Below are 144,179 nucleotides of genomic sequence, written 5' to 3' on the forward strand. Positions count from 1 at the left end.
TGTTTGACTTCGCGCCGCCGCAGCCGCCTCCTCCCTGCCGGCCCCGGCGCCGGTTTGGGGGACGGGTTGGGGCCAGGCTGGGGGCGGCGGGGCCCCGCGGGGAGACCCCCGGGAGGGGGCTGGGGTCCCACCGCCCCCGCCCCGCGCCCGCAACTTTTGCCCCGGCAGCGGCTGTGCCTCGGGCCGGGCTCCGCCGCCGCCACCGCGGCCGGGAGCGGAGCAGGGGCAGCGGGGCTTTTTCTACCGGCGCCGCCACTTTCCCACGCCGCAGGACCTCCCCCGCAGTAGCTGGGGTCCCTCGGCGGGGGGCGGCTGTCGCCGCAGATGCCCCCCCGAGCTTGCGGAGCGCGGAAACTTTGGGGCTGCCCCCGGGGCGCGAGCGGGAGGGCGAAAGAAAGGGTTAACGCCTGCCGGGGTGAGGGGCGGCACCCCAAAAGAGAGGCTGGGGGGACGGCGGCGGGCACCCAGCGCTGCCCGGGGACACCTGGTTCTCTCGGGCAGAGCCGCGGGACATGAGCGCTCGCACCCTCACCGCTCTCTCCCAGTCCCGTTCCGCGATTTTAGGCTGCCGGAGGTACCACAAATATATATTTTTTACAGCCTCTCCCGGTGCGACGGGGCCGGGCAGCGCCCGCCCCGTCCCGACGGGCCGAGCAGCGCGCAGAGCGGCGGACAGCCGGGACCGGCGGCCCCGGGGGGGTGTCCGCGCCCCTCCGCCCCCGCGCAGCCCTCCGCGGTCAGCGAAGAGCCGGCATAACCGCCGCGCTCGGGACTGCCTTCCTCTCCTTTTTATTTCTTTTTCCTTTTCCCCTTCTTTTCCCTCTTGCCTCCCTCTCTCACCCGCCCGGGAGCCAGAGGCCGGGGAGCGGCCTCGACGCCCAGCGCCCAGCGCCCGGGCACCCGCACCGCGCTCCCGCGGGCGCTACATGCCCCCGGCCCCGCCGCGCTTCCGCGGATTTGGTTTTCCCTGGGCAGACCGGCGTGCGAGCCAGGCGCGGGAGAGCAGGAAAATACTTTCTCCCCCTCCATTTTTTTTTTTCCCCAGGCTCTGCTAAGTCTATAAAACCAGTTGTGTGGCCCTAACCTCCGTGGCCTTATATCTCCCATGCTGCCGGACCAGCTCCGGGCAGTCTATCTTTGCACAATATACAGTAGACTTCACAAAACAGCACAATGGGGAGGCAGGGAGGTGAGCATGTTAGAGGCGTGCATATTAAGGAGACGGAGGCAAAGGCAGCCAGGGTTGGGCTGGGCCGGAGGGGGGGGAGAAAAAAAAAAGGGAGAGACAGTTTGGGGGGGGTGAGCCCCCTCCCTGCGCCTTCCCCCTCTTCTCCCCCCACCCCCCCTCCGCCCCCTTCCCTCTTTTTAGGGCCTTTCAATTCATTTATCGGAGGCAGTACATCTCGGAGTCAGGGAGCAGTGTCCTTTGCGTTTTGTTACGGCTGTCACTCGTGCTCATTGTTAGGCATGTTCTACATGTTGTATCCCATATGGCCAGCTGGGCCGGGGGACCCCTCACAAAACCCAAATTGTGCCCAGCTTTCAAAACCAGCATTGTTGTCTGTGAAAGGAAGACGAATTAAAAATTCGTGCTATATCTATTCTGGAAAAAAAAAAACGAAAAGGGAAAAAGAACCCCTCTCTCTTTCTCTCCCTCTCTCCCTCGCTGTCCCTCTCTCTTTGAAGAATAACAGAGGCCCTCCTTTTCTCCCGGTCCCGCTGACAAGTTCGCCCCTCGCTGCGCAGGAGCCTCGCCTCGCCTCCCCCGGCGCATCCCGCGCCGCGCCCGGCCGGCCCCGCAGCCGCGCGGGGCGCACACAAGGGCGCATTCACCCTCTAATGTTATGCAGCCCGGCAGCGCCGCGCTGACCGACTCCCGGTCTTTTCCAGAGAACTGGCTCTCTCTTGTCCTAGCTCCTCGTTGTGCAAGTCAGGCGATTAGAGAAAAAAAAAAAAAAAAAAAGACAGAGAGACAGAGGGAAAGAAAGAAAGGCAGAAAAAGAAAAAAAGCAATCATCCTTGACGCTTCCACCGCCCCCCACTCAGCCCGGGGGGCCTGGGGTTGATCCGGTGTGGGAGCGGGCCCGGAGCGGGGAGAGGAGCCTTCACCTGGGCGCCGGGCCCCGGCACCCCCGGCCCCTTCCCACCCGTTTGGCCGCAGCCCCCCGCACCCGGCCAGCGGCAGCGGGCACTGCGGGGGCTGCACCCTCGCCTCCTGCCCTGCTCCGCTCCTCGTCCTCCTCCTCTTCTTCCTCCAGCCTCTCGAAGGGCAGAAACTCTTTAGGCGAATCAGATAACCTGATAATGAGCTGGAAGCCCCGTTAAGCCCTGGAAATAACTTACTTTCGTCACCTATTGACTGTTTGGCTTAGTTTGGAACCGGTGTGGATTTTTCGGGTCTTTTCAAGAGAGCCGGTCAATGAAAAGCTAATCCAATATTTACCGAGTATAAGAACAATTCTCGGCGGTGTTTATTAAGGGGCCGGCGGGGAAGGGCTGCCGGGGGCGGGGGAGAGCCGGGGCCGTCCCCTCCCCCCCCACACGCCGTGTCCGGTGCCCCCGGGACGGCGAGATGCGGCCCTACGGGAACGCGCCCCTGTGCGCGGGCGCGCATCGTCGCCCCGTAGCCCCGCACCAAAATCCGCAGAGTCCTCCCCGAGCCAAACGGCCCCGCTATCCTTCCGCAGAGGAAACAATTTCGGGGTTTATTGCTCTCTGCAACTGCGGGGATTTGCCTGGTGTCTTTTTTTTTTTCCTGATTTTCCTGCAGCGGCGCGGGGCCGGGCGGCCGCTGGGAGGCAGCAAAGCTCCGCGCAGGGCGCCGCGGAGCCCCGCGGAGCCGCCCGGGGCGGGGAGGTGGCGGGGACCGGGCGTCTCCGTGCCGGGGGCCGGGGGGAGCTGAGGCGGTGGGCACCGGCTCCCGCCCGACGGGGCGGCCGCACGGCGGCGCTGCCGGACAAGGGACGCGCCGTCGGGGCCGCCGCCCCCCCCAGCGCCCTCCAGCTCCCCCCGCCCGCCCGTAGGGAGTCACGGTGGGGAAACGGTTGCCCCCTAATCCCGACCCGGGGCAAGGGGACAAAGAAGTGGGGCCTCCGGTAGCCCGAGGTGTCTTCAGAGCTGCCCGACGTGGGACCCCCCCCTCCGGGAGCCCACGTTTCACCTCCTCTCCGAGCACCAAGGGCGCAGGGGGACGGGGGAGGCAGCGAGGATGGGTGCATGGTGCTGACAGTACAGCTCTCACCCAGCACTCGGCCTCTTCTCCCCGCTGCCTGAAGTCAAAGCAGGGGAAAGTACATGGATAGCCACAGCTGCCTTCATTACTCATACACATCAGGGCATTCACGCACCATTTATCCCTGTGCTCTGGCCTATTAGGTTTCTTGTGTTAGCTAGAACAAAGTCTAAAAGGATGTCAGTACTCACATTTTGTGTCAAAACCGAGGCCAGTCTCTGGTTTTGTCCCCGCTTCTGGCATTTGAAAGTATCAGAGCAGTCAGGACAGCTCTGTAACCTCATTTGGAAGAAGAAGTGAAATGGAATAAGTGGTGGCTCTCATTGCTGGGAGCAGCATGGAGTGCTCACCCCCCAGGCTGACCCTACTGGGGTGCTTCAGCAGGTACCACAGCCCTCACCCAGGCACACCCAGGCCCAGCTCCACAGCAGCCAGCCTGCTGCTTTCCCCAGGACAGAGCACAACAGAGCACAACAAGCGCTCTTTAGAAGAGGGAGATCCCCATTTCTTTCCCAGGACATCACTCTCCTCCAGCCCCAGAAAGATTTATTCTTCTTTAGAGGCTTACCCATTCTGCACTTATTTCTCTCCAGGTGATCCATATCTAATTTTTGCATTTAATTTGGTAAACAGCAAGGCTTTAGTTCATCAGATTCACCAGCCAGTAAGCCAACCAAGCCCCAGGATTTGACATTCCCTTTAAAACACAGATCTTCCTTGGAAATTGAACGTCCACACATGAACCCCCCATACTCTCACCCATTCCATAGACAGCTGCCATTTCTTGCAGAACCAAAACATGGTGACTAATGACACTTTGTAAATAAAGAACACACAGTTCTGGCTTTTCTCCCCCCGCATGTGGAACACAGAAGCACACGGAGCAGCACCTGGTGGCTGGAGGCACCAGTGTCCAGCCACCCATCAAAGGCACCCACCTGCTGTCCCTCCCCACCTGGCCCCATGCTGGGTTTTGGCAGGCCCACAGCCAGCACTCCTGCACCCACTGTCCTGCTTCTCCTGGCTGCCTCAGCCTCACCTGCTGCCTGCAGGGGCACCCCAGGGCCCAGGGGCTGCTTGTGCCAGCCACACCAGCTGCCCCCAAAACACTCGATCAACAGGCAGTTTCCCAGAGGCCATGCTGCTCCCATGCGAGGGACAGGCATTGGGCTGTGAAACAAGGACAGGAGACCAATGCCAGTCAGCTGGGTGCTCAATCCTTCCCTCCTGCAAGCACCCCAGGCCAACCGCACAGTCCACAGCACTCTGCAAGCTTGGCTGGTCACAAAATATAAAGCCTTTCCCACAGATAACAAGGAGGGTCTGAGAGCATCAGTGTGCTCTTCCGTGCCCCTGCCACAGGTATGTGTTGGCATGCAAATCTGACAAATTATTTCTAAAAGTTTTACACAGCAGGCAAAAGTCATCTAAAACATGAATCACATCTCCTTTTAATGTTTAGGTGTTTTATTGTTTTACACAAACAAGGTTTGAACAGTCAGAGGTAACTGGGATGCATACAATGGCCCCTAATTCCACTTACACATTGGGGGTTTAACTGCTAGGAACCTTATCAATGCTACCGATAGAAAACATTCAAAATGCAATGTACAAATCAGAGAGCTCAGATGAACCTGCCTTGAATTGCTGCAGATTGACTTAAGCAAACATCAGAGTCCCTCAATTCTACATAGAGATCTGCTGTATTTCATAGGGTTTAGTACCATTTCAGGGAGAAAGTTATCCATCAGGAAAACTGCAAGCAAAGCTTCTCAGAATAAATTGTGTAAAACCATGTTATCACAGCATGGTCTGGTCAAACAGGCTGAACTATTTCAACTGTTTAAGGAAAGAATACCTTAGAACAGCGTATGTGTATTCTGATGGCTCTTGTTTTTTAGTGCCAAGAACACAAACCAGCAGTAGACCAGTTAAACTCTGAGAGACAAAACAACAAAGAATTCAAGCACTCCCTCTGACCTCAGGAAGTACATAAAATGGGGGAGATTTGGGGGGCTTAAAGGCTCAGGACCCTTTTAGCATCTAAGGTCACATACACACCAGTAAAATAAGTGGTGATTACTCCTGGAACATGCAGCTCTACAGAACCAGGCAACCAGCAGAGGCCTTGCTCTGCCCCAGCTGTAGGAACACCATTTCCATGCCACCTCTGAGCTCAGGGCAGGCGTGGTGTCCCTATCCTTTGGTCACACCGCTGACAGGAACGCCCACTGGGGCTGATGGGGGCGTGCAGGTTGCAAACAGCATGCAGCAGAGCTTCCTCTCCCCACGGCCTTCAGCATGCGCTGCCCACATCTTGCAGGAAAGAGTCCTCTGCAGGAAAAAAAAATAAAGCAACGGCTGTGAGAACCTAAGTCAAAGCATACTGTGGTGCCTTAGACTGAGTTGGGTATGGACCAGCCATGGAGCGACCCCAGAAGACCCATTTACACACTATGAATGACCTCTAACCTGGCCGTATTTTGCCCTAAATGCAAGATGAAGCATTACCTTTGCCAAGACACACACAGACCTCAGCTTGCATCACACGTATCCAAAGGTTTTGGGAACTCCCACAGCTTCCTCCCACCTGGAGAGGGGCTGTGGCACTGTGTCAGCCCCATCACCTTCCTGCCCAGGCAAGGCGATAGGTGAGGAGGGGAAGGGAACTCTTACCAATGATTTCCAAAGACAAAGGCTTTAAGGGTCAAAAGAAAAACTTGCCCATTACTTCAAAAAGCATCCCACAAGCCATGAGTAGGCTTGCCTTTGATGGTCCCATTTAGAGTTAGGTGACAGCCAGGCAAAAATCCACTACAAAAGAAAATTCAGTGTAATCACAAGCAGTGACTTTCAATAGCAGCTGTATGCTGCATTTTTCAGAAGACTGCTTGATTTGACCTTGTCAAGTGAGGCCACTTAAAACTCCATGTTATGGGCAAAAGCACAACTGAAACTTGCCTGCCTTTTTGTATTTTGGCTCTTTTAAGGTAAGCATTTCAGAAAGAGGCAGAAATAAAACTCAACACAGGCTCAACAAAGAACATCCAAGCTGATTAAGAAGATGGAAAGAGGAGAGAAGAAGCTGTCGCCACCCATTCTGCACCAGCAGGCTGCCACAGTGCATTTTGTGCGGGGTAATGCACCAGTAAAGCAACCACGTGGGAAAGAGAGAGGTGTCAAAGACCTGGGGACAGCAACTTGGTGGGGAGACATTACTGAATGGATCACAGAATTTGCCTAAAATGACAGAGGAGCTGTAACATTGACAGCAATTTTGCCCTTTTACAGTCCAGGACACTTTGGATTCACCGCCCTTTTTCAATTCTTGTTGAATCGCGCACTTTTGTATTTGCAGCCTGCCTCATGGCACAACATGATGATTCAGCTGCAGCCTTGGAGCCATGCGATGGCAACCTGGTCAGCACATGGTCTGTCCAAACCCACTATGGGACAGATAAGTGACTGCCAGCTGGTAATCATGACCTTACTGTCCTCGCAGTGAGCACAGCTTTGCAGGAGGGGCTGGGGAAGGAAGTTACTGTGGCCATGGCATGCCACCTCTGGGAAATAAGCACCTGAACATCACACTCCATCCAGACAGCTATGGGTCCACCTCCTGCTGACCCCAAACCCTCTGAAATCTGAAGATGCCTAATAACTTCATTAAAGAAGGCTTCTGCCTTCAGAAAACTCACATAGTCAAGCTAAAATAAGCAGCACATGCAGAAGGAACTGGGATTTTTCTAGGCACCCCAGCATCTGTGAAGGAATAAATCAGCTCAATTGCATGTTCTAAGCCATCTGGCCTAACATACCATCAGTTTTTTAACACTGTCATAAAAACAAAAACCTGAATTGGTCTAGACTTTCCATTTGGCTAAAATTATTATGTGAGTATTTAAATGGGAAGCTAGAAGTAATCACTTAAATTTTACCCCCTTTACATTTGAGAATGTAAAACTGAAGCTCAGCAGTAAACAAGACTTTTTCCATAACCAGTCAATTTTGTTTGGTTTAAGCTAAAATTCTAGGGCTGTCTTTTCATTTATAGCCATGCTTTGTATCTAGGTTAAGAACTTTAAAGTATGCTAAAGATAGGCTTTTGTTCTCTATCTGCTTGCTTTTACCTCTCAGTTACTCCTAAGGTCAGATCTTCAGCTGTTGGAAGCCAGCATCTCTCCATTAGAGCCCGTGGGGTGTGACACTGACTGCAGCTGAGAGCAACCCACCACGAGCGCGCTCTCTGTTCACAAATCACCACAGGTCACAGCTCCAGAGGGGCTCCTGGACAACTTTCTGTATAATTCATGATCGCTTCCTGAGGTAAATAATGCGTTCTGTGCCTCAGGTCACTGTGCTTCTTCAAAGGCCCAGTCAAATAAAAGTTTATTTTTATTTTATTTTAAAAATGACTTTTTGCCCATCTTCCTTGTTCTCCCTTTATCTTGGCTTTGACCCTGATGACAGCAAGTAGTCACTGTCAGCTCACCCCTTCCATTTCAGACCCCTCCTCAGTAAGCAAGTGTGCACAGCCATCAGCTGCTGTGTGCCCCAGGCCAAGCTGCGTGGTTTTACTGCAGGACAAGCATGCTGTGCTGTCCTCAGTTCCCCAGCTGAAACGCTGGCACCTGACCCCATCACAGCCCCACACTTTCCATGGGACTTGCCCTGCCCTCTTGCCCTCCCATCAGCAGGCACAGCAGCCCAGACTTGCTCTTTGTCCAACATCTTGGCACACTTGGTGAGGGCAGAGCAGGAGAAGCTTGGCCCCGTTGTCACCCCCCTGTTCAGACCATGGGTACCTCACGTAATTGAGGAAAGTGGCACCCGCCTGAATTTCAGGAGGCTCCTGTCGCATCTCAGCCACAGATGAGGGCAAAGCTTCATTCTTCCTCCTCCAGAGCAAGGGCAGAGCACAGCAGGCACTTGTGTTCACCTTCAAGAGCAGCTTTGGGGGCTGCTGCCAGCCAGTGACATGGCTCTTGGTGGCTTCCAGCCATGGAGCGCTGTGGGAAGCCACCATGCCCCTCAGCCAGGCTGCACACAGCACACATGGTGGGATGGAGCTGCAGATCAGCACACCATGCTGCCTTCCAAAGTGGAGGCACCCAATCTGCAGAGACATCCTCATGAGCGTGAAATGATTCCTCACACAGCTTGGACAGACCAAGTGCAAGCATCCTTACTTAATCTGTGATACGGCACTAATGGAGCCACACTTGGGGAAATACCACATGCACTACTCCTGCTACTGTCACTGCCAGGGACAGTCGTAGGCTGCGGGGGGACCTCTCACACGACCCATGCAAACAGTAATTATGTTCCTAAACATTCAGTTCCTACCTACCTTCCACAGGCTGATTTTAAAGGCAAACAACAGCTTTTCTAATTTTCATCAATTATTCATGGACCACTTAAGATAGTCATCAAATATATAATCGAATTAAATTAACATATTTTGAGGTTTGTAACCCAAGATTTCCTGTTTCAGCCCACAGGATGCCTGCTTCTGTTTGGGTTGCCACTTAATCATTGCATAATATTTGTTTTGGCTTTGTTGTGTGTAAGAAGAGATTTATACTATTCCATCTGGCTGCAGCACATTAGTGAGCAGAGGATAAAAGCCATCCTTAACTCCTCTGTAGGCTATGTTAATGTGACACTGTACTGCACTATGAAGCTTTGGAAACAAACACCAGAGTGGAGCAACCAGAGATGCATACAACTTAGTTTGCCACCACCTCTATCAGCTTTTACTGTCTTTACCAAATGCATGCTATCCGAGCATCTTCCCCATGCTCCATACTCCTTGTCCCACTTCCTAAACTGCCTGAATAAAAACACACAGGAGCGCATACAGTCTGGTGCCTCTCAGAGGCATTTTCTGTGTCTTCTTCACCACCATGAAAAAAAAAGCTGTCTTGTGATTTCATCTGTATTTATTTAGGATGACTTCACCGTTGCAATAGCTCTTGGCTGCCCCACGATGAATCAGGGTCCCACCACACTAGGTGTGCAACACTCCAAACCAATTCAAAGACAGCGCCTGCCATCTCAGTCTGGAGAAGAGCTTGACTTACCACCCACTGGAATCAATGGGAAGACTCACGTTGACTTCAGCGGACCCTGAATCAGGCTCTCAAGGGAAGACAAGCTACAAGAAGTGACTGATGGATGCAGACTTCATGTTTATTGGCACTCGGAGATGTGACAAGGAGTTCTGACAAGTCACAGATGTAAAAAAAAAAATCAACAAAACTCTACATCATCTATAATCAAGTGTAAAATAAGTGGAAACAGCAACAGTTTCAGCATGAAGCACTTCCAGTGGTACTTACTGACGATCTGCGATCAACAAGTCGGGGTTAGGAAGGACAAGAGCAGAGACATTCACACAACAGAGCTGGATGTGCGACGATTCAGTCACTGCAGCTCCACTGGAAAGGAGAAACAAGCGGGGCAATCGTGCCTCCTGTTAACCGTCTGCTGCTTCTCGGGGCGGCCAGCACCCAGCTCGGCATGGTGTCCCTTTGGGATGTGTCAGCACACCTGCCAGCCCATGCTTCACTGCAAGAACTAGGGTGACCGGGGCAGGTCTGAGGGCTGAAAAACCTCTCCTTGATGCTCCACACCACTCCTTCCAGCCAGCGCCGTGCTATGGGGGAGGGAAGAGGAAGTCAATTAAAAACCCTCTTTTAAAGAAGGGAAATAAGATACCATCAGAACCCAATCCACAGAGCAAGTAACAGCTGAGCAGGAGAAGCTGTTTTACTTATTGAGTGGCATTTTAGGCACAATGGTTTACATTTTAGATAATTCAGTGTATCAACTGTACAACAAAAGTAATTCAATGATACCATTTTCAGCCTTTGAGCAGGATGGATCTTAATTGCCAAAGAGACATTTTCCTTCATATCTCTGGATCTCTACTTCATGATTTTTGTACTTTGAGCCTCAGAAAATTGCAGCTCTCCTGATTAAGTGCTTAATTGTGGTCAGTGCTTTTCAAAGTATTTTCAGCAGTTAGTTTAAGTTCCACTTCAGAAACACACTGTTATCGACTTCTTTATCAACTTGCAAAATTTCCCCACATCGAATGCTTTCTGAAGCATCCTCCTGCCTTGGAAGGGACTCACAAGGCAAGCTGGGCACACTCCTTCTGGCACCTGCCTCTGCCACCAGCCCCCGGCCCTCCAGGGGGCCCAGCCACAACCACCCAGCACCCGTGCCCTCACCATCAGGTGGAAGTGCTCCTTCCCCTCCCCAGGCCAGGTTTGCCAGGACACCAAAGGAATTTAGCTGTGATTTTAAACCAGGAATTAGATGCTAGTATATTTACCACGATGTACCACTCACCGCTGGGTTGCCCCAATATCGCTCCAGCATCATGGGACATAATCACTGCCATGCATCCATGGGTGCTAGCGAGGACACACGGCTTCATCTCTGCCCCTTATGAGACCATGCGTACGTGCTGATGGAAGTTTGAATTTCCAGCTTTACAGCACTAGGAAATTAAACATGGTGTTTGAAGTCCTTTCTAGAAACCTTGCACCAGGTCTCCACTGATCACTGTCACATCTGCAAACTTCTATTGGGTGCTGTACCACTGTAACATCAAGTGTAGATTGCCATCAGAGGTTGAAACTGTTACAAGATTTTTAATGTTGTTTTCACAGCTGTGAGATAAAAATACATTGTCTGAAACACACCAGAGTTTAAGAACAGAGAATATCTCAGCACAGTTTAGAAATACTTAGACTCGGGCAAACACATTATCAATCAGCCCTGATCCTTACCTCCGGGCATTTGAGCAGTCGCCTTGAAACCAAGACAGGGAGAAAGGGCTCCTCATCTGCCCACAGTGATTCACATGTAACTGGACCTTTTTGGCACAGGAACTGTTCAGGCCATTTATCCATCACCAAAGCTGGCACACACACCTATTTCAACCACAGCACACTGAGTAGCAGCACATCGCTTTCAAGCTGCCAGCACACAGAAATGCTCAGGGGCACATGATGGGGTGAACTGGTCAAAAAGCCAGAACCTAAAGCCTGGTTTGAAGCTCAGCTGCTTGGCACTGGCACCCACAGTGAATGCTAAATGAATATTTGCCCACCCAAGAGGCCAGCGAGGACCAACAGATTTTATACCAGTTCAGATGAGGAGCCAAAACACCAAAAACGCAGGGAATCACAAGGGCTGCTCACAGCCCTGGGCCAGACCGTGACATCGCATCATGACATCGCATCGCCAGGCTCAGGCTGGCAGCGGTGCAGGATGCACTGCTCCTTTGAGCAGCGTCGTGCAGCCGGGAACAGTTCCAGCCTCACCATCGGATTACCTTCACTCCCCATTTTATGGGAATTTGCAAGAAGCTCTTAAAGTTTTACAGCTTCTGTGCAGTGTGGTTTTGAATTTATAGTGGGTTAAAAAAAAAAACAAAAACACCACAACATGGTTGAGATCAAGCCTTGCTCCAGGAAGCCCAGGGTGTCTCAGGGCTCAGTTCAACCACACATCTCTGGAAAGTTTTCCTAAATTAAGAGTCAGGGATGGAGCTAACCAGACCTCAGCTGCACGCTCAGCCATGGAACCTTGAAGGGTCTCCTCATTCCAGGAACACTGTGACGCTCAAGCCAATTCTCACCTGCTGCTGAGAGCTGTGCCTCTTGTGTGCCACAGCACAGAAACAGACACACAGCAGGCCCAGCTCAGCCAGGAAATCCCTGCCTCTGCTACCAGGCGCCTTCCTGCAGTGCAGGATCTGTCCTAGCGCAGGAGGCTGGAGCAGTCAAGCCCAGGGGCACAGGCAGCTCCCCCAAAGCTCCCCACCAGGGCCAACCTCGGGCTCCAAGTTGACGGAAGCCACAGGGCACCGCAGTGGTGCCACCAGCCGACGTTCAAACAACACAGCCACTAATGGTTAATATGAAAATATTTTCATCTCGTTGTACATGAGAAAAGATAATTACTTTCACGGTTTAAAAACTGAATGTGTTGATCCAAGTGTAATCTCTGTATTTTATCATTTGATTATTACATTAGAAATACAAATGTCAATGGGCTGTAGTAACCCAAGTTATCCAAAGAAGAAAGATGTGTTATTTAAATTGTAGGACAGAGAGAAGAACAGAAGCCAACAAGGGACTTGGAACTTTCATTAATTAAAAAAATATTACTTCTGAAAAGTATTTCAGGAGCAGAGAGCTTTTGTTTTCCTTAAACGCTTTCTTTTGCCACAGCCAGAACAAGGAAAGACAGGGAGGATGCAATCACAGCCTTTGTAAACACACTGAGGAAAACCACAGAACTTCCTAAATTACTATATTTTTATTGCCACCACTTCCATTTGCGCCAGATGGACAGTAAGGTCTGCAACTCTTCCAAGAAGGGGAAATAAAAAAAGCACTGAGGTTCATCTGAGGAACCCAGCAGCTGGGGACTTGGGAAAACACTATATTAATGACAGCTAGCAATACTGGATAAGAGCACTCCGAGTAGCAACACTTGGCTCCACTTCTACTTCTTTTGCTCCTGCAGCATCCCCAAGCCAGGATCCCCCTGGCTGGTGCAGCCCCACTGCACTGACATGGCAGCCAGCCCAAGCGCTCGTGTGAGATGAGGGCAGCCTCCCCAGGGAGGGGACAAGGGTGTCTCAGCAGGGAGGGAGAGTAAGCCCCAGCACAAGCAGCAGAACTGCAGGCAGTTTCCATTTCTTGGTCACCCAACACAGAGAGATGGGGCCCGAAGGGCTGCCCTCCCACAACAAGGAGGTGGCATGCTTTACAGATGCTTAGTGGCAGCCACGTACTCATCTGCCACGAGCTAGTGTGAGAATCCCAATCCATAACCCTTGGAGATGGAGGTCTGAGCAATGCTTCATTGACATTTTTCAGGGGCTCAAAGCCTGAAGATGCTTTTGTCTTCCCTTTACTAATCTTCTTTGCAGTCCAGTTGGCACCTTGCTTTGGTGCCTTGTTTCATTTTTGTAAGCCCACATCAGTTTGTTTGTCCTTCTTATTCTAAACCTTCCCTAATCAATCTGCCACGCAAAGAATTTTCTTTACACCTCAGACCAATTCAACTCAAAACGACGTAAAGTACAACCAGAGGCCACAACAGAGCAAAGCACATTTATTTATTCATTTAGAAATGCGTAGCTGTCCTCCAGGATCCCTGTTCTGAACTTCTTGCTAAAAGCATCTAACACAAACTGGAAGCCAAGACTGTGCGTAATAGTTAATAACATGAGTGTGCTGCCAAGAATTGATTCAAATTGTTATGATTTGCTATTGAACAAGCTATTGCCTTGATTTCTCAGCAAAGTTCAAGTTTACCACAGACTGATTAGTCCTGCTAACATTCCTGAAGCACCTACTGTTGTATGAAATTTTATTAAATTGCCAGCATCAACGGCTGTTCAAAGTTTGTGCGCCTTATTGCAATTGATGACAGCAAAATAAGGAAATAAAGGAAGGGGGAGGGAGGGGAACCCTGTTAAGGTTTTTTCTTTTTCCTTTTTCAATAAAATGTCAACTCCATTATATAGATGTCAACTCCATTACTGTAATGCTCCTTCTGTAACCTCAACATGTAACTATCTGCTAATAAAACAAGTTTCTCAAAGGAAGCATTGAGGGCAAGCACACCCACTGCAGGTTTCAGTCTGTTTAAGAAAATGCCTCTTTATCCCCATAGGCATGTATACCACCTCCATTACTCCATTTCCCTGGTTATCTTTGGCAACAGAACCCAAAGCTCCACATGCTACCCCAAGGAGCTGGCAGTGGCCTGACCTGTCCTCCTTACAGAAGCCAGAAAGCGTGGATGAAGAGTGAGGCTGGCCAGGCCATAGGGAAGCTGCACCAGAGCAGGGATGGGAGCCACCAGGGCTCCTGCCCAGGGCCCCCAGGTGCTACTAATCCCACGCAAACATCCCCAGCACATAGCAAGGCACTTGGTACACAAGGCAGGTACATGCATATGAGTATTTGGAGGAGAAGACAAGGATGAAGCCCGGAGCTGTTCAAAAGCACCAAGCCCCACAGATACTTTTTTTTTTTAATTCTGTTTTTAAAATAAAAAAACATCCCGGGGGAAGATCCTCACCCTCCCTGCACAACAGCAGTGAGAAGCCCTGAGGAGGACAGGTTGCCTCCCGCCAGCTTGGGCATGTTGACTGTACTTGTCAATATGGAGACAAAGATGAGGACATATTTTAAAAAGAATAAAGAAATCCATTCCAGAATGGGGGTTGTTTAGATAATTGATTTCCCTTGGACTTACAAGCACTAAATAACACCCTCTGAGCCACATCTCCCAGATAACCTTTTCCTTCAAATCTCTCTTCCAAAGGATTGGCCTTTGACAGAGGCATCTTTCAAAGTGCAAATCCAGCAAGCTTTAAGCCAGCTCATAGGTAAGACCTTTCTGAGAGAACATGATGATGATTCCTCAAGCAATTATTTTTTCTTAGTATCCTTTGCATAGAGAGAGCTAATTAACTGCCTGTGAGGTTCTGCAGATTCACAGCGAAAAATGAAGTAGTACAAATGTCATAATTAATTAGCAGTTTAATGCTAGAATGAACACAGCAAAGGTGATATAAATATTCAAGCAACAGGACCTCCACACCAGCGGGCTCATTGGGCGAGCCACCCTGGATGCAGCAGGGATGCCACTGTCCGCACACGGCGGCCACGGGCTCAGCCCAGCACCAGCACCCCCAGCTCCTGCCTGCCCCCACTGCCCGCTGGAGAAGGGCCCCACAAGGGCGCTGCCACCCGGGACCGGAGCAGTGGGAGGATCCTACACCCAGCCTGATCCCCACACACCCAGCCCCTCAAAGGGAACAGACTCAAAGCACCTGCATAAGGCCCTAGGGCTCTGGAGCAGAGTGGGCTCACGCAGAAGGAGCAAACGGGGTGAGTTTACACATCTCCATGCTGGGGTACGGGGCTCCTTCCACACACTGTGCACAAGCACACACAGCTCCTCTCAGCTCCCCCCTCTTCCACCTTGGCCCGCAGACATTCCTTGGGGCAAAAAAAGTGAACAAACAGGGCAGTTACACCAGCCACCGCCCTCCCAAGCTTCTCCACAGCAGCACCACTGGTGCAATTTGTTCTGCTTTGCTCATTACAGAAGGCAAGGCTTCTTTTTCATTTTTTTTTTTAGTGCCACCATCACTTTGCAGAAGGCAGCTGCAGGGGGATAGGCACCACGGGGGCACCCATGACACAGGGGGGCAGAGCCTGCAGAGCACACAGCACAGAGGGAGTAAAAGGAGTCAGAGCAGTAACCCAGGGTATGAAAATAGCATAGCCTTGGTGATGAGAAAACAGCAGAGAAGAGAAGGTCCTCAAGCTCTGTTACCTTTTTTCTCCAGCCTAATGAAATCCTTCATTAATGCAATCTGGAAGAGGCCAGCACCTCTTAAACATCTGCCCATGTGCTTTGCTCAAATACCAAACTTTTCCCTCCCACCCCTCCTCTGCTTCCACTCACCTGCCCATCTTAGTGGCCTGTGTCAGCACTCCAAAGAGGCACCCTTTACAGAGGCTTCTCCCCCACAGTGCTGCCTCCCACAGGAGGGAACAGTGACATAAGGGCTCCTTTGTGCCCAGGAATCACTAGGGGACAGCACCCTGCCAGGCTCAGGCTGCAAACGCAACCCCTCGATGTGCAGCAGCCTACCCCAGAGGCATCAGCAGGGCACTCACCCCTACAGCCTTCCAAAACCCAAAGGTAAATCCCCTAGAGAAGTGCTTGCTATCTAGGCAAAAGACAACAGTGGCTGCAGCAATGGGAATTTCCAGGGAGGAATCTGGTGATGCCTCCTCAGAACCCTTTTTGCCACCACTTGCTCCAAGTCCCCTCCAAGTGCATTTCATCCATGAAACTTATTTAACCAAATCCTCCCAGCTCAGGCCTCCTCTGTGCCAGGTTGTGCTATAAACTCTCACAGGTGTTGAAAGAGGCCAGCCCACAATTTCAGGGAGCATACAGACCAGATGTAAAGAGCGCCTGCATGGTCTCATCCAGCCCCAGGCAGAAGGTGCTGGCTGAAGCTGGAGACATGCCTAACAACACAGAGATGCACCTAACAAGACAGAGCCATTAGAGCACCTTGGGGTTGAGTGCACGGGAGAGCTCTGGCAATGACGTAGCTGGTGCCCTCTCCAACACCACCTCCTGGTTAGGAGCATGACTCCACTGACCCCTCACGGCATTCACCATCCTTCACAAAGCCTGAAAAACCCCACTCACATCACACAAACTGTCTTGACTGAGAGAAATTGCTCCAAGCTGGTGGATCCTCTCATGGCGAATGATAGCTATAGATGGCTGCAAGACACATGCTTTCTTCAGTCACACCTATAAAACACTGTATGCAAACAGGTAAACTCTGGGGAACAGCAGCACAATGTGACACGAGGCAGACAGAGGTTAGTGACCCCAAGGGCCACCTGACCTCCCACCACAGACCCAAGCCCACCCCACAGCCCACCACCAGCCCAGCTCTGCTCAGTCCCTCTGGCAGCATTCGGACCCAAGCTCAGTGAGTTAATTTCAAGCATGGCCCAGGGACTTCTGATAGCCAGTACTGTGAGTCAGATCACAAACAACAGCTTCCCTCAGCATATACATTCTTTAATTTACTTAAAATAAAAAGCTCAGGTGTCATTTCCTTAGAAAAATATCCTTCTGCCCAGCAGCTCCTTTACCCCCTTCTGATCCCCTGAGGATACTTGTCCTGCTGTCCTGCGCATCCCAGCCTTGCAGCTGCGGGGTCACCGGCAACCCACACACAGAGTGGCTCCGGCACCAAAGGGCCCCCATGCTCACCCCCCCGACCCAGCACCTCCCTGCCCGCAGCCCCGTGCTGTTGCCTGTCCCCCAGAACAGCTCCAGCCCCCAGCCCCACACAAGCGCTTGTTCTCACACGCTCTTGCCTGGGCTCACCCCTTCCACTGCACTGTGCCTTCTCCCCCTCTGGCTGCCACCTTGCTCCGCTCAGCCTCCAGGAGCAAGGGATCTGAGTAACTATGGTTACTTCTAATTGTGCAGGGAATATTATTCTGACTTCAAAGGCAATGGAGAGGATCCTTCAGGAAGTCTCTCTACTTTATGATTCCCTCACACTGCATCTAAATCTAACCCAAAGAGTCACCTTGACCACAGGCTGACATAAGGATGCCAACAAAAGAAATCAGGAGATGTCAAATGAGCATGGAGGTTTTTTCCTGATTTTTTTCCCCCCTATCCAAAGAAAGGCATTTAGCATCACATGTCCTATCTGCAGTTTCATCTATAGCCAACTACGTATCTGCAGATTGTCCAACTTCTTCTCTACCTACTGCTCAGGCTAGGTATTGGCACCCTTTGACTCTCCCTGTTAATATAAAACACCTTAGGTGCTTTGCTAAGTAACCTATTTGCAGCATGGACTCCTGAATGTGCCTACAGACCAATTTTTTCAGGGCCTTCACAGAAGGACATCTGGGCCCTTTCTCTCTAGCTGGGGTTTATCGTTGCTCATTGCTAGGATCAGAACATTTATTTGCATGACTCGCACAGAAATGCCATGCTTCACTCCATGTTGTAAAGCACAGAGCCAGTGGCAATACAAGATTCACAAATTGAAAAAAAAACACAAACAGAAGAGACTCAACACACCAAGGAGCCCAGACACTGCTACCTGCCATTCTAACATCCAGCTCAGAGCATGCAGCAAGGGGGAAAAGCCTGTGCAGGATGTTCCCTGGCCCCCACAGAGTCAGCAGTGCCCAGGGCAGGGAGGCCCAGGCAGGGATCTCCAGCCCCACCATAGAGACCTCCCATGGATGAGAGCCCAGCAGCTACGGCAATCAGTATGACAAACAGAGGCTGACATTTCTCAGACCAGCAGAGATTCCAGATCTGACAGAGGAGACATCTCAGCTCCCTCCTGATCCAGGCACAGGAGGAGATGGGTGCCAGGGGACAAAAATTAAGCGTTACATTAGCACACCACTTGCGCTTGTGGGAAGCACTGAGCCTTCTTTGGCAGGGGGAAGAAGCTGCATGGGTTTAAGTGGCCTTTGCATCAGCAGAAAGGGCTCCTCTGCCTGGTCCAGGACAGGGGAAGCTAACTTTCACCCCACCACACTACCCGGCAGCACAGGGATGCTTCACGCTTCCTCTGCTGGTGTGAAGTCCTGAGCGCCAGGGAGGGTGTGGACAGACAGACACCTCCAATGCAGGTTGGCTCCTCTTCCCCAGCCAGGGCAATTAACTACAAGCAGCAGGGATCAGGAGGAAGCTTTAAACACTGTCATAGAGCAACATGGCAATGACTTCACAGCCCAGGTCTTACTGGGACATTTAACTGGCTTTTCCACACAGAGGAATCATCGAGCCTTGCACACTGCAGCAATGAGGAAAGCCATCCTTGCTATTCAGCTATATTAAATAAAAATGAAACAAACCCAGCACAGAATGAAAGAATGCTATATAAGCCAGGAGGCTGCTGAGGCACCCGAAGGAGCCCAGCCAGGGCACAGGCCTGCTGCCAGCCCGGAGTAACACACAGCGTGAGACACCTCGCAACAAAGGCCAAAGCCCTAAATAAATATTTATGTTCTGTTGTCTGAGAGCAAGCTGTACAAGCTGACACTAACACAGCGCTGGAGTATCTTCTTCAGCATCAGTGACTAGGAAACACAAAAACAGCTCTTGGACATTTCTTTTAACGTCCTTTGCTAAATAAGCTGTTTGCAGCATGCACTCTTGAACGCGCATAGGCCAACTTTTGAGGCCCTTCACAGGAGGGAGAAGAGGATGCACCTAGAAGCTCACAGGAGATGGCTTCACTCACATCACCACACCATTTCTCTCAACAGAAGCCTTACCCAGGCAGATCTGGGGACACAGGACCTTTACCTGGGTCTCTGTAGCTGAAAGCATCCTTCTCTTGAGGCAGCAGGACTAGGGGCTAGAGCCTGCCCTGTTGCTCCTACTCCTGCTGCACAGCCTTCAGGGGACAGCCCCCCCTGCCTATGGGCATTAATAGCCTTGCCCAGCCCCACACAGGAGGCAGACGAGGTCAGCTGGTAATGGCCAGCACCTGTGCCAGCCCACAGCCACCCCCCAGTTCCCTCTTTGCAGTTTGAGGCAAGAAATGCAAGAAATGAGAAACTGGCAAGAAATGCAATGGGGAGTTGGTGGCACGGTCAGTGCGCCTCAGTGTGCAGAAGGGAGCAGGAGGAGCAGTCCTGTGGTATTTCAGTGAGACTGAAGCATATGCAGCAGAAGTGACCACTGGCACCACCTAACCCAGGCCCACGGGATTTTGCTGAGCACAGAATGAGACACAGCTGAAATCAGTGTAATCCTCATTTACAGGAGCTGATCTCAGACAATGCCTGCACCTAGTGCCAACCCTTGGGGTGCTGAGTCTTTTGGTGCCTTTTGCAGTGATTTGGCAGGAAGCCTGAGGGGCCAGCTGGTGTTCCCAGCCACGCTCCAAGAGCAGAGATGAACTGGCCGGCAGGAGTGGCAGGAGTTGGTTACTGCCAAAGGGCGCTGAGACCCACACAGGTACCAGCCGTGGTGCTTCAGGGCACACAGCACGGGTGGGCAGGAGGATACTCACCTCCCAGGGCAGGGTGATGGGGGCTCCCAGGAGGGGACTTCGGTCCAAAGCACAGCACCAGAAGGGCCATGAGGGCTGGCCGGAGAGACGGTCCCAAGGGAAACTCCATCGAGCGCACACAGCTCTCAAGGAAGGTTTGAGGTGTCCGAGACATTTAGCGTTCATCCCAAGCAGCAAAACGTGCAACATCTGCAGTCACAAGGGAAAAAATTGCAAACGGTAATTGTGTAACGGTAATTGTCATCAAGCAAAGACGGACGGGACGGGGGGCCCTCAGCATGGGCAGGTGCCAGGTTCAGCAAGGAGACCACCCCTGCCACCTACATCTGCTGCTGACTTTATTCTGTGTAAGCAAAGCCACCAAAGTCTGCGAAAATGCCTCCCACAGCTGCTGTCCAGGTGCCGACATCCCTGGCGAGGAGACGCCACCCGGCTGGGCGCAGACGGCAGGAGCCATGTCTGCAGCGGGAGCTGAGATCTCTCCGTGCCACATAAACACCGTCCCTTCCCCGTGAACAGGCCATTTAGTGACACTTAAAACTACTAAATCTGGGGTTTATGTGGAAATGATTTTAGAGTGCACTGGAAACCCCAGGTTCCTTTTTCAATCTAACAACGTCTTTAGAAAGCAATTCTTTAAGCTTCCATTTCCAAGACCTTTTTAATCTCTGCAAATTATTGGTAAGAGCAGAATCAAGGCAAACTGCCATCAGCTGCGATCACAACACTGTACCTCAGCAATGAGTGACTATCGCTGATTATTTAGAAGAAACTATTGCTTTTAGGCAAGCTGCCACAGAAATAAATTAGCATTTATACTGGATTATTGAAAAATGCCAAAAAAAAAAAGAAGTCAGCCTCTATCTATATGTCAATTGTGTCTTGCCAAGGTCAATATCTTTACTGTAATAGACACAGTCTAAAATAGCAAGAACAACTTATCTGTGGAAATGAGTGCCGTATGGCCAAAATATGTCATTATTATCAGAAAGACAAACTGGTTTCTGAAATGACACCCACACTCCCACAGCTTTAAATAACGGTGACCTTTGGGGCTACATGTGTAATCAAGAAGCCACGGAAATAACTCAAAAAAATTAAAACCTAATAGTTTGACTTCTTGGTAGGTGCTTTTCTATCAGTCACCCTTATTGCATTTTTTATATCTTTTTAAAAAATCTTCTTTTGAAAGCATTTTGCTTGAATTCTGCAACTAGACCTTCCCATGCTCTGGAAGGACACAGTCCACTTTTGTATGTCACTTCTAGGTAATGACTGATTAAGGTAGAAGAATATACATTTTATAAATGAGGATGACTTTAATTTTTATTTTTGTGCACAACATTTGCCTTATTAATTGGATTTTCATTAGCATCGGTCAAGCATATTCTAAAGAAATTAAACATTTTTTCCCATTGGCAAAGCCAGAGTCACTGAAGTCAAAAGGAAACAAAGGCATGTACCGGGTTTCTGCTAAAGTAAAACAGCAAAGGGAAAACTCACCTCCATGTTTCATTTGAACTGGGACCAGGTATTTCACACCGGCCTTGCCAAAGTGCTTCATTTATTAATATGTGAAGAGCCAGGGGTGCTCCCGGCATGAGCAGGCATGGCACCGTGCTGGCTGTGCTCATCCTGGGGGCGCCGCAGCCCCTGGGGACCCCATCCCCTCGCCATGCTCCCCGTCCCACTTCCCCCAGCAGCGCTTCTGGCCTGTGGGGCCCCTTCTTGCCCAGCCCACCCCTTCCACACTGCTTGTGATCTGTCCCTGCAATGCTACCAGCCATGCGCCTGGCTCAGCGGCTCCCCACGGGTTACATCGGCTGCATGGAACCCCGAGGCCCCGGCCCCTCGCCAGGTTCATGTCCTGCCCGGCCACTCAGCCCCGAAGCAGCCGCCACGGGCTCCTGTCGGCACCCCAAACCAGCCCAGCCACTCCACTCTGCCATCCCCTGCCTGCCTGGGGAGCTCGGGCTCTGATGCAGAGGGGCCATGGGTCAGGGGACCCCCTCCAGGTGGGGGGAGAATCCAGCATCCACTGTCTGCAGCGGGACTGCCGAAGAGTAGGGGACGTGCTCCAGAAGGGAGTCAGCCTCGGGAGGCAAACAGAACACATGGAACAAAGCAGAACAAAACGATAAAATGACTGAAACAAAATATAAAACATGGGTGTAACTGCCAGCCTTCCAGGGAAGACTCTGTTGGAGCAGGAGCTGAGCTACAAGGCTGCCCAGCAGCCCACGTGCAAAGCAACTGCTCTGCTGGCACCTGGAAATGCCCTGGTTTTGGGATGCTGGGGGCCCAGCCCAGCCCTGGTGCTGACACCCGGCCCTCATGCCCTGGGTGCCCCTCGGGCAGCCGGCCAAGCCCAGCCCCATGGCCTCCACCAGCCCCAGACCCCCACCTGCAGCCAAGCCAAGGCAGGCGGGAGGTGGAGGGGGAGAAAGTTGCACAAGGAAAAAAAAATGCAAGCACCAGGAATTGTGCCTAATCTCTGGAAAAACTGGAATTGAATAAAGTGTTGCAGGTAAACTTGGCTGGGGAGCGCGAGTTTCGGACAGTCAAACCAGCAAGAGCAGCAAAGCATGCGGAGCTGTGGATGTGTTTAATACTGCGCGGCACCAGGGTCCTCAGGGTTTAAGGGGGGCATGAAGGTTACACAGAGCTCTCCTCTGGGGTGTTTTATCTTGTCGTGTTCTCCCCCAAGGGGTCAGGAAAAGGATGGGGTTTGGGGAAGGGAAGGGAAGGGAAGGGAAGGGAAGGGAAGGGAAGGGAAGGGAAGGGAAGGGAAGGGGGAAGGGAAGGGAAGGGAAGGGAAGGGAAGGGAAGGGAAGGGAAGGGAAGGGAAGGGAAGGGAAGGGAAGGGAAGGGAAGGGAAGGGAAGGGAAGGGAAGGGAAGGGAAGGGAAGGGAAGGGAAGGGAAGGGAAGGGAAGGGAAGGGAAGGGAAGGGAAGGGAAGGGAAGGGAAGGGAAGGGAAGGGAAGGGAAGGGAAGGGAAGGGAAGGGAAGGGAAGGGAAGGGAAGATTCCCCGGCACAGGGCACGGCAGGGACACCCGGGCAGGGCAGTGGGCGCAGTGGTCACAGAGCAGCCCCACGGCATGCAGCAGCCTCACCGCGTACCGGAGCTGCTGCGCGCACGTCGGGGGCCTGAGCGTGGCCGGTCGGGAGCGCATCCTGCTCCGCGCCTCACTCCCGCCGAGGGGGCCGCGCTGGTGCGGAACGGGCCGGTCCCGGTCCCGAGGGCCCCGCCGCCCCTCCGCGGGCAGATGTCCACACACCGGGCACAGGGCTGGGCAAGGCGCGGCCGCCCCGTCTCGTCGCCCGGAGGAGGGAGCGGAGCCCGACTGCAGCCCCTGCCCGGCCACCCCGACGGCGCGCAACTCCCGCGTCCCGGCCCGGGGAAGTTCGGCTGCGGGCGGCGGGGAAGGGCCCTGCAGCGCCCCGGGCTCCCCATCCGCAAGCGGCCCGGGGGGGACAGGCAGCGCTCGGCCCCCGACGGCTCGGCAGGCTTCGCCGCCCCAGCCCGGAGCGGGGGGAACGCGGCCCGGCCCCGGCTCGGAGGCTGCGGCAGCCCGGAGGGGGCATTTCGTTGTCGCAAAACGAACAAACGAACGAACGAATAACAGCAACAAAAAATAAAACCAGAAAGTCCCCAACCCGACCACCGCCCCTACAAACGGCGCCGAGCGGCCCCCGGCGCGGGGATCCGGCCCCTCTCGGCAGCTGCACTCCCCCGTGCGTGCCCTCCCGGCCGCAGCGGGGACCGCACCGTCGGGGCCGCGCCGTCCTGAGGCCGATCCGCGGCGGCGGCGCTTCGGGGGGCGCTTCGGGGAGCGGCCGGGGTCCGGGGGGATACTCCGCTCCGCGCCCTCCGACCGCCCCGCGGCAGGTACTTACGGGCGCGGGCTGCGGGCTGCGGGCAGGGCCGGGCCGGAGCCGCTCCGGCGGTGCCCCGGGGCGGCCGGGCTTAAGAGCCCGTCGGCGGCCGCAGGACAATGGCCGGGAGGAGGGGGCCGGGGCGGGAGGCGGGGGCGCTGCCCGGCGGCGGGGAGGGGACGGGGCCGCCCGCCGCCGCTGTCCCCCTCCGGGCGCGCTCGCTCCGCCCCCCCGGGTCTGGCGTAAAGCTAGCGCCGGGCTAAAAGAAACGGCGAGCTACGGGCGGCCAGGGGCTGGTGGCCGCCGCGCCTCGCCAGCGCACGGCTCGCCGGTGGCGGCGGGAGCGCACGGCCCGCCCCGCCCCGCCATGTCGCTGAGCCCCAAGCACACGACGCCCTTCTCGGTCACCGACATCCTCAGCCCCATGGAGGAGAGCTACAAGAAGTTCGGCGGCATGGACGGCGCGGCCGGGCTGGGCGCGCCGCTGGGGCCCTACCGGCAGCCGCCGGTGCCCGCCGCCGCCGCCGTCCCTCAGCACGTCGTGGCGGGCCCCGCCGGGGCGGCCGCCTACCACATGCCGCACGGCGTGTCCCAGTTCCCGCACGGAGCCGTCGGGGGCTACTGCAACGGCGGCCTGGGCAACGTGGGCGAGTTGCCCGCCTACCCCGAGGGCATGAGGAGCGGCGCGGCGGCGGGCGGCGGCTGGTACGGGGCCGGCGGCGACCCCCGGTACCCCGGCAGTAAGTGCGGGCGCGGGGTGGCGGCGGGCGGGGGCGGCGGGTGGCGGCGGGCGGGGGCGGCCGCTGTCCCCCGACGGGGCGGCCGCCGGCCCTGAGCCGTGCGTCCCGCCCAGTCTCCAGGTTCATGGGCCCGTCGGCGGGGATGAACGTGGCCGGGATGGGCGGCCTGAGCGGCATCGCCGAGGGCGCCAAGGCCATCGTGCCGCTGCACGCGGCCCCGCGGAGGAAGAGGAGGGTGCTCTTCTCCCAGGCGCAGGTCTACGAGCTGGAGCGGCGCTTCAAGCAGCAGAAGTACCTGTCGGCGCCCGAGCGGGAGCACCTGGCCAGCCTCATCCACCTGACGCCCACGCAGGTGAAGATCTGGTTCCAGAACCACCGCTACAAGATGAAGCGCCAGGCCAAGGACAAGGCGGCCGCCCAGCAGCTGCACCCCGACGGCGCCGGCGGCCTCTGCCAGCAGCACTCGCCGCGCCGCGTCGCCGTGCCCGTGCTGGTGAAGGACGGCAAGCCCTGCCCGCCGCCGGGCAGCGGCACCCCGGCCCCCGGGCAGCCCGCGCCCGCGCCCCCGGGCGGCTCCGGCGGGGCGCTGCCCGCCGCCGCCGCCCACCCGCACCCCGGCTCCCTGGGGCAGGCGGCCGACCTGGAGGAGCTCTCGCCCAGCCCGCCGGCGCTGCACGGCCAGGTGCCCCCCCTGGCCCCCATGGACTCGGCCGGCGTCGACTACAGCGGCGGCATGGTCAGCCCCAACCTGCTCTACGGCAGGACGTGGTAATCGCCCCCGTGCCGCCCTCGGCATCGCCCCCGCGCCTCGGGACCGGGCCCCGACGGCGCCGCCGGGCCGCCGCCTCCCGGTCTCGTCCGCGCCCCCCGCCCCTACCTCCCTTCCCCCCTCCCCCCCCCCCACCTCCCCGGCCCCGTTGTTTTTTAGACGCTCTGGGGCTTGGCAGACTTGGGCTTCACCCGGAGGCGGGCGGCGGAGCGGGAACGGCCGGGGGTGTGCGCGGCTGCCCGCTGGTCCCGTGTGCGCGGCGACGTGCCCCGGCGGAGCGGCCACGATGTGTCGGGCGGGCGGCAGCAGGCGGCGAGGGGGGGCTCCGAGCCCCGCTCCCGGCCCGGCCCCACTCCGGCGGCCAAAGCAAACCGCGCCCGGGGGCCAGAGCCGCTGTGCTTATACCTTACAGACCCATTGACCGCCAACAATAAATCCTCTGAAGTGCAACTTATCTCGGCAAAATTAATTTTATAAGGGTGCCCCTGAAGTGCAATTTCATCATTATTTGATTGAAGGTAAATGGAATTGTAACTCGAGGCCGAGGAGGCGGCGGGCGGTGCGAGCGGCCGCTGCCTTTGGAGGACGGGGCGCGCCGGGCCGCGGCCGCTCGCAGCCAGGGGACAAAGCGCGGCAGGTCCGCAGCGGCGGGGGTGCGCAGGCGGAAAGCTTTGGAGCTTCGCTGCCTGGATCGCAGGGGAGAAGCCTTTCCTCGTTATTAGGACGGCTCGGTAGCGGTGCGCGGGCAGGCCCCGGGCCTCCGTCGGGAGCCGGGGCCGCGGCGTCGCGGAGCCGCCGCAGGTCCCCGCCGGGCCCGGGCTGCCCGGGGCACCCGACGGGACGGGACCCGACGGGATGGGACGGGGCGGCGCCTGCCCCGAGGGCGCGCCGAGAAGCGCAGCTCGGAAGTTTCCGACGGCTTCTCTTTTTCCTTATTTTTATTTTTTCTTTTCCTTTTTCTTAATTTTTTCCCTTTTCCTGTTTTCCCTTTTTCCCTTTTCTTTTCTTTCTTTTTTTTTTTGTTCCTTTTTGCTTTCTCCTCCGTTTTCTTTTTATTTATTTTTTTCTTTTTCCGCTCTCCCTCCTTTTACCGATAAAAGGAAACGTTGTTCTGAGGAGTCCGCCGCTTCGTTCCCGGCGCCCGCCCGCGGCCCCCGCCGCCAGCTCTGCCCCTGCCGCCCGCTCCCGGACCGCGGCCGCCCCCGCTCCGCGCCGCGTGCCCGATTGCGTAGCGCCCTGCCCCGGGCCCAGGGAGCCGCACGGGGTCCCGTTGGTCACGGAGCAATTCAGGGCCAGAAAAAACGGATTTCGGGCCGGGGCATCTCCGCCGCCGGCGGCGGCCCGGAGCCCACCCGAAACCTGCTCCCGGGGGGCGGAGGGCCGGGCAGGGGGACCCCACCTCACCCCACCGCGGGCGTATCCCGCCCCGACAGGGCTCCCCCGGCGTGGAGAGGCGGGGGTTGCAGCCCGGGTCCTTCCTCAGGGGCAGGGGCATCCGCTCCTGTGACCAGCCTCGCTCCCGGCCGCCGCCTTTGCACGAACATTGGCGTTTGCCACCGGTTTTGTACCGCTCGAGGAGCAAAATTTATTTTTGAGACCCAAAGGTTTGCGCATAAGGAGGCCGTTGTGAGCATTTTCCAGCTCCATGCAGGACGGCAACTCTTTGCATTACAATGGAGGATTCCACTCCACCCTCAATCACTTGAAAATAATGAATCTAGTTTCGTGATTTCTTCCTCCCAAGGTTACAGCAGTCTGGGCTTTTTCCTCGGTGCTGGTGATCAACATCTGGGCCCAAGGAGAAAGGGGCTGAAAACCACTCCCAGGAGATGGCTAAAGAAGCACCCTTTTATTGCACCCCTGCGGGCAAAGCTTCCACATTTACTGGTAGATACAATACGCGTGTTTAATGAAAAAACGTTGGGTGGCACAACCAAGAGAGAGGTTATCAGCTTTAACCTGCTCACGTTATCTGGATGCTCTACTGTTAGCAGAAAGCTGCTGAGTTTTTGAATAAACAAAGGTTTTACAAACTATTGTGGAGGCTGCATGCAATTATTTTTTTTGAGTAAATAACATGAAATGTGTACGCGCATATACAAAGACACAAAAGTATTCTGAAGGGGGCAGGAAATAAACCACTCGATACAGCTGAGAATTTCAAAAGCCACTTTATAAAGCAAATAAAAATATTTACTGAGTTGGTACACTCACATGGAAAACCCCTAGAAAGAGTACTAAAAATGAATGGAAACTCCATACTTGGGAGCGATTTTAAATTATTTATCAAAACAAACAAATACACCTTCCGTGCTTGTTTATCTTACAATAACAAAGTCAAAAACAGGCACAAGTTGTAAAAGTTGAAATGTTTTCACTTCCAAGTCCAAAAATCTCTTCTTTTTGTGAGGAATTCAAAGAAGCATCTTACAAGGAATACTGACAGACGTGTCTTTAAACATTGTGCTCCCCAGACTGCCTGCTGTGTCTTCTTAGAGTTAATAAAATCCGATTTCTGTGCATTCTTTAAAACTCTGTGTCTGGTTTCAGGCTCTTATGTGTGAAGTAAAGGATGTTTGGAGTTCAAATTGACAGGCATAGCTAAGCACAGCTTGTACACGTAATAAAGACAAAACAGCACTCCTACCTCATCAAATGTCTCACAAGCAAATTAGCAAATCTAGTTTACTCGTATTTTGCAATACACTATTTCAAAGCGACACAGCTCCTGCCCACCGCCCCTCGAAGTAATCAGTTCAGTAAGAAATGTGCAGGTTTAAAACAAGTATCATAGTTTAAAAACTACAGGGATGTTTAAGGATTCCATTCCCCCCCCTCCCAATTAATAAAAGAACAAAAACAACAGACATTTTATATACTTAAAAAAAAAAAAGTCAAGAGCTAATTCCAGCTGTATCTTCCTGAGGGAGGTGGCAGCGGGTAGGGCCTCCCGGGGCCATATGCCTACAAACAAACAAAAGCAAGCATTTATTTTTTGGATTAACATCATAGTAAACAAGTTAGCCGAGCTTCAGGCGCCATACAAAAATGAAACAATGCATCCTTTACACAGAAAGGTATCGCTGATGGAGCTGACCATCTCTTCACAGCGCTTCCAGACACTCCTGAAAGCACAGGCTTTAACTTCCACTAACGGAAAGCAGCTCTGGACAGCACCAACCCCGCGCTTACATCTGTGCCGTGGGAGCAGCACAGTTTCTAAATAAGAAATAAAACCATCACAAGACAGCACCGAGGACAGGCTCCTTCCAAGCTACAACACCACTGCGTACTCCTGGCTTTCAGCAATACTGGGAACAAAAAGGTACAAAACTGGGGAAAAAAAAAAAAAACATACAAAAACCACACCTGATGGGCAGATCTGAAATGCCAATTTTTAAATCCTACAGAAATGTGGGTTTTGCAGCATATGCACTTTTTCTTTACAAAGACTAACAGTCTAAGTGTAGTTTTTCTGAACTAAATTACCAGTGATGCCTGTATGCTGTCAGCAGGATTAGGCAGGTTTATTTTTATTATTTTGTAGAGAAAAAAAAATTCCCTTGACTACTCATTTTTTGTTTTAGTTGTAAGCAATCCTATGCTAAAACAAGTCAGACGTTATTACTGATAGGTATCTTTATGAAAAGGAGAAACTGTTTTTGTTAAAGAAGCAGTATTTTTTAGCACTCACTCATTTTAAGTTCTAGGTGAATTATCCCAAAATGTCGCATTGGAAATTACTGCACATTAGACACATTTTTCTATTTAAATTTAGATCTGACAGCATTCTGATTTACAACTATCCAGCGTAAAAAACTGTTGGAAATTTTCATAAAAAAAAAAAATGTCCCCTTGAAACACTTCAAATGATTTTAAAACCTGATCTGTTGCAGAGACCAGAAAGTTCGTTCTGCTGACAACAGCTATAGAGTTTTTGTTTTTCTGGCGGGAGGACACGGTGTGACGGGGCATGGCCAGGGGTGGTGAAGAGGGCTTCACTCCCTGCTTTAAAAGAGAAATCCATCTTCACCCTGCCCAGCCCTATGGGGGCAGAGAGACAACTGCTGAAACTGGCAAGACGGTGAGCAAACCAGTGACAGCAAGGTGAGCTGCAGCATGTTTGCATCAGGCAATCAAAAAGGACTTTCTCAACAGAAAACCATTTTTTACACCCCATTCTTAACAGAATCTCAGAAGAGAGGCACAGAAGATATTGCTTCCACTCACAGGAAGATGGTTGGTTTGGTTTTAATTGTAATCAGTTAAAAACCAAGTAGACTGTAACCCTTGAATAATCCTTGCAGTTGCATGAGCAGCAGAGATCCCTGCCAGCATGTGCACAGAAGTGCAGCATAGGAGCGCTTGTACCAGCTACACAAGGAATTTATCGGGGCACTCAGTTATGTATTATTACGGACTAAAATCACGATGTCAAACATCTGAGCGACACAATCAGATTTATTCTTTATTTCTCTGGAACACCTCAGAGACACCAACAAACACACACTACCACTGAGCAGCCTATATCCATGGCAGTTGCATTAATTTTGTAAGCACTTTATAGCAGCGCATTTATTAACCTCTTCAGGCCATGTTCTGTATGCTGTAAAAAAGAATTCAGAGGTGAAAGGGACCAAAGATAATTATTTATGCTGCTATGTGTCACCACTTCCACTTGAATCCCTTTTCAAGGCTTTAAAAGCTTTGAAATTTACAGGCAGCAATGCTAGATTCCATTATTGGTTTTGCACCCTAAACCCTTTCAGGTAGCTTCTAATTTTACTCCATTGCTGTCAGCCCCAAGGAAATAATGACTTCTGAAAGTTAGTTTTAAAATAACATAAAAAGTACTAGCAACAAAAATTAAAAAGGAGATCGAAAGAAGCTGGAAAGCAACATAATTGCTAATAATTTATTTATTTTTTAAGGAACCAAATTCACTTGGCCAGAAATACTTTTCCTTAATAACCATCACACCACGAATACAAATAAAACCATGCAGCTGTAACTTCAAAATACGATCCAGCAGATGCATCCCATGCTAACGACAGGTGAATTACATTTTGGGCAGAGCTACAGTATTACCAGCATCATGCTTCCTACTTAATCATTCGGGTGGCAAGCCCCTAGACAGCTGTGTGGGTGAAAGCTGCATGCCACGGCCAGCTTGGTCAGTCCCGCGGGCTGCAGATGCCCGGGTGCCCCGAGGTCTCCGCTGCAAGATGCCCTTCCAGGCGGGACTAGCCGGGTGCCCTCCCCACGCCCATGCTGCAAGCCTTCCTCTAAGGCAATTCCTGTACACTTTTGCTTCGTCCAGCTGCAACTGTTATTCACAAAGATTTAAGGTCAGAAACAAACTAGCTTCAGTGCTGATTTCTTTCCCCAAAATACCCATCTACTCTACTTAGGATGAAGGAGCAGGGTGGTATGTTGTAGCAGACAGACTTTTCAAGTGCCTATTTTCCAGCCCTGATTAAATACCACCTGGAATCCACCAGTGTAATCTTCCCTTCATTTTTCTACAGTATTACAGCAGCCCCTATTAGGTATTAAAGCAACTATGAATTTATTTCTTTGTCTCCAGTGTTTTGACTAAACCAGGGTAACTCAAAAAGAAAGATTTTTGAAAACTGATCCTCTCAATACACCTTATCCAAATTTCAAATATACTGCGAAAAACTGCTGGGGGCAAGTTGGGAACACAACCAGGATTCAACCCCTGCCTAGAGCACCATTTCCCCACTAAGGCTTAGTGATCATAACCCACCCTGCCTAATTTTGCTTACAGCAAGAGGAAGGATTTGAACTGCCAATACCTCCCCAGCATACTTGAAGCAAGAGCGCATGGTATACTTGCCTCTCGTTTCCTGCTGCAACACCAGTATCACAACTGAATGAGCTGGAGACAAGCCTTACTCCAGTCTTAAAAGCCTCTGTGGTGCTAAAAATGCTTCAGGATAGGAGTTGGGGAGGGAGGAAGGAGGGAATCTCACCGCTGCTAACAAGGGCTGAGCCGAACAAGAGTTTAAGAGTTGGGAGCACTGGGGCAGGCTGCTTGCTGGCTATAGATCTTTTCAGCAGCAACATGTAATCCGGCAGCCAGCAGACAATGCTGAGAATGGTATTAGCGGTTCGCAGGCTGCTTCTGCTGGGCTGCCGTCCTGACGAGCTGCACCAGACACAGAAGCACATGGCACTCTGCAGAAAGCTTCCTCGGCAAAGGCCAAAGGCTCTTCTGCTACAAACTGGGTTCGACAGTACCTGTCTTTTTACATTAGCTGCCTTACAAAACCCAGACTGTAACAATGTCATGGTGCCAAAGTGGTGGTGATAGGTCATGCTACCCGAGTCTCCCAGTCAGAAAAGTAAAAACATGAAGTGGACAACGAATCAAAAGCGGTAAAAATGTTGTAAGACTTCAGTGTGCTGTGTGACATTACATTTTAAATGGACTGTGCTTGCAGCCCCTGCTGCATAAGCAATGGAGACTGGGATGTTATCCAACACACACTGCAGGACAGAATTTAGACCTACATGAAAATATGCTTCCAGTAGCATGGAAAAATAGGAGAAAACTTGAGAAATCAAACACCAGATCTGACTCTGCATCACACTGCATAACACGTGTTTGCAGACTGGGATGATGAAAAAGAAAACTAAGATCATATAACTAAAAAGTGACTTGTCTGGAGCATGTTTATGAGAGGTAGCCAAAGAACCAGGTCCCAACAGAAAGCGAATTTCGAGTTGCTCGTGCCTCAGTTTCCATATAAAGACTGGGAAATAGTGCTGTAAGCAAGCAGCTGAGTGCTCTTCTTTCTCTTCCCCCACTACTGGTCAGTGACCTTCCCACAGCTGAGTAATAATTCTGATTTACAAAAACATCAACAGAATATGAAGTTTAATATAAATATCTGAAATTTATTTAAAACTAGAAAATAGCATGGTAATACCAAAGTTTCTAGCACACAAGTATATGCAAATTATGCTTTTACTGGGAACATACGCACACAAGAAATATCACATAAGCAAAAGAAGCTGCTGCTTTTAAGTATTTTCATTCTGTTGCATTTTCAGGAACTGATGACAAAGCTACCTATAATTTTGGCTGAGGTTCTCCTACTGTGTTTGCTTGTTTTCATTTAACCATGCAAAGCTATTTTCATGTGTACTCTCACAGTCATGTTTATCTCTCTGGCTAGGAGAGTCTAACATTTAAACAGTTTTTCAAAAAGGATAAAGCCAGCTTATATTTTCTCAAGCAGCAAGAGGTGTATGATTTGGTAACACGTTTGATCTGGTTTTAATGAAATGCAGCGGCAGCACAACGATGGCATGGGCCTTTTGCCACAAGCACCCACAGAGGGGCCGGACAAGGAGGGGAGCTTATTTGTCAGTACTTGCGCTGGTGACACAGCTACCAGACTAAACCCAGCTCAGGAAGGCCCACCTATGCTGCACTCGCACCCTTCCGCCACACAGCAAGGAAGTGCTACTCAGGAGGAGAGCAAAACAAGGAAAAATCAGGCAACATTTTCATACCTGTCTTCCCCTGTCCATTCGATCTTCAGGTCTCTGCGGGTAACTCATTGGTCCACCCAGCCCTTGGTACTGACCTGGCTGGTACTGACTTTGGGATGGCAGCATGCGGTTCCAGGCAAGCAGAGGGGCAGCCCCAGCAGTTCTGTAAGAAAGAAGAAACACACTGCAGCATGAGCTTAACCCGCAGAGTTAGAGTTTCGTACTACAAAACCTAAATTTCTATGTCCTAGTTTGATGCATGCTGCCATTTGCCTCAGAGTTGAACTCTGTCACATCCAACCACGCCTGCAGTGGTACTGCAGATGGCCACATCATTGGAGACAAATAGGGAAAAAAAAAACTTTTGAGGTTCTCTTACGAAACGGCCACATTTACTCACTGCTTCCTTCACCACAGCTCAGAAGTTACAGAACCATGCATTACCATAAGCGGCAAACTCAATTTTACAACCCAGATATTTTTCAAATTCCTTGAAAGGATTCTGTCCATCTTTTATTTTAGAGGCAAATTTGCCAGTTCATCTGCAGTGATCTTGAATGTCGATTAAAACCCAGATATCATCAAGTTAGCTAAACGTAACACACCATCCAAAGAGTAAACATGTGCAATACAGGAGAATGAGGCTTTCTTTTCTAAATGTCCAGACTCTTTCTGGGAGTCCATTCTTTCTAGTTAATTGCAGGTTGCAAATGAATTCTTACTGCGAGTATTCTGAATCTAGGGTAGGGGCCTTGGCTGCTTTTTCCCATCCATTATTCTGCTCAATATGTCAGAAGGTCTGATCGGGAAGAAACCTTTTCAAGTTCTATTGATGCCGTTTTCAATTGACCATGGTGACCTAGCAACATAAGCACTAATTGGCATGGACTGACTGACATTTGGTGTACAGTTTATATGGGAACGCAAATTCAACATCCATTATAACCTAGTTTGCCATCCCAGATTACTAACAGCAAGAAATGTTTTAATTGCCTTCAAGTACCTATTCTAACATTACAATTATAAAGCAACAGGTATAATACATCAAATCGTTGTTTGATTAAAAATATTTAGAAAAATGATATAGCCATGATATAGTCTTTAAAGCTAAGCACTGGTGAGGGTACAATTCCTTATGGAATTCATAGCAGTTATGCTTTGCAGTAGAATATATTGTTGTAATGGACAAATATTGGCTAGTCAAAACGGTTAATCTTTTTTGACCCCCGTTTAAGAGAGCCTGTTGAACAGTGTGTGGATAGCCTGCTGAGAGACAGGAATGGGAACACACTGAGCATGAGCACTGCGTTTCATATTTACCTGCTGCACTTCTAACTGAGAGTTACTTTGCTTGTCTTCGAAGAATCCTTCCCTAGATTTGTTTGAGTAAATTGGTGGGACTGTAGCTTCGGACAAACAACCTTACCCAGAGGCTGAGTTTGATCTCTACTTTCAAACACACACACAGATCAAGGAAGAGGTATAACCTCAGGAAAAAAGGCTGACCGAGGCAGTAGTTGTAGCCAGCTGCACCATGGCAAGCAAACGCAGCTTTGGGCAAGTGAGGGAGCAACAAATTTCACCAAATGGAATGGAGCTAAAATTTGAATTGAAAAAAACAAAACAAAAAAAACACAAACAAAAAAAACCACCAAAACACACCTCCCCCTACCATCTCCCAAAATGAAACAAATGATACCTGCTTATAAAAGCACTGGTCTAACCTGATAAATATGAAACTGGTAAACACGATGGGCCACAAATGTACTAAAAATGAACTCACACAAAAGCTAAACGGCAATATGGAAGTGTGCAGTTTTATTTTTAGTTTCAGAGATGTTTAGAAATGCATGATGTTATCTGAGTCATGCATTAGAAAGAGCAATATTATATTTGAACTTAACAGCATATTATACTTTCAGAGGCCACTCAAAATCAGTATTGTATGTAAGATATTCCTTTTGATTGTTTTGAATATTAATATTTTTTCATTATTCATAGAAGACAGCAGGCTCTTCAGGAAGAATATACTGCTCAGCCTTAAGAAAAAGTCTATTGAATTACCTACACAACCCCAGTTCTAGATGTTCATCAACAGTCATTCATCAGTTTCTACAACTTTGCCAATGTCTTTATGATAAATACCTTCAGCCCTGAAAATTATCAGGCAAAAACTTTTATTATATGCCTGGAATGGGAAATTTAAAAAAAAAAATAATTTGACATTAATATGCATTTTGTGTAGAGTTTAAACATTTCATTTTTACAAAGTGATTTTTAGTGAAAAGTCAGTATATTTAGCATTTTAGTCTCAAGGCCCTCTTGAGGAGGGCGCTGAAGTTGGCGATGATCAATTAGAACTACTACATGTTCCAGGGGATAAACCTAGTAGGAAAAAAAAAGGTGCAGTACATATTCTGATCTTAAAGCCAGAAAAGCAGATTACACCTTTCTGCTGCTCTTAATTCACTGAGCTATATCCTATTTTTATAAATCAAAATTTTAGATTATCATCTGGTAAACAACTCAGGAAACTACAGGTCGCATAGCAACTGACTTCATGTCCATCTATTCGATGCATTAATTAGTGATTTAAGTTACCTGAGAGTGGAGATTTGTACGCAGCAACACTGTGCCTTGTGGGTAACAAAAAAATTGTGCTATTTGAAATATCACCTGAATCCACGTTGGCAGAGTTACACAAATGTACTGCCCAGAGTTACATCAACTAATAATTAAACTAATGCATATACAGACAGAACAGCTAAAATACAGTTTAAGTAAACTTTATATAGTAAAGCATATCTGTGTTACAACCTCAGCCTCCTAGGAGCTCTCTTCTACGAACATGTCAGGCAAAAGGATTTGATTAACCACCAGATTACAACCTTACAATTCGGAAGGAAAACTGGTAGCAAATATACAAAAACTGAAGGCAAGAATATAAAATAACCTTCTGTTTGCCTTCAAGTATGCTGAAAGGTGTCCTGTTCAACAACAACTCACCAATTTTATTTTAACTTGCTATACACGGAATTGCATCCCTAAATTTAAGAAAAGGAAAATCTCATGAAGGAGACAAGATCATCTGGATTACGAAGAAAAAGCTTTACACTACTGATTTTTTTTTTCCACCCAGGCCTAAGAAAGAAGAACCAGTTTAGCCACAGCCGCAATACTCTATCCCAGAAACAGGACAAAGGCTCAAAGCTTTTCTGGCAGGGACAGGCTCCTCGCTTATCCCTTGCTTGATCAAGGATATCGCAACCTCCTGTCAACCCTCTTCATCTGAAAAGGCTGGAGCAGGGGCTGGCCTCTCCCTCCATTGCTTTCTTCCTGGGAGTCAAAGTGGCAGAGAACAGAAATTCCGTGCAGCTCCGGGTTGCTTTTTGAGCACCTGAAGCAGCAGCACACAGCAATGGCCTCGGGGCCAGCAGTGCACACAACAGCAGCTGTGCAGCACCACACAGCCCACTGCTGGCCTGGCAACTGCCAGGGAATTAAGTGTGAAACTGAAAAACTCTTTGGGGTGGGCTGAGTTCAACAGGTTTGACCATTTTTTCTTAAAGATAGATAGCCCTGATGCAGCTTTGTGTTTAAACTTTTGCTTAAACCTCTATGCTTATCTCTGTATGGCAACTAACTCAATGTCAGCCCTAAGCATCTGTTTGCACATCCTCCTTCCCCAAATCAAATACATTCCAAAACTATGGCAGAATTACTTATCCTCAGCACTAAGACTGGCAAGTTAGTGCTTTTCTTGAACTACCAGAGGTGCAACAAAATACAAGACAGGGAGGGGAAAGCATTGTAAATACGCTGCTGTAATTCTAACTCATGAATGAAGTTCTCCAAGCAGCACCATACGTCTGCAAAAACGTTGTATCAGGACACCATGTGATCACTTCTAACAATATTATAGCATGAACCAAGTGCAGGAATCCTCTGACAAGATTCTGAAGAGACAGACCGCTATGGCAAATAAAAGCAAAAAAGATGTGTTTCGTGTGGGAAACAACAGAATTTGTCAGAAAAGAATTATGTGTATGTGAACCAAGAAACTCTTCTACTTTCTGAAAACAAACAGCCTGATACGACGACAGAAGTATAGCACTGTAAAAAATAATCACAAGTTACAGAACTGTAGCAGTATTTCACAAAATGGCAATATACAAACTGTACTTATGTAAGGTGTGGGGATAACAATTCTTCTGGACAAACTAATATTGAAGTCCTTAATGCAAGATTCAATTATAATGCAATATGCCACGTTGACATAGCACAGGACAAGGGAGCTGAACTTCCACAGGGATCAAAATGGTTGCCATGACAAGTGTGACTGCAGAGGGCTCAATAAATTCTTCTAAAGCTGATATTTTCAATGGTTAACATTTGCAAATAAAAACGTGAAAAAAAAAAGGAAAAAAGTTCTGCCTAAGAGCAGAAACTTCCGAGGATCTCACATATACTCCCATTCTTCCATAAATGCAAACAAATGTAATTATTCATAGCTTTCACAGGTACGGTTAAGTTTGTAAAGTCAGCCTGACTTAAGGGCATACAACCTATCAATGAAGGAACGCATGTAAAACATCCCTTATTATCAAACCATGTCACATTCCTTCTATTCGATGGCACTTATTGGACCGCAGATTCCATAATCCTTCTCTGAGTCCCTTCTGCATTTAATTCAGTTCAGTCTTAAGTAGTTAAAGAAACTGTTTTCAGTGGCAACTAATAACTACTGACCTACAGTGACACTGCCCTACAATAGGCTTGTCAGGCCTGAAAAACTTGCACCAAAGAAGCTGATTAGGACTTCAAGAGGTTTGTAGCAAGAATCAATGGCTAGTCTGTACTAATGCTGTGGTTGCGGCACAGAAACGATAAAAGTGGAACACCATTAGTTATGCCTCATTAAGTTCCACAGCCCTCCTAAAAAGAAATTTGTTTAGCCTGTCCAAAATCTAATGCTGTTTTAAGCTCTCTGTGTTCAATTTCATAGTATCTCAAAAGCTTCAATAAGATAAAGGCCAAAGAACCAAGAACGGTACCAAAGCACCAACAGTAAAGTTAATTTTGAAGTCTAAGTTTTAATGGAAAGTGTTTTTGCCTTCCTTTTTTAATACAAAGTACTCAAACCTTTTAAAGGATGAACACTGCACAGTGCACTCATAAAACATAAATAAATCATGGGACATTAATTAACTTTAAAAATCTGTTGTCTCTCTTGATTTGAACAAATTTAAACAACAAAGTTCAAAACAAAGAGGTAAAAATGTTGTGAAGCCTGACAGGAACAAGCACATACTCCTAGCCACATCTGACCAAACACCAGTCCCACCTGCCTTACCTTTGTGGTGTCTGTTGAAACAAAGGTGTAGGGCCTCGCCAAGAGTCTTGGGGTCTAAGATCTACAGGGTAAAACAAAAAGTTAAAATAGAATAAGTATATTTAGAAGAACTGCGCTCCAATTTCCACACTCCATCACTTAAACATGCCATAGCACTTCTTTTAAGAAGGCAAACAGAACAGAAAAGCACAGATACACTACAAAACACATTTCACTAAATCTTCGTTGGTTACTACTGCTGATTTTGACAGAGCCCCTTTATGCTGGTTGGTGACAAGCTCAATATTAATAAAAGGTGACCTTTCTAATACGTTCAAAAAGCTTCAAGTTATATAAGAAGAAATAATTTTAATTGCTAGAACTATCATTGATTAATGCTTGGACACTCCGCAGGTATCTGTGCTGTCTGGGATGTTTCAAAATGCAAAAACCATGTCTGTTACTGTAAGAACTGAAGATTTAATTTAATATTTACATTTCACAGAAGTATATTCATCACTACACTATACTGAAAAGAAATAGATATGTATATAAACAACCACCCACCACTGTATTATCATGAGGACACTCCATGCTTGTAAGCAACAAATATTTAATGCTCACAGGTTCCCTCTGACTAGGTTAAGTTATTCCATAAGCTAAAAGAACAACTAGAGGATGTAATAATGTGAGCAGTTTCACTTTATTCATGTTTAAATATACATATATTTATATTTAGAATTTCAAGATATTAGAGCTGTATATAGATGAGAGATTGAAGATGCAATTATTATTATATATCGTTACCGAAGTTAACTTATAAACTATTAGTGATCTCTAAGATGATATAATTAGACTAAGTTAAATCCTTTTGGGTAAAAACTTGGCCAAAGACAGCACCGCAGTTTTAAGAAACTGCAGTGAAAAGGACCACCCACTTCTCAATTGTTTCTTCTACCCAAACTAACTCTTTACAAAGGCGTAGCAGTAACAACATTGCTTTAACAGGACATGCAATTAAATGGTTGTTGTTCCTCTAAATAAACTGGTCAGTAAACAGGATGAAAGACACAGCTAATCAATAGCTCCCTGGTCAGTTCACAACACTCAAATTGTGTATCAATCAAAAGCTTCAGTTTCAGTGGCACCTTTGATTATCTTCAATGGTGTTTAAGTATGACCTAATTTTAACAGCTGGTTCCAGAAGTTGTCTGATGGACACACTACGGTGGGACAGTAACACCCTGTTAAACTGCCAATATTCAAGTGCACTAAAGCTTTGCAATAATTTGAAAGAAACGGGGAGAAAAATGGATAGAGGAAAATCTGAGCCCCTCTCCTAACTCTGGCTGGACTGTCTGCATGCTTTAATGGTCTGACCTGGACAGAAACCTTTCATGGCAGCACTTGAGAGTGCAGCATATAGTGTGGACAGGCCCTATTGAAGATAACAGTTTTGTCAGTGGAAATAAGTTCTGATCCCAGCAGCACCACCACTCCTGCCCAGGCTGCCTCCAGCCGGAGCTAATCTCCCTCACCTGGGCCATAGAACAGTCACCTGCTGAGTGGCATGCATCTTCTTTTAAATCTATTATATATAATATACACGCACACACTGACCGATACTAAGACACAGCCTTAACCTGAAGCTTAAACAGAAAGTATAGTGAAGATGAAATCAATAAAGACTTTCCAAAATTGTTACATAGAATTGTAAATTTGGCAGAGCCCATGAGTGTCACGCCCTTCAATCCAAAAATATCCCAGCAAGACTTTTCATTTCTAATAATTTCAAAGTTTTGCAGATACCAGCACCACACAAAAATATGCAACGCAGCAGAACTGAGCTCTGCTAAAAGCATTTTCAGATACAAAAACCTTCCATCTCTTTCTTCCCTATGAGGAAAGACTGAGAGACCTGGGTCTGTTCAGCCTTGAGAAAAGAAGACTTAGAGGGGAACTTATCAATGTTTACAAATATCATAAGTGTGGGAGTGGGATTTGGCCAACCTCTTTTCAGTGGTTTGTGGGGACAGGACAAGGGGTAATGGCCACAAGATAGAGCACAGGAAGTTCCGCACCAACACGCAAAAGAACTTCTTCACAGTGAGGGTGACGGAGCACTGGAACAGGCTGCCCAGGGAGGTTGTGGAGTCTCCTTCTCTGGAGATATTCAAGGCCCGTCTGGACGCCTACCTGGGCAACCTGCTCTAGGGAACACGCTTTGGCAGGGGGGTTGGACCCAATGATCTCTGGAGGTCCCTTCCAACCCCTAAAATTCTGTGATTCTGTGATCCGTAGCTACTACCTACCACCTGTAGCTCTTCACCTGTAGCCATCAGGATGACTGTTAAGTTCTGTCTCTGCCAGAGCCTGGCCCAGGAGACCTACAGGTCTGATATTTTCCCCCTCCATACCTTGATACGTCATAGTTTTTAAGCTATAGCTTTTTGCACAGATACCTGTGTCACACAGGAGAAAAGCTACCAGGAGAAACAAAAAAACATATTCCATGAAGAACGGTGGTGAGGTTTCCCCCACTTTTCTTTCCTTCCATGCAGACAGAGCTAGGCAAGGCCTCCTGACAATTACACAGACTAATACAGTCTCTCCCTTCCTGACCCGCCCTGGTCAGAGCTTCACATGTAATTGAAATTTATTAACACATTTTCCATTGCAGAGCCAGGGTCAAATAGTGCTCTAGCGAGAAAGCCAGTGAGAAGATGATGGTCTTGCCCTGTATGGTGTTTCCCATTCATACAGATCCTTGAATAAGGGCTAGTTAAAAATTTACTTCACATTTAATCACTTTCTTTCCACCTGGAAAAGAAAAGGCCTGACTACCCTCCTATAACCACGTTTTTGCAGCTTAAGAACAGTTTAAGACAGAGTTTAATGAAATCATTATAAAAACATTGAAAGCCACCTTATTACTGTTCATTTGTATGACTCTGACAGAACAATCTTTGAAGGGGAAAAACCTTGGAACAGTAAATTGCACTTCAAAAAGGTACAAAATCGGAAGAGAAATGACAATTAATATTTTATTTAGTCTTCAAAACTTAGGCATTTCCTAGAGCTATAAGGCCAAATAAACCGCCTTCTGCAGCAGCTCCTCAAGTAACAATTTATCTAATCAGTGTGGCAATCAAAGATGAGATTTTGTGTTTACTGATTGCACTAATCAAAATCACTTTTCAAACGCAGCTAATTGACAAGTTTACTGACTGAAATGAAAGTCATAAATCAGATACCTCGTATTGCAGAAACCGAATATGCCATTCATAGAGTACTACCATACTACACTTGACTCCCCAAGTTATCAGCACAGACAATTATTCATCAGCTGAAAATTGGTACATCAAAGTCAAATCAGAGAACAACAGTCAGGAACACCCACAGATGGCTCTTGAAGGAGAGATGGCACTTTGGTTGACCGCATTGCCCTTCTAGAGTCTATTTTTTCTTCATCATACATATAAAAATGTTATACATAAAGTGAAAAGTTGTTTTGCATCAGTCTCACTAAATGTGAGCATTTTAACCACATCAGGTCTAGTTTTTCAGGAATGCATAAATATGCATTTTCAGGAAGCTTCCCAGTCCAACTATTCCATAGCATACAGATGTTCTTTCACACATTCTACTTTCTACACTCTTGCAAAGATCTAGCCGATGAACAGCTTTGACACAATAGATTTCCCCCATTAAGAACATTCTGCTTATTCCTTCTCAATTCCTCGTAATTCGATTTTTCTAGTAGAAGACATGCACACTGACGGAGGCATTTGCGCCTGAACTGAAAGGCATAGCTGCAAAGGCAAGAAGATAGCTGTGCTCTCAGATCTAGGAATACCTCCTGGTACTCCTAGACAGAATGCTGTCTGGTTGAAACTGGTGCCAAGGAGAGATAAAGCCTACATGCTTAATTCTGACAACAAATTTCCATCAGAGCAAGCATGCTGTCCACGCACGCTATTCCTGTTCAAAAAGATGACTGCCATGTACTGAAGCAACGTTCAGAGGGATGCTGACATGCTCCCACCTCAACAAATCTGCTTGACACTAAACCCATGACACATTACCATGTAGGGCTGTGGTCCTGTTTTCAAAAGCATCCTTCAGTGCAAACATCGGAAAGACTGATCTCAGCAGAAATTCTGGGCTACGACACTTGAAGGTATTTTAACAAGTGCCTTTAAACGGTGTGAGCAGGTCTCATTCTTTGCTCAGTAAAAGCAAAGGTCAGGTGCCCGTGGCCACTTGGCATGGCCAGGCCTGGCCCACCCTCCAGGTGGCAGGATGCCCTGCTGGCCCCCTGGGTGAGCTGGCACACCGCCCCTGCTGTCCAACCCGGCCTCATCCCGCTGTCTGAGACATCAGCTGTCCTTGCACCTCAGTGAAACGACAAGACACTGAAAGAAAGATACTCTCCAAATACTAAGTCAAGCACCACTGTAGTTAGTTAATTGTCAAGACTTCACATTGCAGTCAGTTTAAATCAGAAGTTAATTAGGGTTTAAGACTGATCTCCTAGGACAGCTTGGTAACATTTATAGAAGACAAGGGGAAAAAACAGCAAAATTAACTGACAAAACACATTTTCAGTGCGTTATACTCCTTTCCTCAGTTTTGTGATTTTGCATCAAAAACAGTGTGCCAGGAACCAGCTTCTCGACTCTGCAATGAGGAGCCCAGAGCGCGACCGCCTACCAACAACCCCTGCTTTGTGCAAGAGCCTTTGTACAATGACTGTGGGCAGCACCGAACAGGGAGGGCTGACCTGACACCTTTTTTTACTGCATGCCCAGGAAAGAAAACAACCTCTGCCTAATGGAAAAAGAAACACTAAGGAAGAGGCACAATGGGGAAGGGAAAAAAAAAAGCCTTCCTCTTAGATCTGCCAGGCACACCTGCGGAACAGTAACTGGGGGTGCCTGAGACAATCTGAGGATGAGGAAGGGACAGGAGATGATGGGAGAAAGGGATGTGTGAAGGAAAGCCTCCAGACAATTTCTGAGGCCAACAGATGGACTGGGATTTCATATTGATCAGCGGATTCAAGCCTCCTCAATATGAAAGAATGGCGGCACTGGGGCATATTTGCATTTGGAGTGTTTCCTATGCAACACAAGGTGCTCATATACCATGAGGATGAGAGCTTTAGAAGTACCTAATTGGCAAAATAAGCTCCATGTACACAAGGCTCATAAAACTGCTTTGAAGTAACTATTTCGCAGAAAGCATGAAGATTCAAGTTTCAGAAGACATGAACAACGGTACAGGTACTTGTGGGCCCATGAATACTTTATCTCCCCACAAATCCACACAGACTATCCTTAGAGAGGAATACAAAAATATGATGCCTGCCTGGTAGTTCTGCCTTCCCATTCCCCATACTCTTCTTTTAAGATCATATTTCTGTTTGCTCAAAAAAACCACTTGTTTTCCTTTAATCAAAGTTAATAGCTCCAGACTCTCATATTCAATCTGTCTGTCCACTTGAACCAATCTGATTCCTCACACAGGAAGGCTTCTGCACGCCCAGCTCAAGTACACTTCATCTACTTTGGACCCGGACAGTAAGTTTAATTCAGAGTGGCCACTGATATTAATTATTTATTTGCTGTTTCATATGCAGTCAAGAAATACAAGTCAACTATAAAAAGTCAGACACCTTCTTTAAACAGTGATCTGGTCTCCTATACATGACAAAGTGTTGTAGTTCAAACTCGGCTATCCCAGCTGCTGAAACTTCAAATATTTACATAATTCAACACTGCAAGAATTCAGCTAAAAATGAGAACTTCTAACTTTAAAGCACCTTTTTAGGCAGTTTAGCCAAGTTTCCTCCTGTTTCAATCCCACCATTACAGAAGTGCAGCTCCTTATCACACGCAGAGACAGGACTTGTTAACAACCCTCCTTCCCGGGTAACTGAAGCTAAATGCCCAAAACAAGAGTAGCAAATGGGAAAGGACAGAGGCACAAACCTTCAAAAGGGACTGGGCAGTCCAGACACAGCAGGAACAACTCTCAGATAGATACCACTGTTCTTCTCTCAGAGTCCTACAATCTTTTCTGAGCAGCCACCATGCACTGTGCACTGATTATTTTCTGTGGCCAGCATCCTCTCTTCAGACACAAAGCATCAAAATTCTAAGTTCACCGATGCTGGTGATGTTGAGATTCAGCTACATACTTAATATGCTCAGAATAATGGACACTAAAAATCCTTATTACACGAAATGCAATCTTTCCTATTGTACTTGAATATTGGGCACAGTATTTTAAGTGGGATCTTGCTTACAGGCACATACTCACGTTTTAGAGTCAGCACAAGTTTAGTACATTTCACTACAGCCATTCCAAAAAAGAAAAGTAATGGAGAAGAGCAACACAAGGTTAATTACTCTGCTTCCCAGTTTCCAAACAGACAAAAAAGCTCAGAACTTTGTATGTAGTTCTGGACTCTTCAAAAATAAAACCAACTCATGCAAGACAGACATTTGAAAAAGAGTTGCATTCATTTCAAATTGTGACTTGACATTTAACTAAGTCTAAACAAAATAATTTTATGAATTAACTCAAACAACACCTGTCCCCCACCCTCGAACTGATGCCAACTAACAGATAAAGGGAGGAAAAAAGGGTTTTCAAGAACATTTTTTCTGGTGTATTTTCACTATTTTCTAGCACTGCGTTAACATTGTACAGGGGAAACTATCTGGTTGGGTTCTGAATAGCAAGGCTAGTCAAAACTAAACAACAGAGTCAAACTGGCATTGATAATGCCAAGATTTTCCTAGTGAACAACATATACTCTACTGTTTCATCCCAACAACTTTAAAGAAAAATGATAAAAATCTTAAAATCGCTGTTTATAGTGATTTATAGTGAACTAAGCATTGTTTTCTCATAGGAAAGAAGAGGTTTTCCTCTCCTAAAAGCCCAAGGTATTTGCTTATGTGGTCAGGGGTGAGGGAGGAAATGGTATTTGCTTTTTGGCAGGATCAATCTCTGTAACAAACATCAAATGAAGCAATATAAGACATTTCCAATCCACTGATGTGAGAAGTGTTCAAAATTCAGGACCTCACTGTGCGAGGGCACCAAATCACTTAGAATATCTGAATATAACCATTTGAAATTTTTAAAAAGTGTATAAAAATGTATTGCCAGAACGTCCATCGACAGAAGATCAGAGCAGTCAAAACGCATCTCCTGCAGGACAAAGATGAATTCCTGAATCCACTTATTTGTAACAGTGCAACAGACCAAAATCAAACCGCAATATTTTTCAAACTCAGAAATATATAAAGCAGAACCCACTTACTTGACAACAATTTAGGAATCTGCTGCTGCCCACTCAGAAGTGGTCTGCTGTAGGGGCTCCCATAAGCTCCAAGAGGTACAGCATTGGCGTACATTCCTGGCATCCCTCTTTCCCTTGGCATTGTATGGCTATTATGCGTAAGAAACGGAAAGGAGAAAGAATAGGATGTTTTTTATCAATGCCATCTTACAGCACAGCTGCTACCCAGTCCATTAAATACCCAGCTTTCTCCAGTGCATCAGTGGAGATGTACACAAACACGATGTGGTGACTCACTTACAGATAAGGGTCCCAGACACACCACAAACAAAGCACGTGCTTTGTGAGCTGGTCCCAGTAAAAACTCTCATAGCAAGCCACAATAACCAGGAAAAAAAACCCACAACACTAAACGTATTTTCCACAAATTGTTTAAGAGTGTAAGAATTCAGTAAAACTGAACTGCTGTCACATTGCCTGCGAAGTGAGAGCTGACAGAAATTATGGGATCTGTAAATGTTGGAGTCAATGTTTGCCAGGCCTTTGCTGTTTTTATCCTGTGCAGAACTACACTCTCATTAAGACTTAATGAGATTTTAATTAATGCTCGTAGCGTCTCCACCCCAGAAAACAATTTAATAAGACATCATATATGATCAATAACATAACTATAATTTTTTTTTCCTTGTAACTGTAACATGGAAGAAATGAAGATTGTTCACAGGTGTAGCCTCCTTTAAAACATTCTCTTTTCTGGCTCTGACAGACATACAGCTCCTTATAGTTCCCAGTAAGGGAAGGACATTTCATTTTATTTGTAATACATAATCTCAGCTCATTCCCTCTCAGATGCTCCAGTACTATTCTCATAGTATGTGAGAATGCCTCAGAGCAAAGGATGAAAGTTATTTGGACTTTTAGAGAACTAACAAGAACTGTGAAAATGCCTTGAAAAATGATGATCAAATAGACTGCATCATGCAACATGTGCTTCAAACAAAGGTTTGTAAAAAAACCCTCGTTTTTAAAAGCATGAGAGACATTCCTGTCTTCATAATAATATTAACTAACACTTGTGTGAAATATCCTCATCGTATCTTCTGTACTTCAGGTGAGTATCACCAAACAAGTTAAAAAAACAACAGGAAATCTAGTTAGAAATATTAAATAGAAGAAAAAAAAAACCCCCCAAAATTAAGAAGAATGCATGGTACTACTGCAAAATTATCATCATGTATGATTATTAACACTGCATATAAATATCACATACCAAAGTTTCCAACATGGAGCACCAGCATCTAAACTCTGATTGTTTCCATCCCCTTGCTGTTTTTTTGGTGGTGGTGGTTTGTTTTTAAGAGGGGCAATAAAGGGGTATAGTCAGTAGCCCTGCTGCCAGTCTTACCCTAAAGTTCTAAACGCTGACTGGTCCAAGTGGACTGGCTTTCTGTCTCGATTAAAACCAAGCTGCGGTCTCCAAGGCCTGCCATCGTTGTTGTTTTTTTCCCAGTCTCCTGGCTTCAGAACTGGAGGAGGTTTCCTGAACATGAAAAATAGTTCCATAAGTAGTTATTACAGCAAATGCTCAGATTAATGAAAGAAAATTGTATTATTTGAAATCTGACAACTGATACTTACTTTGCACCAGGTAACACTGCAGCCTTAAAAACAAAGTCTTCATCAAACTGTGGATCTTTGAAAGAGATGCTACACAAAAATAATTGAAGATTAGGTTTACTTGATAATTAAGACAAGCAAGATGAAAAAGTAATCACTGATCTATTAAGTGATATACACAATAGATAAGGTAAGATGCAAGAACCCATGACTTAAACTGTAAAATGCCTTTATTATACATGGATATATTGACTATATGGAGTTGGATATCTCCATTATCTTGCATAGGGTAACCTTTTTCCTCCTCTGTATGAACAGTCCATCCAAAAGAAAGTTTAATGCTTAGACAACAGTCCCATGTTTGGGACTGTTTTGGAACTAAGTCCCATACTTAGAAAACAGTCCACAGATAGGAAAGGTATGAGCTTGCTATGCAGTCTAGTAAAAAATGTACAAAACTTGGAGTGAAATTTCCTGGAGCAGGGAGTTTTTATCCCAAAAGGCAACTTTGCAGTTGCATGTAGTTCCAGTAGAGAGAGGTACACGTATTTTCAGTGACATCTCACAGACCCTGCATTTTGAGCTGTCTAGTGTTACACTAACTACTAATAGAGCAACTAGTGGCTGAAAGCTCAATTTCTGATGGTAAAATGCACTTTATAGCAGTTTGGGTTTGCTTTAGGTAAATTCATCCACACTGCTAGCAATTCCAGTATAAGCACCCAAACCCCAGCAAGGCCACACCAGCTGCCAGGAACAAGTCTGAAGAACCATTTGGTAGAAGAATGCTTGGGATGCCAAGAAAGACAAAAACCAAACCACTAAGCAGAATAATTTCATTCTTCCAGCAGAAATAAATCTTTTTCTTTTTTTTCTTCCAGCACAGAGAATGAATTAGACTCCAAGGAAAGAGAATAATGGTGCCTTGGAAAATTCAGCCAAAGGAACTGAAGAGCAGAACCATGACCACCCATACTATCTCAAAACACAGGAAGAAAACTCTTTGCAACAGAGGAATGGACAAAAGCATAAAACAATTCAAACCTCCTGACAGTGGCAGATAGAAAGCTAAAAACTACCTTTAACTCAAAGTAACTAAATTCCCATTTCAGAACATCATTTCAACAATATCCTGACAATCCACAACTTCACATTTCTTACGGCGTGTAAATAGTTGTACTAGTAGAAACAAGTTATGTCTCCTCAGAGACAAAGCATGCAAAACAGATCACAAGTGATTTTCAGTGTCTCAAGTATCTTACATGACCTTAAGACACGGAAGGTTATAGGCTCAAGCATTAGATACCTATTAAACTGTACCAAATTAAGTGAGAATGACATACAACATGCTAGATCTACAGGAATTTGTTGTCAAGTGCAAGAATAACTCAATTCTTCGGTGACCACAGGATTTATCTTTGGAAATTCGTTGTTTTTTTATTCATTATTAAGTTTCCTATTATTCTCCCAAACAGGCAAAGTCAGTATTATTCCTACTATATAAAACAATGAGGTGGCAAAAAAAAAAAAAAAAAAAGCATTGCTAGGGGTGAAGCTTTTGACTTGGAACTCCTTTCTCCGCAAAATCACCTTTACCACATACAAATTATTTAACCTAACAGATTAGGATCCAACTCTTAAAGGAACCAGCAGGTACCACCAGCCTCACACCAGCCTCCAGCACCAGAATGATGGAGAACAGCCAACACTTGAGGGGCTGAAATACATTAGTAAGTGGGTTCGTCGTGAGGGGCGCCCAATGTGCGGATGGACAAGTCTCAGCAATCAGGAGAACCTCTCCGTTAACCAAGAATTCTAAGACATGGAGCTGAAGAGAACAAGTCTCCAGAAGAGAAAAGGCATTCAAATAAACAAATAAAAGAAATCTTAGCAATGGAAACAGTTTATATAGAGATCTCTGCCATTCACCTCTTACAGGGCTAGAAACCCAGCCATTCACAGAGAGAAAAAGGAAACAACAACTCACTGCTGACTCCTCTTAAAAACACAAAGCTTATATTCTCAGACATCCTCTGGGAATTGTTAGGAATGAAAATTGATAAAAATTCAAGAAGCACAAATCAAGAGCTGGAGGGCTCTTGATTGGAAAAAATCAATACCCAATTCTGTTTCAGAGACCTGGTCTTATGAAAGTTTGGTTTTCTTTAATTTAAAAGGCTTGACAGAGAATACAGAGTTCTGTAGGTGTTGCTCTCTGCTTGCCAAAGATACAAAAGTCATGACAGAGAGCAAGTAAAAAAGCAACAGCAGGCACGGTGAGGTCCTTTTGAAGGGATGAAAAATACTGGGTTTGGTGGACCAAGAAACAACCATTTCAGATATCCCTGCAGGACATGCCAGCACGTACTCTGCTTAACTACTATAACTCTAGTCCACTATGTTACAACATAATATTTTAGATTCAATTTTCACAGAAAGAAAGAAATATTTAAAAAAAAATCATTTTTGTTGAGAGAGATTCCGCTACAAATTCAAAAATACAAAACAACATAGTAAACCGAATTTTGTTACTGCATTTAGTACATCATTGTATTAAAACCCAGCATTTACTTACCTGACTGCAGAATTTTGTGTAAGATCACGCAGCATTGGAACGGGAGACTCCACAGTCCTGGTAACGAGAAAAAGCTCCGTTAAAATGTCATGTAACATCATCATCATCTATCATCATTGGCTCCTCTTTCTCTGTTGCTACCACTCAAGTTACTCTGCCAACTAAACCTACGACAAGTAAAAGGATTTCAAAAATAGGTCATCTTTTCTCTAAATCAAATAGTTCTTAAGTAACAGAGTTACTGAACTCTTATTTCTTAATGATACCACTTTTGCAGCTGATCCTGCATTTGCATTCTCTAACATCTAACAGTGGTTTCACACACCTCCCGCTACCCAGCTGTCTGTTTACAAGTTAGAACTATTTTGCATCTTGGAAACCTCTCCATATCACTGAGGTTGGATTATAACAAGCCAACAGGTTCTAAGAGGGCAGGAGAAGACTAGAGTGACAGACACACAGACAGCTTGTGGACACAAACTGACTTCCCCAGGAAAAAAAGGCTTTGAAGGAAAAAATATTTTTAGCAGCCGTTTTACACAGCACTTGAAGAGATTCCTTTCTAACTGAGATTTAATAGGCTGAGATGCAGCTGCTTTTTAACCCTTTCCTTCAGAACTTGTATCTTCACATGAAGCAGACACACTGCATGCTAAAAAAAATTAACCTCATCAGTCAGAAGCTAGATGGCTCCAGCTCATGCCACTATGCACAACTGTCACACACCCATGTTATACACAGGTCACAAACAGCACACGTTGGTTGAATTTAAACCAAACCTTTTTAGCAAAGCTAGACATATTTTGAAGTGTTGACATAAATGCTTCTTCGTCTTCACAGAATTCCTAACAAACAGTACCTCTCTAGGTAAAAATAGATCTCCATTTCTCATGGCTTATACAGGGAAGACAATGCCAGAAGAATTTTCTTTTTTCCTGCATTACTATTCCCTCCAAGAACTGCTCTGACTTGCTCATACCCTTCACAAGCCATGACAAGAATATAAAAATGTATATTAGTGAGTGTGACCTATGATACATTATCTGTCCAACAAAATCGGAGTATTTGTGCATTTAATGCAAATGAGTTACTGAACACCTGCTTATGCCTCTAAGGAAAGTTAGATAAATGAATGCATTTCCAATAACGTGAAGGTTACACTGATGATTTCTCAAACTTATGTTGAAAGAGGGGGGGAAAAAAAGCACATTTTGTACATGTAGCTGGTAAGGTACCTTCCTGAATTTAGCACTGTACCCTAAATAGAAAATGGCAAAATACATCTCCGTCTGCATTTTTCTTTACTAAAATTAAGATTAGCACATAAAAAGCTTAAAAAAAAAGAAACCAGCATGCCCTAGTAGAAGTTATATCAGTCTATTAAATTAGCATTCATAAAATAGCACAGAGACCAAAACAACATGATGTTACAGAGGAAAGCCACTGATCGCTATAGCTTTTAGTATATAGTCCCTGTTTACCTATTAAAGTTCATCAAACAGTAATGAATACATAAAGGAAACAACAACAAAAAAAATCAGTCTTCCATAGATGAAATTACAAATTTTTAAAAAAATACCAGCAATTATAAACACACATTAAAGTGCTTTACAGATTTCCGATGCTGTTTTAAAAGACTATTTCTGTAATAATAAAATGGGATAAAACAGGCTTGTAGAATAAGAGTTCTTACTTTTTTTTAAATTATATACTAACTATAGTACACACCTATTTTAAGTCCTAGCAGAAAGCACTTTTAGCCTTACAACTAAATGCACTGCCTTGCCAGAAGTTTTAGGTTTCTCATTGTGAGCAGAGGTTTTTTGTTGTTGGTTGTTTTTTTTTTTTTTTTTTTTTTTAATTTAAATACAGATGTAACTGAAGAAAGTATCCTTTCGCATCAAACATCCCATGCTGAAAGCTATACTCACTGATCTGGAAGAACAGCATTTTCATTCAGTGTAAGCTTTCCCTGGATTCCATGACACAACTCCGGTGGTATATCCACTGGCTATGGAAGAAATAATTTTTCAGCTGAAGCTCATTATGAGAACTCCACCCTCACCACTTCCACAATCCTTTTACAACAAATATAACATACCTCTGTATTTTTGGACTTGTACTGTTCTACAATAAAGTCACAAAGTGGATGGTGTTTTCCAACAAAGAGAACATCCCCACCGAGGCTATTTCTTCTGTCTAGAAAAGATGAAGAGAATGAGTTAAGAGTTCAGAGGAAAGAAGGAGGTAAGGAATACAGCGTACCAGCACACCATCCTATTGAGACCTCTACCAGTGCTGCTCCACAGGAAAGCTTCACTGTGATTTATGAGAAAGTTTTGAAAATTCTTATCGTGTCTGTGTCTAAAACAGGAGGCCTCCAGTCACACAGACTAGTAGAAGACAGGAAAACAATAAGAATCTTGTGCTCAGTGGGAGGAATTTTGAATTCAGAACAAAGACATCGGCTGAAAATAAATATATACAACTCCGAAGATCACTTTACCTACAAGAACCAGCTATCATTTTGGCATAATGCAGAAAGTGAAGCCCAAATTTGTCTGTCTAAGTAGAACATTAAGCTTCACATACTGTAACTGGACACAGCCATCCTGCTAAATAACTAAATTTGAAAATCAAGTTTATTCTTTCAATTCCAACATATTAATCTAACAATTACTTCGACTACACTGGTAGAAGCTTTTCATATGATTAAGCTGCCATCTAATTTTCAGGTTAGATCTCATGCAAGTCTACTTTATTAAAATAAAAGCAAGTGAAAGTTACAAAAATAAACCCATCACAGAGCATTCTAATTACCAACACCATCCACAGAGAAGTGGATATAGCTTGACATAATTCAATTCTTGCTCATTTAGGGTTTAAAGGTACATGAAACAGTAGTAAGAACAAGTTCTAGTGAATACACCAGAGTCACAACAATATGTCACAATTCTTACTTTCTTCAGGAGTGAGGTCAGGATAGACTTCTTCCAGGGCAGCTCTAAGGCGTCGCTCATCAACAAACGGCAATAATGCAACACCTGTGAAAACCAAACCATTATTTTTCATGCTTGCTGAAATTGAATTATTTACCTCAGAGACATTCTAAGGGAAAAGCATCCAAAAAAAAAGAAGCTACCCAGAAAAGTAACGATCCCTCATCCCCAATCTAAAACATCTAGCAATAGAACAACAGACAAAATACTATCCTCCTTTTCTAGTGGAAAAAGTCAAGACATTACAAAAATCACTTAACTTGTGACACCATCTTATTGCAAGTTATCTTTGCTACACACTGTTCAGAAGAGTAAATATCATATGTGGTCCTCCATAACAGATCAAGCTATATTAGAGTAAATGAACTAGAGTGTTCTCATTCTGAGATGAAAAGGGAAAATAAGAGAGAAAGAATAGCACAGGGAGTTGGGAAAGCAAGACTGTCATGGGATTTAGCTTTGGCTACCACCGTTTGAAACCACCCAGGCTACTTACACAGTGTGATACTCTGTGTGATTCACCATTCTGCAAACTAGTGCTGCTTTAAACCACCCAGAATACCAAGTTCTCAAAATGACAACTGATTGGCAAAAGTTTGAAATAGACAGCCCAGATGTTTCAACTTAACAAGATACTGTAATAAATCACAAAGAAAAGATTTTGAACTGCTGTATTCTGAGCTGCTATGGCTTCAGGAAGGATAAGCAGGAGCTCATAAAAGAGTAGCACTGAAAAGATACCAGAGAGAGCCCCAATAAATTCTTTACCCAACGAAGAACTGTCACATCAGCACAAAAAAAACAAACAGCCTAGATTTTCAGTTTGTGACCCCACAAGCTGTTTAGGAGAAACAAACAAACCCACCCAATGTGGTTCAGCAGTAATACAGTTTGGAAGGGGATGCTTGTATCTGAGCATCCCTCTTATCCTCCTCCTCCCTCTCCACAGTCTGGGCCAGACACTCAGAAGCAGTATCCACTACCCATACCTGCTTCATTTAGGAGTAAGATGAGCTCATTAGGACAGTCATTATTTATCTCATTTGCTACTCTCCTGAAAGAATTCAATGCTACTTTGTTCAATTTGTTAAGAGACGACAATGGAAGAAATCACGTGAAGTTCAGCCATGAGGTGACACGTTATATTATCCATTAGGGAATATTCATACCAGCTACTAGTTTCACTCTGAAATAACATGGATGCTCCTCTCAGTATCACAATTCCTTGCTAAGCAGCACATCTCACATTTCTACGAGCCCACTCTTAATCACATTTGATGAAACTGGAGAGTAGCCTTCCCTGGTGTGCTCCAGTATTCTTCTATTATCAACACTGAAGAAGCACTAAGAAATTTACTACAAAAGTTCTGTGAAGATTTCATTCTGTTACCCCTATTAAAGGTAGGAATTTGGGGTCATTATTTTAGTTTTTACTTTACTTCCCTTACCATAAACACTAGAGCTTTATCTGACCAAGATGACAGCAAAGGCTTCCTACTGACAACATTCACAGTCTCCTGTTTGCATCTAGTAACAGTTCTACCAGCAGGCAGACCTCATAAACCTTTGTCATTAAACTCCGCTATGTAACATTCACGGAGACTCTGAACTTCCACAGACGTAGATTCCTTACCTACAACTTGGTCTGCCTGCACCACTTTTGTTTTGCAAGTTTGGTCTTCACATGGCTTTATTAAAACTAATACTATTATCCTGGAGCAGGGGGAAGGAGTAAGGGGTGTAACCAAAAACTTGGCTTTTAAATGTAATGATACACTACATTTAAGCTTGTTACCTCTCTTACAAAAGCAGGTTGGAAGAAGCCATGAAAAAGTGTTAAATAAGTCAGTACTTAGACTGACAGAATGTATCAGAATACATCAGAATATTATTTAGCCTACTGTGGAACGAGGCACAGAGCCATACAGTCTTCTGTTGCCAACCACACCAAGCAAGAACGCTGCACTGCTCTTCCTTATCACCAAGTTCAGAAGGATAACCTCCACACTGACTGACTACCGCTTTATCAAAGACAGCACCGGACCACAGCAATGTTCAAATTTCAGCTGGAACATAACTACTACTGAGGGGAAACAGCAATAAGCCTACCCTAAAAAACAATTTAGTTTCACCTTCACAACCCGCTGGCAGAATGACAACAAAACGGGAAGCGTTCATAACCCCAGAGATTACAGAAAGGATCAATGGTGAGCTTTTAGAAGCATAATCACATCTCTAAAAGGAAGATCTTCAAACATTTCATCAAAAGCAGAAGGTACACTAGAAACTATTTAACCAAGATACTTCCAGCTTGGAAAATATTTCTTGTTTCACAACTGCCTCTTAAACATGAAAATTCCAGATGTCAATCTAGAAAAAGTTTATAATGCAATTAAGCATTAAATTAATCAAAAGTAACATCACAGATTGCTGAAAGCTACTGGAAGCTATCTAAAACATTACTGCTTTAAACTGTAAATTTGATAACCAGACATAAGGATTAAGGAAAGTTGCCAGAACTACACCTGGGGGAAGGGCTTCAAGTTACAGAGGGAAAGCCTGCTAAGCAACACATCTCTTAATACCTAGGTGTATTCTCTTTGGTTTTGGAGCACTACCAGGAATAAGGTACTAGTGCGTCTGACTGGCTATTTCAAGGCACAAGAGGATTTGGGAGAGGAGGAAGCAGAATCACAGATGTTGTCCAGAACCTCTCGAGATCATCCAGTCCAACCCCCCTGCTCGAGTATGGTCGCAGGGGGCCCAGAGTAGGTTGCCAAAGACCATGTCCAGTTGGATTTGGATTATCTCCAAGGATGGAGACTCCACAACTTCTCTAGGCAGCATGTTCCAGTGTTTGAAGTCCTCAAGTGTGTTTTATTATGTTCAGACAGAATTTTGTGTTTCGGTTTGTGCCCAAATAATTATTTATACACCTAATGGAGATGTTACACTATTGGCTACATACCAGATAGAAAATTTGGCAGCTCATTAAAACTAATATTCTCTAAAAGAAGAGACCACATTAAATACAGTATCTATTTTTTCATTCTTTGTATGTATTCAAATATTTCTATATTCCCCACAGCATTTTTCACAAGATACTAATGAGCCACTGATTGAACAGAATAAGATCCATTAATTAAATGCAAAGGAGACAAGAGACAATTACATAGTAAGGCTGATAAAAATAGAAAAATGATTAATCTAGTTCAGGACAAATTAACAAATCTAGAATGACTGCTGAAATTACTACTAATCATTGCCAATCCTAAATCAGTTACTCAACCATAATTTGTTCTTCACAAAAATTTCTTTTTAAAAATAAGCCTGCTGCAAAATACATCTCCCACATACCAAGTAACACAAGCTACCTTTGCTAGTTTGTGTGTCATTATCTCACTAGGATGATTTTCCATTTTATTCTTTTTTTTTTTTTTTTTTAAACATAGATTCCTAAGACTAAGGTCAATGTACTGTAGTTCAAAAGAAGAAACTTGAAATTTCACCTTGCCAAGCATATTTTTTCCCATTCAAGTCAATAGCAAAATCTTCAGGGTAGAAGTCAATTATGCTTGATTCCTGTATTTGAGAAAAACAAACAAAAAAATCATTAAAACCAATTAGGAAATTGGCTCAGAATACTATGAAGCTTCGCTATGTAGCTGTACTTAGCTTTGTGTTAGCTCACCCTTTGCTAAGGAGGATGGCTTACAGAGAGGAATACACTAAGGATTCTTACCGGATCTGTCATGAGCTTCCTCCAACTTGGTGGCAGAAAGTTTCCACTTGCAGCTGGAAATACTCCCATAAGTTGTTCAAGAGGCTTGAACTATTGAAAGTAAACAGGTTGATGAAGGACATTTCTAATGAGTTGTTAAATCATAAATAAACAAACAATGCCCTACCGGCTTTGAGCCCTTCTCAAAATCCGAGGGCATGTCTGCAATACCATCGAAGTCAGAAGCAAACGGAGCATAATGAAAAGGGTAATACCAGTTCCAGGAGGCACAGCCCTAGGACAGCAAAACAAGACAAGCAAAATCAGGCAAATCAAAAGTGCAAAAAGGAAAAAAAAAAAAATCATGTAGCCCAGTAACTAAAGGTGACAAAATTTAACCCAGCGTCAACTGGGAGAAAGAGGAGTCCCCGTGGTTAGAAAAGAAAGAGCTCTTGCCTCTAAAGGTACTCTGGACTTCAGGTTAGGACTTAACTTTTCATAGCCAGATTAGAGCGAGTGAGATCACTGGATAGTGAATGGAGACCTCAGGCATTTCCTCAGCAGCACAGAACAGCAGATTGACTTCTCTGCCAAAGTACTCTTGCTATGTGCTAGGTTTGAGTCACTAAGGGAGACAGCCAAAGAGACAGACCTAGCACCGTAACAATACAAAAGACCTTACAGAAGAATCTTAACCTTAACTTCAGGACACTGTAACATACCTCATGCTTTTTTCTTCCCCCTCTAGAAAACACACACACACACACACACACAAGAAATCCAATAAGAAATCCAATAAAATCAGACAAGTGTCTTGCGAAGAGCAGGAAAACACAATCTATCCATTCAGTTAACCAGCCCCTGGGGTGAAGTTGAGGAGCTTACAGCAACTGGACATATTTTCAAGTTGTGTAGAGCTGCTGGCACATCTCAGAACGTGGAAACACACAGGAGGAATTCTCAAGTTCTCCATAACTGTATAAACAGTAGAACTGTGCAACTCAGAAAGCCATTACAGTGGTCTTAACAGGAACAGAGGTACTTTTCTGGCAGCACACAACTTGCACTACCATTTTTCAAAGCTAAATCCCACTGCTAACTTGGGAATATGAGGGACCAGAGAAATCTGACATTCACACGACGTAGAGTGCATTCTATCTGAACAGCATTAGTTGCAGGTTGGAAAGTATTGTTTTAAACTGATACTTTTCTATTCAGTAAAAGCACTAACAAGCACTTCAGGTAACATTTTGCTTTTCCCTCTCACTCTTTCGTCTTGAATACTGGGAAATATAAAGTGCATTCACTTCAAAGTCGCAAAATAATCCTCAAAAAGAAGAAAAGAAAATCAGCACAAACACATCGGAACACAACACACTTTAAAGGAAATGTGGCTCTAGAAGGTTTAAGTCAAGTTTTCACCTTCTCAGCTAGCTATCTTAGCAGTAGCACTTGAAACAAAAGCCTACTATTTTGACTTCCCATTCTGAATAAGTAAATGTCAATGAGGCTCCTCCAGTGATATTTTTGGTATAAACCTTCAGCAACTTTTATATCAGATGCAATTCCTCAGGTGGTTTCAGTCTGTTTCAGAAGCCATGTGGATTTGGGCTTTTGTTAATCTTTTTCCCCCGAAACAGATGTTTCTACTAGTGGAGCATGTTCTACATTATTCGCTTTTTATAGGAGTAGAAATGCACATAACATTCTTTCAGACGTTTTATGGACAATGAACAGTGGTTACTGGAAGCAATTTGTACCATGGCAAACAGAAAAACAAAAATAAAGCAAACCTGTTTTGACATTCCCCCAGTCCAACAGTTTCCTAATCTAACTTCCATAGGGGCCAAAAGTGATTTGCCTGCTGCTCCATACTGATACAACAGACTGCCCACGTGTAGCAGGTTGTAGAATCTTGCTGACACATAGCTCTGTTATGCAAGTATAGCTAGCACATGCAAGCATTTCATTGCTGCGCTGTTTTAAGTCAGCAATGTATTTTTTTTTTTTTAACTAGGTCTAGAGAGAGATTTGCCTTCTTTTCGAGTAATCTGAATACAAAGCAAAGCAGTAAAAATAAAGCCTTAAACATTTGTGTATGTTCAAGTTTTCCTTTGGAACTTTACTCAACCAGAAATACTTTTATACAGCCACTTTTCCTTGAGATCTTATTTGCACTCCTCCTCAATTTTCTTGAGAGCACCGTGGTCCTGCCTGAAGCTTGAAGTTATCAACCTCACTGATTTATTTTCTTTGCAGCTGTAATAACCTATCATTCTTGTGTGTATCAGTCACTTCTGTCTACAAACTCCAGAGGACAAGGAGTCACCCACATACATCTCATTAACTAAATAGGTTTTATATGCTAAACTAGGGAACACTGCATAGGGACTTGCTTGTATTGTTTTAAGTTTGGGTATCTGTCAGTTTATCAGCTCTTGTACATTTAAAGCCACAAATCGCTCAATAGTACCGAGGTTTGAACAGTTATAAAAACACAGCATAATGTTTGCACTAGGCTGTGGCATGCTCAACAGAGAGCAAAGAATGTATATCACACTCCTTTGAATAAAAGAACCTTAATTTTTACAAAGCTCAAATGAATGTAAATATTTTGATCTCCTCATAAGTATTTTCTCAAGAACATCTACTCACAAATTCTTTTATAATCCACACTGTCTTTTGCAGTTTTTTTTTAACCACTGCAATACTGAAGGTTGCACTCACAGCTTTCCAGCAGACATCTATAGCTAATCTCTTTACACAACTCAGACACAACATGGGCATGTATAGATTTCTAGGAATACATCTTGCCACAATTAACAGAACACAGTAAGCTTTCGGCAGACCTTAACTGCGTGCAGGATCATGGGAATTTCCACATGTCAAGGTGGCCACTAACTCCAGGTGATCTTTTTCCTCTGCCAGAGGAGCTACTCAAGGATGTGTACAGCTAAATTCAGCTCTCCTGCAGATCAGCTGCAACAAACTTGCAAGCCTTAAACTGTATTGTTTTCATCCACCACAACATGCAAGTCAGAGCGCTAACTCTGATAAATAGAGCAGAAGGGAAAAGAATGCCCCCTTTTTTGTTCCAAGGGAAGGAAAAAATCATGCTACAATAAACTACGTTTTTTTGCATGTGTGTGAGATATTTGCCCTGCCTGCACTTTAAGTCAGACAGGTATGAGCTGCCTATGAGAAGCATGTAGTTTTGTCAGCATGGCACTGTATTCACGCTACATACCATGTTGAGACAGATAAACTTCATTTCCTGGCACATTCTATTCCCAGGTCACACACAAAATATAACTTACTTTGTTCGCAGAGCACAAAACTAGTTATTAACCATCAGTGCAACAAACGCCAATATGTCTAACTAATCTCTTGCCAATCTGACATCTCAATTATCAAAAGATTTAAATCAGATACAGATTACTTCAATCACAAAGCACTTCATGGAACATCATTGCAATCTATGGAGAAGACCATGACTGTTCCTTCCAAATTCTCACTAGGATTTCACAGGCATTGTCCTTTGCTTGCTCGTTGTCATTGCGATTTCACCAGCCATGTATTGCGAAGAAAAAAAATGCATCAGTTCTTAATAAACTAAGAAGTACTGTATGAGAGAAACAAGAACTGCATTCAAATTTCAAGTGTCAAATAGAATGGTAATGCATTTATATCTTCAGAAAAGGATTGCTTTGTGAAAATAAGCAATGAAAAGTTATTATTTCCTGAAAAGAGTCACGTTGCAGACACAAAAGAAAACTAAAGTTTCAGGGAAGAAATTCTTAAGTACCTGATAATAATATCTGAGAACCCAGCAAAGCCCTTCAACATAGGACTGTACAACTTTACGACGAAATTTCTCATCAGATGCATCAACATCGAATTTGTTTTTATAGTAGCGTTGCTTCCAACCAGTTTCCCACAACCTGTGTAATAAATATAAACAGATGTCAATACATGTTAATATATGTCAATTTACATTTCTGAATTAAAATTTAAGGCAAAGTAACTCTCTACTTTAATCTCACTTTTATACTATTTAATACTGATTTAAATGAAAGCATGAAAACTGATACTCAACAGCAAGATAATAAAATCCGACGGCCAACATCACAGAAAATCCACAGAAATTCTGAAGCTATCATCCTGACAAATACATCCTCAAAGTCCTAGTTAGAAGCAGAGTACATTTTCAAAACAAGGGTGGTACTATAAAGATTCTTCGAATTCTTCAGTCTATTATTCCTAGTCCATAATTTCATCTTTCTTATCAGGAATCTACTACCAAAATTCACATTTGAGTTTTGCTCTTCAACTCTTCTGTTAGAAACAAAAACACTCTTCTCCTTCCTTATCTAAGGTTGTTTAATCTACTGTAGGCCAAAGCCTGTATCTTACAGGAATCTCTTCTCACATCAAGTTCTAACCTCTATTCTTACTACTCTTCCCAAGCAAAGGAGGGCCAGTGACCAATTTATTATTTTATTAATAATAATCACCAACTTTTCTATTGCTGTTCAGACAAGCTATGACTACCAGCAGAATTATCTGCAACTCAGGAACCCGGTGCTTGCTGACTCTCATTAGATGAGCTCCCTTTAACAGAGGGATTTTCAATCTTTCATGCCAGAGGGGGATATTGGAGTCAGAAACGCAGTCTCAGACACTATTTATCACACTTCACACAGCTCCCCCTTATGTCTACTTAGGGATGGGGCAGGGAAAACAACCACATGCTCATCACTGACAGACAAGCATTTGAATCCCTCAGTTCTAACGCAACATAATGCCACACTTCAAGAAAAAAGTATACTGTGAAAATTAATGGTAATAATATACCTGAGGCTCCTCTAAGAAAAAAAAAAAAAAAAGGCAGGGGGAATGCATGTCATGGGCAGCAGCAGGCATCACCGCTTGCAGACTACAAAGCTTTTCTTCCTAGGACGCCTATCAGCTCACTACATCTACTGTGTTCCTGATTGTTTGAGAGATGACGTAAATTTTGAGAACAACTGTGCCACAGGCAAGAAGCTATTAACATGCACATAAAACTTCCATTTGTTAGCTGTAACAGACACACAGAAATCTTGGGGGAAATTCTGGCTCAATTTAGAAACTGCTATCTACAAAGCCAGTTTTTAAAAACAGATTAAGCTCTACTTAAAGTTTAGTTCAATCATGATGTCATGCTTCAAAAACTGGCCTTTCTCACAAAGCTATCTTTTTTTTTTCTTGTGGTACACGCATTTTATACACGCATCTCAACCCGCACGTGAATTTCAGTATTTAAGTGAACTAGAGTAAAGCAAATTACAAACTGGTTAAATCAGATAATCCCTTAATAACAATTTTAATTTTTTATGTATAATCTTTTTCTCAGCAATTCAAAATTTGGCATTACTGCACCTTTAATTTTGAGTTGACCTGTCAGGTTACATGTGTCCTACAGATTCTGTATGTAATTCAGACAGGTCAGCTCAAACTTATGCGTGACAGAGTCTCATAGCACAGTAGATATGGTCGCTTTAAACTTCTTTCAAAAACAAACCAACCAAACAAAAAACACCAGTCCAAGATGCATATCCTTTAGGTTTTGCAGAAAGAATCTTTTCCTAGCTTCTGTTTCAAGCTGGTTGACCAGTTCAGGGATAGTATTTATATTCAAACCGAGCCAGCTCAAAGATTGCTCAAACTGATGAGGAAGTAGAAAAAACAAGGGACAGGTTCAGGAGTTTAAGACAAATAGCCAGGCAAGCAAGGACAAGAGCTGCTTGTGCTGAAGTATTGAAGGACAGAGTCAAGAACATCTGCAGTCCATGCAGAGGACTCTAGGAGTTCCCTGGCAGCTGGATTCCTACATGAGCTTCAAAATCCTTTCCGTAAGACGACAACAACAACAAACACCCAAATTTGCTAGCTGACTAGAATTATTTGGGATAGTTTTAAAGTCATTCTAAATACAAAAAGTATTTTTGTAAACAACTTCTACATCCAGTCCACTTATGCATTCATTTTTACTTAGTAATCTGAAAACAACTATTTTAAATCTATTTCCACCCTCGTCTAAATACAACTTGATAGAAATCACACTTTTAAAAGTCTAAGAAAATACATTTATTCATCATTTCCCAATACAATGAAAATCAAATAAGTATTTTTCAATCAGAACAGGATCTGAATAAATATTCTGAGCTATAGCAGAGCTAAAAAATTGCCGTTAAATGTAGCATATCCACTGGCTTGTCAGTACCACCTTTGTGAAAAATTTTGCTACTTATAAATCACCATGATTCATTCATGCTAGTTGCTTTAAAACGAACAAATAAGACACTTAACGCTTCTTTTAGCATCTCTGCTAAAATTCAAATGCAAAACACAACACTAACATTTATTCTGATATTAGGCATAAATTTTGCTTGATCAATATAGAAAACACAATGACAAAACCAATTCATTCAGACCTGCATATATAATAAATAAAATAGGAATGACAGCCAGAGTATCTTCCTGGAAGATCGAATTGGCTAGATGCAACAAATGTCATGACAACACTACAGTACACTAGTGATCAGTACTTCACAATGAAGTAACCCTTTTCCTTTTCTCATGACTAAATATGTCCCCTGGCTCCACAGAATACAAAAACCCACTGGTTGCATTTATCAGGACAGTAACTTCAACAAAAATTATAAGGTCTTCACCCTTGACTTAAAGGGTAATAGCCTGATTTAAACCTTTGATAAATTTACACTCACTGGTAATTCACTGTCAGTTAATTCTATTCAAATTCCTATCCTTTAATCATCTAGGGAATAATATTTAAAAATTTATTGCAGCCAAAAATGAGCCTGCTACTAATCAAAGATGGAGGAAAACCTATTGTGATAGCCAAAATAAATAATGCTGCACATGCAAGTGCAACTGAATTTTATGGGTTAAACAGTTCAAAAATTCAACTGCAAAACAGAGGCATTCAGCTCACATAATCAAAGCTGAACAGTGGATGTCTAGCCAATCTAGCGCATGGTCTCAAAGGGAGTAGTGGCTTGCAGGATGAAAACCTGCGCGCATACTAATCTAGATACTTAGATTTAACAGCTATAGCTTACACATCTCACTGGAATTTACTGAATATTCTAACCCTCCACATTAATTACCGGTGGATAAAAAGATCATAGAAAAGCATCTGAAGGCACTGCTGCTCTAAGCTAAATGGCATTAATTAGACTGCATCTATTTCAGCAATTTGCTAACAAAGTGCTACAAAAAATGGCTTCACCTGATATTATCCTCTGGCTCAGGTTCACTGTCACTATCTTCAGCTTTTCGCTTAATTCCTCCTGCCGGGGATGGGGAGCCATCAGAATTGAGACTGGTATTTGGAGATGAAGTTGTCTAGGGTCATAATTATTACAAATAAATAGAGGGGGGGAAAGGATTTATTAGACATTTTAAATTCAAGTTAAAATTAACAGCTATGTGATAAAGAAAAATCACACTCATTATTTTAGTTCCCCAAAAAATCAAGGCAAAATCTACACAATCCTTAAGCTATGAAGTCAAGCAGCAAAAGAAAAGAACACATCTTCCTATTAGAAGGCAGACACTGATTTATACAGCCAAAAAGTTCATTGTATTTTAGAAAGAAAAAGATGAAACAAGACTGGAAAATGATAAGACATGCCACTGATACATTCCAATTTTGGAATACAACTGTTGTGTTTAGTCCTACAGCTCATGTTACAACTTCATTTTACAGTGACAGTGAAAAATGCATATGCAGAGTTCCATACAAATACTGCTTGTAATTCAAAACTGGCAGAAATACTGTTTTCTCACAACTGATCCTTTGAACTCCTTTCAAATTTATGTATTTTAATATGATAGTCTTAAAAAAAAGTCTGCCATTTTCGGTTCTACAAAGTGAAGATAAATAGCTGCAATAAAATAAGAATTGGCATTTTAAACAAAACCTCAACAAGTACATAGATTCCATAAAAGAACTGATTTGGTTAACCCATGTGCAAAAGTTTCAAGATTAAAAGGGAAGAATAGCAGAAACTATGTTTTAAATAAAGCAAATTATATTTATTCAGACTTAAAAGACAGAAAGTAAATCTTCACGATGAAAAGAACCATTACTCAGAAATACGCTCAGTGTTTCAATGAAAAATTATGAACAGAAAGAATGTTAACTTTAATGTGACAATTAAGACTGCTAACAGAACACTGAACTTATTTCCAGTTACCCATCGCTTTCTAATACCTTTCCAAGGTATTAGAAATTAGGTATTACCTACGCAAACATACACGTACTCTTTAAAAGTGATCTGGGAGACAGATGTTTATTATTAAAGACTGATTTTTTGTTTAAAGCTCTTGCTAAAAAAAAAGATACTGAAATTATACTAGAAATTCTGAGAACTTATTGAAATATAATGGAGACATACAGCTTAGGGGAAAAGTCGTGGTGGGGAATGATACCGTATTTTGTGCACGCACTGGTAAATGGCAGCTTGCATCATTTTTCATACATACTGGTCTTTCAGTTTCCTGATTAAAACAAGTTCTTTATACACACATTGATCACTGAAACAAACAAAATGCATACATTCTATGTGCATTTCACATACGCCCTCTCAAGCATGCAAGTCTGGACGTGAAAGAACAGCTTCAAGCTATACCTCAATAATTCTCAGCCTGTTTTACTATTTCTTCACAGTACTGAGAGACAGGAAGTCCCCACAGAAAAGTAATAACCAAACAGGTCAGAGTGCAGAGATGTCACAAATTCCAAAAGCAGTAAACAGAAAATATATGTATTAAAAGAACATCTCCAGCTCAGGGAATCAGTTTGTGTCTCGCACAAAACTACTGAGGAAGCTTGTAAAACTATATTCTCAGAAGGTTTGACTCCACAAATGCCAAAGGGGTTTAGTGAGTAGTCACCATATTTGATTCAGATGCATTCATCCCATACCTGCATTCCCTTAACTACTTAATGAGCAATGCTATTTCAAACATTAAAATAAAGAACACAATTTTATTTAAGTAGTCTCACAACGACCGAGTATTAAAAGCCATTTCTCTGAAAAATACATATTTCTTGGTCCGCTTTTCAAGAAGACCTGACAGGTTAGAGAAAACGTTGTCCAGAATTACACAGGATGTGATTATTTTCCTTTTTATTTATAAATACCTTTAAAATTCTACTTACAGAATTCTGTCTGTCATGCATTCTCATCTCATAGGCAGCTTGTCTAGGGTTACTGATTGCTTGAGGACTGGATCGATTTCCCAGAGCTTGAGGGGAAAACTGACCACCGGGAATAAAAGAAGGATGATCCCTCTAAAAAACAAATACATACTGGTATACTGAAAAAGAAATGTCATCTCCACAGCAATATGGCCATGTCTCAGAATTTTCAGGTTAGTACTTTATATAAACAAGCACGTTTCTCTCAGTTCAGTTTAAATTAGTTACGTTTAACAATCCTAGCCAGACATAAAATGACACGTGAGACCCTCACATTCCTGTCATTTATTAATCTCTTTCATAAAGAAAAAAAAAAGAAAAAAAACCACTTGTTGCTAATGTTCTAGCTGGGCTGAAAGGCAGTTTTTTGGGGAAGTGAGATTTCATCTGGCTTACTAGGAACATCGTACTCCTTGTATGCAAAGTGCATAACCTCTCTCATTCTAACAGGGATAATATGAAAATACCTAACTTAAAAAATAAATACAGAATATGTATAGTCCTCTGAGTAGGCATATCATGCACCTTGAAAATTTTGGAAGCTGCACTTATATGAATATCCTAACCAAGAGCAAACCTATGTTGAACCAAACATACCATAACCCATTTTAAAACTATCAGAACACTTCATGAATAAAAGAAAACTCAGTATCTTTCCAATAACAATTTTAAAGAATTCAGCTTACATGGATCAGAAAGGGCAAATGTTCCAACAACAGCTAATGCTTCTCTATTACATTTATGAGATATTTGGCAACACTGACTTACTTGCAGGCAGAATGGGTAACCATAAGTTTGGGGTAAGCCTTTTTTTCTTTTTTTTTTTTTTTTTTTTTGTTAGTAATCTGTCTTTAACCAAACAAATCAATTTAACACAAACGGGTATACATATTTAAATCTAAACTCCTATGCTACACTCTATCTGCCTAAGCAATACAGTTGCTGAGAAGACTTCTATCAAAACATGGAAAAGCAATTCTTGTAGTGTTCATGTTGAAGCATTACTAAGTCATCATGAAAGTGCATAATTGTGTACACTTGAAGGACAAAACATACAGGTATCAGCCAGCATATTCAGCTCTCTCCTTCCATCCCCTTAAGAAGCCTATAATACACAGTTCCTTCAAAGCCCCAGTTTGCAAAAAGCCACAAAAAAACAACTAAAAATTAGTTTACACACAGTCCAGAAAATGCCATGATTACAGCTGCAGCTTCAGTATATTTTCTGAAAGCCACAGTACATATTTTAATTCTTGCTAGAGCTTTTGCATTGTGAAAGAAATCAATTTACCTTCATTCTTTTCTTTTTTTCTTTTTGCCGTCTTTTGAAGTTATCCTATGTAAAGAATAAAGAGAAATAATGTCAAACATACAAATTTCTTGGAAAGATACTATAATCCTTTACCAACAAAAAGACCATAAAGTTTAAGTAATGTTCTGAATAAGATAGAGATCAGTTCTTTTATCTGTAAATCCAATGGAAGTGGGCTAGAAACTTCTACCTTACACTGAAAACCTACAGAAAAAGGTGAAGAGTAGCTGCTTATTCAAAGCCCCATAATTTTGGTTATGACTTACATACATCACCTACTATGCTTAGGTACTAGACTAAGTTCAAGGTGACATGAAAGTATCAAAGGACTGTAAGTGATAACACATACATAAGCTCCTTGTCTGGACTTGAACAGTTGCCAAAAAAAACAAACAAGAGACAAAGTCCTAGAAATGGGAAAAGATGAGGCACAAGGAAAGATCTTGAACCAAAGATACTGAGAACTTGAACAACAAATCAGCATTTTTATTTCAAGAGAAGCATAGACTGGGGCGATTATAAATAAAACATTTTGCCAGCACTGGCAGACCATTTTTTGACTGGATAGTAAAGACAATTTTCTTTATCCTGTGCTTAATGAATACAATGCAGTCAAAATACACGTGCCAAAAACTGCACGGACAGTTTGCAGAGGCAGACCAAAAGAACAATAATTTCTGAACACATTTAAAATGGCAGGAGGTGCTGCAAGGCAAGAATGCACTTTGAACTATTATTTAGTACTCCACCCCTGCTCGTTGCTTGCTCTTCCACAGGTTGCAGCAAAGTACAGAATAATTCCTTGTTTAGTTTTCGCAGCAGCTATTCAAGAAGTTCCAGACAGCAACAGAACTCACGTACAGCTTTCATTTTGCTGTTGCTTGGGATAGCAACCAGAAAAACAGCCCCTGCAGTCCAGGAAAAATAAATCAACTGGAAGCACTTGACTCATTTTCAAATACAGATGAAGTCACTAGAGATAACATTCTTTTTTTCATATTCTATTAGAGGAATGTCACAGTCTAACACAAGTCATGAAAAAAAAAAAACACCTCTTAGAATGTAACAAGAAAATTACATCGTCATCTTTTCTCTTTTTGAAAATGCTATCTTCTACTTCTCCAACAGCTAACATGATCATCTGGACTCGCTGCAGGTTAACAAAACCACTTTCTGTGAGGTAGCCCTGCAAAATACAAAATAAAATGATTAAAAATCAAAATGATTTTTGTAGTAAGCACCCAGATATTTTAAAAAAAGAAAAAAATTACCCCAGTTTTGTGCACCACATTTTTATATATGTTAACCAAGCGATCAATTGCTCCCTCCCTAAAAACAAACAAATAAAAGCATGAGACTTGACATTTAAAACCACAGTACCTATACTTACAGGAGAGTAAAACACATTTGTGTATACCTGATCTCTAAAGATGGCAGATGAGGAAGAAAGTCATTTCCAACAAAAAAGCACATGAAGACCCAGTCGTCAACACTTCTTTCAAAATCAAAGGTGAAAGGCAAGCTGGCCATAGTGAGTTCTCTTTCTAAATACTGCAACACACACAAAAGACATCAGAAAGTTTTGTGCAGAGAGTTTAAAAATATTATTTATACAAAACAGATGTTGTAACTGCGTCAACATACCTCTCGCAAAACACATAATCGGATGAAGATAAATTCTTGTTCAGAAGTAGGAAGACTGTCTGCAAACTGATCATGCTACAGTAAAAGGCAAAAGTTGCATTACATCCAAGCTCACTTTAACGTTTATCTAGCTCAATTTTACAGTTTACTTTGAAAGGAACTTAAAGAGATAGATAAGCACAGGTTCTCAAGTTCTTATGCAAGAATGTATCTTGATACTTTGTGTATCTGTTAAGTGACTGATTGTTTTCTCTCACCAGTAGGAAAAAGAAAGCAAACCAATACAAGTGAGGAAGTTAAGTTCCACATAGTATTTACAGGCTACAGAACTACAATTTTTATTTATTAATATAAAAGGAAAGCCAGGTAATTCCAGTAACATAATTTGTATTGACAAATTGCAAAATTGACAGCAAGAATAACTTGAGGATCTCAACAAATAAATTTGCTTACAAATTAGAAGAATTTCTAGAAATATCAAAATTCTTACCTTGCCTTGTTTTTCTCTAGGCAAACCTTGACAATCCTTAACCTCGTGACCCATCTGGTTACAAAGAGCACATGGCTTGGGTTTATTTGGTTTAAACTCTTCCCTAATTATGGTGAAATTTGGTTCATGTGTAGCTAAACCGAGCATAATTAGGTCAGCTACCAATCAAAAGAGAAGAATAAAGTACAATGAAGGATAAACAGTTTAGCTCTTTTGAAAAAGAAAAAGCTTAAAGTCAAGTACATTCTAATTTAAGCAAGTGTGAACACAAATACAACTAAGCGAAAGTTGACCCTTCAGTCTCATGGACAGTGCTAGATCTTTCCCCAAGTATTAGACAGTTTTCAAAAACTAACAGATGAATTAGATTATGTACACAAATACAAATGAAAGCCTAGACACTACAGCCCAACTCATTAAACTTTTTTATGTTGTTTCTTGATAATAAGACATTGCTAGCCAAGAACTCACCATCAGCCCCACACAGACAATGATGAGTATTCGGGTCATGGTTTGGTTGAGCTATACAAAAGAAAATTACATTTAGCAAACCAAAGTCATGTAAGACAAATTAGTAACAATACCTTAGTTTAAAACAAAACTATCACATTTATTTCAAGTTTACCTCTTTGTCTTCTAATATAATCCATGATTTTATGTTCTCCTTCACCAGGAGCACTAGCATCAGACAAAATTACCTGTGGAAGATTTACAGATTAGGTAAACAATTTATGCTGCCACAGTTAAAAAAAACTATGTAGTTTTTATACTGAATCTGACTTACAAATATCTGAAATCTTAATCTGATACTAGAATATTATGACATAAAAATAAGTTATTTAAAGAGTTTGAATGAATAGACCTTCATTTCCTCTACTAATTCTAGGATGAAGCTGACAAGTTGATTCAAATACCACTGAAATTATCACATCATTAGCTTCCTGATATATTATTAAGGCAATTGAAATAGACATTAGGGTTTTCAAACCTCATGTCTGATGGAAAGAATTAAGTCAACTGTTCTCTAATTACACCACTTTTACAGTCAACTTATGGAAAATAAGAGACCACTGCATCTGAATCTAACTATTCTGTCCTCTTGTACAAAGCAGCAAACACAGGGTTGTTGTCAGAAACAGAACTTGATGTGGGTGGAGTTGTTGAGGAACTAGAGAGGAGAATCTCAAAGTCCAGAAAGCATGAAAGTTGATCATCTACTGTTGTCCGTCGTTAGAATAATAGGGAAAATGTAGTCTGAGGTAGCAAACAAGTTAAAAATAAATAGCGAAAAGAATACATATATGGTGGATCTTGACACTTTTCCCCAAGATGACAAAGTATTCCTAAAACACTGTCTCCCATTACATCAAATTGTAGCTCCCCATATCAAATCTTTTCATTGCTCTTAACTGAAATCAAAACAAATGGTGCTTTTAGATTGTATTATTAGGGTGAAACGCATATCTGAAGTCCAGCAAAACGTGCAAGTTTGCCCATTATTAATAACAATGGTGCCAGAAGATGAGATAAATCTGTTAAATTTATACTCTTCAATCATATCCCAACATAGCCTGATAGATCACCTAAATGTTCCTTAAGTATGAAATTGTGAAACTTACTGTCAAATTTTTCCACCCCGGGTCACTGTTCAAACGGTCAGCAATGTAATAGCGGAGACATTTAGCAAGATTGTCCATAAACTCAGTTCCCTAAAATGTGACGGAAGAAAATAAATTAAGCCATCATCCAGACACTGGCAATTGCTGGTTAAGTGCAAGATTACTTACGGGGGTAATACAGTTGCTGTCAAATCTTTCTTTCACTTCTTCTGGAGGAAGAATGCCACCTAGAGCAATAAAGACATTTTATCATGCCAAAATGTTTTGAGTGTTCCATATTGGTTTACTTCTGTAAAAACCCTGAAGGCTTCCCTGATAACAATTAACACTTAGTGAAAAATCACTTTGTTTCAAAACAGCTCTTACAATTACATTATCTTCATCTTAAAATAAGCTACTAGTACATGTACAAATGTTGCTTGTTGCTTCAGAGAAGTGATTTCACTACCTATTCCAGTGAAGATCGTGAAAGAAGTCACAAAGAAACTAAACTTGCTAAACGAGATAAAACATTAGGAAATTTTCTTACTTATTCTCCCCTATGTTTCCACTATCTATTCACTTGGGGTCCCAAACAGGGTTACACCAACTTCTCTCATCTCTGAGCTTCATAAAGTGTCTTCGTAGTCTAGAAATGCTACAGGAAAAAGTGTTAAAAGTCTTTGTCCTCCGTTTTTTATTTCTAACTTAGGTTACACAATGGCCCTCTCACTTGGAATACCACATTCATTCCTCCTACACAGTCACCTGAATTAATTTCTCCATCCCAACTGGCATGTTTCAGTTACACACACTGCTTTCATTCAAGTCATGCTACTGTCACTCTTAAGTTGTGCTTTGTTCCCTTGTTGAGTTCAGTTTCCACTCTAACAAGTAACTATGCTTGCTTGCCGTTCATTCATTATTCCTGTGCCGTACTATTTTCACATGATCCCTACTTTTAAGCTGCGACTCTTTTTGTTAAGCCCTACGATTTCCTTCCATTAAGAGTTTTGCTTAGCGTCCCACTACTACATTTATCCCTGTTCTTCTGTTCATTCTTTTTTCCCTAAAGGAATTAAAAACACTCAACACAAATCTATTTCAGGCAGGGGGACAGAAAAACAAGACATCGCTCTTCTTTTACCTTGGATCTTAACTTTGGAAAAGAACAGATCCATCCTTCCATAGGTTTACTATACCCTCCTTCTTCTAGTAAGGCACAGATAAATATCCAGGGACCAAGACAACTCTTTTCTAACCTTTACTGAAGCACCCAAAACCAAAAAACATGAAAAACATCAGATATGGTCACAGCTTTACCTTTTGACAGAATTTCTTGTCGTATTTTTTGCTTCTCTTCAGCAGCTTCCATGCCCTCCTTTGATGCTCTGAATCTTCTTGACCGCTGTTGATTCATTTTTGCACGAGGAGCCTAACAGGTACCACAATGCTTGGTTCAGTTATTGCATCTAGACAATTATTTTCTATCTGCTGGCTGTTTCTGGTTTTTAAGACAAGTCTTTTGAAACTGGGATTCTGTTCTCTCACTCCCCTGTAACCACTAGTAACACTCATATGGCAGGACAGGGGGCTGGGCAATTTTTTTCAATACATTTCTTCAGTTTCTAAGTGAGGAAACCCAGCAGCATGCACATCTCTTACCACCGTCTCAGAAATGCACAGTGCTCAAGGATTCAAAGATTCCTTCGCAAAATAAATTAAACTTGCAGGGCCGTGTATCTGAAAATAATTATCTATTACATAACCCTTTTTCCAAAAAGAAATTCCTAAAATTGTATTCATAACTCTTTTGCAAATAGAAAGACTAGAGCAGACAGTACTTAGTTATTACTTAAGGCAGGTATGTTGGGGTTTTTAAAAGGATACACCAACATTTAGCTTGGATTACTTTTATAGAGACAAATATCTCAGGAATCCCTGCATTTGAATGCAAGTAAAAATCTTTCTATTTAATAATGCTCATCTTACCTTGGAGAAACTGCAAAGCCTAGACAAACAGCCAAAGCTTAGCAGACCTACCAGAAGTCTGCTAGGCTATTTTGGTATCTCTCACTGAGACAACACAGTCTGGATAGAGATAAATTCAGTAAAGTGAAGGTTTTACGGAAAGGTGGTATCTTTCATCAGACCAACTGATACGCCAGGTGGGATAGGGATAAGGTATGGAAAAAGACAGTCTCAAATGTCCTGCTAAAGCTAGCCTGTGAAACGTTCCACAGCATGATTAAGTCACTGGCTGTTTTAAGTGCATGTGCTTAAATGGTTTTCTGGTCTTTCCCAGACTGTTGCATAAATCATTACTAAAGCCATAGAATGGAGGAAGATAAGAAATAGTTGCAATGTTACTGTCTTACGGAATTTTCCTGCTTTGTAGAAGCAAAGTTCAAATTGCAATAGACTACATCAGTTAGCCTAGGTAACCCCATGGACAACAAAACTCAAAAATGGTTTTAAATACCCTCACCAAAATCTAATTAACAGTACGTTTTACTTATAGTTTTTTATTTTAGAAAACTATTTCATAAAGGATCTTATAAGAGCAGATGTCATCGATCCTAACGCTGCCAACAGCTGTTACCAGGAACTATATATATATATCAATACTTACTACTCCGTCTATAGCCATGTAGAGAAGTCGTCTTGGTCGTACAATGTTGAATATCCTGTCAATATACTCAAAAATCGCAACCATCATTTCATCTTCATTTTTAGGTGCTGGCCTGAAACATAGAATATTTCATTTAACATGTGAAATGCTATGAATAATTCCTATTTACAGATAGATACAAAAAACTGCCTTACTTGTCTTCTGGATGTGTACAAGGGTGAATTATACCATTCATGTCTAAATATAGATTATCAAACTCCACCTCATTAGGGTTAGGCTTGCTTGTATCGACTGAAGCCTTGACACCATTGCATTCTTTTGCCTGTGAAAGCAGATGAAACAATTATTTTAGTACTCAATTATGGAAGTTGCAAAAATAACCAACAGAAGCACTAATGTACAAACACGCAGGAGCTGATTACTTCAGGGGCAGTAGAAAAAGACAGCAACAAACTACCCACAAGATAATTACCTGGAGTATCACGCTTATAGTATTAAAGCAATTTTGTTTTAAGACCTTTATAAACTAGCACGACCTGAAGGTATTACGATGACTTACAGCAGAGCTGGCTCATACCTATTGATTGGCATGTATTGTAAATATTGTTTCAATAAGTTTCCACACCTTGCATTTTCCAGGAAAACAATTCTTTTTATCACCAGGACCATACAGACTCCCTCAAAATGTAGTAAAGGGATTTCAAAGTTCCTAATATAATGCTCTAAATTTAATGTGACAACAAATGTCAAAAATCTTCTTACTTTTAACACTTAATTTTCCAGATGGACACACATAAACAAACTCGTACCGTTGTCTTTCCTCACTGCAATCCAACATTTAATTCACATACACAACTGGGGAGGGGGAGGCAGCCAAAGCAATTCACCTATGGTGTCCGCATACTGGAGTGAAGCAGATGACATGACAAGCTTATCCAAGTAACAGTATATCAGTACATCCTGATGAGCAAAAGAAAAGAACATTTTTTTCCCCCCAGAGTCTGCTATACAGAGAAAGGAGATCCCAGCAGACAAAAGTTGTCGTTTGGGATATATACGTATTACTTTTCCTGTTGGCTATCAAATGCACTGAAGTGCTTAAACCTCTGAACTCTGAGTTGGTCCATGGATATATTTGAAATGCTAAATAAATCCCAGCCCTTACTTCCCACTTCTGAAAGTGGGTCAACTTTCAGCTCTAATACTTCTCTTTCTTTATGTCAGTGCATTTTCTACTATGAGGCTGCTACGTGCCAAACATCAAACTCAGTGCTAAATGATAACACCTACAGCCATCTATGTTCTGGGAATTATTCAGTGTTCCTGAATGCTTGCAAGAAGCTAAGCGTGGTAAGTCCACAACTACAGAGAAAATGAATCTCAGCTGAACACCCAGGAAGTAATAAATAATCCCACTACTCAAGGAGAGGCGGGGTCAACATAATACCAGTTTATTTTATTCATGCTGGCATGCCAACAAAAAGCAACTGTCTCGGTAAAGAGAACAGTCTCTGTAACCAGCCGTGGGCAGACATCAACACCGGCACCTATAATACCTACATGAGCACTCATCCCCTTCTCTCAAGGAGTCAAAACAATCAGCTTGGAAACACGGGTGAGATCCAGCTCCTCTCTTCATGGTGGATTAGCAATCACGTTCAATTTTGATTCCTCGCCACACTTTTTTTGTTTGTTTTTGTTTGTCAATAGGCAGTTAGCAACACTCACAGCAATTATGAGCAATTCTGCATTGTCCTTTTCATAGCACTACAGCAGAACGTATAAACCACCAGACTAAACACCAGTAACATCAGGGAGGGAAGAGAGGTGAGTGACCAAGATAAAGTCAAATGCGTTTTTAAAGAAGTCATGTTTGGAAAAGGTTATAAAGTACGACAAAGTTGGAATGCAGAGTACTCTTGAACAGCTCGCATTTCATAGTGTCTGTTTTTATGTCAAGGCTACGATCAGAGAACTACATGAGGCCATGAGGAAAAATGCCATACGCCTGGTTCTCCCATTGACATGAAACCCATCGACAGCTGATGGGCAAGCATCAAGCACTTCCTCTGAACTCCCACCCGCAGACTTGCTGCTCTTCTAATAGAACTGAGCTCCCCACATCTCTAGGAGGGAGCTCCAACCATTGCATTTAGAAGCTAAAACCTGCAGGCCATAGCACCAGTTTTCTTACAGCCTCCCTGCTTAGAGTAGCAGAACTAGGTGAACTTATTCCAGTCTTAAAAGGCAAAAGTCAAACCTCCAAAGCCAAATAAGTCTTTATTCAGCATTTACATTTTTCGTAGTTGTAGGAGTATGCAACATTTCCAGTGCAATTTTGCTAATTTTAAATAACAGAACACTAAGTACCTCTATTTCATTTTTAAGACATACAAAGTTCCTGCTAATTCACATCTGTCTTCTACCATTCATTCGAATTAGTCAAATTCTAACAGATGAAATCTTGACCACTGTTTGGATCCTTCAGAATTCAAAAAAATCGTGTTACCGTGTTACTGAACTTCTTAAAACACAAAAACACCCTTGGCTTGAGTAGAAACTACTTGTCAAGTGGAAACACTATACCGTAGCTTATGGCTTTTGTAAAGTCACTCTGGGGAACCGAGACCTACAGCTCTAAAAGAAGAGCATTCATTCTCGCTTATATCAGATAACAGGACAAGCAGCTTGTCTTGTGTTCTACTTGATTTTTCATCAAACCTCTTGCTAAAGCTAACTATGACTCAGAAGATATCACAGGCTTACAACTATGTGATATGGAAAATAAAATTGCCCTCTCCACAGATCCTATTTTCAGTCTTGAAGGTAAAGCAAAATAAGTCTGATCTCTTTTAGATGGCTTCGAAAGTCATTCAGTTTTCATCTGCATACTGTTATGTCAGCAACTTTGCCACTACATGCTCAAAACCGATCAGCTTTTTAATGCAACAGACTTAAGTATCTGGGAGTGATATCTCCTGGGATATAACTAAACTGTTCACTTTTAATCTACAGCTGCTTTTGAAATGACTGAAAATAGATCTTCAAATATGATACTTTAGTTGCAGCTTGAATGAATTTGAATGAATTTGATTAAGAATCTCCTGGATTTTATATTATCTTCAAGATCTTCCTCTTATTCTTCCTGCTCAGCTTAAGAAAAAGATTAATCAGATTTAAGAAAAAGGAATAATCTAGCTAGGTAAGAGAACAAGGATCAACTTTTTAATATTTCAAAGAGAGAAGCTACCAGGAGATACAAAATTTATTATTAGAAAGATTTCAAAGCAATCCTAAAACACACATAGAAACGATTACATTGTGTGAGAAATTTAAATTCCTCTATAGTAAGACAAACTACAACTTCTCCCTGTTGTCGTAGTCAACTCTCAAATTTATGACCATATATGAATATAAAAAATTGTAATAAATGTGAGGTATCCATGAGCCATCCTAGCTGTAAATGCAACATGCTCTTAAGTTGGAACAAAGCAACACGGATAAGGACATCAGGGTCTGATGCTTCCGTTATGGTCAATCTATTTGACTCAAAAGACTTGCCGTATTTTTCCTTTTCTTTTAATAAAGAACATTTGCTGTTACAATTTGAATTATTAGAAGTAAAAGGACACACAACAACATACTCTAAAGACCTTTGCACACACCTTCACTTTACCTGGCCATCATAGCAATTCTGATTAAATAAAGGTCCGACTCTACATTACACGCTTGCCACCAACTTTCCCCAGCACGTGCAAGCATGCAGCACTGTCTCCTCGAGCCCTCCAAGCCCGGATCCTCAGAACCGATGACATCTGAGATGGCACAGAAAGCCAGACTTGACCAAAGCCATCACTGGTGGCTGCCAACAGCCTACTCCAGAGAAAGCATTCATACAAGCATCTATTAAGCAATACCTGTCAGCACACAAACCACCTTTTTTATAGCAGTTCCTCAAACTTCACTTGTGCACCAGTCACAAATTCACTTCTTGCAGCTGCAGCTAAAACCATCTTCACACATTGTGCTAAGGCAGGCTAATAAGCCATATTGGTGATAAAGAGTAACTCACAGTTTTAACTGTGGAAGAGCTGCAGCATTTCATCAATACAAATGTATGACACTGTTTCTCTGCCTGAATCTGAAAAAGCAAGAACACCCTGACTGCAACAAGAGCTGAACAGTAACTGCGATTTGATGGCCTGCCACTCAGGTACACTGAAATCTTGCTTAAGACAAACAGGTAATATATGAAGTCAAGAAACAGTATCAATACATAGTTTATCACGTTTTTCCTGCACATTTCCATCTCCTTCATGGTACTGCAACTCCCAGATAAGAGGCACATCTCTCCCAGGGCAGGGCAGGATGCAGTGAGAAAGTGCAAGCCACAGCATAAGCCCAGCAGCAGGCTCAAGAGTACGGACCTGTGTTGCTCTTGGATGCAGTCACAACATCTTGTGTTGGCAGGTAAACAAAAGAAAAAAAACAACAGAGAAAAGCACAGGAGGCTACAGAAAGACCAGTAAATGAGAGAAAAGCCTCACAAAAAAATAATTAGAAAGACCCAAAAATTATATAGCCGTGAAGTATTCAAGTGCTATGTCAATGATAGCGTAGGACAGTGCTGCAGATGTATACCGAGGTAAGATCCTGCATCAGTCTGTGCAGATGATAAGGACAGCCCAGGTCCCTCAATGCCTCACTCCTGGCTTTTGTGTGCCTGCATCACCACCAGGACCACCGAACTCGTGCTCCTGAGAACAGGGTGGCCTCACGGAGCCGGGCAAGTTTCCAGGCCCAGCTGAGAGACCTATGGAGAAGGCAGGAGGGAAGGACCCGCCTCAGTGCGGCCCTCGCTCCTCACTCCATGTGATGCAGGTACGGCACCGGTCAGAGGAAAAGACTTCAACAAATCCCGGATGAAATCACCCTTCCTTCCCTGCGCCCCCCACTAAAAGGGGGAAGCAGGAAGAGCCTGAGCTCCTACTTTAAAATTTAGAGTCATCTTTGTACCTTGCCGCACAGTAAGATCTAGCACCCGACCAACAAATAGCGTCTTTTCCCTCCCAAAAGGAAACCACCGTCCTATTAGAAGAGACCTAAAATTCCGATTCCCCCCTAAGTGCCGTGCTGGCAGCGTTCTCCCCACGCAGTTTTTCACTCCCTAGCCCCGCGGGCGGACCAGACGATTTCCAGGAGCCGGGTGACGCGCTCCTGCACGGCTTTCCCTCGCCCCATGCCCTCACGGGGCCCGCACGGCCCCGCGGCACCTCGCGCTGCTCCTCGCTCCCCGCCGGTTACTACAAACCGCGGTCGCTACGACCGCTGCCCCGCGGGCAGGCCCCGGCCCCTGGCCCGTACCCCCGGCCCCGCGCACCTTCTCCTCCACGCAGCTGACGATGATGGAGGGGTACTTGCGGCTGAGCCAGCGAAAGAAGGCCGGCACCCCCATGGCGACCCGCCGAAGCGCAGCGGAGCGGAACGGGCTGGGCGGCGGCGGCGCTTCCGGGGGCGGGGAGCGCCGCGGGGCAACATGGGGGCGGCCGCGCCGGCCGCCATCTTGGGGGCGGCCGCGCGCAGGCGCGGGGCCAGGCCGGGGGCGGACAGGCACCCCTCTGTGCCTGATAAGTGCGCTTCGGAGGACAGAAAACCGTATTAAAAATTAAAAACTGCTTGAAAAAAAAAATAACAAAAACTGTTTTCCAACGTTTCTGCGGGGTGGCTCACGCAGAAGACGGATGATAAAAACGGGTCAGGGAAGGGCTGCTCCTTCAACGCTAATGCTGCGGGGCTGCATACAAGTTTAATGAGAGCCTCCACTATAAGGAATTAAGAATAAAAGTGAGGCTTTTTCACCTACAGAAATAGAGGAAAGCACTACCGGGCACGGTGAACTCGGTGCAGTTCAGCCGAGCAGCGTGGCAGGAGGGTGGTGGCTGCTGAGGGGCTGCTGCATGAAGAAACCCCTTCACGTCACTGCAGCCACACGAGCAACTACTATTAAGTTAGGTGCTTGATGGTGTTGAAATGGAATTAAATCTTCAAATATTAAAAGGGATTAACATGCAGAAAACTTTGTGATCTGCTGCATGCTGTCCCTGTACACCAATTTGATTAGGAGGGCAGTGACACAGAGGAGGATATAGGAAAGGAGCCCAGGAGTCATTAATAAAAATAACAAAACCTCAGCTGTGCTTATTGAGTCAATGCTGCTGATTTGGTGAGAAGAACCTTGTTAATTTTCCAGAAAAAAAATAACCAAATATTGTATTCTTTGCCTTGCTTAGCTATTTTCTGTTGTCACTCCTCTTACAAAATCTGTGACTTTAATAATTACTCTGGTAACTTCGTATTGGCACTACATCTGTTATATCAGCTTGAGCTTGTGCTTTATCTGCTCCTTAGAAAACCGACCCTGATTGAAGTTTCCTAGTGTATTACTTCTCCTTCTGGAATTTTAGTATATAGTAAGGAAGCTTAGTATTAACATCTTATTTGTATTGAGGGGCAATCAGTTGTTTTTCTGATAATACTCTAAAAAAAAAAAACCACACACAAAACAGCAGCACTAGCAAATGGAAATGAAACACGATCATCTTATAATTTATCTCATAATTACTTGCATAAACAAGCTCTGAAAAAAATTGATACTGCAACAAACATTTCCTCGAGAAGTCAGTCTACATTTTACTGGGGGAAGGAAAGCAAACAGAATAAACAAAAATATCCTGCAAAAGTCCTAAAGCAAAACTGAGCAACGGCCAGCATGGGGAGAACAGGAGCACCGTCTCCCACAGAACATGCCGACGTCTGTATGAGCAGGACAACTCCCAGCCAGTGTGGAGTCACAAAGAGCACCATGCCCTCTCAAGCTGAGGCATGAGATACCCCCACGCAGCAAGATTTAGCTTGTTTTTGGAACCTTCTCCAACTATTTTCAGTGTGACCTGCAGTGAACACTAGACAATGTACATAGGTCAAAATGAATCAGTCTACAAGGAAATGTCATACTAACCCTTCTCAAAACAGGAGTTATTGCAGAACAAGATCTGTCCAGGACTTGTGAATTTTCTGCTTCAACCAGTGTACGTGTGTCAATGTTCACACACACACAAATACGCTCTCCTCGTTCCTAAATGGATCCTTTTCTTCCCAAACTTCTATGGCTTGGGTAGACTCTACCATACAAAGATCATGAGGAACTCATTGTAGCTCTGCACGTCACCTCAGTGCCCCCACAGACTATGCCACCTCACCAGATGACAGCACCCATCCAGCATTTTTTTTTGGAGGCACCTATGTGCTAACTTGTTTCTGTGGGCGTGAGCTGAAGTTTGGCCTCAGCTCTGTGCAGCTGTATGGATGTGACACACAAAAAAGGATATAGCACTAAGTCATTGCGAATACAGAGCACGCTTCTTGTAACAGTATTTTCCATAGATGAGTGGCATGCTGATGTAAATCTGTTCAAGCTGTATTGATTACAGTCCTGCTGTCCATCAGCATCATGTCATCATCTTGGGGCTGACAGTATGACAGCTGTCAAGGAGCTAAATAAAGTTGACTGGCAGAATGTTTTGCATCTAATGAGTCTGTGCACAAGAGTATAATAAAAAAAAAGTGTTCTGGAGGAACTTGCTATCGCTTAAATACTGAAAGAAAGATATTGCCTTAGCAGAAACTCCCAAAACCATCTGTCATCTGTCATGGGTTGCATGTCTGTGGCTGAGCTGGACTAAGGCAATGGAAAGCACCAGAGACTAGTGATGGACTAGTGATGGGCGCCTTGTATCATGCAAGGAGATTTAAAGTGGGCTGACATCAACAACCCAGAATTATTCAAAGAGCTTAAAACTACAAAGGCACTGCAGATTTGATGCGCACTGCAGATTTGATGCAATGTTACTTTGCAGTGCAGCCTGCTAGAGAGACTTTTTCCAGCTGAACTTTGGTCTGACATTCACTGGAAGTCATGTAGCAATAGCCTGTCTGTGGCGTGGCACACTGCTGAGCTTATATTTAGCAGATGGCTAGAACCATCAGGAATGAATTACCACAGCTGATCAGAAAAAAAGAACCAAGGAGCAATAAAGCAGGCACCAGCCCTACCATGATGGGTTCAGACATTCATTATGCTGCAACTCTCCTGGGTGATACTGACCCTACAAAAAGGAAGATAAGCTTCTAGCTTGCTGCCAGAAGACTGCTGAGAAGTTCCTAAACCTACCTGGTGGTCCACCAAGAGCAGCAGCATGACAGCGTTAACACTTCTGGTTGTACTGCCACTACATTGCAGAATTCCTTCTCGAGTACTGCTGACAATTTGCATGACAGTCCTGCAACGTGTTTTTGTCCTGACAAGGCTTTGATGCTAGGAGTGGACTGAGGCTGGCCATAGCTATGAGGAAGGAGTGGGGAGCTTTGCCACTCACCCTCTCCAGCAGCCTGGCATAGCCCACCCTACATCATCACTCGTCCCATGGGAATTGTTGCCTCAGGAAGCAGGAGACTTCCTGTGGTCCTTGGAGGCTGCCAGCTCCTCTTCGCCTCCTCTAACCTGCCACCTCTTTGCCAACAGCCTCTGAAGGGGAGATCACAGAAGCCTTAATCCAAAGTTACCTGCGATCTGATGGGTACAGAAACCCCAGCACAGTGGAGGAGGACACAAAATCCTTTGGTGAAGTCACCCCTGTCCCAGGGTCACCCCAGCTAAGCGCTCCTCTTCCTCCTGCCCAGGAAACAGAGCAATCAGTTCTGACCTAGGCAGACCTGTATCACTGGCTGGGATCCACATAGCCATTGCATGCAGCTGTCTCGTGCTACAAGAGCCCTGGTCACACACCCACCCTGCTCCATCCTCACCAGCAGCTGATTTTCCAGTTGTTGAAATAATCAACACCGAACCATTGCCAACGTCAAACTCAGGACCTATGAGATGAAGCAAGCCAACAGACATCTATACTAACCCTTTCTTCTCAGTTTCAAGCCTTCTGCAAGCCTGTATTTCATATTTTCAAGCATGGCTCAGACTACATGCTCTTTTTATTAAACAGAATATTGTTACCCTTTTAAAATGGTTTTTGATGGACTAGAACCAGAGATTGGTGCCTGTATTCAAAGATGCAGTACCGCTTTGCAGCAGAGTTTAATTGGGGTGCTGTTTTTTGTTTTTGAACTTATCATAATTATGAACAGATTTTTTTTAATATGTCCCCTGGTTTCTCCATTCGAAAGAAAATCTCATGTTTAATGAACTTAATTTTAGATAAAAGGAATTAAAAGAAGAAAATTAAAAATGCATGAAGCTCCTAGAGTCATCCAATTACTGTGATGTCCATACAGCAATGCCAGCATGGATTTTACAAAGCAACTAAAAGCAGAAAATCACTGAGGATCGCCACATGTAAATGCTGTTCTGTTCCAAAATGTGCTGAATTAGAAATGTACATTTTATGCATTTCTTCTTCTTGATCTGTTGCAGAAGATCAAGATCAAACATGCCAGGCAGCCCTGAGTAGCATATGTATGCATACCCAGAATGCCTGCTTTCTTTTTTCAAAACCACATTTAGATCTGTAGTCAAAATATTAGAATACATATATGCATCAGAAGAGAATAGTCTTTGCATTCACAGTGCAACAAAAGCAGCCGCCAAGCTGGTCAGCAGTAGTATTGCTACCAAGCAGTGGTGGCCTAGAAAGCTTCCAGCAAAAAGAGAAGGCTGATGTAGTCATGAAACACTACTGTCCAGGCAGTTTTCTTGAGAAACACACTTAGAGAAATACATTCGGATCATTTGTGACAAGGAACAGAAACAGATTTGCCTCTCCATTTGTCAATGCCTCTTCTAGATCTTGATCTGAATTTGACCTAAGTTCACAGCTGACAGAAAACATTCACAGAGAAATAAATACACTCAACACGATGCCATCACTGCCCAAAAGATGGCCATAACCACACAGCAACATTGCCCAAGGACACGTTTCATGCTTCCAGTAGCTGGGACCACTCTCAGAATAAGTTTAATTCTGTCAAGCTAGCCAGCCTGTTTGTTTTCTGACCTAATGGATATGATTTCCAGATCATTACTGACAGACACCTCACTTGTGACATTCATCTCTGGTCATGCATCATTCATCTCTGTCATGCAGGATTACCCACAATACAGCTGCATCCTTGACCTTGTCTGCTGGCACTGGGCAGGAGATGCTCATTGTGAGCAGGGACCTGCAGACAGCCAGCTCCAGCTCCAGGAATAGAAAGAAATCCATACAGATGGACCCAGCTCCCTCCTCAACGAAGTTGTTTTAAAGACAGCCCCAACCCTCTGAGGTGAAACACACTGAGACTAGCACTGTGTAACCATCTCAGGGCCAGTGGACATATCTTCATTTGGTCCCCAAGAACAAAGACGTCACAAGTAGGCTCAATCTTATGGGCCAGGATTTCCTTCAGATTTCCTTTCCTTCAACTTATCAATTAAGAGAAAACATACATACAAGGAGGCTGTGTATAATATTTATTTTGCATTTTAAATTTTCTTCAAATACAAAGTGATGAGGTGCACTTTCAACATCTTGCACAAGTTCAGAGTGCTGCTATATTGATTTCTTTCCTAAAAGCAAGAGGTGGAATCTCAATCATAGAAGTCATCAAATTCATCTGCTTCTGTGCTGTGAATTTGTGGATGCAAAGCAGCCTCACTCTCAGAGCTGCTGTCATCAGATACGCCCCAGAAAGCTGAGAGTGAAGAAAAAAAGGAGAATTATAAAATCTTTTCCATGTTTATATCACCACATAGACATAATTTTACAGCTCTTCTGAGGTAGCCAGACACCATGGTTTGTAAAGAAGGTCAGTGTTTCAAAAGACTGCCAAGCCTAGGTGTGCACTTCGGATACAGTGCACTGTCAACAAGTTGTGGTCTCTTAATCGAGCTGCTGTAGAGAAACAATGCACTCATTTACAAGTTTCACTTCATTGTTCCTCAAGGTAGTTTTAAGGGAACATTTCCACTCCAAACAATTTACTTGACCATCTGCTGCCTGAATTACAGCTTTGTCTATTATGTTCTACTTTCTCCCTCTACTTGACCCTGAAGTGAAGTCACAGTCAGACCATGACATCACAGAGTTGGCATAAAAATGGCAATGATGTCACAAATGGAAAAACACCACCTTGTGACAGGATCAAATCCAGGCAAAAATGACTTCAAAGACCTGGATGGCTTTAACAAATAGATCTAGTAATTAGCAAGCAATTTCACACAAACAGAATTACATTTAAATTTGGAGTGCCTGAGAGATTCCTCAATATGTAAATTAATTTGACCCATGGAAGGAAAAAAACAGAAGCCTGACACATGGGGAAGTACACAAAGCTCTTCAGGATGAAGGCCTGATGAGATGATTCAGGTGTGAAGGCTGCCAGCTCAATCGTGCAGTAACTTAATTTTTCCATTTCCCTTGATTTAAAAGAGAAAGGAAATAAAACCATAACAAAAAAAAAAACATCCTTTTCTCTCCAGCAAAAGCAGTTGCTTCACCCCAGAAGGGCCACTGAGGACTGCTGCTGATCAGCAACAACACTGGACTCTGCAACCTTTGAGACAGCGTTTGAATTTAAAACTAGCCCCAAGACAGCAATATAAATGGGCTAAAGGACTTGGGGAAAACGCAAGCACAAGTCAGGATAGAAGTCACAGGCACAAATGCTCCTTTCCACTTTGGACTCAGTTTCCTGGGGCAGCGCAGGAAGGGCAGGGACATGGACACCTGAACCCACACTTCTCCCTTCCATGCCCCAGTGAATTCCCCTGCATGAGAACTCATCTTTCCCCCTTGTAACCCACTGTAGAAAGTGGCCACAAGCTAGTATGTCAAGCCTACAGTTAATTCCAGAGCTACACTTTCTGCCTGTTCCTGACCTTGTCCGAGGGCGGTTGTTTCTCCAAAGGTAGCACAATAGCGGTGATGCCCCAAATGAGGCAAGACTCAAATATGGATTCAGGCAGCAGGAAGAGAGGAAAGCTGTCAAGCCTCATACAGAAATTGCAGCTCATATTTGACTGAAGCACTGTTCATGTACTTTGTGCTTTTGATAGCACAAGCTATATAAACACCTTATCTACAAATGCAGCAGCTGCATCTTTCATCCTATATCCCTGGCCCCCCGGCCCACAGGCCTGCGCTCTGCCCAGGCCTGCTGTGAACAGCAGAGTGATGCAGGCTGCACATGTGGGAAAAGAACGAACATGTCCAAAAGCTCCAAAAAAAAAAAAACAGCTCCCAGCAGAGAAGTACACGGGTGAGAGATGTGCCAGACACCTTTCGAACAGCAGCAAAGCAGCCGTCCTTAAGCCAGTGCAGATCCCACTCCTCTGAAATATGTTCTGTACCGTTCAGGACTGCTGAGCTCCAAGCAAAGAGCTCGCAGGTCCCAGTGCTGCCTTTGCTTACAGAAGGCTTGATTAGAGGTGACTTCAGACACCAATGGTTATGGTGGTTAAGAGAAAAAATCAAATAGAATGAAAACACGCAGGGCCCAGATCCTGGTTTAAAAGAAAGATTACTTGCTTGTGGAAAAAAATTGTTCCAGACACACAGGCATGTGCAGACACCCTCGTGTACCTACCTACAGTAACCATGCAAATAAACATGCTGCTGCCCACCTGCTCCTGCACCCGGTATTTCAAAGGGGAAGATCAAGAAATAGTCAGATTTTTTCTTCACTTGGTGTTTTCCTGCCTGCTATTTGTTACTATTTAATTTAAACCCTGAAGCACAAAGATTAGTGCTGCTTCCAAAACATATGCACTATGAAATACATCCTCTGTGGTCCAGAATTTCTTATGTCAGCTATTTGCCTGTACCGAGACAGGGAAATTCCCCATTTTCCCAGCTCCTTAATAATGTTTATGTTGTAGAAAACCTAAGAAAAACTACACTTAAAAAGATACTGATTTTAAATAGCATAACATTTGTTTCTTACCTTTGGATTTTATAGCAGTTACAAATCCTTTCCTGACTTCAGTCCTGGAAAAGTAGAAAGATTTTTAAATATTCAGCACAATGCCACAAAATTAAAATATAAAGGTGACGTTTTTTCTAAGCTGTGACATAAAAAAAATCAGCAACTTCTGTAACTTTTTGTTTTTTAATAACTACTCTCTCCTAGGGTTTTCTTCACCTTTATGCTTTATAAAAGGTAGAAAAATTATCATGCAACAGGGATGGTCCAGATGTTCAAGCAGAGCGATTTGGAATCGTTCCTTGCTAGCACTGCTGATTTACACTAGTAGTGAATTAAGGGTACAAAGGATCAGAGCTTCATCCCTCTTGCAGTCTTTCAGATATGCAAAGAAAGTAAAGAAAAAATCCAAACAAAAATAAAAGCACCCCCCACTGACGGTCACTGAACTTCCTCACTTCCCTTCCTGCCAGTGCACTCCTCCAAGTTAGCTACTGGGTTCCCATAGCATCATCCATGTCCCTATGTAAATATGCAATCTCCCAGCTGCCTTTGATCTACCTTGATGTATATGCAGTTGCGATTCTGTTCTGTTAAATGACTGCTCTTGTGTCTAGAGCATCACAGGCCCTTTTGAATCTCTCAAACAAGCTGGAATCATTTTGATCTTTTGTGTGTAGCATGTGTATTGTGTTGGTGCTGTGAAATAATCTCATAGGGGCAATGATGTAGGAGAATTAACTGTTATATTAACAATCCTGCAATAAGCTCTAAAAATAAAGCCTCAGCTGATTTTAATAAGGAAGATCAAATAGGAGGTATTTGTGACATTACTGTGTGAACCAGTAAAATATAAGCAAGTGTCAAGCTGCAATTTGAAGCTGTTGCTACAGTTAGAACTCAATCAGCTGTCAAAGTTTCCAGTCAGCTGTCAAAATTTCAAACAATTTGCTGCATTTCATTTAAAGACATAGCAGCTAATACATAATTACTTGAAGCAGGTACTTAAAAGTATTCAAACACTACTGCCATGGAGGTATTTGTGACGGACATACAAAAAAAGATAATTCACTGCTTGTCTTATACCACTGTAATCAGTAAGAACTTGTGATTACAACTGGAAAGCTAAACTTAAAGCAGGGGGAACTTTCGTCACATTACAGCTACCTATGTTACATGTTATGTCTTCACTTCAAGGGAAAGGGAGGTCATGCTAGTTACATCATATTCCTTTTCTACAAGCTGTGAATGTCATTAGCACAAATCTCCCTTCTTTCAAGGGATACAAAAAATCCCCGAAGTAGAATATTAAACATAGCCAAAGTTCAACCAAGATACCAAACCAACATTAAAGTACTAGCAACAAGTAACAATACTAGTTAAGTAGTAGTGTGACATAACTAGTTATATATTATTTATTTAAATAACTTTAAAGCGTGTTAGCCTTAAAGACTTTATCTGACATTTTGTTAGCATGCCATCCAAATCCCCTTTGGTTTTATTCAGAGTCAAATCCTAACCTGTATTACGCTCCAACTTCCAATTCATTCACTTGACAGTACGTTCAACAAGTATTTTAAGTCAGATACTCTGGTTTGTCCCGTAGTACGCCAAACACCCTTAGCTCTTGCTCACTTTGGTGAGATTTTCTGACCCTCAGCATTTCCCCAGAGGTGTTCAACATATCCCAGGCTCAGCCCATAACACATGCTCAAGAGGATGCAGCTCTGGCAGCTGCATCATTCTTCCCCTGGGCGCAGACTGGGAAGCCACTTGTTGCTGAGCTGCAAATTGAGAGGTGACTTCTGTGGCAGACTGCACAAGAACCATTTTATCTTCAAGTATTTCATTAAAACAAGATCATGCAGCTGACAGTGACTGTTTACACTGCTTACTGCTTCGCCTTCCATTGTCAGGAAGGGAGATGTATGGGCTTTTACTATTCAGCCTGGAAGCGACCTTTTGCTCCACTTTTCTCCTTGGTTCAAACCAAGATCAGATGTGAGAGGGTTGCTCACATGGACCCAGAGCCTCTGCAGCTCCATGGACCATCACATGCAGCTTGGACGCGGGACAACCAGAGGAAGACTGCCCAGCTCTCAGGCAGCTCAGTCCCTCTTGCACAGCTCAAAGCACTACGTGGTGCTCCAGATCTGCCTGAAAGTCAATGTCTCAGAAGTTGTAGGTGGACAAGGATCACCAAGGCCATAGGAAGACCTGGAAACCTTCCCTCCTTTTCCCCTGAAGAAAGTGGCCAAAGCTGATGGAAGAAGGGGGAAAATAGATGCCCAAATTCTACCAAAAAACTTCAGTTTGTTGGGGTTCATCCTCCCAGGGCAAACCTACCATGCCCAAGAGCAGAATTCACTACCAAAACAGCACAGAGGTCTAGGGCTGCACGTCAGCAGCTGGGCATTGGTTGTAACAGAACAGGGAGTGTAGAAAAACACCAGGAAAAGGTCTGGCACAAAAGCTGTTGGCATACAGAGAAGTGCTTGGGGAGATACAGAAAATGGAACCAGGAAGTCAGAAGGGCCAGTTCAGAAACAGCAACTCTTCCAAACCAAACCTGAAAAATACTGCAAGACAGCTTTGCAACAGGGAATAAAATTCTTGAATTATGTCTGAAGTGGTAGTCGAGGCTGACAAGATGCAAGAAAACCTCTACATTGCAAAACATCCATACTGAGAAGTCAGGAAATTTCAATCATGAAAGTTATCATCTGCTGTACTGAGCACACAATAACCACACAGACCTCCGAGGAGAAATTTTAGGAGCATAAATGCAGAAAGGCCAGTTTCCCTGCCTCGACTAATCCCCCGTAGTGACCCTTCGATATCCATTTACACATTTGCTTCTTCCCTAAAATAATGGCAAACTCAGCCCAGGCTCTAACAAAGAAAAAACCCAAACCAGTTTAACTTCAAAGGGCCTTTTAATCTCTCCCTTACTCTGATGAAATAGGCTTTTTGTGCTGAAGATACTGCAACAGTAAGAAATGAAAAAGCTCCAAGAAAATATTTTTCCCCTCCATAAAGAAAACAACATTAAGAGGAAAACACCAGACAAAAAAAAAAGACAAGTTAGATGTATCTCACTGAAAAACAGAAAATGTTTACTGTAGCCTGGGTATCTTTTTTGTTAAAGCACTTGTTGAACTACTCTTTCAGTATAAAGAGAAAAAGACACTCAAATGCCACAAAAAAACATCACCCAATGTCACAAAAAAGACACCTAAACACCAAGTTTTATCAGAAAAAAATGAAAAGCATGTAGGCTTCAAGAACATTGATACTCTGGCTGACATTGTCAAAGGTTTCAGGTCTGTGTGGCTATGCTGCATGAAAGCAGCACTGAAGCAACACGCTGCAGAAAACAAATAGAGCATTTATTTTTCACAAGGTAGGCTTAATAACCCTCATTGAAAGAGGTGACAGAGCTTTTCCCCTATGCTATGTGGGGATGCAAAGCTGCAGATCTACCTGTAAAAATCATGTTCTGAAAACATCTAAAAGCCTTTTAATAATATCAAGCCAGGCTACTCAGTGCCAGCGCTTCTGATGTGACAAAGCCTCAGTGCGGTGTGCCCGTGTGATAAATGCAGCTTTCCTGCAAGCTACTGGAGGAGCCTGACGGCACTATCATTTTCTGCTGATAGTTTGCTAGAAATCAGGCACCACAGAAACATACTGAATTTATAGGCTTGGGAATAAACTAACAAGTCTACACATCACCCTCCCCCCCGCCCCCCCCCCCCCCGCATTTTCTGAAGAACTGAAAGAGTAATAATGAATTTCAGTAATTATACTGCAAATATGACACCCTTATTTTTTAGGATACAAATCTCTCTACCAAGTTACATTTAAGGTCATTCCCTACTTAGGTATCCCATGTTAAAGGAAAAGAATATTCTTGCCTAGAGAAACTGAGGCCAAAATCTGTAACGGTGTAAGGACCTACTCTATTGCAGGTCCCATGATGAAACTATCTTGGAAAGACACAGGGCTTTGCTGCAAAAGTAATAAACTAAGCGTTATTTCCTCCTTAATACAAATGTAATGTACATACATACATACTGTTGCCTCTCCCTGCAAACCGTTCCTCACTAATATTCCTGAAGCATCGCTGCTACAACATCACTGTTTCTACAGCATTCAGCTTCTAGGATTTAGAAAACATGCGATACATACAGAATTTGCAGGAACATCTGTAATGGCAAAAAACACGCCTGAGTTTACAACCAACCTCTTAGGGAAGTGGCTTGACAATTAGAAGTGCTGCAGAAGTATAAAACCATCAGATATGGACTCATTTACGCATGCCTCTAAGGATTCAGGAAACGGTCTGCATCATTCCACGCTGCCCCTGCATTCCCAGGGCTCCTCCAATGCTCTGCATCCCTATTTCATTGTCTTTGAAGTTCCTAGTAAATGCACATCCTGAAAACGCCCCAAACCTCTGGTATCTCTGGTCAAAGCTCCAGCCAAAATAGGCATTTTTCCCCTCACAAGTTCATTAATCATCATCAAGGTTGAATTTATTTATTAGAGGTAGAAGATGCAAAAGTGAATTTGAGAGCTCTTACTTCAGCAAAGTCTGAGTGCCCCCTGATGGTCAACCTGCTGCTATACATCGTGACACAGCAAGGGAAGTACCCTATTAGTTATAGCTAGTTTATTATTAAATATCTCCTCTGAGAATAATTAAAAGGATGAATTATAATCTGCAAACTTTTATTTACCTATCATTAAATCTGTGTTTGTTAGAGGCAGCTTTTGACTAAAAAACAGCCTCCAGAGACCAGGTTGGATTACTTCCAGAAGACAGATTAATCAAAGTTTAAAATACTTTACACGATGTTTATTTCCTGACAAATTAAAATTTTTATCTGGTTCTCAGTCTATAATACATCCTTAATCTTCAGATTATTTTGAAACGAGACAGAGTAAACAAGTGAAAGAAAAATAAACTGCTTGCATTAAAATACAGAATTATCTAGAAAGCTAGTGACCTCCTCTGGCTGGATCTATTGCTACAGGGCTACAAAATGCCACACACATCGTCTTCTGCCCACTCTTTTGGGGCGATTCAGTCCTGACTTACGATGCCTTTTCCCCCAAGTAATTATATAATTTAGCACGCTCTTTTCTCTTGCAAAACCTTAACTTCAAACTAAAGTTGTGTCTCCGGGCAGTTAGATATTCTTTCGGTAAAGTAAACGAATCCTGGAAAAAAAATAGTTTGATACCTAAGGTAGAAGTGGACAATATTTGCAGGAGAAGAGGAAGCTCTGGCATGCACCTCTGAACAAAAGGGAACAAGTGGTCTTTACTCAGAGAGCAGCTTCCTATTAAGACTCACTCCTTCGTACATTATGCCTTTCATCCCCACTCAACCACAAAATGATTTTGCTGTAGGAAATACAATGGTAGAAAAAGATTTACATTGAAAGAATCTTTAATAATAAACTGTTGCAGATCTGCCTACTTCCCCATGATTTATAATACAATAAACATCGGATTCTATTAAGTCTCATGCACTGAAGACATGCACTGAAAAACTGAATATGAAAGAACTCAATTCTTCCCATCTCCAGTACCATAATAGTGAAATGAGCATGTATAAATGTGTTAAGAGTATCTCTTTGCATCTTTTATAGCTTGTGTGTATTAATCTGTAAAGCTTATTAAGAAAGTCATTGCTATGCAAAGCAGCACCCAATCTCTTTTCTCTTGCTTTTCAACAGAGTGCAGTGTTTAGCCAATAGGACCAGTCCCCTTCCCCTCATTCTGCATTCATAACATGCAACATTTGCACAATGTATCTCTCAAAGGCTGCTGAATAGAAAGCCTTAATACTCATGTAAACAACTGCAAACCAATTACTTAATGAATCAGGCCCACACATAATGAGGTGCCAGACAAAGAGCTATAAATGCATTTTTGCGCCCAAGCCTCTGCTTTAAAGTAAAATCCCTCAGCTGTAGTTTGGGCTTAACTGGCACATCATAATTATTGTCTCTAGGACATCAGAGGAAGCCATTTTTTTTATTTAGGTCCAGCAGGGTCTTTTTCGAGGTCACTCATCAGCTCAGTGACAAAACAGAGCAAAGAAGAATTCATAAAAAGTACCACAGCAGTACTACACAGTTATGTTTATTCTCAAGTAGTGGGTTTCGAGACCACTTGTAAAAGCAATAAAGCACAAGAAGTGACTGCAGTAAGTGGAGCGCTTAAATGTAAGCGGCCAAGAAATTTCACTGCGTCCTGACCGCAAAAAAGCAGCGAGCTGCATTTTCCATTTTGCCGCCTTTACTACTTTTGCTTCGCTGACTCTCCGTAAATCCAACGTCAAGTGTCCAAAAGCAAGAGTTTATTAATAAACCTCATGTTTATTATTTATTAAAGGGTGTATTATTTTTGAGGCATTTTGGAAACAAACTAAGCTGCTGTATGATTATTTTTAAAGTAACACCGCAGTGTATCAGTGCCTCAAGTGCGCTTGCTTCCCAGCAGTGAGAGGCATGAAATTATAGGGCAGAGTGAATTTTAAATCCATCACAAATAAGAATTAAAAAAAACACTAAAAAAGTGTCTTATGAACAGCATCTGAAAAACACAGAAGCTGCCAAACATTACTAGCGAGCAAAGCAGTACCAAAGGTTAAAAAAAGCTTGGAAACTTTAAATAGTACATTTTTAATTATATGTATTTAACATAGGTACTTAATAGTGATCCTGTAAGCAAGTTCCCCAAGGCCCAATCCTTCTCTTCCTGCTGTGCTGGGCTTCAGTGAATGACTAAAATTTAACATTAAAAATTCATCTACAGGAGTACCCTTGAATTTCATAACATTTGGTATTATTTGGAGCATCACTCTCAATCAAAACTAAGTTCCATAAAGTATTAAAAAAGAAAAGCTTGAATCATGAGAATTAGTCCTAAACAAAAGCATGAATGTCCTTCATCAATAATCAATACACTATTACAGCATGTCTTTATTTACTGTAGTAAAGAATTGCAGGAAGATTACGGTTTTTAACAGAAAATACAGAACAAAACTTGTAAAGGCAGAATAGTCTTCTATAAGAAAACTGGTCTCATCAATAACAATACAAAGAAGCTACAGAAAGATATCAATGTCTTATTAGCACAATGAGTTAAAAATTTATCAGGATGCTTTAAAGTCTTTTCCTGAGTGCTATTAATGGCCATCTTCAGCCAAGGAGCCACACAACAGCAGAACCCGCTTGCTGGGCAGTTCTAATAATAGCAGATAAGAATCTAAAGCCAAGTCAATATTTCATGAGATGGCTGTGTTATATCTTATTTTCCGCTGCTGCTGCTTGACCACTAATTTGATTGTTGCTGTTTGATTACCATTACATGCCAATGAAGAATACAGGGGACATCTAACAGAACTGCTCAGGGACCAATAGCAAAGTGCTGCATTAAAAAAGCACAGAAGTGTTTTTTGTTTGGTTTTGCTAAGAATAAAAAAAAGAAAAACTGCGTTCTTTGAGTAAACAGAAGGCCATTAATTAAACCTACTCGGTCAGAAAGCAAGACAGATATGTTGTAAATATCCCAAAAATAACTGGGGAAAAAAAAACAACCTATAGACTGTGAAAAGTGTTATCCAGTTACAGCTAGTTTACATCTCAGCTACATCAAGAAGAAACCCACTACTTTATTTCTTGAAGACTTTATGTTTTCTGTCTGCCCTTTTCCTGACAACTTCTATTGTCTGGCCTCTGAGTAGCCCTACTGAGAGCAGCTGTACACGCTAATTTGTGGTTCACTGAGATGTCAATTGAGTCTTAAAATGAGAAGACAACAGCTGCAAAACAATACTTGGCTTTGGTGCAAATATTTTCTAAGGTGTATCAGAGTTTAAGTTGTTTCATTAGACAAACCTAAATACAAACCTTAACCCTAGATCACGTAAAAAAAATAATCAGAAATTCAGTCACATTCTACCAGCATCTCTCATTCTACTGCAACATTTCAAATGTTAAAGGATTTAACAACTTTACCTTGAGAGGTCACCACTTCTTTCACTGGATGAACTCCTTTCTGAACATATTTCTTGGCTTTCTTTTGTTTTGGAACTATCATTACCAATATCGCAACCTGTTAAGTAAAAACACAAAATATAATTTTTCAAATACGTCTGAAGCCATACATCCGCTGCAGTGAGGTGTTATTCTGATGGTATTTTTGCAGACTGCACAATACATCAAAAAACTCATCTACATTCCTTGCAACATCTATCAGTGAAACCCAGATGAGTATTTAGAAAAGCACACAGCAATATTTTCACTTCATTTTCCTCTTCGAGCTACCCTCAGTTGTCTTTGCACCAGCTGCATGTTGCACACACTGCCTGGGCCAGGCGCTCCTGCCACGACTGGACAGACAGACAGAAGTCCTTGCTCCTGGGCCAGAAGCCACAAGCCCCTTGCCATAGCAGGCTCTTTAAGGATCATTTACCCCACACCACATTCAACCCAGAGGGGCTCCACATCACATTTGGTCTTTGTCATGCTGGAGAGGAAAAACAGGTACCTATGTCTAGATTCTACCTCTGTTCCAGTTAGTTTTATTTTATTTTATTTTTTTTTGAAAAACAGTCAGACCTTACAACATGCCATTCTGAGCAAGCACCCCTTGTTATTTTGAAAAGTAGACATGCAATGGCCACGCTGCCAGATTGCTGAGAGAGTTTAGAGAGGAGGAACCACTACACAGTTACAGTATGTACCTCAAGATATTTTGCTCAAGATTAGGTAAAAATGAGTTAAAAATATAGAAAACAAGACTCCTTAATCACTTAAGTTATCTGATGATTTTTTGTGAAACTTTAGCATATTTTAACTCATATTAGAAAAAAGTACATTGACATTAAGAATTGTATTCTATCACATCAACTTTAAGCAAAACTTAATTTTCTTTTCCTTTTTATCCTTTAGTTCTTATTTACTTTCCTTAATAAGGAAGAAGGGATATTTTTATTCTTCTTCTCCTTAAATATATTAATATGTATTAATGTATTAAGTAACATTAAAAGACAACATCTTTTTCAACCATTCCCTTTTAAATAGAAAGCTGCATTAGGGAAACACAAATCTTATGATCTTTAGGACTTAACAGCCAAACAACCCACTATTTCAAAATCTTTTATCCATGCCTTCCTTTATTTCCTCCCTGCATCTTGTTTCCGTTCTGTACAGATTGATTGATTTTTAAAAAGTAAATAGAGTAAATTTATTCATTGGAATGGTACAATTGCTCATTTTCATACTTTCCAAAGAACATGACACTCAAGTATAAATCTCACTTTAAAAGGCTACTTTGTACTGCTAATTAGAATTAGGACACAACAAAACTTTTATACACCTGTGTATAATTTCAGTATTCCCCTCCACCCCAAGACATTATAAACAAGCTCTGAATATGGAGGATTTCCCAGATGCAAGCGTGCCAGTAGCTCAGAGCTGCAGACCAAGTGCTGTGAGCACACAGCGAGAAACCACTGACCATAAAGAAATTAATATTTGTGCTTGTTTGCACATTACTTTCAGAAAGTAAAGAGAAAAAAGAAAAAGATCTATTTCAATGTAATCATTTCAGAACTCCTTGAAATTGTTTTTCACTCCAGCAGTAAAACACTTAACAGAAGTGTATTTTTCAGGGCTTCTCATGCACTGTTCAAAGTACAACGCACAAGCAGCTGAAATTACATGCTCACGTCTTGCCTGGGTGTAGAGCTGGGTTTACTTTGGGAGGAACATTCCTCATTGCCTCGACAACGTCTTGCATAAAGCGAGGTGTGCCCAGCTAACAAAATGGCATGGGCAGTGGACTGTGCAAGTATTCAAAACCCACTTGTGCATGCTCTCATGCTTGGCTTCAGCAAGTTCATGGCTTGCTCCTAAGACAAGCTCACTGCACTCCAAGAGGGAGATGAACATCTAGGGTAGTACCAGCATGGTTTTAATGCCACAGAAGTGACAGGTAACAGACCTGCAACCTCTGTATCTCTCTGGAGCAAACAAGCAAAGGATAGAGGAAGAGGGGTCCTCTGCTAGCTATCCTGATCCCTCCAGCTCTCACCCAGCAGTGGCCCTTCTGCTCGTTCCTTCCCTGAGGTGAGGGACTCCCCCTGCATCTCCACCCATGGCTCACATCATTACCCATTCTGCATCAGGGGTGTATCTACAAACCCAAGGAGGTGCCAACGATGCACAAGCAACTTGGGCGTGCCCCTCCACTCCAATCTATTTTCGTGCTGCATGTCCTAGTTTCTCATTGTTGTGCTTAACAAGAGCTCCAGAAACCAGATACCAACACCTGTCTCCTCCTTGTATGAGCCTTCCCCATTGGTCCTCTGCCAGGCTTTCTCCATTCTTGTTGGACACTCATCCCATCCCTCTGTAACACAGAGCCCATCTCTGATCTGGATGTACCCACCACACCTTTCCCAGCGGCACTTCCAGCCCACGTCTTTGCCACCTCTGCTAAAACTCAAGGCAGGCCACTCTCGTCTTGAAGCTCAGCATGCACACCAGCCTCAAAAGACCATTCACCATGCCTTCTGTGCCTCCACTGGCTCTCCTTCCTCCACTACATCAAACAGTAGCACAAACTACTTGTTCTTCACCTTTGAGACCCTTCAGAGCCCAGCTTTGCCCTACTTGTCAATTATAATACAATGCTAGGCTATCGATCCCCTCTTCTGCTTTAGTTACACCAGATGTCCTTGCCAATTAGTCCGATCATTCCCCTTGAGCATCTTTGCGCTTGCTTACATGCTATGCACCCTACATCACCGGATGATCCTTCCAGGCACTCACAAACCCACCAGCTTACTTTTAAAGACAGCCCGGGTGATCCAGCTGTGTTGCTATGCCCATGAAGCATCTGATGATGTTTAAGCAGTTAGTGCACAGTAACTACTTTGCGCACCAAGCAACCATCTCACTCCTACCTCATCTTACCCCACTCATCTGCCTAATCCCCATGCCTTTAACAATGTGTCTGCATTGTAAGTTAACAGAAGAAAACAGTCTTGATTGCAGACGTGCAGTACTTATGACAAAAATAACCAACCTGGCTGTCCTGCAATACTTCATTTACCGTGGTGGTTAAGCACAAGCAATTGGGGCAATGTGCAGGGCAGGAAACAGAAGATACAAGAAATAGACTGTTAAGAGAGAAAGTGTTGAAGCACTTTTCTTCACTCTGGATAGAACCACATTGTGCAGATCAGGGTATTTTCCTTCATAAAGCCCACCATATTTCAGACTAAACACAAATTACTACCAAATTCAAAACAGTACATTTATAGGGGGGAGGTTGCTTTGTTTTGTCTTTTTTTTTTCCCCAGCACACACACCTTGTCCCCAAGCACAGAACAGAACGCTATTGCCCTGGTAAGAAAGATGCACTGAGTGGAAAAGAAGCAAAAAATATACTGGTTTAGAGCCCAGCAGCAACCATTAGCTCCATAGGACACAAAGGACATAGGACACCATGGACAAGCTCACATCAGTGGCAAGAAGCATCACTTAAGAGTTCTTTTAGCCAATTTCAATGGTGAGGAAGCCTTTTGGAGATCTCCAGCTCCACGTTAAAAACCTGGCATTTTGAGCCTTTGCTGTATGAACAGCCAGTGCCTACTGCACAGACACAACTGAGGAAGCTTGATAAAACTCAGCCTTTAAACTCAAATTGGGATGTTAATAATGAAAAGTAAATTCTTAATCCAGTTGTCTGAGCAATACTGCAGGAAAATGGAAGCTGTTTTGCCACAGATGACACAGCTCTCCTCACACTGTTTCCCCCAGTGTATTCTTCCCTCCACTCAGAATTAGCAAAGGATCTGAGATACCACTTTTAATTAAAAAACACTCTACACTTTTCAACTTCGAATTAATTGCACAGTCTGCATAGGTCCAAACAGCTTTCATGTCAGCTTTTATGAATCTGTTCCAGACAAAATTGGTGTACTTTTCTTCATTAGCCCTCCAGTTCCAGGAAAAACTGCCACAGTTGCATAATGAACCACTACCATTTTGTTCTGTGCAACAGTTAAAACGATCTTTGACCCAGAACGTACTGTACCAGTGCAGAATATGGAAGATACGTTTTCCCCTTCCATGTATCGCCCTATGGCCTAGGTGCCAGTGTTCATCAATTTATAGTTAAACATCTCAGTGACAAAAAAAGGTGATGCGCTTGGCCTACCACTTTCAACTTTTATATCTTGCTGATTGTATTATCTCTCAGCGAGAAAAAAGCACACACCTTTTAGCCATCAAAACCAGCATCTATTCCTCTGTTACACTTAAAACCCTTCACTGGAGGGAAAGTCATTACAAACACTGAAGAGGTTGTTGATAACAACAGAACATTTGACTTGGCACATCTGTAAATGGGAGCAGTACAAGCAATTCCCAAAGTTGCTGTTTTTTACAATGCAAACTGGGAGAACAGGAGTACTACTGTATTCATCCCAAGGCTCACATGCAACCTATACAGTCCATGAGCAAAACTGAGATCTGTGACCTAAGCAACAAAGCACTTAAGCAAGCAGTACAAGTAGGCATTGCTCTACTGGGAGAGGAACAAGGGCACTCTGAATGGCAATTAAAAGCTACAGCTATCAAACATTATTTCCAATAATAATCAATAACCCCATATGCAAACAGAGGTAGCTGGGTGGCAAAAGACCCCGGTGCCTTTGCAAGCTTAACGCACATATCTACATCTCTCTCATACACAACTGAGAATATCCACAAAAAGGAACTTTGCTGTTTTTTGTGTACCTTTATCAACAATAAAATAGTTAGCAGCTCAAGTATTTCAGCTGTCACTAGACTTCAAAGTTAATAATGCCTTGAAAGGAAAGTTATCTGGATCAGTTGAGCCTGCAAGCTGTGTAGTTTTAGTTACCTTGGCAATATTTATTGCATTCACATTCAGAAGTGCTGGTCAGTCTGGGCTGCCACACTGCTAGCTGTGGCACAAAAATAGGGAACTAACAATAGCTCCTGCCCATAGGAACTTCAAATCTGAACAGCCTCCTCCACCACGTTAACACTAATTACTGCACTTGCTGATTATCCACAAAGAGCCATCCGGGATTGAACTTGGGAAATCAGCTGCCGTGCCACTGCCAGAACACAAACAGCAACTGTGCACACCTCTGCCTTGGGACCAGAGGTTTGAGTCGTCCGTACACATGCTTTTATACGTGCTGATTTCCCCTGCGATAAAGCAGAAAACTTAGGTACAGGGAGAGGATAAGGGCTACCTGCAAATCTGATGGGAGGATGTGCTCTTCTGATAGGATACAACAGAGGGATGAGCATATAGATGAAAGATTTCCAAATTAAGAGCTGAGCCGAACAGCGCAGGAGCCAGTATCCAGTAATAGGTCAAATACCAACAAATATTCCCCTTTCCTTTGAATGAAGAAAAGAGTACTCTTAGCATAATAATACACCAAGACATGATGCTGCCCTCTCAAGAACAGAGAAGTCTGATGACCAAAGGACTCAGGGAATCCCAGTGGAGCACGCCATCCCAGTGAGAACACTTAGCTAAAAGTTGCTGTCTCCATTTAAAGAGTGACCAAGATTTCTCACACTGAATTGACAACTAAAAAAGGCCTTGGATGTCTTTCCAGAACTTCTTCATGTTAAGCACTGTAAAATATCACCTACTGGAGAGTGTAACTTGAACTAATTTAAACAAAATGTGCAATTTTACATTGTCCCAGTGTACTTCCATCAGATCACAACAAACCAACAGTTACTAATCATGTACAGGTGACCTTCCCTCCCCCCCCAGTAGTTTCTAGTGGATTGATATCAAATGAAGCAAAAAGTAGGGTAGACTTCTGAATGCCTCTATTAGCACACTCTGAGTAGAACCTCAGGAACCTTTTAACTTCAAGCTCAAAGTAGGAAGGATGCTTGGGCATAGGAAAAGTGTTGGCAGGATTACTGGCTCATTAAAGGTGACCTAAAAAGGCAAACAGAATTGGATTTGTGCCTTTTCATGGCTTTTTACGCTATATAAAAGGTTGTGTTTTTTTGTTTGTTTGTTTTTGTTTTTTTTTAAATTCTTAGGAGGGTTTTTCCTCCTTGTTTCTAAGTGAGATTTTCTACCTGGAAAGGAGATGGAACATGACATCCAAGGCATCATGAAAGCCTGATGAGTAGAGAAGTAATGCCATTTTTATTCTAATGCTTTTAACTATAGCATCTATTTAAATCAAAGACATAAATGAAAGGTATGGAGACAATCTGTTTTTGTTAAAGATTTAACAAGCCTGCCCTTCGTTCTCTGGATACCTGGTACCCTGAGCTGGTGGAAGGGGATGGGGAACAGGATGTGGCCCTCGCTGTCCGTGAGGAAATGGTTGGCGACCTGCTACAGCACTTGGATGTACGCAAGTCGATGGGGCCGGATGGGATCCACCCAAGGGTACTGAGCGAACTGGCGGAGGAGCTGGCCAAGACGCTTTCCATTTTTTATCGGCTGTCCTGGCTATCAGGGGAGGTCCCAGTCGACTGGCGGCTAGCAAACGTGACGCCCACCTACAAGAAGGGCCGGAGGGTAGACCCAGGAAACTATAGGCCTGTTAGCTTGACCTCAGTGCCAGGGAAGCTCATGGAGCAGATTATCTTGAATGTCATCACGCGGCACTTGCAGGGCAACCAGACGATCAGGCCCAGTCAGCATGGGTTTATGAAAGGCAGGTCCTGCTTGACGAACCTGATCTCCTTCTATGACCAAGTGACGCGCTTGGTGGATGAGGGGAAGGCTGTGGATGTGATCTACCTTGACTTCAGTAAGGCCTTTGACACCGTCTCCCACAACATTCTCCTCAAGAAACTGGCTGCTCGTGGCTTGGACTGGCGTACGCTTTGTTGGGTTAAAAACTGGCTGGATGGCCAGGCCCAAAGAGTTGTGGTGAATGGAGCCAAATCCAGTTGGAGGCCGGTTACTAGTGCAGTCCCCCAGGGCTCAGTGCTGGGGCCAGTCCTCTTTAATATCTTTATCGATGACCTGGATGAGGGGATCGAGTGCACCCTCAGTAAGTTTGCAGATGACACCAAGTTAGGTGCGTGTGTCGATCTGCTCGAGGGAAGGAAGGCTCTGCAGGAGGATCTGGATAGGCTGGACCGATGGGCTGAGGTCAACTGTATGAAGTTCAACAAGGCCAAGTGCCAGGTCCTGCACCTGGGGCGTAACAACCCCAAGCAGCGCTACAGGCTGGGAGATGAGTGGTTGGAAAGCTGCATGGCAGAGAAGGACCTGGGAATACTGGTTGATAGGCAGCTGAATATGAGCCAGCAGTGTGTTCGGGTGGCCAAGAAGGCCAACAGCATCCTGGCCTGTATAAGAAGCAGTGTGGCCAGCAGGTCTAGGGAGGTGATTGTGCCCCTGTACTCGGCTCTGGTGAGGCCGCACCTCGAGTACTGTGTTCAGTTTTGGGCCCCTTGCTACAAGAAGGACACGGAGGTGCTCGAGAGAGTCCAGAGAAGGGCAAAGAAGCTGGTGAGGGGTCTGGAGAACAAGTCTTACGAGGAGCAGCTGAGGGAGCTGGGGTTGTTTAGCCTGGAGAAGAGGAGGCTCAGGGGTGACCTCATCGCTCTCTATAGGTACCTTAAAGGAGGCTGTAGAGGGGTGGGGGTTGGTCTATTCTCCCACGTGCCTGGTGACAGGACAAGGGGGAATGGGCTAAAGTTGCGCCAGGGGAGGTTTAGGTTGGATGTTAGGAAGAACTTCTTTACTGAAAGGGTTGTTAGGCATTGGAATGGACTGCCCAGGGAGGTGGTTGAGTCGCCATCCCTGGAGATCTTTAAAAGACATTTAGATGTAGCCCTTAGTGATATGGTTTAGTGGAGGTCTTGCTAGTGTTCGGACAGAGGTTGGAGTAGATGATCTTGGAGGTCTCTTCCAACCTAGACGATTCTGTGATTCTGTGATTCAATAAAACCAGCAGTTTCCTACTCACGAGACTTTTAAAGTCATCCGCAAAACCAAAAAAGTGATTTTTTTTTATCTCCCATTATTCACCTATCTCAGAAATAACAGAAAAGTTGAACACTTAACTTCTTCTACATATCTTTCCAAGATAAAAAACAAAGCATCCAGGAAGAGAACTAGAATGAACCCACATATACTCCTCTATTCTCACAGAACCTTGTAAAAATGAGGTTGCTATTAATAAAATCTCAAGTTCTCCCCTCTGTGGGTGATACCAATAGCCTTACTTAAGCTGAGTGGTACCTTACACAAAATAAAGTCCTTTTAAGGTCAGTTAGCACAACACAGCCTTCTGCAAGGTACCACAGACTTCACATGGGAATAGAAGAAAAGGGGAGAGACACCACCCAGTGCTGCTGGATCAGCCAGGCAGAGAACTTTGTGTGGTGCTTTCTTCTGAAACAGAGACTTTGGAAGCTCACCGAAAGGCATGGGATGCCCTGATTGCTGCAGAGCCGGTAAAGCATTTTGTTGTCAGAAACAGGGATTAAAATCCTTTGGTTTCTGCTGGCGATGCACCAGAGGACCCAAGGTGCCCACTCCCTCCTCACACCCCAGCACCCTCCTAGCCAGCACCTGCCTGTCCTTGCAGGACGATGAGACACTCCTGCTGAGCCGAGACACGCATGGCCCTGCAGCTTTCCCATCACAGGCAGCTGCCCATTTCCCTAACAAGAATGGCAGTCTCTCAGCTTCCCCCATTTTTTTTTTTTCCTATCTCCGGGATTACTCAAAGGTAAAGGAAGTATCTCTTGATATGCATATTAGACACAAGAGCTACTCATATGAAAGACCAGGACAGGTCAAGGGCCACTTCCATAACTTCAGCAGCCCTTCAGTCAAGTAAGGCTAGCAGCAACTGCAGCACAGCCAGACTCACAGCACATATCCCAGTGCCGAGCCAGCGGCACACTGGTGCTACTGCTCTGGCCACGGCCTTGAATGAAAAAAAACACAGGACAAAAAGAAGTCTACTGTTGAGAGAAGTGCTAGTGAAAGGAAGAGAGGCAAAATCTCCAGAAGAGATATAGCACACACGAAGGCAGAGGACTCCCCATCCGAGATGCCCACCAATGACACCTGAGAGGTGCTCACTGGTCTCCACAGCTGCTCCTTTCCTTTGGAAGTACATCTACTCAGCTCTCACAATGAAGTCCATCAAAACCCCAAAGCCTCAATGCTTCCAATGTTTAAATCCAAACTTAAAGCCCTTGAAGAATGCAGTAGGTACTGGGGAAAAAAAAATGTAACCAGTAAGCTTAGAAAATAATTGTACAACAAAACGGTCATGTATTTAACTGACATTAAATATCAACCTATCTAAAAAGAGAAAACCAAACCCTCAAAAAAGTCATTTAAGCCCAAAAAGCAAGGTGCAGAGATACTGCCTCTATTTTGGGCACTGAACAATTTCAGTGCTCCAGGGCTAGTCTGCAGCACGTAATGATGAGCAAAAAGCAGAGAGTGACAGGCTAGAAGAGCAAGGAGACGGAAGAGAATGAGAAGCCTGGAGAAGATCATGGACTGAAGATGAATTGCAGCTGAAAGGGAGACCTTGCTTTCAAGTGAGATATGAAAAGCCTAACCCTTAGACACAATGAGAACACAGGCCACTGCAAACATGCTGCGACAACAGAAGTAAATAAAAAATCCCTTCCTTCTGAATCTGCTTTAACTTAAGTTACTGTTCTTGGTGTTCTAATCTGAAGTATGATTTTCTCAGCATTTTTACAAATGGGAAGTATTAGTATTTGCAGGTCCATTTGGTGAGAAAGCTATGGGATAGATAAGGGAGAGGGGATGTCCACTCAGTTCAGCTTTTGACTAGCTGCAACCCAGACCAGAAGCCAGCACACCATCTGGTTCCCCAGCAGCAAAACTGCAATGGACAACTCCCTGACACATTTGTATGCAAAATCTGCCGGGCTTCATAGCTAAGAAGAGTCCTGATATATCCTAAAATCTAGCATGGGTGAGAAACAAACTAGAAGCCTTGGGAACTACACACATTCATGAGCTTGCATTCTCCTTAGAAAAAAACAACAAATTAAGAAAATCCATGGTGTCATTAGTTGGAGGAAGCCACCATTCTTTACATCATTCTGGTCAGCACTGTCTACAGATTATGATGCTTGAACTGCAATCCTCAAATCTGAATCCTTTTAAATTACAAAGAAAATTAAACCTATCACAAAATCTGCAAAATTTTAGATGAATTTTCAAATGACAAGTGTGATTTATTTCATGAAAAACATTTAAGTGGCTTGTAATTTGTGTGCTTTTAATTCGTCTGAGGAAAAAAAGTCAGTGCCGGTTACATTCTGAAATACATTGCCGTGTGCAAGTGAAGGACATTTTAAGCAGCAGGAAAAAGGAAAGCATTCTACTCTCAAAACCTCAAAAAAAATCTAACTTTTATGTGGCTAACATAGGAATATTATTGCTGCAGTATAATTCGGGAATACAAGAAGCAAATTTTTGTATTTCAGCTGCAAATGAGGCTCAAAAAGCAGCAGAGGAAAATCTCTATAGAGAAATGAATTGCACTCAGAAAGACAGGCTATTTTTAAGCCATAAAAGAGCAGACAAGAACAGCAAATGCAACAGATGCCCTCGCACCTTTTTGTCAGAGTACACACCTGCATAAATAAATATTTAGCCAAACATCAAAATTTATAACGAAGCAGCCCACCACCTTGCAAAATCAGGCAAAAGAAAATTGAGACTTATTGAGAAGAGCTCTGCCCTGAATACTAATGCGTTATTGATACTTCACAACTGAAAAGCAACAGCATCACAGGATCCTAAGCAAGCCTAATGCATCTGCTGCAGGGAGATCTGAACACGGTTTGATAAAACCTTATTGCTAAAAATTTGGTGTTATCAGGCAGCTTTTGTAACAGAGGCAAAAGCACAGCTTCCTGTCTAGCGGGATTTTTCCCTGCGCTTATTCTAATGATACACATTCAATTACTAGAGAAAAGAAAAGAATCAAATCAGAAACATCTGTAGTTTGCCGTATAATTACTGGATCTTCCCCACGGAGACTGACCTTTGTAACACTGATACTAGGACCTGAAAGGCTAAATGACGGGATATTCACATGGTTTAAATGTGTAACATGATTACAAGGAATTAAATAGGCACTGTTATTTTCCATCTTGGTTTACATTAACATGAGCGTGTACTTTATGATCTTATGATTTTGCATTTAATCTTTGTGCTCAGTACGTAGTAGTTGAATTTACTCACTATTAGTGGACCCAAGCCCCTAAAATGCCACGTTTTGATTATATAATAAAGTTGAATACTGTATTTGAGGTTAATATGCAGCCATTACTTCTACCTGTAATAGGAATCTTTTTTATCACGCTTTCTTCCTGGCTCTCATCTTCACACCAGCTTGTGACTTCTGTATGTGAACACACCATAATGAAACACATTTCAAAGTGGTGGCGATCAGACTGGTTTGTTTTCTTTTAAGCCCTACTCCCTTTAATTTCTCACTTTTGTTATCTCTTGTTTATTGATCTAAACTATCCATTACCGTTCTTAAAAGAGGCGCCTACTGTGAACTTTACTTGAATGCAGCACTGCTGTGTCTCTGTAGCTCCCAGAGAAAAAGGAAAAGCTAACCAAATGTCTTAAATAATTTAAGACCCAATGGGATTTCAGAAACAAACAGCCAACAGTAATTCTGCGATCTTGTCCAGCAGCCCAACAGCGACAGCATAGATCATACCAACCACTGAAAATTAGTTTAAATCAAAGTCCCCATCTCCTCCACAGATAAAAGTGGCATAGATTTAGAAGGCCTAAATCAGTTTGTTTACATTTGCTGTGTAAAGAGCATTGCAACTTAATTGCCTGTCTCTTCTGGACTTTGATGTAAGGTATGCTATGAGAGCAGGCTGAGCAAGTTGCCATCACCAGTTATTACAGTGGACTAATCTATTACTTCCTTATCTAAAGAAATTAACTGGATTTTCACTAACATCCACCTTTTAAGCTCTGAAATAGCACTGCACACCTTTCTTAGCATCAACACTCTTTGGAAAATATGTTCTGCAGTCTGGCTTCATAATAAAACACAGCTAAGATATCACACAATTTCTAAACTAACATTTTTAAAATACATATATGCATATAGATCCTGTTTCAATAATTACCACAACATCTGATCTTCTACAGAAAGAAAACAGTCACAATAGGTAGTATTCATTTTAAGAAGTAACAAGAGTGGCAAACAACATTGAGATGTTTAGGAAAAATCACTGGAAGTTCATTACAAATATATTAGTTTGCCAGTAGCTGTAATCGTCCCTGGCAGATTTGGATGGAAAACACATTTGTACCTTGCAGCAGAGCACAGCAGTAACTTGCAGCACACAGGCAGACCTTTTAGCACTTGTTACCTTGCTTTCCTGTGCCATCAAGCCGGGGAGCGTGTTTTGCCTGCTTCATTTCCCTACCATCATTTGGGATCGATGGCAAGCTGTAAGATGATTCATTACTCTGAATAGATGACCTATCTCCACACACTTCTTCTGGAAGGACCTCTCTCAACAGCGGTGGAGCCTGCAGTATTAAAAAAATAAAAATAACCACAGCCCTATTATCCTGAGTCTCGAGCAGCAGCATTTTCCAACATACATTTAGGCTAATCTATACTTCACAGAGTAATCTGTTTCCAGGGTATTTCTGTTAGATGTTGAATTACCTCTGAGTTAAATCAGTGCTAGCCCAGCAATTGCATTCTGCCTTCAAGTAACACAAACTTTGAATTATTCTTTTAACCGCTATGTTTTCCTGGAAACTGTCCTTATTTTGTGCCTTATGCATTCACTGTAAGCAAAATGTAAGGGTGGATGGCACACGCTACAACAGCGATAGAATGGAAAGTCTTTCCTTCTCCATTTCAGTCACAGCAATAAGGCAAATTAACGCATATTGTCAGCAATAGCTACAACAAAACATCACCGAGGTAGGTGAATCTGAAGCCAAAGAACCTGATCCATCATTGGCTTCCTTCACGCTCAATTCAGAATTTAGTCTGTATTATCACTACACATTTATCAAGTTTATTCTCTCCTGTCCGCACGTGCAGATCCCCGTAGCAGCACTATTTTGACCTCTGTTAATTAAATGTTACTTTTGATTACGAAAAAATTAGGTGGGAAGCAGACATCTTTATAGGGAGCTGAATTTAGTGTAAACATAGCCAAGTTAAAAGCTAGCTTTTTTTAAAAAAACACAAATATTTCTTCAGCTGTCATCCAAGGATGTTGCTTTATCAGACTCTAAGAGTAGAAGAAAACATTCTTTCTGGCATTTATTATTCCACAAGGAGCAGCAAAGGCTTTGGGGGCATCCTTCCTGTCTTTTCTTTTTTTTTTTTTTTTTTAACTTGTAGGGCATTCTTTTGTTTTTATTTTGTGTCACAAAGCATGGATTTGACTCTACAAGTCTACTTTTTTTTACTCTAATTATCTAATTATTAAATTAGCTTTTAAACACTAAGTAAGCCAGCACCTCAGAGATAATCCCAACTTTTGTAACTTAATTCATCTATGCTTACCTGAGAGACTGGAGTGACTTCAAGTCCAACACCGTTTTGGACTCTCAAGAAAATTTCACCCCCTCCATTCTTCAATAATCCCATATTTATTTGGGAGCCCTGAATGGCAACTTTGAGTGTCAAGCAAATAACTTTAATGGATATATTGTTGTTGTGTTTTTTTTTTTTCCTACTGAACTTACATAGGGGAAGACTCCACACAAAAACAAGGAAAGCAAGCTGCTACTTCAGCAGCAAAAACCAGGGATTTTATGTCTCCTTTTCTGAATATAATGAAAGTCTTCAATTATTGGTAGGATGGGGAAGTCTTTACCATGGGAATTCATTGCCATTTAGCAGCATGTTTCTGCTAATTTCTCTGAAAGAACTCCGAGGAAGCCAGCTTGCTGTGACTGTCCTCACATGAGCCAGACTCACCCAAAATTCAAGCTTTGAAGTCGCAAATGATTAAGAACCCCAGGTACAGATGGCTAATGAGTTCACAACTACATTACATACATCTTCATGGTAAAGCAACTGTTCCTGCACACAATTATATATAATAAAAATATTATAAGATTATAAATATATATATAGTAATTTATATTGCTACTGTTCCGTGCAGCCTGCTTGGAAGTACGGTGTTTCAAAGCATAAAATGAATCCTGGGATTACACTTAAGTGAATGGATTCTTTTAAATGGAAAAATAAATGTTAAATGCATATACGTAGGTCATAGTAAAAAGTAGCAATAAGCAGATTGTTACTGCTTATATTCACCCATAAAGCCAGTGTTACTGAGATTTGACTTGGTACAAGTTTTTATATACAATTGTAAATTTATGTACAGTATTTATCTGCCACCAGTGCAAGGACACATTCCTTGTTCATCTTTTTTAATAGGCTGAATGTTTTAAGGCAGAATACAATCCACAGACAGAAAAAGAAGTTACCTCGGCTATAATTAATCTTGGTATAATTAACCAAAACATTATCATTATTTCTATCAAATATTAAAACCAAAACATAGCCTAAACTGCTTTTTAATTTCTCATTAAAAATTAGACAGGAAAGAACTTTAACAAATATTTTTGCTCTGGTGGTATTACATATATGTTCATACATGCATATATATGTGTGTGTATATACTTTTTCCTTTCTTTCCCTGTCATTTGTACATAAGGAAAAATAACTCCTACAAAATTTGTAGAGTTTGCTCATAATCTTTCACGTTAAAGTTTATAAAGGACAAACATGCTGCTATCTGTAAAGTCCCCTGCATATTTAGCATACCAGACAATTCAGTTTCTCTTTTTTAAAAAGGAAAAAAACCACCATCATGCTTGATAAAAAGCTATTAAGTCACAGAGAAAGACAGACGATTAAGCCTTGTGATAAACTTGCATCACAGCAAGCATGAGCTTCTTTAGCTTCTTTAAATCAGTAACAGATCTGAAGGGTAGAGCAGGTACCTCTGAAGACCTCAGAGGGCTGCTTGCTTCACGGGGCAATACACCTGTACCTACAGTACCTACGCCTGTGTCCTGAGACACACAGAAACTCTGTTCTCTTCTTATCTGCTTTCAAGCGATTTCAAGGGCTGATAAATGAGCACTAATTGCTCGTTCTTCCCCAGGACCCAGGTACTGGGTGGTGTTAGAGGTGCAGGCAGGGCATGCTGCACTTTAAACGGTGCAATTTAAGTCTCTCAGCACTGTTGATTTAGATATTATATTGTTCTTACAGAACATTAAAATGCCCACGTTGACCAATGTCAACTAGAAGAAAGCATGCTAAAGGGGACAGAGATCCTGAGAAACAACAATTTCTGGTCATGCATTTTGTGGTTACTCAGTTCTTCAGTGCCCCTGTGGCCTTCAGTACCTCATTTTCTGGAGAATTCAGGTTCTTCTTCCAAACACAGAAAGAGCAAGACAGGAAAAAGTCAAATACATCATGTGAGTTATAAGAATTGCAGCAGAACATCCCACCTTAAGAAATACCTGTTTTAGCAGTTTCTCTATTTCACTCTGCCTACAATAAGCCAGCACACTGGGGGAAGACCCACTAATCACTGCACCATTGTACGATTCCCTCTTTAAAAACCCCAGGCAGGAAAAAGAGTGCGCTTGGCAAGTTCGGTAAATGCTCACTGGAAAACCCCAGCATGTGTTATCACAGATGTACAACATGCTACAAGTGATGCTGAGCTGTGGGAATTTTCTCTACTAAACAGAGCCATTGGGGAGCTCGGTGAAGCCCAACTGTGGTGAGCAGCAGCTGCAAGTGACCTGAGCCAAACAGACGGATGGACACCAAAACCAACCTGGTCATCTGGCGCTTCCTTCCCTGAAACCAGCAGGTTTTCAAACATCGCCACCACCTCTTCGGTGAGCAGAGGGCAGTGCCCTGCCATGAACGACGTGGGGCTGCTCAGGGGAGCCTGCAGTACATCCACATCCTGTGGCAGGTCCAGCCTAAGGAACACAACCGAAGGCAAGGCTCAGAGCCTGCAGTGCTCAGACAGGAACCACCCTGCCCGTCTCCTTGCTTGGGGCTGGAGAGGCAGGTCAGTATGCAGTAGGAAAACGTGCAGCCCCTTTTGCCCTTAACTCACAGCATACACTTCCTTATTTTTGCTTGTAAAAGCATCAAAAGCAAATAAGTCACTTTTGACTTGGACAGACTGTGACAAGCCAGGTCAGGCAAAGGCAGCCATCAGGAACAATAAAACACACAGAACTCAAAGGCACATCTGCCCTGGAAGGAATGCTAGGCAGTTACAGAGCTCTCCTCAGTGCTAAGAGGTGCCTGATCCCGCCAACACTCCAGCATTGCTTAACACAGGGGACTAGGCAGAAGGTAAGTAACAAAGAATGGAAAATGTTTTCATTGTTGCACTAAAAAGACCTTAAAAATCACCTCTCATTTGTCCTTGTGGCATGCACACAGGAAAGAAGGGAACGGAAAGGAGGATGCCAGTCCTCCAGGGAAGGCTGGTCCCCATGTACCTGCTCTGCTCCCCAGCCCCACGGGCAGCACACAGTATGTTCCCAGGGAGGGGGTGGCCACCCCACAGGCTCTGCAGCAACGCCTTCGGCTGATGACAGACAGCTGCTTCTCCAGCTTCAAGGTCATCTTCTTTCAGGCTGCTGGCCTGACTACAAAAGCTGCAAAATAAAGCAGGTGTGATGTGACATATTTATTTGAAGACCAGAGTGACAGCCAGAAGAGGCTGATGAAGATGCCAGAAGAGCCAGATGCAAGGCCTGTCATACAGCCCTTGGCTAATGGGATAACCAGTGGGACAGCCAAAAGCAGCATGCCCATGACCACGTCTTTGCAAGGGTTTGGTTAGGCAAACGGTACGGGTAGAAACATCACGATAGGTAAAGCTGAAATGGCACCTTGGCCAGGCATCTCTGCATCTGCTGTGGCCAAAGCAATTGTGATACTGAAACCCATTTGTAATGGTGGGCTGCGTGGCCAAGTCCTGTAAACCCTTCCTCATAACTCCCCAGAAATCCTCCAACAATTAAGCGTTTATGAAAATCCTAGCTTAAGAAGGCTGACATTTAATTTTAAGTAAAACCACAAAGCTCCTCCCAGCTCTTGCAATTAGGAGCCCATTGCCATTGAGTGACAGCCTGGGTTATCTGGTCCCGCTTTTGTTAACATAAAGGGTTTGGTGACTTTTTCCTCCTTTACCTCAAAGAAAGGATTTTTCTAGTTGTTATTCTGTACCCCAGCAAAGCATTATTAGCCACTTTAAGGGGACGCTCTCCCTCATGGAAAAAAGGATTTATTTCACAGGCACGATCTGCAAAGCAGGGCTGCAAAAGGCAATAAGTTTAGGCACAAGCATTTGTTAAAATAATTGGGTACATGATTCTGAGTGCCACATTTCAGCTCAACAATGACACTGAAGCCATGGAAGCATAGGGAGGCTTCCCAGGTGCTTGCCTGCAAGAGCCTGCTGCTCTGTGAGCTGACCACATGCAACTGTGAGCATGAAGAGGCCGACTCTGACGGGCAGCTCCTGCAGAGCTCAATCTGCACCGTGCATGTCACCAGCAGCGAGATGCCCATGATTGCTGTGGCTGGGTGCGCAACAGAACAACCAGAAACAAGCAACAGGGAGCAGAGTGCAGACAGGGCTTGCAGGAACCTGTCAGGGACATTTTAAACACATTTCTGCCATGCAAGTTATAAAAATAAACACCCTCACTTAGCTCTTCCAAGCAGCAAAACCCAGGTGATGGGCTCTGGAGAAAGAAAAAAAGAGTTACAAACCCCCAGCAAAGCCTTCCTATTTGCATCCACATTCACTTGTGTACAGAGGCTCACAGCTTTCAAAAGAAACTATTTTAGAGGCCAGTTGCCCTGGTTTCAGTTAGGATAGAGTTAATTTTCTCTTAGTAGCTGGTGGGGTGCTATGTTTTGGATTAGGATGAGAAGAGCGCTGATAACATGCTGATGTTTTAATTGTTGCAGAGCAGTGCTTACAGTAAGCCAAGGACTTTTCAGCTTCTCGCTCTGTCCTGCCAGCGGGCAGGCTGGGGGTGCAGCAGGAACTGGGAGTGGACAGACCCAGGACAGCTGACCCAAACTGGCCAAAGGGGTATTCCATACCATCTGACATCACGCTAAACAATATATAGGGGTGGCTGGCCGGGGTGGGGGGTGCCAGCTGCTTGGGGATAGGCTGGGCATCAGTCAGCGGGTGGTGAGCAATTGCATTGTGCATCACTTGTTTTGTGCACATTATTAGTAGTAGTACTATTACCATCATTAGTTATTATTATTTTCCTGTCTTAATAAACTGTCCTCTATCTCAACCCACAGGCTTCAGTTTCCTGATTCTCTTCCCCATCCCAGAGAGGGAGGGTGGAGGGTGAGCGAACAGCTGTGTGGTGCTTAGCTGCCGGCCGGGTTAAACCACAACACCAGTTCTAGGAAAAGCCTGTGCACAGGAGAGCCGCAGCCAAACTGGCCTCCCCACAAACCAGAGACAGTGGTGGGACAAGGCACGATAAGCGCACACAGCAAACCAATGCTATGTCCTGAAGCTCAACAACAGGCAACAGCCAGCTTTGCCTTCGTTGCAAATCCTGATTTAAAAAAAAAGACTATTCTTTTAGACTGAAGTCTTTTCTGCACATTCTGCTTATTCCCAGCTGAGGAGCCAGCCAGTTCTTGCATCCCTAGCCTTTTCTCTCCAGCTGTTGGGAAATGTAGATATCTCAAAGTCAAAAAGAATATGCCAAAAAGGAAAGAACACCTATGAAAAACGGTCAGTGTAATAACACTGTAAATTAAGAGGTGGTTTCAAAAGGTTGAAAGAGATCAGCTTGATTTTTTGAACCAAATTTTCTTTGATGCATTGTAAAAAAGCGCACGAGCACACAAAACTGGGAAAGGCAACATGCCACCTTGGGAAATATTCTCTGTTTTCCTAAAACTCCACTATTTTCCTTAGATGGCCAGATGCCAGCTTCTTCCTCCCTGCATTTTCTGCAGCACTCCCATTCACTGCCCAGGACAGCAATGCCAAGGCGCTGCGTCAGAACCAGGTCTCCTCACCCTGAAACAAAGCAGGCAAAGCCTTTGGGGGTGCAGTGGCTGCTCACCCCACGGCCAGGCTGCCCGCTTTGTGTGGCACTTTCCAGCCCAGGTCTCCACCAGCCCACGGGGCCTGTCCACACACATGGGTTTTTGTGGGGAAGCTGATATTTATACAGCCAACCTTGCTTTACCAACTGAAAAACGCTTTGCGCCACAGCTCATGTTATGTTAGTAATTATGCTAAGATATGCCAAAGTTTTGTTTTCCATCAGACTGTTTGGCAACAGTGAGCATTTGAGTAGGAGCTGCCCTGCATTGCATGGAGTTTCCTAGACATTTGATCAGCAAAACAATACCAGGGAGATAGCATATGCAGTTAAACAGTGCTTTTTCTTCCCCCAAAGTCTTACAAAACCTGTATTTCAGCGGCTGGCTCGTTTCCTATTGTCTCCCTCCCCCTGGGTGGTCCTTCCAGGGTGCCACTCGAGAGGCATACAATAATAAAAAGGGAAGGGGAAGGAAGGGACACCAACATAAAGAAAAAACAAAATGTATGACAATCTGCAGCAGGCTACGGATCAGAGGTCAGCAAACAAGAGGTCCTTCTCTTTTACAGGTTGCTTCCTGGAAACAGTCTGATTAAGCTGACAGCTTGAATTATGTGTTACATTTTGTAATGCACAATCCATCTGTGCTAAGTCCTCTTCAATGCAGCTGAAGCAGCACAGGCATAAGCTATGCCTTTTTCCACCCCTTCAACACCAGCCTTAAAATAGTCATCATTTTTCCACGCGCTAATTCTCATAGACCCTTTCCCCCCTCCCGCTCCCCATTTTTAAGACCTTGAATAAAGCACTGGGTGCCCTGAGGAATGCCAGAAGGACATGGAGGCAGCGGGGTAGGTGCCCACCACAGGGAGAGTTGGGGGCAGCCCCAGCAAGTCCCCCGTAGGACCAGTACCTGCCAGGCACCATGGGCTGGAGCAGAGGGCACCAGCTGAGAGAGGCGTGCATGCTGCCTCCAGTCAGCACACCTGCCCCGCAGCACCCCAACACAGCCGTGATTCGGCAGAACCCCCATCCTCAGTGACTATGACAGCAGTTGCATCACCCCACTGTGGCCTGTAACCCAGTCTCAGAGACTGCCCCAGGAGACCCTTCCCAGCAGCATCACCTCTCCTTGGCCACCTGACAGCATAGCCATCTGACAGCATTATCACGAGATCACTTTTTCCAGCTGGGAAAGACAGGCTGAAACTAGACTGGAAAAAAAAATTAATTCTGAAGTAAAATACAACATACAAACATTTCTTCTGGGGGAACAAACTTTTTTTTTTTTTTTCCAAAAAAGAGCTTGCTAAAATAATGTCTCTAAAGTAAGGAAAGAAAGGAACTCTCACCAAAAACCTAAAACTTGGGACTTCCTATCTTGGAACAAGGATTTTGCCTGTTGAGAGAGCAATGACCTCAAAACCGTCTGCATAGTTTGTTATTTACGTAATTGAAGTTTACCTGCTAATTACTGGGAAAGTTTTCTCCAAGATCTTCAGCTCATGAGTTATTTTGCAGGACTCGGGAACATGCACCAAATTTCGAGTACATTGGAGAGATGGACTTTAAAAGCAATTGGTTATCAATTCAATAATGTAGAGGCTACGTATCGCTCCACAGCATCTTTCATGCCTGCCATTTCTGAAATTTTATCTGCATTTTAGTTTTCAGGTAAAACAAATTAAAATTTGTATCTCTTATGCAGAAACACACAGAAGTGGAGATCACGCTTGCATGGCCTTGAGAAACAGGTATTCAGCTCAGCATAATGTGAGAGGAAACCTTCACATTCTGGTTTTAGTCATGCTCCACAGATAATGCAAACAGTGAAACCTTTCTTATAATTTAGCTGGGCTTCAAGAGCATTGCATAATATTTTCATCAGTTCATGAACAACTAGGCATCGCTAGCATCTACAGAGAGAACAAAAGGTTAAATTACCACCGCTCAGCTATGACTTCTCCAGCAAAGGCAAGCACTCTATGCAACTTCCCTGCAAAGTGTTATGATTAACAGGTGTTATACAAAAGAAAAACTGGGTAAAAGCTATTTAGATGTAAATTAGATGATGTTTCTATAGCAAGTAACAGTCTGATGCAAATGTGAAATGGTGAAGTTACACAAGTGTATACTGGTGCCCATTAGCTTCTGCTCAACTGACATCTATTAAAAAACAGACTGATACTGAAATCAGCACCTAATACAATGTGAACATGGATACAGGAAGAACAGATGTGCTAAACAGATCAAGAAGATACAAACAAACACGGAAAAAAAACACTGCTAAAAAAGTATTTCCTCACCCTCCATGGGTGAGCATGCTGTTTTCCTCCGTATGTGTTCTCTCCCCAGCCCAAAGCCACCACTCCTCATTCAGCCTGCAGGCCTCCTAGCAAGCCCTGCACCACTACAGCCACTTCAGCTGGGCGCATTTCACATACAAGCAGGGCCAGTCCAAAGGCAAGGAAGCCCAGCACCAGTGGCATACAAGTGGGAAACGCAACAAGGGGAGGGAGGTACATGAGCTGGTAGCAAAGCCTTCACTATTTCTGTTGTGGTCAGGAAAAGCAGTGTGCAAAGAGTGATTATTGCCTTCAGGGCACAAGATGCAGCGATGCCAGCACTGGCAAGGCTCTGTTGGAACACAGCAAGGGAGCAGAGCCAGCTTTCCTGTGTAGCTTAGAAAGACACCTGGGGACACCTCTGTGGCAGGCACTGCCCCGCTGGGTTGGGGATCACAAGGACGTACCCATCTGGTGCCAGGCTGCCCAGGGGCTCTTCTTCTGCTGTGCAGGGGCTGGATGGCTGCGGAGAGGATACCTCTGCAGGGTGGATGCCTCTGGCCCATGTCCTGCTCCCTGCTGGCATCAGCATCCCCTCACCTGCACACACCAGGGGCTCGCTGCTGCTGTCCCCGCTCACTGCCTGCGATGGTTGCCCGTTATTCGGGCCATCCTGGGGTCCTGTAGAACAATAACCACCACAAAAAATTACTCCCAAAACATTGGCAGGACCAAGGAATAAGTCATGGTGCATGGGATTAAGCCAGGATGAGCCACTTGGTGCATTCTCCAATCTCACTTGCAGGCATGAGCAAGCACCCCTCTTGCCTTTGCTTCACTGTCAGGCTTTCTGTGCCCTCTCCCCATATCCTATGTCCTTCTGCACTTCCCTCGCAAGGGGGAGTTTGGGGAGGCCCTGGCTGCGCTCCCAGCTTAGATTTGCAACTGAATGCAGGTGGGAGAGATGCCTGGCACCAGCCAAAAGGAGCCCTGTCATGAAGACCATCTACCTCCCCAAACTGCATCTGGAGAAGAAATGAAAAAAGAAGCTTAAGAAAAGCTTTTCTTATGGGGAAAAAAAATGCACCTGAAGAGGCTTCTTTCACACAGTTTTTTTAAACCTTGCAGAAGAAATGTCTGCCCAGAGGCTTTTAAATTCAGGACATTAATTACCTTTTCTAAAGAGGGAGAATACAGGGCTGAATCATGTGCCAAAAAAGAAAAAACACACCTACTTTTTAAAAAACACCAAAACTGAATGGACCAACAATTGCTGGAATAAAGTAGCATTGTCACTGAAATTCCCAGTTTTCCATAAAATTCACCATGGGTTTGAGTTAAGCAGTATTCATGCAGCTGCTTATGGTACAACACCCAGCATTCTGCTCAGCTCAGGCCCAAATTATGGATGGCTGTGACAAACAGCAGCCGATGCCAGGACCTCCTCTCCTTGCACAAAGCCTGGCACACGTTGCTCCTGCTATGTAGAGTGGAGCCAAGCATCTTCTGCTCCCCTCACTTGCAGCACAAAGGGCCAACTTTCAGGAGCTGAAAGACTATGCTGTACAAATTCAAACCTGGCTGACATCAGCCTGCTCGCTCTGCAACATGCGCTTGGCAGCAGACCTAGCGAGCCCTGTGGGCAGCCCAAAGGGATTACCATGCTGTGACAAAATGCCCATTTTAATTTCAAACCCAGCTGCACGGTTTCTCTGAAGGCAGTGGTACCCCACTGCAGAAATGAAAGGAGCATTCCTCTTCCAACCACACAACACTGACCCCTTGACCATCCTTTGGGCAGCACAGATCTGCCAGCAGAGCCCAGGGGCCACCCATCCCCCCCAGCTCCAGCATGGACAGCCTCTCACAGCAGCACAGAAGTGGAAGCGTGCCAGGTTAAAAAAAAAAAAAGAGGCGAATAGATTTCTTTGGGAAAGAAAAAGCAATAGGGAGCAGGAGAAAAAAAGCAAGTAGTAGAGAAGATCATCAGAAGATTGGGTTGCCAGCTTTCATCTATACAGAAAGCCACTATCATTACAGGAGAACAGGAGTCCCTGCATCACTAGGGTTGCCAACAGTTTCCATTAAAAAGCTCCACTTTAGCTATTCTTATGCAGCTTGGAAAACTAGTTTAAGTCAAAAATCACTGTGTTAACTGGCAGGGCACGGCATTTCTGCCAGGTCTTAAAAATGGAAGAAACTGTTACTTGGAGACAAATCTTTGTCACCGCAACTTCGAGAACAAGTCTGTTAGCTAACTTCAAAATAAGCAACCAATCCAGTAAAAACAGGAGAGAACACATTTTTGTCTTGACAAAAAAAAAAAGGTGAGAAGTTGGGAAGCAGCCTTCAAGAGGAAGCACGGTCTTTCATCCCTGTGTGAGAACATTCCAGCTGGAGAACCTGCATCGCATCTCTCAAGAAAGCATGAAACAAGGCAGAACATGTAATAGCTAATCCAGCCTCATTCACGGAAATGCTGGTTCTTGATCTACATTTCCAAATCTCATTTTCAAAAATGGATGAGCTATTCTGCACAAGCATTTGAAGGAGAAGGAAATCAACCTGAAAGAGAAGTCACCTATGCTGCCAGTGAAATATGTTGACATTAAAACTCTTAAAATGAGGCTCAAACTACTTCAAGACACCTGTGGTCACAGCAAAGAAAAAAATCTTCGCTTTCTAACAGAGGTGCCATCCCCTAGTTCAGTTCTTAGGTTAGACTTGATCAAGTCTCACATCTGCTAGACGAACAGCATGCCACGGATGGATGAGGAGGCTTTATTTTACAGAAGAATCATCCAGCTGAGCAGAGAGCAAACCGCAGGATCCCTCTAAACTTTGAGGTCCATCTTAAGCAGGCTGCCAGGACAAAGCAGCCCCATAGGAGCCACTGAAAAGGACTGCAGAAGGTCTGGCACTGGTGCATAAAGCCCGGTACAGCTGCTTGCTCTTGGTTGTTGCCTTGCACATCCTTCATCTTCCTCCTCCCGTTTGTCTGCTCACGGTGAAGAGCAGAAAGCAGCTAAAACCCTGAGGGATGGAGCAGGGGATGATCAACAGCCACTCTGCCAACAGAGGTGAGCAAAGCAGAGCAGAAGCATAGAGCTGTCTTGCATCAGAACACCCCAGCTGAAAAGTGAAAAACTGAGCAGCTTCAGCACCCTGTGATGAAGGGCCTGGGAGGAAATACAGTCAAAAGAAAAAAAAAGAAGAAAAAAATAAGTGAGACTGACACTATACTTCAAGCAAAATACAAGAGGTGTAGGAAAAAAAACAGCAGCCTGGGGCATCTGTTTGGGATGTGTGTGCTCCAGCACAGTCAGGCAAAGGCTCCATCATACCTGGGATGCTTTCCTGGTCTTCCTCAGAGATGCTGGGCTCAGGAACAAATGCCACAGGGACAGCCTGCTTGTAGTCTTCTGCACTTGCTACCAGGTGCTCACAGGTCACCTCCTCCCCCTCCACTGAGGTGTCACTGTTTAAGTCAGCAGTCCTGCTCTCCACACTCGCTCTGTTGGGCGACAGCAAGTGGCATTCAGCAAGATTTCTGTGTTCTGTTAAATGAGAAAGGCTGCTGTGCATGCTGCTCTCTACCAGTGCCACTCTGGATGTGATGGGCATTTTCTCCTGCACCAGGACATCTGCCTTCCCATCTTGTTTGTCACGTTTATTCGTACATGGCATGTCACTGCCCACTCGTAGGAGGCATCTGTCTGTCTGATCACTGCTCAGCACTGCCTGTCTGTGGGAGCAGGGCTCGGGCACCGAGCGGCTCTCAGCAGCCTGGGGGGCTTTCTGCTGCATGCTCCAGGCAGCTGACATGTGGCGGCCCATAAAAATTGTCGCTGGGTGATATAAGCCTCTTGACGTTGCTGTCCCGGAGTGAATTCCTGCCTGTCTCAGAACCCATGGATTCTGGAAGACACAGGTGGAAGACAGCTTAAGGAAACAAGCAGACAGCATTACGTACCTGGAGTTTCTCGAGGATTGCACAGCGGTTTCCTGGAGGAAAGAGTGTCACACAAGGATTTTCTGTATTATTACTTCGATACATAGAAAACACTTTTTTGTCCATTTGCTTTAAAAGAAACAGAAGGAGTAGACAAGCTTATTTGTGCAAAATGCTACAACCAGCAAAGGTGAAGCCCCCCGTGCCCAATACACACATTTGTTACCTCACCGTATCTGAAACTAAGCACACCACCCAGAAAAAGTATTTGTAGAAAAATAATTCTTGAAGACAGATAATGCTAACATAAGCTGATGAGTCTGTCACCTCCCACACTGTAGGCATGGTTTCAGCTGCCAGCAAGTTGGCACTTCATGCACCTTCCTATTGGAACTGCCATAGAGCTGCTGCTGAAATCCCACCTCAGACACAGCTCCTAGCCATTACAACAGCTTCATGTCTTGGGCAACCACCTCTTACTTTGGTTTAAAGAAGAATTCCATAAAGCTAGAAACCCCACTACCCATTTCCTCTTGTTCTCAAGTGCCTGTGAAAGCCACGTGCCCAAACATCCCAGAGATCATCACCCTCCCCGAGATGGCATGCCAACCCTTGTGATGCTGGGGGCTGCCCTTCCCAGCGGCCCAGCCCTGGAGATGCTCCCTGTCCTGCTGTAGAGTGGAAGCGACAAGAAGCCACCTCTACAACACCACGGCGTTATACGCAACTACGCAGACATGACGATGGGAGACATGGCTCCAAGGCATCCTCCAGAACACACCAGTCCCTTGAATGAAGCCACAGCAACTGGCTGACCCCACCAGCCTCGCAGCGAGGCACCACCACCAATAATCCTCCTTGGCCAAGCCAAGCTTTAACATTCAGTGCATCTTAGAACTTTTCTGTTTGTTTTTCCACTTGTGTCTGGTGCAGCAATACCACCAGCAGTGGGACCAAAGTCTGCATGGAGGGGCATCCTTCTCCAAGCAGCACTAGCAAGAGAAGTTCCTGGACATACAGTATGGCACAGATGGGTCTTCGAGAATGCAGCAGGATAGGGAGGAGTCCCCAGAGAGTCTGAAACCTACATCCGTCTTCACTTGTCTGTATATTCAGCTTACTCACGGTATGTTAACAAAGCAAGGAAGAGTAAGGAAAATCTTTTTATTCATTGTCTTCTGTTCTTTCCCCCATTTAATCCACACCAAACAGGAAGAACTACTGAGCTAACACCAAGTAGATGAAATTGTATTTTCCACAAGACAACTTTGGGTGCCAAGTGGAAATATTTCAAATGACACTTTCATCCAAGAACTCTGTTGAACCTGCATAAAAATCACTTCCAACAACATAACCACTCTGCTTCTACATTCCAGGGTTTTAATACTTGCTTTTTGCTCTTTGTAAGCTTACCCAGTCAGAGCAATTTAGAAGGAGTGGCTACCACCACCAGAAGGTCACTGACAGTTTACGCAAAGCCAAAATTTGTTACCGTAATGCCCTTGTTCATACTAAGCACGGCTTGCTTTTCAGCCCCAAATCACAGCAAAGCAATTTACAGTCACCTCCATACCTCTCTTCTCTCTCTTGTTGGCTGACCTCTTCCTACCACACAAAGTCAGCTGCCAAATGCAGCTTAAAGGAAACAAAGGCATCTTGTCTAGTCTGTGACCATTTCATTAAAAGGCTCAAATTCCACATAACAAGAAACAGAACAAAAAGCCATGGAGTTATTTTTATGTAGTAAAGATTTGCTACTGAGATCAAGTTCACAACTTATTCTATCTCCACTACTCTTTGGTTCCTCCTAATTACTTTTGGGGTCTTGGACTTGCTGCTTTAAAATGCAGGTATTTTATGGATTTAGCAGCTCCCGAGTTTAGTGTTCCAAAACAAATGCAATTCAATCAGGTACAACAAGTGCTTCATAGCACTCAGCAGAAGTACATTGCCAACAAGCTCCTTCTTGTTTACAGAAGAAAAATCTCTTCACCCCCTTTGCATTCTCCGAACAACTGTATGACAAATAAGGTTGGCTGAGGTACAACTTTTACCACCAAAAACAAAACAGAAACCTGTAGATGACCGACCTAAAACAGCATACAAAGTTATCAATTACTGAATTTCACGGCACTCAGACGGGAGCTAAGTGAACCCTCTCACAAAGCACACTTATAGCCCTCTTTTTGGTTGTGGAGTGGAGGGAATGCATGCAGGCTCCCCACTTGCTCCTCCACTAACGATCTTTTCTATTATTATTAAAGTGCTTTGAAGAGAACAAAGTCCCTTCCATTAGGGCTCGTAAGAGGGCAGCATCTCTGCTTGGCAGCAGATTACCTAACCCAGTGAGATGAAGTTGAGCTAGAGACACTATGCTCACCTGGTGACGCCCCTGTTCAGGGAAGGATGCTTGGCCACTCGAAAGTGTTCCTGGGAGGTACCCTATCCCCAACATCTAACAGATACATCATTGCCAAGATACACAAATCCAAGGATTTCAAGAAAATGCTTCAAAGTTGAAGTCAGACTTCACTGCACAAAGGATTCAGAACCCCAGATTACATAGCTCTTTCAGCCAAGAAGGACCTCTTCAATACAGGAACTCTCCTTCAACATGTAATGTTGGGCTGCCATTACACTAGGCTTCAAAATAACAGTGTGCAAGTCCTTTCCCTGTAGAATCATGGTTTTCTGGATCACTGTTCAGGTATGTGATTTATGAGATTAAAAATTCCCATAAAATAAACAAGAATCCAAAAGTATGCGCACCCAACACCTCAGAGAAGTGCTCAATATTCACATAGGTGCTTTAGGGGCACAGGGATACTGAGCACCTCTAGAAAACGCGTTCTGTTATTGCCCGTCTTGGTCTCCAATGCATGTGAGCACATGCTGCATAGAGGCTCAGCGCATCATCCTGTCAATGCCAGTGGGCACCGACACCTGCACAGGAGGGTGAGCTGACATCTGAGCTGTACCCACAACACATATTTCTAATGTAAGATTAGGCTGATTTCAAGTGAGGTGAAGGTAGTGGGAAATAAACACAGTCAGGCTGAAAAACATGGAGTTATAGGAGATCTGAGACACAGCACATAGACGAGGCAAAAGGATGCACAACCTAGTTGAACTTACCTTCATACTTAAGAAGGGAGATAAGACGGAGAAAAAGGGAATGGGGAATAAAGTTCACAAACAAACTATAATTGTAATTCTGTACAAAGCAGCAAGTACTTGTACTGTCCAAAATATTTTATTTTTTTTCTTTTTAAATCCAAGTCACTATGATCCTTTGATGTTCTAGTATTTATGTGGAAACAACTTTCCTATAGGTTAGAAATAGCATCTCCTACACCAACTGCTTTTTATCAAAGAATCCAGTATTCAGAATTAAACTCACCTTTTCACATGTCTGAATTAAAAATCTAATTCACAAACTGCTGAAGGTCTGCTTATATAGGTCAAGGTTGCTCAGGTTCATTGCTTTGTATATTACATTTTAAAGAATGCTCTAAATTCAAGGTTTTTAACTTTTTAATCTATAGGGAAAACTTTCTGTAAACTCAGATTAACGACTGCTAATGCACTGAAGAAAGAAAAACGAAAACCTTCCTCCTACTATAAAAACAAAATAGTGTGGCCTCTGTTTCTTTTCTGATAAGAGTCTTAAATACCAAACATTTAACTGCATAATAACATTTACTGGCAGCCAGGCAGCCTGCTTAGCAGATATATAAAGCAGGTAAAAGGAGAAAAAGTTAATTTCTTGGCTGAATGATTCCATCGGTAGCTATAGGGCAAACTAGAAAGTCTTTTAGTAAAGTAGCAGTTGATTCTTCTATCAATCTGCAGCACACATACTCTTCCAAGGAATGCATTAAATATGAAAATCATATCCCGTTATCATCTGTTTCCAGCTTTCAGCCCAGTAAGCTTTTCTTAATGAATGCTGTAGCCTAAGGGACAAGCATGCTGTTGGCTTTTCTGAATAATGGAGTGATGCTACCATTTTTGCTTATTACAATATCGACTAGCTGAGGGGGTTTCACACAGTCACAAGTGACTACTCTTGCCAGCATGCTCCAAGTTATTACAAGATGTTTTTAGACATTTCATCTAAAAGAGCTTTACTGCTTTTAGCGAAGAAAACAGCTATGGTCTTGAACTGTATCATTTATATGGAGATAGGAGGAGGGATTAGAAGCCTGCATTACTGCAGATATATAGCAGAATATATTTAAGTATTCCTTGTCAGTCTTTTTGTCTGTTACTTAGATAGGCAATCTCTTTTTGCTTCTTCTGAGAAAAGGTCAAAATTCACAAAATTGTAAATACACTACACAAAATCAACAGCTGTTTTTTAAAATATCATTCATTAAGAATACTATTTGCACATTATAACTTCTGTGTTGAACAAAAAACACCAGAAACATTTTGAGTTTTCTCCCCCTTTTTAATCAAAATAATTGCACTTTTTACCCAGATTCTCTACTTCACTCAGGCTCTAAGCAATATTTCACTACAGCTGCCACAACAAAAAAATCCCCACAAAGACCGCTTAGCCCTGTCTGCCTCTTAATGCAGCAGCTCAGTGGAAAGAACAGTGTAATAAAACACGTTTCCCACACACCCACTCTCTGCATTACCTGCTTGTTGTATTCTTTCTCGTCACCTTGTGCTGACAAGTTGCCCTCTCGAAGCGATAACACACTTTTAATTTCTCTCCCATACCATTCCTAAATGTGAAAAAAAAATCCATTACGTAAAATTAGAGGGAAAAAAAAACAGCCAACAAACCACAAATCAGTAAATACTGCTTTCCAAACTATGCATTTTCAATTGTAGTATCCTGGCATCATTTTTCGCTTGGTCTATGTTTAAAAAGCCAGAAGCCCCCTTTTCTCCTAATTTTTACCGCTTACCTGAACAAATGCTATGACTTGTACACAACCTTCAGTAGGTTTTTCATACACATTTATTCATTCACCTAATCTAGAAGTCTACTGTATTATTTATGCTGTATCAAGACAATGACTCCACTGCTTTGGGATTACGTGAGCTTCAGGATTCGTTTTTCTTTTATGTACATCTTACAACTCATTGAGCTCTTATAAGGAAAGATATATGGCAGATGTTATAAAGAGCAGCCCAGCATGAAAATCAGCTTGCTCTAATGTTACTAACAAACAACTGCATAAAACATTTTCACCTCCACTACATTGTTTAATTGACCAAATGTAATGCATTCATAGTAGGACTACTGCTTAAAAGCCAGGCACATGCAGCACCTATAATTAATCCTATTTGTTAGTAAATGTAAACCCCAATAACCAGTTACATTGGTCCTGAATGAAAGCACTTCAACACCTATTCTGCATCAAGTAATATGCATAAAGACAAATCTTTAGAACAATTAACTTCACCAACCCTGCACTTCATACCAATGGTGTACTCAGCAAGTCTGCTGTATTCCGGGCAATGGAAGCCTTTCATAAAATTATAAACAACAACTTTTAAAAAACAGAATCTAACCACACAAGAGTTAAATTCAAAAGAAACTCAGATATAACTACTGGATTTTCCTGAAAGCTTGAGTGATTTTACTTCAACTCCCCAGAATTACTGAACAGACTGCAGACAAACACAGGAAGAAAACAAAAAAGAAAACAACGAAACAGCAAATCTTTCTAAAACAAAAACTTTTTTCACCTACAGCAAGTAATAACTTGTGTGCATAATTATGATACAGCACTCTTAAAGGACATTCTCAAGCAAAAAAAAGAAAAAGTAATAATTTCTGTGAGTGTACTTCCATGCTAGATTAAATGATTACATGCTTCATAGTTCTCCAAAACAAGGTAGCTTTTCATAATTGTAGCATAAAGAGTATGTAATCTGTGCTTTGTTCAACAGCTCAGAAAAAGCAAGTCTAAGCCAGCAAAAATAAAATGGATGGATGGCACAGAAATATCAAAATGGAAGCAATGAATGAAAACACTGCATGCATATCAGCCCATGGCACAGCTGTGACTCACAAAAATACATTGTAACAGCCTACCACAGGGGGAAACTCAAACTAGTATGCACCAGGGTTGCTCAAAAAAAATCCCTAAAACACAACAGGGAAAGTCCAGCATCACAAGATACTCCTGACCTCAATCTGCTTTAAAACAAAACAAAGAACCACAAGGGACTCGCACACCCACCCCAGGGACAGCCTCTAAACTGCACGTCACTAAACTGATGCAAAGAAAAGATGTTTATCAATGTCACCAGACCCAACATACTATAAAAATTACCAGACATTGACAGGAATATAGCTGTGCAAGGAAGTTATGAATGTAGGTATACAGCCATGTGATGCTTGCCAGACGATTGGTTTATGAGTAAGTCAACTGCCACCATTAGAGAGATCTACATCTTCAGAGAGCTTCCTTACTTCCAAAGGCAGGGAGAGAAGCTATTAAGCCCCCAGGCACCTGCTCTGTACGCTGAAGCCCATGACAATACAAAAGTGACCTTCCAAACTGGAAATATAAGCACAAACCCACTGACATCTCAAAGGGAGTGTTAATCAACATGAACAGTTCTCATCACTCCATCTCAAAAGGGATACTGAGGGCATTCCAGAAAAAGCTTTAAAAATTACTACAGGCATAAAAATTCCATTTGAAGAGACAAAAGAAAAGATTAGGGCTATTTACTTTAAGATGAGCATTGGAAGGCAGGGTTAATATATTGTGAGTTACAACTAATGGCAGAGTAGTTTGAAGCCAGATAGTCATTTTGCTTAATACAAAACCAAGATTCTTGATGCAATCAGAGACAACTAATTTAAAAACATTATGTTTTTAACCACAGTACAAAGATAGAGTGTAGGACTTGTTACATTACACTAATGCAAAAAAGCTTATAAGGGTTCAAAGACCCTTCATTAACGTTAGCATCAATAGTTTAGAGGATTTTTGGGAGAACAGATTCACATTTCAAGTCATGCATTTATCTACTGAAAGGAACTTTTCTAAACGAAGAACTGCATTCAAAGGCTTTCTTGTCCTGTGCAGCTAGCGAAAGCCAAACCAGACAGTAAGAAAAAAATAAAGCACATTGCTGTTTCTACATCCCTACTTCAGAGTAAGCTCTAATAATGCTTCCTACTGTTGTTTCCAGAGCACACTATGAGAAAAGCTTAAAAAAAATATTTTAAATGAAGGTTCACTTGTTTTTAAACTTCTACATCGCTTTACACTTTTTTCCCTCCTGCTCCCTGTTTGTGTCGCAGTCTGATTCCTTCCTTCTCTTACCTTTTTTCAGAAGTGCTCATACCTTTCTTTCCCCATATTTGCTGTAACTGTAACCCCCCAGCTCAGTCAATCCACATTTTTCTTTCAGCCCTGTATCACTGTTATCCAAAGGTGCTGGTGCATATTTCTTGAACCTAAACACAGGATTTTTTTAAACACCTCCTTTTAAAAGGATCATAGTCTAAGCTCTACTATCTCAGATGAAATTGCATGTGTCCCTGAGTATGAAAAGGAAAAAAAACTGTATACTTGGATAAGGTTGTTCCAGTTTTAACTCAAACTGCACTTCAGACAAACAAAAGCCATCACAGCTGAGTTCTAGACAACCATACTGTATTGTGTTAGTATCACACAACAGGGGCTTAAAACACCCCAATTAGTTTGTTTCCTCCCCTCTTTTATTCCAGCAAGCTAAAAAAAAAAGGGCAGAATCACATAAATGTCTCCACCAACTGTTTTTGAAAAATGCTACTTCTCTTAGAAAGCAGATATAAACACACTTACCTCCCAGAAAAAAAATTTGATATTTCAGCCCCCCAAAACTTGACTCCATATATAAATGGCATGAGCACAAGCCATTTTTTTGAATCTGAGATCATTTCCAATCTATATGACTTTGGGATATCCCAAATTATTCTTCAGTGAAGTAACACAAAATAGTAACATCTCAATTACTCAAGGTGATGAAAACTCCCTGGGTTTTAATTTACCAGCCTAGAGAAAAAGTTCAAAATTTTACAGCTCTGAATGCAAATGAATTAAACATACGTACATGTAAAACCATTAAAAGCAAAGACCTAGGTGATTCAACAGGACTGTCTAGTAACAGAACTGACTGCAAACTCATTTTAGATCTGCTTTAGTCCAAATAGTTCCAACACAGTAATTTGTTTTAACAGAAGTCACTTAGTCTTACACCTTCTTTGTTGGCAAAGAAAGTGCAATAGGTAGGGGCAAGCCTAGCTATGGCTACTTACGGCAATCACACCAGCATAATTAAACACGTGTCCTGAAACAGCTTCAGTGAAATATATTGTGGCTTTTTAGGCGATAGAAAGCCTTAGTAAAATGTAATCTTAATAAAAAAGTTTATGAAAATATTAGAACTCTAGTCCTCTTTTTGTCCTAACCTAGACCTGCTGTTTTATTACCATTATAACTCCAAACACACGATACAATCCATCTCCACAGTTTTTTGATGTCAGTTCTCCCTCACTTCCAAGAAACTCATAAGGACACAGCACTGTACTACAGGCCAAACATACAGTTCTGTGAAGTGCTACTGACTATCTCTGCAGCTACAGTTGTGTCTACTACCTCATTTACTAGTACAGTTTGGGGTTTATTTCAAATTCCGCTTTAAGCACTCTTAAACATGGCATGAAGTTTCACCAGCCTGGATGTGCAAAATACACCTATTCAGCAACCCCTGTAGTAATAACAAGCACTAATGCAGTAAGTCTTCTAGAAAGTTACTTCCATCTTCTGAATTAGCTCTGAACTTGAAGTTTTCATATGAGCTTCAAACTGGTTCAATTCCTTTAAAATGGCCTGATTTCGCAGAAGAGCTCTTTTTTGTCGTTCGTTTAATTCTTCCAAGTATTTTTTCAGCTTCGTGTACTTTAGTTTCATTCTGCAAGAGAAAGAAGAAGAACATGTACTTAAAGAGTATGAAATTAAACCAAACATTTCTATTACAACCACTTTTCTTCAGGCACATACATACTAACACTTATGTAGGAGCTGCCCAACTGTCCAAAGCTACACTATACAACCAAAAGGACATCACTGTTATATAACGTAAGGTTTAAAAAGGATTTTTGGTTTGGTGCTCAAAGAGATAAAACATTTCAAAAATTTCATAAGTTTGTTCGGAATGGGTTATGCTTTGAATTAATGTGATACACATGTCTAAGATGAAAACTGTATTTAGAAGAGCGTGTTCTGCAAGTCAAACATACTGTGAACTAAGGCTGTGGTTTTACAACTGCTTTAAGCCAACCTAAATCCATGTTGCCACCAAAAGGGGCATCTCACTCCAGGCCTTTATTTCTTTTTTGGGCCAATACTATATACTATGCACCCAAGGCAAATTAGGCCAAGAGCAATCCAACTGAAAATCCGTTTGAACTATTTCTCAGCCACCGAAAAACAGATTCACTTTCAGACAGACCTATTTTCTTGTCTGTTTATAAGGCAGCTGGACAAGTATTAGTGTCAAAGGGAACCTGTGAACCAAGGGCAGACAGAATCTCATCTGTTTAGGGCTCAACCTGTCTATAGGTCAGCTTAAATTGGTTGTGAAGTTGCAACCTAACCCCCCCCCCCCCCCCAAGAGACAATATTTTGACAGACACTCCAGTTCAAATTCTGTTGAATTAAAATAAATCAAATTAAAAGTGAAAACAAAGTGCACGTGTATGTTTGTGCACGAGGCATTTTTTCTTCAATATAATCTCTATTTTCTAAAGTCCCTCTTTCAGAAGAGAAGTCTCCAAGGGACTTGCCCATGATTGCACCTAGCCCTCAGTCACTTGAACTAAAATTGAAGAGTCACCTCTCTGGCTTTACAAAACACAGCTAAGGAAAGAAACACTACAGAAACAAGAATGCCTAAAAATCTGCTCCTTTCTGGAATCCAGGTGCCCTTCCTGGCAAGCTAAGAGACTTCCATCCATGCAGACACCACAGTCCAGATCCTCTTCTGGAAGGGAGGCTTCTGCAGTCACTGTTTCAAAGAAACAACATGTGCTTTTCATACTATTTTCTTTTAAAAACAGATTTATGGCAAAGTTCTTCCCAAACTCAAAAAAAAAATAGAACTACATAGGATATAAGAAAGCTAGGATCTTTTGATACACATATGCTCACTGGAAGGCCATCAGTTCTGGAACCTGTTCCCCTCCATTCTAACTTGATCAGGGCAGGAATTTCACAGTTCAAAGACAAAAAGGAGATTAAAAAAAAAAAGAGAGAAGCTTTGTTCACAAGAGAAGGAACCACACCAAATTAAACTTAACATTTGGTAACTGGCAGCAAGTTCAAATCATTTGGTCTTCCGCAATAAGGCTATCAATAGCAATGCTTATAACCTCATGGATGTTTATATATAACAGTATCCATAGGACAAGAGAATGCAAACACAAATCTGAACAGTTGTTTAATATACATGGCCAGAGTAACAAGTGTTTGTGTTTTGTTTTTTATTCCCCCCCCCCTTTGAAAAAAAAGACTGTATGCGCAATTCACATTAAATAGTTAATGCAGAAACAATCCAGGGAGCTAGGACCAGAACCTAGAATATCCTGTAGTACTTCCTAAAACTTTTAAGACATTCTAAGACCCTAGAATTTTGTAGCACAAAGCGCTAGAAAGAAAAGGCTTTCTATCTTTAACACTACAGTGATTTCATGAAAAGTTGCACAAAACTAACTTGCAAAATAGTTATTACTAAGATGGTAATGTTTCAATATTGATAGAATAAGGTAGTTATGTTACCAATTAAATCTTCTGCAGTAACTACAAGGCATTTTAAATGTAATCTAAGATTCATATGTATATAACTTACTGTTACAAAATCAATGTCAAGATAACATTCTAAAAGCATCCCGTGACTCTGAAGTCTTTGTAACTAAAAAAAGTCTATAACAAGTTTTTTAATAAACTTACAGGTATGCATCAGATTTTTTGTATTCCATCAGTTTTCTTTCCAATTCCAGCCTTCTGGTTTCACTAGAAGAAAGCAAACAAAAATATTTCATAATTTAAATTCTCAAAACGCAAGAAGTCAAACATTATACAGAGCATAAAACTTCTCAGAGTATGGAACACATTTCTCCTACGGATTGGTAGTCTTAATTCTTGATCTGCCAGCCAAGCTTGTCACAAAAAAAAAAAGTTTTTACTTCCCCTCTGCTTCTCACTGGAAGAAGAGCTAGGTTGTTTTAAAGGGAGGGCAACAAAGAGATGACAACGCGTAAACATGTATATATCCACTTAAACCCCAATAGCACAGCCAAAAAGACTCCTGCACAGTTTAAGTTCCTATTTCAAGTCCTTTCTCCAGCAGCCCCTGGAGGTGCTCCAAGCACTGAGATCCTCTCCCCCAGTCCAAGTCACTCAACAAACCACTTTCAATGCAGGAAATATTTGGCTTAAGTTGCTCAAACAGGCAGTATTTTATGTAATAGTTTTTAACTTAAAATCAGCTACATATTTCAGACTCACGCATTAAAATCAAGTACATCTAGAGATACGCTAGCATTACCTGCCGGAACTACTAAAGGGCAACAGATAAAAGTAACAAAAAAAATTTATGGTTGTTAAAATGCTGCAGGGCCATCTGTAGCTGCCAAAAGCAGTGCAATGGTATAGGTCCATGGGGAAATTCATACTGCTTGAGAACAAGCTCCATGCCTGACCCACAACATAATTCAGAGACCCATTTTCAGAAGGAGTAGGACAGAATAAAGGTGGTAATATTAGTTAATGACTGTTTCTGAAAAGGAGCAACTACCCCATCAGCAAAAATCAATTGATGAGACAAGGGCTTCCAGTAGACACACACTACAAATCCTGCAACAATCAAAGCAAGTACCTTAAGTTGTTCATTAAAAATAATCACCAACTTTTATTAGCTAGGAAGGCCACATAGGTGAGAGAGCTATGGGCATACATGTGAGACTGCATGCAGCCATATGACTATGCATGCTTTTCCACGCATCCATGCGCTCCCCTACAAACATGCATGTCACAGCCACACGTATTTGCCTCCTCCCAGTTGCCCTGCACAGAGGAAAGCAAAGAAAACCTTCCTGCTTCTTAAGTCTGCAAGATCAAGGCATACATTTTATCCATCTGATCCTGCCACCGTCTGAAACAAGATTACGTTTTCATGTCATGTATGCAATTTAAAAGCCACGCTTCATCTGGGATCTCATCCTTTCAATTTCCTTTTACATGATGGACAGCTAAGCAAAAGCAGATTTCAAGATCTTGTTTTTACACTTCTAGAAGTAATTTTCATGACTCGATGAAGAACACTGTGATATCCTGATGGATGTAAGAGTCAATGGATGCGAACAGCCATTGGCTCCAATTCTGTTTCTCATCCTCTGATACCACAGGTTGCACAGCACATCGCACTCCCTGGTCCCTGAGAGATCATTTCCTTTCTACCAGCGTCCCACTCGCTAGTCAGTGCTACAGATGTTTAGGCAGCACCTGAGTATATAAATAAGGTCTTCTCTAGAGCGAAGAGAAAGTATAAAAACCATCAGGTATGAGCCTTGCAGCATTTGACTACCATCATTACAGATGCCTGAAATGGTTACTGCAACACTTGGGGTGTTTTGCAGCACACCTCTCTGTCCAAGCAATGATTTAGAAGACATCAAAACTATTTTGTTTGGTAGCACAGATTCCGACAAAGTTCCAGTGCAGTTTCTTAGTGTCAGTGGCGGAAGTGAGGCTTGAAGCAATACAGAGACTATTTTGACCACTCCATTACTACACCACCTCCCTTTTACCTGAAAAATAAAGCTCTCAGCCTGAAGCTTCTATTTGTATCAGGTTAAAGCACTGCAAACAGCCAGTTATAAACTTTATTCTTAAAGAGGCAAAAATAGAACACTTCAGGACTTCGTAAGGATCCAGGTGGCTTTTTCAAACAACCCTGAACCTTCAGTCTGCAGAGAAAGCATGTTTCTTTGGGATTTGAAAGCAGAATTAAATTCCCTGTTCAACCACAAGCTCTGTCTAATCTCTAGCATTTCACCAGGCATCGACCTGTAGTGATATCTGATCCTTCACCTCCTATTCAAAGCAGCAGGACCTGCCTCAATATTTTTTGAGATACCAGGCCCTAGTCTCTTTGTGCTTCAGTTCTGCATCTATAATATAGGAATAACAGTACTACTGTGATGATACCCTGTTGAGAAAAGTACACAAAAAATTGTGAAGCACTTAGATACGATGCAATCTTTCCATAGAAGTAAGAAATGTAATTTTTACAGTTGTTTTTCCACACCAATCTGACATTAAATCAACTGTTGAACACTGAGCTGTATCCAACAGCCTAGCCTAGCACCTGGACAGAGCCTGCTCAGGGCATGCCAGTAGGTATCATGTAAGGCTTTGGCCAGAAAGACAAAACAAGCCAATTAACCAACTACAGCATTCAGCCCACTTCCGTAAAAGGCGCAAGCAAGCATGCAAAAGAGAAACAAAGAGTTGTTTTTGCAGTTAGCCAGTTTTCTTCAGAACAGCACAAGCTAGCTTTCTCACGGAGTAAAAAAGGCGGCACAGACTCAGTAAGAGCAGCAGCCACTTCACCACTCAAGTCCTGGAGAAGCACGATGCTCAAAGCCTCCTGCAGGCAAATCCAATCCCCTGGACAGGTTTGAGTGGGCCTGTTCAGCACCACCTTCTACAAACACACGTAACTGATACCAGCAAATATTTTGGAAGCTAATAAACCTGTTTTACACACTCTGCTCAAAACTTGTCAGTATTTGCACATGTTTACAGCAAATCACCCGTAGCATGAGGCATCTGGCCTCACTGTTTGAGGAGGATGCTAATTTCAAAGTTAGTCACGGCGTTAAGTACAACACTTAGCTAAATAATGTATCTACTTCATCTCAAACACTGCCTCTCTCACCAGCAAGATTAAACGCTGAGTAATCACAACACGGTCAGTTCTGTATTAAACACCAAGGTAAACACTCTGCCCCAGTTCATTTATTATCTTAGACACCCAAAATCTAACCGTCCATAATTTTGCTCACACAGACACTACTGACCTGTCTACAGAAACCTATGCCCGCAGCAGTGTTTATATCTCGACTGGACTAAGTACCAGCATTAAGAAATAAAATTCAGCAAATAAAGTCTAAGATATACATTAAGATAGTTATGTTTTTTGCACAAGATTAATTTGTACCAAGCATTTCAAAATTCATGTATTTAGAGGAAAAAAAAGAGAGATGAAAACAGGAAGAAAAGAAATATTCACAAGAGTTCCCTCTGAGCTCACCAAGAGACAGGTGGGAGACACAACCAAGCAACAGCTTCCTCCACCACATGCAAGCTCTTGCATATATGGCTCCTTAGCCATAGCTCACTGCTTGCTTAAACTGAAGACCTCAAAGCAGGACTGCAATCTGGAGTGAAACAGCTATTGGGTACTTCAGGTCTTAAAACAGGTGACTTGAAATAGGATCAGTGCAGAATTTCCAAGGTGGGACTTAAAAAGCTGAAGTGATCCAGTGATTTTACTAAAAGTTTTATATCTTTTTACATTAAATAAATGTTTAGAATAAAAATTATCGCTTTACCTGTGAAATTCCAAAAAGGCAACTGCCTCTGCAGCACCATTGCCAGAGGTAACCCTTCAAACTCCCCAAACAGCAGCATACAACTTATTTACCTGGATCTGGGGTAAACGGTTACACATTTGTCAATGCCATCACTACAATTTATTTTTTTTTAATATATATGTTAAAGCACAGGCAATTCAAGCACGCCAGGTAGAAAAGGTCCGTTTATTATCACAACATTTGTCAGCTGGGTCTCCAAAGGAAGCATGGCTCATGCAATCACACTGCCTGCCTGCAATCCCCTGCCCCAAATGACTCCTGAACCTCCTGGTGTAAGCAAATAAGACAGAGGAGCTGGTGCCTGTGATGCGGTCTGTTCCTGGTGGTTTCAGAAGAGCTGGCAAGGGGCAGCCCACACGTGCAGTGTGGGACCCGATGGCAGAGACGTGACCTGACGCAGAGACGTGGCCGGCATGGCCCAGAGCCTCAGGGGGCTCAAGGCACCTCTGCTCCTAGCGGGGGGATAGCTGCACATAGCCACATTGCTCAAAGCAGTATGCAGGCTTGAGCACTGGGATTTTAATCTGCTCTCTCCCTTCATTTTCTGATGCCAAGGTCTAGATATGCTGCCTTCCCTATCAAGGACCTACAACTTCTGTAACTTCTAGACAATAAAAAAATACCACGATGCTGTATATGTTCTCCCCCAATTTCTTTCCCAATGGAAAGTCATTCCTGTTTTGTTTGCTATTGGTCTTCTGGACCAAAACAGGACGTTAGCAAAGCCGCACGCAGCATTTCTGCCGAGGCGCTACCTGAAGGCAGCGTTAGACCTGCACGCTCAGGTTCTCATCACCACGGCGTTACTACTTCTACTACCTCTGCGCGGAGACGCTACCGTGAGACGCGACACACGCCTGACGGGAGCCAGGCGCCGTTAAGAAGCGGCTCCCAGCGGCGGGGCCTCGGCCGGTGGAGCAGCGCCCACGGCATCCAGCCCCTACGGCGGTCAGCGGCCAGGGTCCCCGGAAGGCCCGGTGCGGCTCGGTCAGTGCCGGCGCGGCCCGCAGGGGCCTAGCGAGCGAGCGGGAGCGGTCCCCCGGGAGCGCGGCGCGGGGGTCCCCTCACCTGTCGCGGAGGCGCCGCAGGAGGCTCCCGGTGCCGCTCCCGGTGCCAGGGCCCCCCTCCCGGCTCATGCCGCGCTGTTTACAGCCGTGGCCAACGCGACGCCTCCCGCCCTGCCCCGCGCCGCCACGCCCCGGAAGGCCCCGCCGCGCGTTGCCATGGCGATGGGCCTGGTGGTGCGCGGGAGGGATCGAAGCGGGACCTGGCCCCGGGCCCGGCCTGGCCGCGTGGCCCTGGGGAGCCCGCGGGTAGCACGGCAAACGGGGGTGGCACGGCTGCCCGCCCTGCGCCCACTCATCGTGAAAACGGCAGGCTCGAGCCTCACGTGGTGTATGCACGCCTCTGTGCACATAAATACATGTATGTATACATGTGTGTACGTAAATACATACGTATAGCATATCCGTAGGTATATGTGGACATAAATACATACATGTATGTATACCTGTCTGTACATAAATATGTATACATACGAATACATACACATACATGTGGGTACGCAGCCATTGGGCTGGCCCCCATGGCAAGGAGACACCTGAGGCACTGCTGCCTGCAGAGCTGTGCCTGAGCTGCTCCCAGACCTGGCAATGCTATGTCAGGGATCGTAGCAAGCTGACCCACAGCGAGCTCTCCCACAGCGAGAGATATCCCCACGGCGAGAGGTGTCCCCATGGCGAGAGCTGTCCTTGGGGCAAGGCAGGGCTCAAGGGAAGCACCCGTGCTCCCAGAACAGGGCCATGGACAGTCTGCAGACCTAGCAAGGGCCTGAGGCATTTTGTTGAGGGAAATCTGCGGTGTGACCTTTGGGACAGCAGGGGACTGGAGATTTACACCATTTATTCCTAAATTATTACTTACACTGTTAATTTAACATGAAATCTGTTAATTCAATGATTACTACAGCTGTTCAAATGGTTGTAGTGCAGAGTCGAGTCTCCAGGCTGCCATCTTTTTTATAACCTTGAGGTAGTAATCTCCATGTCTCAGCCCCCCTCAGAAAAATGGAGGAAATAGAGATTTTGCAAGGTGCTAGGACATAAATCCAAAAATAACTGGGAGCTGATGAACACTTACAGTAAAAGGGGCCATGGTGATGTACCAATACCAATGCCAATGCATAAATCGTGTGAGGAGTGGGTATTGGACAACAGGGAATTTCCAAGACTTATATCACATTAAAACCAGTAAGGCAAGCATACTGTCTGGGGCACAGTGAGTCTAAAATTCTAACATACACAGGGAAAAATGACAGCTCTGTTTTTACTCCCTTTAACAGTTTGCTTTATTGAGTTTATAGTACACAGGGAAACAAAAGGAAAAAAAAAGAAAAAAGAAAAAAAAACAGAAAATGCAAATGGCTGATTTCCATTTGTATAGAAACCAAACTTTTCAATAAAATTCACAATTGCTCCTTCTCTGAATCGTGACCTTGTCCAGTTGGCACAGCTTATTAATGTTTTCAGACCAAACTCTGTTGGTCAGTGGAAAAAGTCGCACCACCTTCAGTGAGCACTGGGGCTGCCAAGACAAGCCCCACATCTCCAGCATAAACAAAGTGGGAAAGAAAAGCACATTTTCATTTTCAGATAAAAACTTAGATCCCTTTGAAATTAAGTTGCCAAACCAGTGCTTAAATTCACCAATAAAGATGATTCATCCCATACTGAGAGGGTATTTGAATTTAAGGTGAAGCAATACTACATCAATGGCCAAAATTGTGTGTAGCTAGAAAATGTTTAAGCATAATTATAGCAGCAATCAGTATACAATTAGTATGGGATCATCATCATAATTACCCTTCATTAGAACTTCTGCCCAACAACGGGGATATGAAAGCATCAGTTTCACTTACAGGGTAATACTGCCATGACTGAGGGCATCACTGGGGCCCTAGAAGAGAGCCACTACACTCTAGTTGCACAGGGCTCATGGGCTCCAGAGCCTCAGGAGTAGCTTCAGACTCCAGCAGCGGTGACCCTGTCCCATGGATTGGGTCCTCTGCCAGGTCTTGAGCCTGTGTACATCCATTCACCTGCATCCTCAAACTGGGATCACCAAATTTAAATGTAAAGCAAAAAGCTTTGCTGGAGTGATGCAGTGGTACTTAATAGTTCCCAAATTAGCTTCTGTCACTTGAATAACCATAGCTGCTGTCTGGCTTAGCCTTTGCATATCTATTATAAATAAATGGCTCAATAAGATATGGAAGGTTTTAGCTCATGTAAGAGCCTGCCTACTCAAGAAAATACACATGCAAAGGATTTGCAGATTTGGGAGCCTTTATTATTGAATTCACATAAGATGCACTCCTAATAAAAGATGTACTGTTCTTTCTCACTCTCCTATTTACTGAAAGCAAGTACGTGTTATTGAGACCTCTGCAGCAGCACTATTTCTCATCTTAACAAGAGCTGAGAGGCAAAATCTAGGTCTGGCCTTGCCTAAATTGCCAAAGTTGGACATTTTTACCTAGATTGTGGCTTCACAGCTCAGGTCCAGGTCCACCAGTGACTGCCATTCCCTTTACAAATGTGTAGGGACAAAGAACGGAGCTTTGGCACCTCAGCTGCAGAGATAGCCCCGCTCCTTGAGCGACTGCAACGCGTTGGTGCCGTGGGAGCAAGCCGTAGGTCTGCTCACAGACATCCCACCCGAGTGCTGGCCATGCCGGCTGGAAGCCACCCCTTGCTCAGTCACCGCTCCTCGGTGTGGGGACCCAACGAGATGGAGTGGTGTGTCTCCCTGATTGCTTTGCTCAAAATCAGCTGGGGAACTTCAGACTGTGAGCCTCACCCATTTCACCTCATTTTGGTGATTTCATCTGGTGCTGGGCAGAGAGCACTCTGTGAAGGCCTCTGCAAATGGCCCTGGTACAAAGCTAGCTGTGGGATCCTACCCCCTGCTAGCCCAGCTGTTCATAGTACTGAATCATCACCCCAGCCTTTGTACCAGCATGATGTTCCCGTTCAGTCATGGGAACAGGTAAAATGGAAATAACAAGGTTTGCATCATTTTTTTTATTTTTTTAAAAATTTTTTTCAGAGCGTCCCCCATATGAACTCTCCTTCCTAATATCTACATCCAAATAAATAGTCTCCCCTTTGACACTAAGGTGAGACACTAAAAACTTGTTATTTCCAAATGTCAGACATGAAACACCCTCCGTCAGCCTGACCTATTTTGAATGCATCACTGATTGTCAGTGCAGAAAACTGTCAAACACTACCTGGCATTTGAACAAGAAAACACTTTCATACGCTACAATTTTGTTATTTTTCAAAACAGGCAAAGAATTTGGTTTTGTTAAGCCTGTACCCGTGACATACCAGGTTTGGTTCTGGTAAGACTAAACTGCTTTTGAAAATATTTGTGCTTGCTAAAATAATATCAAAACTTTCAAACACTTCTATTGCTGAAACTATGAACACATATTATATGTACATACTGAAAATGTTTATTCCCAATTTAAGATTTGCAAGTCTCAGTTCAAAGAAACTGATGTCCACCTGACAGCTCCGGTCAGGAAGTGAGATCTCTAGGACTACACAGTTTATTCGTCTCACGGACCATGCCAACACCGGTGATATTTTAATTGTGAACCAAAGCCAAGCAAACACAGGGGGCAGGGGTCTCAAGGCACTGCCTGCACAGCAGAAGGGAATTCCAGAAGGGAATGCTGCCAGCTCTGGGACCTGCTGCCGCTGCTTGCTCATGGGGTGCAGGTTCCCCTGCCCCTGATCCACCAAGCACGGTGGGCACACTTCTAGGAACCTTTCCTAGGAGCACGCAGGAGCAGCTGTGCAAATAAGCAGCCATAGCCCAGTGCCTCCCTGTATTTCCCACATTTTTCCCTCTTGCCCCTTTAGTCTCTGGTTGTGCAGGGTGCACTCAAATCCTCTGAGGCTTACAGAGCCAGGTCTGTGATGAGATCCTTCATGCTGACACTGATGGGCTCATAATTGACTGAAGAATAATCTTATTACTCATATCCCTGATAACTAACATCAGTACCCCATCCCTGAAAGCCTACAAAGAGGAGTGTTTTGTTTGTGTTCTTCCTTTAGTACTTAACACTTCTTTTAGATTGTTTTAATTTAATTTTGATGTAATCTGATAAGAGCTGTACAACTGTCAAAGAAATCTGTCTCATTCTGTCTTATTAAATGCACTTTGAATGAAATTACATTTTTCCCCAATAGCTGTGAAATGAAGGTATCTCTCAATTCAAATGAAGAAGGGATTGATGTGCACTAATCTTACAGTTCAACGCAGTGTTTTTAATTGAGGTAGGAAACAATGTGTGCTTTTGGTGTCCTGCTTTCCTCTGGAGATTTAACAGTACCCTGGAAGGTGCAGAATTTGCCTCATTGTGGTGAGCATCTGGCTGTGGGGTGGCCTACCTTGAGGAGAAAAAAGGAATGAGAGAAAACAAGGAAGAAGGAAGTTAAAGAGAGGGTATTTTTGTAGGGGAAAAAAAATAATAATAAAAAAAAGACAAGGGACAGATGATAAGCACATGCCTCCAGAGACATCCCTCCAGAGGCAGCTCGTCCAGCAAAAGGCTTAGGGCCAGCTGGAGAAGGTCAGAGAGGTCCGAGATGCCACTAGGTCCGGGAAAGACGGGAAGCTGCTCACACAACCAGAAGTTGTTGGCATCCTCCCACAGGGTGCCTTGGGACAGTGCCTCCCAACAGACACGGCCCTCGGCACGACTGCTCTAATGACAGCAAGGAGGTTTTACAGATTAAGGGCCCTCTGTGTATTTTCACTTACTCTGAGGAATGCAGATATTGCTAGAATAGAATAAACCAAATCACAACTTCAAAAGCATTAAGAGAAATCATTAATTAAAAACAAAAGGGTGGTCATCCAGGAACACTGATGTATACAGAATATACACAGATAATATACGTAACAGAGCCTGAAAAATTCATCTCAGTTCTCTGCCACCATTTTGTTATTTCTGTCAAAACACAGCAGCCAGTCTGGAGGGTTTGTGTGATTTCATGGGGAGGGGATTTGCAGAAGCCCAGGCTGTGATATACTGAAAAGAGGCTTTTCCTCTGTGTTCTTACTTGGTTTCTGAGAGCAGCTGTACATTTACTTGCCCACAAGCCAGGACATAACTGAATACATTTTCATTTTTTTTTCAATTAGATTCATAATACATGCCCTGGTAGCTATGTAAAAGACAATACAAAAATTTGCATAATGCCCATATAAGTCTTTTTGTTAATGAATCAAGTCCCAAATGAAGAGCACTAATAATACATTAGTAATCAAAGAGCAAATAGCACCAGTGAACATATCTCAGCAGAGCAGTTATGTGGATCCATTTCTGACTGTCAGTGTCAATGCATGGAAGCAGTAATTAACATGTTGAATTTAATGTTTAAATTTTAATAAATTTAAATGTAATAAAATGCTTTTATTAAATGTTACAGTTCCTTGAAACCTATTATTACTTGTGTCTGACGCATAAATAGAAAATACATTGTCTTACTGAAGAACACAGTGTTTGCTGTCGACAGGACAGGTGAAATGAGTTCCTCCAGCAAGAACTTGTTAACACAGGAGCCACTGATAATAGCTGATTAAATACAAACTTAAGAACAAGAATACAGCATTTAAGCCATATAATGTTTATTAAGAATGTAAGGGCCTTATCCAAAGCCTGTTGAAATCATTGAAAAGTCTCTAGTAATGCCATTGTCAGTGAATTCGGAATTAATCCTGTAGAATTTAGATACAAGCACACACCACTGTTTACACCACCGTGTTGTTAATGAGTGAGAAACACCATGCCATGGGACGGGGACCAGTTTAGAGGCCTCTTGCTGGGAAATCCCCCTGTCCACAGCCATCTCAAAGTGCTTTTTGAGTCTCCTCTACAGCATGGGAAGCTCCAAGACCAGGAGAGCTCATTTATGACCTAACTCTTCTCTGTTTTTTGCAAGGCCATGAGTCTGGAGAGGATTTCTGGGAGGTTTTAGGTTTCTCTGCTTTCCCAATAATTCAAAGTCACTGCAGTTTCTAAGATGTAGACACAACGAATTAACCAGCAGCTTCTAGTCTCTGTTTAAGTGTCTATTGTTGTGTGAAGAGGAACGAGTAGATTGACGGCATTGAGTTTCCCTGTCCCTGGAGAAACGAGAACTGGATTTAGGTTTTCTGAGATGCGAGACAAGAGGCTGAATTTGAGCTAGGCTACTCAGAGCAGGCCATCAAAGGGCTTGACTCCTGTCTTATCTTAAATCATCTGCCTGCCTCATGCTGCAGAGTACCCTGTACAACCACTACTTTAACCTCCATTGCTCCAAGTGGAAGGGTTATGCTGTATTTCTACAGGAAAGGCCATTTTATGCTCGCTGGGGTCACTGCGGAAGCAGAGTTGCAAAGCCAGTCATGCTGCTCCTCCTCACAGACTGTGGCTGGACCCTGCGTGACCACGCAGCACAGACCATGACCACAGCCACCAGGGCTGAACCTTCTCAAATCCTGAAGATGGAGATCACCAGCCATGGCAAGTGCAACCCGACGTCTCCAAACTCTGCAAATGAATCAACAGCCCTGTGCCTGAGCACCTTCCTGCCTGCTTTGCGTGCGGGCTGACATTTGTGGGGCAACCAGGCAAAGTGGAAGTGTCCCACCGCTTCTTCAGAGCTTGGTCCTTTGTGCCAAGGCAGGGCCATGCCACATTTTTGCCAAGATCCTCCCTCTGGAAGCAGCGACCTGATGGCCACACTTCGCCACCAAGGGGTTGCTGCCAAGGCACAGCTAGCAAGGTCTGTGATCCTTGATCTAGCACATGCTGTGCCCGCTGTTCTACAGGACAAAGATGTATTGGGCTCTTTCGTTAGTATTTTAACAAGTGAGTGCATTGATCCGATGCACTGAATGAAATACTGAGAAAGTTTTTCTCCACAAATCATGAAATGCTAAAAGGAAGATATATAAAATAACCAAGAAATTCTTTTGAGTTAAATGTTTTCCTTTTAGCACCACAATTTAGAGTGACCTGTTTTGTAGAGTTGCCTTCCATGTTGACAGGGACGAGGCATTTAGACAAGGTAAAAAGACTGGAGGATCCAAAACCCTAGACTCAAAGGGAGAATGTCTGGTCTATTGTCTGTTTTGATTAATGAAGCCTTTTGCATAGCGAGATAATGTGATCTTTACTGAGCACGGAATGCTACTGCACAGCAGAAATATCAGAAGTATGAATAATATTTGACATGATAACGACATCAATAAGCTAATCTATGTATTACTGGATTCTGCTCAAAAATGCCTCAAATGATATTTGTTTATTTCATAATTGTCAGCCACTTTGATGCACTTGTCATCAGGTTCAACAAGTGCTCCAAGCTACAAGGGTTTGAAACAAAGGGAAGCACTTGGATGAGTCTTACAGTTTAGTGGCATTTGGGGTGAGGGAAGCCATATTCTGTGGCTGTTCCTAGCCATTGCCACAGGTAGCGAGGTGCTGCTCTTTACACACACATTTACAGAGAGCCTCCTGAGGATCCCTCACTACCATAAAACAAAATATTTAAAACCTCTTAAAGACATTTCTATTTCAGCACGATTGTTTGCGAGTCATCAGTGTCTCTGTAAAACAGAAAGTGAGCAAATCAGCAAAATAGCCGCAGCAGCATGCATGGAAAATCTGTTTCCTCGAGCTGGAATTAAGTTTAATTCTGAACTAATTTCCGGTGACTGTTTGGTCACTGTCTCCACTTAATTTTTACTTCTGCATGAGGTTTGGAAGTGGGCATCCGAACCCCATGAACTGCCAAAGAAGCTGGCATGCTTTCCAGCAGAGCCAGTCTGGATGGCACTCAGGGTGACAGCTATATGCTGTTTCTCTATTTTCTTCCTTTGAAATCTAGTTTCAAGAGGACATAGTATTTTTCACTTCCTGTCCCAAAGTGCCGTGCTGCTTTTCTGTGGTTTATTATTTTATCCTCTGTCCTGTGTAGAAGATTATTGTGGCGATGAACGAAATCAACCATGTGTATAAACCATTCATTCATTTGAAAAGCAGGAGAACAAGCGTAAGACTATTAAATTAATTAAATTGTGTCTGCTCAGAGTTAAGCATCACTGGGCCCTGCCCTCTGCACTCCATTTAGTATATGCAACAGTAAATAATCACGTCAAATACAAAATAGGAACCTGAAGCAGGAGCTCTCAAAAAGGCTTGAGAACAGATGGAGAATATTCCAACGGTGCATTTAGAGAGAGCTCTAAAATTGGCTTCAGCTCTGTTTTTGAGTAAATACCGATGTAAATCGTGTAACCAGGTAGGAAGCATGAATAGCGAGGGTCTGTCTCACCGGGCTGACTTTCAGGCTGGAGGTCCCAAGCACTTTGCCCATCGCTAGAGGCACACAGCAAGCACTGGGCGCCGGCCGATAGCCCCGAGGCAGCCTGTTCCCGACAGGATGGGACTGGGGGAACTGTGGCACCTGAGCCGGGCCCTCAGCACCCGCTGTGGCTGGGGCTTGGCTGCTAAATACTGGCGGGCCAGTCTTTGTCTCCCCGAGCAGCACTGGCAACTGCAGCGGTCCAAAAACTTTTCCACGAGCAAGCCTTTATTCTTGGTCAGTAAATATACCCTGCTCAGCAGGTTTTAGCAGAAAAACGAACCCAGAGCTCACATGCAAGTCAGCCTCTGGCTTATTCTGAGCCC

At 43.5% G+C, this 144,179-nt stretch overlaps 3 protein-coding genes and 1 long non-coding RNA gene across 16 annotated transcripts in view; 1 reads left to right on the forward strand and 3 right to left on the reverse strand.

Moving 5' to 3' along the window:
* Nucleotides 1-3,232: 3,232 nt before the first annotated feature.
* Nucleotides 3,233-19,840, reverse strand: LOC136790326 (uncharacterized). 5 transcript variants are annotated; one of them, XR_010830041.1, is made up of 5 exons: nt 19,166-19,840; nt 10,592-10,844; nt 9,574-9,890; nt 6,931-9,495; nt 3,233-5,566 (listed from the first exon to the last, which is right to left on the reverse strand). It is a non-coding gene; the product is annotated as an uncharacterized lncRNA (long non-coding RNA). The 5 variants fall into 5 exon arrangements; XR_010830042.1 differs by lacking the exon at nt 19,166-19,840 and adding an exon at nt 11,035-11,788 and having other exon boundaries at nt 6,931-9,455; XR_010830038.1 differs by having other exon boundaries at nt 3,234-5,566; nt 6,931-9,455; nt 19,166-19,839.
* Nucleotides 19,841-24,014: 4,174 nt separating this feature from the next.
* On the forward strand, nt 24,015-25,376 carry NKX2-4 (NK2 homeobox 4). Its single transcript, XM_066993183.1, has 2 exons — nt 24,015-24,494; nt 24,608-25,376. The coding sequence occupies exons 1-2, from the start codon at nt 24,122-24,124 to the stop codon at nt 25,264-25,266; spliced, it is 1,032 nt and encodes a 343-aa protein (XP_066849284.1). The 5' UTR covers nt 24,015-24,121; the 3' UTR covers nt 25,267-25,376.
* A 2,042-nt stretch (nt 25,377-27,418) lies between these two features.
* Nucleotides 27,419-78,828, reverse strand: XRN2 (5'-3' exoribonuclease 2). Its single transcript, XM_013191106.3, has 30 exons — nt 78,674-78,828; nt 73,488-73,615; nt 73,294-73,405; nt 71,985-72,096; nt 70,851-70,909; nt 70,683-70,772; nt 69,689-69,761; nt 69,535-69,585; nt 69,064-69,221; nt 68,574-68,648; nt 68,347-68,480; nt 68,201-68,258; nt 68,008-68,115; nt 66,909-66,953; nt 65,579-65,710; nt 63,641-63,756; nt 60,152-60,287; nt 56,534-56,641; nt 56,368-56,457; nt 56,135-56,207; nt 52,587-52,670; nt 51,728-51,825; nt 51,558-51,637; nt 49,627-49,683; nt 47,073-47,141; nt 46,840-46,974; nt 45,456-45,583; nt 38,141-38,201; nt 32,809-32,950; nt 27,419-28,227 (listed from the first exon to the last, which is right to left on the reverse strand). Exons 1-30 carry the CDS (start codon nt 78,746-78,748, stop codon nt 28,165-28,167), a joined length of 2,850 nt encoding a protein of 949 aa, XP_013046560.2. The 5' UTR covers nt 78,749-78,828; the 3' UTR covers nt 27,419-28,164.
* A 4,964-nt stretch (nt 78,829-83,792) lies between these two features.
* The window catches only part of KIZ (kizuna centrosomal protein), a 62,615-nt gene continuing 2,228 nt past the window's right edge, over nt 83,793-144,179 (reverse strand). For 2 of the 9 annotated variants that reach the window (XM_066993453.1, XM_066993454.1), the window contains exons 2-13: nt 130,710-130,772; nt 128,517-128,673; nt 124,383-124,472; nt 119,129-119,702; nt 116,252-116,465; nt 110,899-111,057; nt 110,214-110,364; nt 106,746-106,908; nt 105,677-105,742; nt 94,302-94,398; nt 86,287-86,330; nt 83,793-84,036 (exon numbers count right to left, since the gene is read on the reverse strand). In XM_066993453.1, the coding sequence (XP_066849554.1) occupies nt 83,933-84,036; nt 86,287-86,330; nt 94,302-94,398; nt 105,677-105,742; nt 106,746-106,908; nt 110,214-110,364; nt 110,899-111,057; nt 116,252-116,465; nt 119,129-119,702; nt 124,383-124,472; nt 128,517-128,673; nt 130,710-130,738 (1,848 nt within the window). In that variant the 5' untranslated portion in view covers nt 130,739-130,772 and the 3' untranslated portion in view covers nt 83,793-83,932. Of the gene's footprint in view, nt 84,037-86,286; nt 86,331-94,301; nt 94,399-105,676; nt 105,743-106,745; nt 106,909-110,213; nt 110,365-110,898; nt 111,058-116,251; nt 116,466-119,128; nt 119,703-119,757; nt 119,790-124,382; nt 124,473-125,163; nt 128,674-130,709; nt 130,775-135,238; nt 135,373-135,487; nt 135,642-144,179 lie in introns of those variants that run through there. The other 7 variants (XM_066993458.1, XM_066993457.1, XM_066993451.1 and 4 more) reach the window with 7 other exon arrangements.

Source organism: Anser cygnoides, chromosome 3, assembly GCF_040182565.1.
Source record: "Anser cygnoides isolate HZ-2024a breed goose chromosome 3, Taihu_goose_T2T_genome, whole genome shotgun sequence".
Lineage (NCBI taxonomy): Eukaryota > Metazoa > Chordata > Aves > Anseriformes > Anatidae > Anser > Anser cygnoides.

Bases quoted from the DNA above. Each gene is read 5' to 3' on its own strand.
- NKX2-4 (XM_066993183.1), top strand. From the start codon at position 24,122: ATGTCGCTGAGCCCCAAGCACACGACGCCCTTCTCGGTCACCGACATC. The intron at 24,495-24,607 runs GTAAGTGCGGGC...CGTCCCGCCCAG, and splicing joins CGACCCCCGGTACCCCGGCA to TCTCCAGGTTCATGGGCCCG.
- XRN2 (XM_013191106.3), bottom strand. From the start codon at position 78,748: ATGGGGGTGCCGGCCTTCTTTCGCTGGCTCAGCCGCAAGTACCCCTCC. The intron at 63,757-65,578 runs GTAAGTAGAATT...TTATGACCCTAG, and splicing joins TGCATGACAGACAGAATTCT to ACAACTTCATCTCCAAATAC. The intron at 32,951-38,140 runs GTAAGGCAGGTG...TCTTTCTTACAG, and splicing joins TTTCAACAGACACCACAAAG to AACTGCTGGGGCTGCCCCTC.